Below are 144,179 nucleotides of genomic sequence, written 5' to 3'. Positions count from 1 at the left end.
TGCAAAAATAGTCAACTATGATTTCCTCTAGAATTTTAATAGTTTTCACTTTTCTATTTACAACTATAATTCATCTTGAATTAATTTTTGTATCTAATGTTAAGCAGGGTTGAACTTTTTATTTTTTCCATGAGTGTATTCAGGTATTCCAGTACCATTTGTTGAGGACTTCCCTCTCTTCATTGAATTACTGCCTATTTTGAAAAACATATGATTATGTATTCATGGATCTCTTTCTGATTTTCTGGTTTCTATATTACGTTCCATTCACCTTTCTTGATTACTGTAGATCAATAGTAAAATTTAAAACAAGATATGGTGATTTTTCCAAATTTTCTTCTCTTTTTTTTTAATTTTCTTTTTTATTTTTTACAATTTACATCCAAATTAGTTAGCATATAGTGCAACATGATTTCAGGAGTAGATTCCTTAATGCCTCTTACCCATTTAGCCCATGCCCCCTCCACAACCCGTCCCGTAACCCTCAGTTTGTTCTCCATATTTATGAGTCTTCTGTTTTGTCCCCCTCCCTGTTTTTATATTATTTTCGTTTCCCTTCCCTTATGTTCATCTGTTTTGTCCCTTAAAGTCCTCATATGAGTGAAGTCATATGATTTTTGTCTTTCTCTGACTGATTAATTTCACTTAGCATAATACCCTCCAGTTCCATCCATGGAGTTGCAACTGGCAAGATTTCATTCTTTTTGATTGCCGAGTAAGACTCCATTGTGTGTGTGTGTGTGTGTGTGTGTGTGTGTGTGTGTGTGTGTGTGTGTGATACACACACACACACACACACACACACACACCACATCTTTATCCATTCATCCATCAATGAACATTTGGGCTCTTTCCATACTTTGGCTATTGTTGACAGTGCTGCTATAAACTTGGGGGTGCATGTGTCCCTTCAAAACAGCACACCTGTATCCCGTGGATAAATGCCTAGTGGTGCAATTGCTGGGTTGTAGGGTAGTTCTATTTTTAGTTTTTTGAGGAACCTCCATACTGTTTTCCCGAGTGGCTGCACCAGCTTGCATTCCCACCAGCAGTGCAAAAGAGATCCTCTTTCTCCGCATCCTTGCCAACACCTGTTGTTGCCTGAGTTGTTAATGTTAGCCATTATGACAGGTGTAAGGTGGTATCACATTGTGGTTTTGATTTGTATTTCCCTGATGATGAGTGATGTTGAACATTTTTTCATGTGTCGGTTGGCCATCTGGATGTCTTCTTTAGAGAAGTGTCTTTTCATGTCTTTTGCCCATTTCTTCACTGGATTATTTGTTTTTTGGGTGTTGAGTTTGATAAGTTCTTTTTTTTTTTTTTTTTTTTTTTAATTTTTTTTTTCAACGTTTTTTTATTTATTTTTGGGACAGAGAGAGACAGAGCATGAACGGGGGAGGGGCAGAGAGAGAGGGAGACACAGAATCGGAAACAGGCTCCAGGCTCCGAGCCATCAGCCCAGAGCCTGACGCGGGGCTCGAACTCACAGACCACGAGATCGTGACCTGAGCTGAAGTCGGACGCTTAACCGACTGCGCCACCCAGGCGCCCCGATAAGTTCTTTATAGATTTTGGATACTAACCCTTTATCTGATATGTCATTTGCAAATGTCTTCTCCCATTCTGTCGGTTGCTTTTAGTTTTGCTGATTGTTTTCTTCGCTGTGCAGAAGCTTTTTATTTTGATGAGGTCCCAGTAGTTCATTTTTTCTTTTGTTTCCCTTGCCTCCGGAGACGTGTTGAATAAGAAGTTGCTGCAGGCAAGATCAAAGAGGCTTTTGCCTGCTTTCTCCTCGAGGATTTTGATGGCTTCCTGTCTTACATTGAGGTCTTGCATCCATTTTGAGTTTATTTTTGTGTATGGTATAAGAAAGTGGTCCAGGTTCATTCTTCTGCATATCGCTGTCCAGTTTTCCCAGCACCACTTGCTGAAGAGACTGTCTTTATTCCGTTGGATATTCTTTCCTGCTTTGTCAAAGATTAGTTGGCCACACGTTTGTGGGTCCATTTCTGGGTTCTCTATTCTGTTCCATTGATCTGTCTGTTCTTGTGCCAGTACCATACTGTCTTAATGATTACAGCTTTGTAGTATAGCTTGAAGTCTGGGATTGTGATGCCTCCTGCTTTGGTTTTCTTTTTCAAGATTGCTTTGGCTATTCAGGGACTTTTCTGGTTCCATACAAATTTTAGGATTATTTGTTCTAGCTTTGTGAAGAATGCTGGTGTTACTTTGATAGGGATTGCATTGAATATGTAGATTGCTTTGGGTAGTATTGACATTTTAACAATATTTGTTCTTCCTATCCAGGAGCATGGAATCTTTTTTCATTTTTTTGTGTCTTCTTCGATTTCTTTCATAAGCTTTCTATAGTTTTCAGTCCATAGATTTTTCACCTCTTTGGTTAGATTTATTTCTAGGTATTTTATGGTTTTTTGTGCAACTGTAAATGGGATCAATTCCTTGATTTCTCTTTCTGTTGCTTCATTGTTGGTGTATAGGAATGCAACCGATTTCTGTGCATTGGCTTTATATCCTGCAACTTTGCTGAATTCATGAATCAATTCTACCAGTTTTTTGGTGGAATCTTTTAGGTTTTCCATAGAGTATCATGTCATCTGCAAAGAGTGAAAGTTTGACCTCCAAATTAGTAATCAAAAATTTGCCAAAAAACAAGAGTCCAGGGCCAGATGGCTTTCCATGGGAATTCTACCAAACATTTAAGGAAGAGTTAACACCTATTCTCTTGAAACTGTTCCAAAAAGTAGAAATGGAAGGAAAACTTCCAAACTCTTTCCATGAAGCCAGCATTACCTTGATTCCAAAACCAGACAGAGACCCCACTAAAAAGGAGAAATATAGACCAATTTCCCTGATGAACATGGATGCAAAACTCCTCAACAAGGTATTACCCAACTGGATCCAACAATACATTAAAAAAATTATCTACCATGACCAAGCGGGATTTATACCTGGGATGCAGGGCTGGTTCAATATCTGCAAAACAATTAACATGATTCATCACATCAATAAAAGAAAGGACAAGAACCATATGATCCTCTCAGTAGATGCAGAGAAAGCATTTGACAAAATACAGCATCCTTTCTTGATAAAAACCCTCAAGAAAGTAGGGATTGAATGAGCATATCTGGAGATCATAAAAGCCATATATAAATGACCCAACACTAATATCATCCTCAATGGGGAAAAACTGAGAGCTTTCCCCCTAAGGTCAGGAACAAGACAGGGATGTCCACTCACCACTGTTATTCAACATAGTATGGGAAGTCTTAGCCTCTGCAATCAGACAACACAAAGAAATAAAAGGCATCCAAATCGGTCAGGAGGAGGTCTAACTTTCACTATTAATTTATTTGTAAAAATGAAAAAAAAAAAGCCTGTTGGAATTGTAATTGTGTTAAATCTAGATATCAATCTGGGGGTAGTGACTTCTTAAAAATACTGTCTGATAATCTACGAATATGATATATCTCTTCATTTAGTTAAGTCTTTAATTTCTCTCAGAAATATTTTATAGGTTTTAGTATAGAGGTCTTACATATCTGTTGATAAAATTATCCCTAAGTACTTAATATTTTATAATCTTATCATGTATGGAATTTTTTAAGTTTCCTTTTTCAATTATTTGCTGCTAGTATATAAAATATAATTGATTCTTGTATACTAAACATGTATCTTGAGACTTTCCTTAATTTATAGTTCGAGTAGTTGTAGATTCTTTCAAACTTTATACTTAAATAATCATGTCATTAGCAAATAGAGACAGTTTTACTTCTTCCTTCCCAATCTTTATGCCCTTCATTTACTACCTTATTCCACTGGCTGAGATCTTTAGTACAATATTGATTAGTAGTAACATGAGTATACATCCTTGCCTCATGACTGATCTTAAGGGGGAAACATCAGTATTTTTGTCATTAAGTACAATGTTAGCTATAGATCTCTTACAATTCTCATTTATCAGATTAAGAAAGACCATTTTCATTCCTAGTGTGTTAAGAGTTTTTATTATTAATGAGGGTTGAATTTATCAAACGTTTTTTCTATATTTATTGAGATGATTGTATAATTTCTCTCCTCTACTTTGTTAAAACAAAGATTTACACTGAATAATTTTTAAATGTTAAATCAATCTTATATTCCTGGGATAAGCCTTCACTTAGTCATAATGTATTATATATGTATTATTATTTTATGTGTTGTTCTATTTGACTTTCTAATATATTGTTAAGAATTTTTGCACCTATGTTCGTGAAGAATACTAACCTTTCTATATATTCTTAATACCTTTTTCAAGTTTGGTATTGGGGTTATTCTGACCTCATAACACAAGTGGGGAAATGTTTCCTCCATTTTAATTTTATTGAAGACTTTGTGTAAAATTGGTATTATTCTTTCCCTAAATATTTGGTAGCATTAATCAGAGAAATCATATGGGATTGAAATTTTCTGTTCAGGGAGGTTTTCCAAATTATTATAATTATAATTTACTTAATTTACATAGTATTACCAAGATTTTTTATTTCTTACTGTGTCTATTTTGTTAAGTTATATTTTTCAAATAATTTGTCTATTTTATGTTTTTAAATTTATTGCCATAAATGTGATTAATATCCCATTATTATCATTTTAATGTCTGTAGCATTTGTTTTGAGATCCTCTCTTTCATTCTCAATTTTGGTAACTTTTGTTCTCTTTTGAATTCATCATTTTAGTTAGGGATTTATCAATTTATTGATAATATTTCCCAGAATAAACTTCTTGTTTCATTTTATTACCTCTACTTTTATTTTCTTCTACTCATTATTTCCTATTATTTACTATTTTCTTCCTCCTACTTTTGTAGGTTCAATTTCTCTGCCTGATTTAGCTTCTTAAGGCAGAGAATTATATTACTGATTTTGAATCTTTTTTTTCTGCTCTAACATAAACATTTAAGGCTTTAAGTTTTCTGCTAAATATGTTTTGCCCATATCTCACAAATTTCAATATATTGTATTCTCTCCTAGGTTTATTGATATAATTGGCCTATAACATTTGTAATATTAAGGTGTACACTGTGATGATTTGATACACATATATATTGCAAAATATCTACCGCAATAAAATTTGTTAACACCTCCTTTGTCTCACATAATTACCATTTTGTTGTTTTCTCTGGTCATGGTACAAGTATTAAATCTTTACTCTCATAGAAACTTTCAAGTACAGAACACAATATTGTTAACTCTAGTCACCATGTTTCATGTTAGATCCCCAGAACCTATTCATCTTATAATTGAGAGTCTGTAGCCTTTGACCAACACCTTCCCTATTTCCCCTACCCCCAAGCCCTGGCAACCACCAATCTTCTCTGTTTCTATAAGTCCAATGATTTTAGATCTTAAAAGTAAGTGAGATCATACAGTATTTGTCTTTGACTTATTTCACTTGGTATAATACCCTCAAGATCCATCCATATTGTCACAAATCACAAGGCTTCCTTCTTTTTTTTATGGCTGAGTAATACATATTACATTTTCTTTGTCCATTCATCCACCAATAGATACTTAGGTAATTTCCTTTGACTTTGACTTATTTCACTTAGTATAATACCCTCAAGATCCATCCATATTGTCACAAATCACAAGGCTTCTTTCTTTTTTTATGGCTGAGTAATATATATTACATTTTCTTTGTCCATTCATCCACCAATAGATACTTAGGTAATTTCCTTTGACTTTGACTTATTTCACTTAGTATAATACCCTCAAGATCCATCCATATTGTCACAAATCACAAGGCTTCCTTCTTTTTTTTATGGCTGAGTAATATATATTACATTTTCTTTGTCCATTCATCCACCAATAGATACTTAGGTAATTTCCATATCTTGGCCATTGTGAATAATGCTACAATAAACATGAAAGTGTAGGTATCTCTTCAATATCCTATTTTCATTTCTTTTAGATGCATACTCAAAAGTGGGACTGCTGGATCATATGGTAGTTGTGCTTTTAACATTTTGAGGATCCCCCATACTGTTTTCCACAGTGGCTGTACCAATTCATGTTGCCACCAACAGCGCACAAATGTTCCACCTCTTCACCAGCATTTGTCAGCTCTTGTCTTTTTTTTTTCTATTTTATTTATTTATTTTAAGATAGAGACAGAACTAGTGGGGGAGGGGCAGAGAGAGAGAGAGAGAGAGAGAGAGAGAGAGAGAGAGAGAGAGAATCTCAAGCAAGCTCAGTACTGTTAGCACAGAGCCCATGAGGAGCTCCAACTCATGAACTGGGAGATCATAACCTGAGCAGAAATCAAGAGTCAGACACTTAAGCTACTGAGCCACCTGGGCACCCCAGCTTTTTTTTTTTTTAAACTTCTTTATTTACTTTTGAGAGAGAGAGAGCACAAGCAAGGAGGGGCAGAGAGAGAGGAGGAGGAGACACAGATTCCGAAGCAGGCTCCAGGCTCAGAGCTGTCAGCACACAGCCCAGTGCAGGGCTCTAACTCACGAACTGTGAGATCATGACCTGAGCCGAAGTCAGATAATCAACCAAGGTACTCAGGCGCCCCTTGTCTTTTTGATAGTAGCTATTCTAACAGGTGTGACATGGCATTTCATTGTGGTTTTGATTTGCATTTCTGATAATTAGTGATGTTGAGAACCTCTGCCCATTGTTTTAATCAGGCTGTTTATTCTTTTGCTACTGAGTTGCACGAGATCCTTTTTTATATTTTGCATGTTGATCCCTTAACACATGTGTAGCGTACAAATATCTTCTCCAAGACTCAAAAGTTGAGGCTGTTCATGTGACTGGTTATGAAAAAACCTTAAATAGGGAAGTGATGTGATCACAGCAGTGATTTTATAAAGATTTGTCTGATATTGATTCAAAGAGTAGCAGGCAAAGGGTTTGAACCATTTGAACTTCAACTGCAATGAGAGATTTGGACTAGGATGTGGTAGTACAAATGGAGAATACAGAATAAATATGAGAGACCTTTTGAAAAACATCATCAACTAGCACCTTGATATGGTGGTTGATAGACAAGGAAGAATCAAAGTTTTCAGTGTGTGAGTGTGTTGTAATAGGATATAACTAACAAAAATAAAGAAGTTGAGAAAGTAAGTGGGGTTGAATTTGAGGAAAATGGTAGATGTGGTGTGGAACTTACTGCAACTGGGTTGGTATCATGTTATTTAATTGGGAAACACCAGCTTAGTTTTGGAAATGAACTGAAATTCAGATCAGAAGACAGAACCAATAGACTTGTCATCATCAAAAGGGAAGCTATTCTGAAAACTGTAAATCTTGAATTGGGTTATAAAGGTAGAGAAAAAAACATACTGTCAAGGTTGGAGGCCGTAAATTTATGGGAGGAGCAAGTGGATAAGAGGTAGTGAGGATACTTGGAATGGACTAGATTTTTGTTCATTGCCTTCCTGGCACTTTCTTTGCCTCCACCACCTGCTCCTCATGCTACAACTACGATGTGCACCAGGATCCTTGCTCCTGACCATATTTGAAGAGCGCATTTTGAAGAACCCAAGCCCATCACAGTCTACCTGTTGGACCTTTTAAACTTGATCCAAGAAAACTTTGTGAGACATGAAATCCAGCAACTTCTCATGGCTAGTTTCCTGCCATATTCCGTTCCAAGCAGAAATGAGCACAAACAAGAGGTGGGTAATGGCAAAACCTGGTTTTATTTGATTCTTGATGTTTCCAAAGTCCAACTACATCCTTGCCCTGGTTAGGTTTGACTGTGAAATCCTTTATCATAGTCTACGAGCCAAATACATACTACTTTTTGGGGCGCCTGGGTGGCTCAGTCGGTTGAGCGTCCGACTTCGGCTCAGGTCATGATCTCCCAGTTCGTGGGTTCGAGCCCCGCGTCGGGCTCTGTGCTGACCGCTTGCTCAGAGCCTGGAGGCTGCTTCAGATTCTGTGTCTCCTTCTCTCTCTGCCCCTCCCCCACTCACGCTTTGTCTCACTCTGTTTCTCAAAAATAAATCAATGTAAAAAAAATTAAAAAAAAAAAACCAAATACATACTACTTTTGTCTAAATGTGTTCGGATTGAATTCTTACACTTGCAACCCAAAGATCTATGATATGATGTGTGATGCACAATCTATAAATGGAACCAGTAAGTCCACGAACAGACACAGAAAGAAGGTATGACATTTCAGTTAGCTGTGGACCAGGAAGAAAAAAGCATTATTCTTAGAATGTCCCGGCTCAGACTCAGTGGGAAATCTAAATAACAGAGGATTAACTTCAGTAATCGAAAGAAAAAAAGATAAATAGTCACGGGGCCTCTTTCATAATACATTTTATTCTATTTTGTCTATTTCATTCACAATGCGTAGTTAATTTAACATGTTTATGACTGAGCCTAAATAAACTTTATTTATTTATTTAATGGTGCCACTCACTGAAATATTGCCTGAGAAGCTATCATGCTTTCAAAAGGAATTGGGGCGAGAAGGAGATGATGGTATAGGAGTCCACCCTAAGCTCTCTATACAAAGGAGGCCCTAAATATGCACAATTCCTTTTGTAAGTACTTGGTGGAAACGCCCCCAAATCTCTCACCCTAGATAATTTCTCCTCCTAATTAGTCAGCAGTTTTTCTTGATATAGCTGAGGGGTATTCACACCAAAAGCGGAGGTAGGGGAAACCGAAAAAGAGCTGGGACAAAGTGTGTGCACTTCCCTGTTTTGCTGAAGATTAGCATCTGCCAAGTGCAAACAAAATTAAGGTCTCCTGGCACCTTCCAGTTTGGCCAGCAAGGCAGTGGAAATCTTCATAAGTGAAAGCACACACACACGCAGGAAACGTAAGAAGCCTAACCACCCATCTACGAACTAAGGATTTCCAGCATTCATCTCAAACGTTCCAGCGTTGGAATGATTAGCAGGCTCCCTGGGGGAGGTGACATTTGAGGGCCTCTGAGGCTTGTCTAAACACTAGATGGAACTGAGCAATTGTTTATACACAGAATTTAGTTTGGCATAATGAACCTGGGATTTTCTACTGCACCATCTTTTTTCTTTCATTTTCTATTTGGATCTTCGAGCAATGACTTTGAAGAAATATCAGGTACGGATGCTTTCTCTAGCCACTCTTTGCTTCTAGGATACAAACTCAGAGAGAGTTACAATTTGTAGTGCAGTTAGGGAATATTCCAGAGTCACAATGCCTGACAGTTTCAAATCTCAGCTACAACAGCTGACTAAATTTGAAACGCCAAAATGTCTCTTCATAGACGCACGGATGAATAAGTTGTGATATATGTATGCAATTGTATACGAAATTGGACACGGATCACTTCACAAACATACTGTCAAACGTAAAAAGCATGTTTTAGGAGAATTGGTACATTATGATACTATTTACGTAGGTCTTAAATACCTTTAAAACACCACCACATATTATATAGAGTTAAATAAGTGTGTAATAAAGTATGAAAAAATACGCAAGAATCACAAACATCAAATTCAGGAGAGTGGTTTCTGGTGGCAGAAGTGAAACAGAATGCTCTTTCTTGGTGAGTGTACAAAAAGGACTTTCATTTAATGTTCTGATGTTTCATTTCTGGGGTTAGGAGATGGGCATTCATTATATTCTTCCTTATTCTTCTTTGTGCACACGAAACGTAACAAGATACATTTTTTTTTAAAAGATTGCACCAAAGACTCAGCTTTGTTTTTGTTGGCATTACAAGCTATTCAAACATCTTGGACACTTCTTTGCCGGAACATTCATGTATAGATACACAAGTGTATAAATTAGCTTCACTCTTTCTACAAAAAGTCTGATTTTGGAAAACTTTTTTTAACACTAAATAATCTAGCCTATTTGCTATGCCAATAATTTTCAGAAGTGAAACAGATGACATGGAATAAATTTCCGAAGTTACAAAATAAAAGATTAATTTCAACATATGTTCTCTGACTTCAAAATCGTTCAGCTATCATTCTATTCATATCTTTAAAAATCTACTTGAAAACAACTATTTTCCATTATGAAGCAGAATCCAATTCAATATTGCGTCTGGTTAAAATCTCAATGCACAAGATTAAACTGAAATTGTAATCTGTAGAAGAAAAAGTATTGGGCCTCAAGTTCCGAATCAAAAACACTATAAAATTATGAAAACATAATCTAATAATTAAACATTTTGAATTTTCAATTTGTACTTTTTATTATTTAAGATATTATATCCAATATGATATATTTATGTTATAGGTTTGGTTTAGTACAAAACCTTTTTCTTCAGTGCCACAGGTAAATATAGCTATTGTTTGGAATTATCATTTACATGTTTGTTTGTATCAGCTGCAATTATAAAATATTATGGATTATTTCATTCTTCTCCAGCAAATTCTCAGCTATCTTCAATATTCTGAATATAACAGTATTTCTGGCTATAATGTATTCGTGAATGTTTGACTATGTAGAAGTTATAATTTCTCATTCTCTCCACAGACAATCTTTCAGAAATGCATTGTAAAAGTTTTTATGGCCACTTTTTTTTTTTTTTTTACAAGAGCCGTCACCTAATTTATCTGCATTCAGAAATTAATCCTGTGGAAATTCTAGTTCTTTCTTTCAGTTCATCAAATTTTCATCATATATCTTTTCTATATAGCAATTGTTCTTTGATTTGTTTTGTAATGGTCTCTTACATTTTTTTTTGGCAAAGCGGTATTTCAAATTTTCAGTACTTAATTTTCTTTTTAAGAAAATTTTACTTTTCACAAAGAAATGCATTCTCTCCCATTTTTCTAGAAGCATGTGGCCTCATCCTGTTTTCCCTCTTTCAGTAGAGGCCTGACTCTTGCTCTACTCTAACAAAAAAAACAACAAAACAAAAGAAATACTAAACAGCTTTGCAAGCAAGACAATGGCAATTAGATTCTCGCCACCTCGGTGGCGAGACTGGAGACAGACCCAGTCAGCAGACTCCTGCTCTAGCCTCCAGCCAACTGCCCTTTGTGGGATTGTGCTCTCAGCAGCATAAGAACTTCTAGATACCTGGCTATCTGTTGAAAGCTCCAAAATTTCAAAATGTTGGCTCAAATTTCTTAAAACACTGAACAAATCAAACACAATATAGCCACATGCTGAACGCGATCTGTGGACCACCTGTGTTACCAATTCACAACCTCTCTCTCATGTGGTGTGAAAGCGTTTTTTCTGCTTGAGCACTTGCTCACAGGAGACTAAGAACCATGAGAGAAGCTCTTAAGAAGGTGCTATTTGGGTCGAATAACCCAGAATGTAATGGTGAATTATTCTATTCAGGTGTCATTTTTCTATTAAGGATAACAAAACAAGAACATCGCTCTGAGAAATTCTCCTGAAGGTTGCTGAGTTTCCAGACTAGAAAGAAGGGTAGACTCCTGCCTCCTATCAGGCTTCCCATCAGTTAGGATTGGACCCCAGGGACCACAGACAGGCTCTGGGCTCTCCCAATGTGGAGTTCTACCAACCATATCCCATGAGCAAGTTTAAGTTAAACTCTGTCATGTATTTCACTTCTATTAGTTCCTGAGCATCCCCATCAAAACTCTAGATGTTGATTTATGATCTCCTGGGACTTAGAGTTTTTTTAAACAAAGATCCCAAACAAACCTAGTATGTTACTTCTTTCATAGATCTTTCTACCCAAAGCCCTCTAGACTGTGTTTTCTTTTTACTCTTTTTAAAAAATGTTTATTTATTTTTGAGAGAGACAGACAGACAGCACGAGTGGGAGAGGGGCAGAGAGAAAGGGAAACACAGAATCCGAAGCAGGCTCCAGGCTCTGAGCTGTCAGCACAGAGCCCAACGCGGGGCTGAACTCACAAACCAGGAGATCACGACCTGAGCCGAAGTCGGACGCCCAACCGACTGAGCCACCCAAGTGCCCCTCATTTTACACTTTTTAAAAGAAATCCCCAGTTTTGTAGGTTTGGATCCCTTTTCATTGATTTTGTGTAACTTTCAGCTTTTTATTTTTTTGCTTACATTTCTTCCACAATTTCTTTGATTATTGCTGCTCTTATATTTATTATTAAGTTTTTGTGTTCTCTCTTCTGCAAGGCACAGTGTATGTAACAGTTCTGTTGGATCCAGCACCACATCCTCTTCCTCCTCTAATCACATTTCTTTCTTTTTTTCCCTCTCTCTATGAATTCTGAATTGACACTTTAGTACTATCTTCAAATATTCTCATTCTTTTTCTGCAGTATCTAATCTGCTATTTGGAACCCTTCACTCCACTAATTGCTTCAAACATCAGCCAATACATCTCAAAGCATTTATTCATCCATTTCACGATATTAGGGCACATTCTTTTTATAGGACCAGTCAGTGTTCTTTAAAATTTCAATGAAAACACAAGAGAGATGTTTTCCAGCATGTGCATGTCTTTCTTCACAAGATTCACTTATTTTGAGTGACTGTATTCTCCTCTATGTTAAACTCTGAAGTGGGAGATGAGGACGTCCTCCCCACATTCAAGGTCGCAATGGGATGGGATCAATATCGAAAGGGTCAAATTTTATAGGGTCTGATGAAGAAACATGGAGAAAGTTATTTTTACCTCCTCAGTTCTGTTTTGCCCAACTAGAGACAACCTGAGCAGAAATCTAACCACTGAGTATAGTGCTTTTTTATTGTGCCACGGGAGCTTGCTAGTGATGCAGAAATGCCCTCATTATCCAATTGGATGACTGTCCTCTGCAGCACGACTTCTAATTTATTCAGTGAGTCACTGCACAAAGTGGAAGCCAACTGTTAGGGTTTCCATGCTGCTCCTGGTAGGTTCCAGAACCTGACAACCTTCCCAGAGGCTCTAAATCTTCTCCATTCCAGGCTCTCCAGCCGCCCCTCACCTCCAGCTCTTGACTCTTCAGGTTTGAGTATACATAATACTGTTCTAATGGAGGATTCTTCTTGTTATTCCAAAAGCAGACTTATTCCATGCATTCTATGCATTTTGGGGCTTGCATTGTCTGAGTGGCAATTTACTTTAAAATGACACAGTATTAGTAACATATATGTGAACATAAATGAACTCTATATAAACTAGGAGGTGGTTAGTTATCATTTGAGGTACTATAGTCACAATCCATACTTCAGGATGGTTATTTAAGTAAGATATGACATTTTCTAACCAGGAATCAATAGCTTCAGAGGTGGTCTGGCTCTTAAATTATCCTTGTTGAAAATGACTTAATTTGCACAAAGAATATTACACACATTTTTAACTGATTAAAAGTATTTTAGAGGCCCTACCACATTCCCACAAGTACATGATAAAAATCCAGCAAGCCTAGAAGCCTAATGCCACAGTGCAGTGTTCCACACACTGTGGATATGCCAGGGTTCCGGTGCTGATGAAAATAAGCTCAGCCCTGTCTTCATGACTTCATAGAGTCTAGCAGGGGAAGCAAACAAGTACTTTATCATGCCTTTACCTTAGCCCTCAGGGAAAAAGGACATGATATCATGAGTCCACAGATAAAGGGCACCTAAACCCAAGAAAGGAGAATCAGGGAGATTTTCCTGAATGAAGTCACATTTCCCCTTAGACTCAAAGAATGAGTCAAAATTATCTAGTTAAAGAGAATATATAAGAATGTATATGTCCTTGGGAGAGGCGAGGTGATTCAATTACGGCTTTGCACATATTACGTGCTCAATAAATATATGTCAGGTGAATATGTGAAGACTTGGATCCAGGAGAGTGAATAAAGAACTAGAAGTGTAATGTTGCTAGCAGACGGTGCATGGGTAGATGTGGTATCCTGAGATGCACAGAAAACCAGAACGCACATCCCAAGAAACATGTCCGGCACATGGCAAGCACTCAGCAACATTTGCTGCAATAATGAACACACAAAGACTCATAGACCACAATGAGGAACCCAAACCTTATGCTAACAGCAACGGAAAGTTACTCACACATTTCATCCGGGAAATGATCTAATCAAGTCTGCATTTTAGAAAAATCATCCTGACTACAGAGTGAACTGTTGAAGCAAGAGTATGGTGAGAGGGTTTTTTGGAGACAGTCGAGAAGATGGAAGGGAGAGCTGGTGAGACCGCAAGGGGAAGCTGTGAAAAAGGAGACAAGAACACAGGTCTGACACACTTGAGGGGACAGAATCATCATGGTGTGGAGTTCGAGTGGTTGGGAAGAGAAGAGAAGAGAAGAGAGAGGGAAGAGAGAGAGGAGCCAAGGAGAAGACCCACCTTCTATGATTTGGGAAACTGAATAGATGATCTTCACATTCTGAGACAGAGAACATAAGAGGATGAATGTGTTTTAAAAGAGAGTTAATTAATTAATTAATTAATATATTTAGGGACATGCGGACTCCAGATTGTCTGTGGAACATCTCAGTGAAAAGTGAAACTAGTCAAAAGATACACAGATCTGAAATTCAGAGTGAAGATTTGAGAATCATCTTCGTGAGCATGGTGACTGAAACCATGAGACTTGGAAGAGAAGAGGGATAAGTATATAATTTTAGGAATAGGCAGAGAAGAAAGTAAAGAGAGTCTAGAGAGAAAGACGGGAAACCAGGAGAACGTGGAGTCATGGAGGCCAAGGAAAAGCATACAACATAAGATGCTGTGGGGCCCTGTTCAAGATCAGGAAATTTGAAGACCAAATGGTATTCATTTAACTATTGAGTAGGAATCATTACTTCATGATGTAGTCATGGTGGGATTCAGACTGGAGTGAGCTGAGGAGAAAGTGGGAGGCAAGGGAGAGGAGGCAGTAAAAACTGACAATCCTTTCAAGATTGGGACTGGGAAGAAAAGAGGAAACAACAGGTCTCTTTCAATTTCCAAGTTTTCTCATTAAACTGCTTGAAAGAATTCCTGCAATATAGAGTGAGGGACATACATACATTTAAATGTATATGTGCCTAATAAAGCTCAAGAGACAGGATTCGTCTGTCTTTCTGTGTGTGAGGTATAAAATGTAGTCATTTTTGTAAACGGTCATATTGATACCACTCCAAAACACCAAGCAATGAATCATAAGAGCCCCTTCTTCTAGATTTCCTTCCCAGATACCTCCACACGATATCCATGGTTGCTTATCAGTCCAAAGAGGGCAGTCGCAGTCCCCACTGTCACTGGTATTTTCGCTGCCATTGTCATCACAGGGTGTAGATTCTGAAAACAGGCAATGCATCTATTTGGTGCCATACTCTGGCCGCTTTAATCATTGATCCTGGAAGCTGAGGAAAGGGATACTCCATTGTCCCTACTTCTGTTCTTCCTTAGAAGAGCTGTCAATGACTATCCATTTCAATTCTCTCTCTCTCTCTCTCTCTCTCTCTCTCTCTCTCTCTCTCACACACACACACATGCTATTTTCCCCCCAACACACCCAGAGTACACCCAGAAGCCTTGTTTAGCTATATACTGTGTCCCCTTCAAAGTTTTTCCAAAAACAGGTATGGGAAAGGCTTTCTATCTCCCTGATCTCTTTGGTGCTTTCAGTTTACAGGGGACTCCATTGTCTTAGAAAGACAATTATCATATTGCATAATATACATCCTAAAGACTGCATTTTCACCTTAATATCATGTGAAGACTACCAAAGTCACACTTCAGGGTTTCTTTTTCAATATTTTAATGGTGGTAAAATATACATCAAATTTTCCACCTTGACCACTGGTAAGTGCATTCATAATTTTGTGCAGCCATCACCACCATCCATTTCCATAGCTCTTTTCTTCTTGTAAAATCAAACTCTATACCCATTAAACTCAGTTTTCTTCTTTAAGAAAGACTTTCTCCTGTATTTTTAGGGCTTGGTCTGGAGGAAAAATGTCTAATTGGACCCACAAAGCAGAAAATCTTTTATCTCAGCCTATAACATATGATTGAGGATTACAATGATCTCATCTTTTTTCAGAGAACAATGTATGACACCTTCCTTACAACCATGCAGCTAGAAGGCCCTTTCCAGTAATCTTCCCAAATGGGCTGTGGACTCCAAAAGCTTTTGATGTCAACATTACAAAATAGGTAGAGTACTAAGAAATTATATCAAGGTGACAGGTATCATGCTAATAAAATTGTAAGCATTACCTTGGCTAATTCTCACAACAATGTTATCTGGCATTTACTATAATTACTCCTATTACTAAATGAAGAAATAGAAAGAGTTTAAGGAACTTAGTGAAGGACATCCTAGCTAGTAAATGGCAGAAGCAGTAACCAAGACTAACTTAAAGTTATCAGTAACCCAGGACTAACTTAAAACTTTTTTTCATATCCACTACACTTTACCTGAAGGATTACAGATGTCAATTGTTAATTAAATCATATATGTTTATACTTAAATACTATATGTATATTAAATAATACATTACCAGGACACCTGGCTGGCTCAGTTGGTGGAGCACGTGACTTGATCTCAGAGTTGTGAGTTCTAGGCCACGTTGGGTATAGAGATTACTTTAAAATAAATAAATAAATGAATAAATAAATAAATTTTAAAATAATACATTACCAAAATCCATATTTTAATATGGAAGGATATCCATATAGTGCTAGCTTAACCTATAGGATTTGGTTACAAAACAACATATATAATACGATACCATTTTTCTAAATGAGCCAGCATCTACCTGTCATCTATTATCTATCTATCTATCTATCTATCTATCTATCTATCTATCTAATCTATCATCTATCTATCTATCTAATCTATCATCTATCTTTCTATTATCTACTCATCTAGAAAGAATATACGACCAGAGATGTTAACAGTGATCACAGCTGAATGTGTGGATTTATGTAGACATTTTTGTTTTTTCAATTTTCCCTGTGAATATTTTCTAACCATTTTTTGTAATAAGCACATGTAGCTTTTATATTAGGGAAATATAATAAAAGGAAAACTTCAAATTTAATATGCAGTAAAAATTCCCTGATAATAAGATGTTAGTATTGTTCACCCTCACTTCACTTCCTCCATCTAGCAGAGTGCCATGCTCAAGAAATACTGAATGGTCCCCATCTTCAGGTGGCACCTGGTCTGGGACCAGAGAGGAGTCCATGATAAAAGGTACTGTGCAGAGCTGTATGACAGTGAATGGAGCAGACAGTGAGTGGACCTTCTCATTAACATTAGTGACTTCAGATGGATTTCTTTTGCTTAAAATTTTTATTTTTGACATAATTTCAGCTATGCAGAAATGTTGCAAGGAAAGTACAAATAATTTCCAGATATCCTTCACCCAGATTCCCTATTTGTTAACCTTTTCCTGCCTTTCCTTCCTACTGTATTTCAGGTAGATTCAGACACATAGAAAGGGTGAGTCTGTGTCAAGGTTGTTTTCCAAAGTCCTCTAAAAATGTTCCCCTTTACTAGATCCCCTCTGGCAGGAAGCTTCCTCTTGCAGAGTCTAAAAACTCCCTTCTCCTCCTTGCCCCACCCACTCCCATTGCCAAGAAGACTTAACAGGAAGAAGTGTTTGCTCAGGGATGCTGCTAAGATAGAAACACTGTGTGAAGAAGGAAGGACGCTGCTTGAACAGAAGGAGCATATTCTCTGAAGGTGCCTCTCCCCACCACACCAAGCATAAGACCCCATCTGCAAACTAGGCCAACCTTCCCAAGAGAGAGCAGGTAAGTCTGTTTGTCTGTCCTCTCGGCACAGATTGTTGGCCCTTCCCCAATGCCAAGACCTTCGGGGACACCTGTCCTGTCTGTCAGAGTCCTGGCATAGGATTTTAGAGACTGGGTCTTCTGACAGCTGTAGTCTGTATGGCCAAGACCACAGAGTAGGTCCCAGAGATCAGGGTCATTTCAAAGCTAAAGGTTCTCAAAGAGTCCAGGAGAGGATTTATTTCATTAGACAGAGTTTAGGAGGCCACAAATAGACATGGATAAAGTCTAGAGCTAAAGTGTGGGTGAAGGAGAGGGAGCATTCCATCAGTACAAGATCCTATGCATCTTCTGGGCATGGGTCAAATCTCATACTTGTAGCTAGCTGTCAATGGCATGCCTGCCTTCCAAGCCCCCCAAGGGTGCTCTGGAAAAGAGGCATAAGTCCTGCTGGAAAGAAGCCTTGTTCCCAGATTCTGAATGTGGTACTGCGTTCTAATCCCCACAGGCCTTCTCATCTCCTTCATCATGAATTGGTATATGATAATCTCTGGGCTTATCATAGTGGTGCTTAAAATGGTTGGAATGACCTTTTTCCTGCTTTATTGTGAGTATTTGAGCAACCTCTTACCCTAACCTCATACGGTCTTGTTCTTTGACTCTTTTCCCAAAATGTGTAGTTGAACATAAAGGTTACGCGCCTAAGTCTTTCCAGTTGAGGGCAGGGACCTAGTGTAGGGGCAACTGACAATACTCTTCTCACTTCCCAGCACACACAATGGGCCAGGTGCCTTGGTCTGCCTTGGGTATGTAGAACTGACCACTATCTGATGGTTGAACACCACACAAAGCTTTCGCCACTACAATGTTAGTTGGGTAAACTGAGGTAAAATACTTGCCAGTGCTTCTTATTGCTGCTCAAACTTGAAAATCAGTGTCAGTTCAACCCAATGACAAGGCTGAAGTAAGAGCTGCATAATAAGGTAATGGGATTTTACTAGGGGACAGATTTCCCCCTGTGTCCATAGAAACTTCCATCCAGATGCTTAGGAGAAGAGTCTCCATAGCAAAGGGTTTCACTGCAGTTGTAGCAAGAATCTTCTCCAGCCCCAGAAACTGGTAGGGAACATGAATGACAAGGAAACATGAGTGAAAGAGGTAGTTGAGTAAAAGGTGTCTTCCCTCTGACGCAAACTGAAGCTGCATTTCCTATCACAGAAGAGAGCAGGAATAAAATATGAATATGAATAAGTAAACACATTTACAAAAAAAAAAAAAAACCACCTACACATCTTTGTTGACCTGAGTCAGAGAGCTTCTGATCACACAGTAACAATCATGGCACCCCAGAAGCCCCCGCAGTGATGTTGGTTTGTTATATTCATCGTGTAGCCACCTTTGGGACTGAGCCAACAACTGATTTTCTTTGCAGTCCCACAGATTTTTGGCGGAAGTAATGTCAGCTTCCTTCCCACAGAGAGCTATGGAACAGGTAATGTGCATGACAAGTATCTCCTCTGCACCTCCAGGTTCTTGTGTGCTGACTTCTTACAGACCTTTCTCCAGCCCTTCTTTCTCAAGAAATTCATTTGCAGGAAGGGTCCATAAAGATACTCTAATTGCTATAAGAAGAATACATTCTGGGGATCTAATGTATAGCATGATGACTATAGTTTACAAGACTGTATTACATACTACTTGAAAGTTGCTAAGAGACTAGATCTTAAATATTCTCACCACCAAAAAAGAGAAGGGGGGGGGAATTATGTGACGTGATGGGGGTGTTAACTAGCCTTACTGTGTAGTTAATAACTTTGTAATATATACATGGATCAAATCATCACCTTGTACACCTAATTAAACTTACACAATGTTTATATCTCAAAGTGAGGGGGGAAAGTGCAGCACTCCCAGAAGAAAAAGGATCTAATTAACTTCCTTGCTTTTATCGATGGGAAACCTAGACTAAGCTGATTGAAATTTCTGATCCTCAGTTTTCCTCCTGGGTATGAGGATGATTTGTATATAATTACTATAATGTAATGAGAAAGTACCTTATAAACTCTGACATGTTGTACACCTACAGGAATTGCCATAAAAAAAAAAAAAACATGTCCCACCAAAAAACTCAAAGATTATAATCAGTATTTTTTTGTGTGCCGATCACTCTGCTAGACCAACAGAAGAATGCGAACAGGAGATACCAGTCAGCTGTCCTCTATAAAGCACAAAGCCCCATGCCAGAAGCGAAGGGGCAAAAATGAGGGCTTTCCCTATCAAACCTCCTCCTCTTAAAGCTTTTCCAAGGACCTCCCTCTCACTTCCTCTTAAAACATTTATTACTACAAACATCTTTAAGAGAAAGATAATTTCTTGTTCATCTTCATATCAGCTGAGGCTCCCAGAACAGTGAGTTAAATGGAGGAAATATTCATGAAATACTTACAAAGTTCTGTGCAGCTATAATCCCAAAATAGTTTCTCATGAAAACCAGGTTATTTTATATTACAAAGAGCCTTTGAGCTGGGGACTGAAATAAAAAGTGAATGCTCACTTGTATGTTTCATTAATATAATTTAAGTTGCTGATTTGGTGTCTGGGTAAACTAAATTGGCCTTCAACCACACAAGACAAATAACTGGGCAGCTGAGGAGAGGTTTTGACCAGCGTCTGAAGCCACTGCAGTATCTGTTTGGCCAACCGGGGAAAATGAGGCTTCTTAGAGGCCTATCAGTTCCCCTATTTATATTTAAAGAAATAAACGGACTCTGCTTGTAGGAAATCTCTGGAATGTTCACCTGCCTCCGTGTCTGCCAGTACCCCCAGTCTTGAACCTAGTTCCAGTTAGCCTCAATTCTTAGAATTGACAGGTTCCCATAAGAGGGAGCCAAAAGATGCCTGCGGAAGGAGGGCTCACAGGGCTGGGGAGGGGGGTGGGAGGGGGGGTGTTGGGAGATCAGACATGGGATGAACGGCACCTGCTCTGTGGAGCCCAGAGGGCAGTGCTCCAAACAGCGCCTGGGAGAGGGGAACACTGTCAAAAGTATATATAGAAAGGAGTGAGAAATTTCCCTCCTGGTACTAAATTCACCCACTCCTCTTCCTTTCTCCTGTTCTTTTTCTCAACATTTCACACCTACTGCCACACACACACACACACACACACACACACACACACACACACACAAAGATATGAAATAGGACGTGGGGTGCAGGGCATGACAAAAAATAGTAGTAGTTAGCTGGAAGCTTCAAAGAAAGAAAATGAAAAATTCTTGCAGGGGGTGGCCAAGAGTGTCTCGTCTTTGCCACCGTCCAGAGACAAATCAGGGACTCAATACCTGCTCTGTGTTGTATTCATGATGCAGTTGCCTTCAGAATTTCTTTTTGTTTCAGTCCCACTGACTTTCGGGAGCAGTAATGTCACCCTACTTCCCACACAGAGCTATGGAACAGGTAAAGTGCATGACAATTATCTCCCCTCGACATGAGGTTCTTAAGTGCTGAATTCTTAGACACTTTTCCCATTGCCTCCTTTCTTATGGAACTTTTTTGCCCAAAAGGGCCATAAAGACCTTCCAATTCATCCCTGTCATGTTGTCCACAGGGAAACTAATACTAGACTGCATGAGATTTCTTCCTGGATTGAGGATGATTTCTAGAGATATAACTGCTATAAAGACATTCATGCCCTACTATGTTATGACTCCATTCCAGGGTTGATGCTCCAAACCACTAATCCTATACTCTCTTTTGTCTCTTTTGTCATTTCTTTAGTCTGCCCCAAAAGGTGGTATTTTCATCAAGGAGAATGCTTTTGGTTGTCCCCTTTTGAAAGGTCTTGGAACAAAAGCAGGGACTTTTGCAAAACAGAAGGATCCACTTTGGCCATTGTCAACACACAAGAGAAACTGGTGAGTGCACTGGGAAAAGCCAGCAGGTGGAGATGGTGGGGCGATTTGGTAGAGTAGGGGCAGGGTGGAGGTGAGAAATGGAGAGGTGGCTGGCTGAGAGCCCAAGCTCCTTGCTCTGAATCAGAAGGTGGGAGACTACAGTAGCAGTGGGGTATATTCCTCAGGTCATTTGAGCTAGGGAAATCCACACTGTATCGTCTCTCCCATGAAGCTTAGCAGTGCACTGGTCCAGTCCTCAGGATGGGTCAGGACATTTAAAGTGCAGGGAATGACCAAATGAGCTGATGTGCATGAAAGAATCAAGTCATAGAACTGGGATAGTGGTATACAGTTAGGATAGTAAAAATGGCAAACACAATGGAAAAACCTTTATTTTACTACCTCTTTTTATCCTCATAAAGATTATGAGGGGGTATCATTACCCATATCTTGTATATGAGGAAGCTAGGGTAGAGAAAAATAATTTGACCCAGGTTGTACACACACTAATGACAGGACAGGATTGAATTGAGTTCTCTCTAACTCTAAAACCCATGCTCTAATCAATTTTAGATCATAAGTTTTCTTCTTGATCATTGCCTCTCCTTCAAATCCCAGCATCTGCTGAGTGGTAGGCATGTGCTACATACTCCACGGCTGCTTCTCTGCCCTCTATCTTTCACCTCTCATCTATAAAGTCCTCCTGTGGTTGACGAGAACTCATAAGAGGGCCCTCTCTGAATCTTGGTGACAGGTGTCCAACAAAGAGCAGGGGTCAGGATGCTACAGATCCTCTGAGGCTAAGGGGAAATGCCTTACAGTAGAAAACCAGGAGTAAGCTGTGGGGCAGAAAGGAGAAAAGGAGAGGGGAAAAGGGGGTTGAGTAGAGGAAATTGACTCTTCCTCTACTCAACCCTCAAGTTCTGGTGCATCTCAAGTGTCATCCTTGGCATTCTGCAGAAAAAGTTCATCATGCTAACAATTTGCTAGTGATCTCAAGTATGCATCCCTAGCCAGTCTTCTCTAGACCAGACTGTATATCAAAATCCACTTTGATCTTTCAAAAGCACCCCAAACTCATCATGTTCAAAACTGAGCCAAATTATATTTTACCTCAAATGCTCTTCCTCCTTTTGTGATCCAAATACTGGTGAGTAGTCATGTCACCCAAGAATGAATGCTGATGGTTTTCTGAGACTTTACCTCTTCTCTTCTCCCCTAAATTAGTTGCTAACCAACTCTTTTCCTCTCTGTCCCCAAAGAAAATTATTCATCTCTCACCTGGATTTCTTCAGAATTCTTCCAACTCCTCTCCTTACCCCCGATTTTGCCCCTTCTTACCTATCCTCCATAGAACCCACACAAAAATATCTCTAAGACTCTAAACTGTCTGTGCCATTTTCCAAATTAACGTGGGTTAAAGTCCAGTTTTCCTAGCATGACATGTAAAGCCTTGTGTAGTCTAGCACCTCCCTTCTTGCCAGTCTTGTCTCTCCACCAGCCTCCCTTCTCCCCCTACATAACCACAGTCAGGCGCACTGCAGTCCACCTGTGATCGGATGCTTCCTTTTCCAGGAAATCCCACACCCTCCCCTAGCATTTTCCTGACAAACAGCTATTTTTCAGAATTCATCTCAAGTATCACTTCATCTTTCTAGAAGACCCCAAATCCATGTAGAATTGATCACTTCCTCCTTTCTGTCTGTTCTATACCTAGTACCTATTCCCTAGCTCTACACCTGGGAGACCTCACTATGCTTATTAACTCATCTATCTTCTCTTATTAGACCTGTGGATCTTCAACATGTTGGGATCACTGACATTTTAACAATGGTGATGAAAGCTATACACCTCTTCCCAGAAACACTGCATAAGCATAATATTTTGAGTAAAGTTCCAACAGCTTCATGAATCCCCTTCATAACCATCCATGGATCAGTGCAAGAGAGTTAAGGGTTAAGAACCCTTATTTTAAACCATTTGTCAGCAAATTTTTCTTAAAAAATGGTCAGGTGGTCAGAGAGTAAATATTTTATATTTTTAGGTCATACGGTCTCTATCACAACCGCTTAATGCTGCCCTGGTAGCTCAAAGCAGCCATAGATGATATGTAAAAAATGAGCCTGGATGTGTTCCACTAAAACCTTATTTACAAAACAGGCTAAAGTCTGGATTTTGACCACTGGCCGTAGTTTGCCAACCCTTGTTTCAGATCATAAATTTTTTAAGGAGAAACCAATTTGTTTCCATGTCCCGGCCTCATACAATGGCTCACTGGATACTCAAGAAATCTTTGTTAAATAAGTAAATACAGTAATTAATCTTAAAGAATAATGAAATGAGACATTTCAGGGAAGGAGAATATTGGAAAAAGAGGAATAAAGCCAATAGCCCTGGGATAGAGAAATATCCAAGTGAACTTGGATACCCATTCACTTACGACAGGAGGTTTATAAAGAGTACAGAAAAGAGCCCAGGGACTCCCAGACTTCTGGCTAGAGTGATTTGTGATTCATTAGTTTAATAAAGAAACTAAGATATCATAGATTGGTGTCAATTTAGCAAATACTCAAAATTCACTGATTATTTCTCAACACAGTTTTAAATCTCCCCAACTATATTGCCTTGCTAAGAATTCAAGAAATTCACTCGATCCAACCTCATTTGGAATGTAAAATTTCTGGCAGTGAAACAGAGAGGCATGCTAAGTAAAAAAAGAATTATTTGAAATTGTCCCTTTTTAGATCATATAGTACCCTTCCTCTTCATTTTCATAGTGTGGTCCCTGGAAAGCAGCATCAGCATCACCTGGGAATTTGGTAGGAATGTAAATTCTTGGTCCCCTAAACTAGACCTCCCAGGAATCAGGAGCCCATCAAGCTGTGTTTTAACAAGACCTCCAGGTGATCCTGATGCTCTGTGTATACTGAAAACTACTCTAGGGTTTAGGGTGATGCCAGCTACAGCCGGCCCCAGAGTCCCTTACCAGCCTTCCTGCTCCCAGAATCAGATATAATCAGGGCCTTTTGGCACAAGGGAGATGGCAGAAAAAATTTTTTTTAAATAATAATAAAAAATAAAAATAAACCTTTTTGTTGAACTGTTTATTTTTTAACTTCTAGAAATTTCTGCAGGACATAATTGGTGCTGAGAAGTATTTTATTGGCTTATACCAGGATACAGAGAAAACATGGCGTTGGATCAACAACTCCCCATTCAATGGCAAGTATGTGAATATCTCACGTTTTTCTAAGGATCTTAGTTTGCCTAAAGAGACCAGACCTGAGATTCAGTGAGTTTATCCTGGAAGAGCACAAAAGCTGAGACTTTGCTTTTTGTTTTATTCCTCTCCTTTCTTCCAGTGCACCTATTCCCAGAGACACATTTTTGGTAAACTTTTATTAAGGAAAATGTCAAACATTTCTAAGTAGAGAGAAGAGTATTCATCCAATGAGTTCTTCTGTTCAAATCAAGATGCAAACAAATGCACATACATACCATTTGTTTGATATATCTCATAAGTCTCTTTTAACTCACAGACTACATTTTATTACTAAGTTTTTACAGGTTCCTCAGATGGGACTTCTTTATGTAAAGGACGTTTATTATTAGCAACTGTCTATACCTTAAAGCTATGAACTTCAATTCCCAAGAGCTACCTCCTGTGTATCATTCCATGGACATAAGTGTTGGTGGAGAATGTGACACTCCTGGTATACATAAGATGTGGAGTCAGACAGAAAGCAAGTCAGTTCCCCAGCCTATAATTGGGCTTCTCACAGAAGGAAGGCAAGGAAGATTCATTCAATGTCTACTAAATGCCAGGCACTTGCTAAGCATTTACTCATGTCATTTCCTGCAGTATTCACAATGATGCTGTAGACAAAGCTTTTATTAATTCTCATTTAACAGACAGGTGAACTGAGGATGGGAGGCTTAAAAATGTATTGAATATCACCAAGCTGGGTAGATTAAATTGTGCCTCTGCCACATCCACTTGACTCCAAAACTCATGGCATTTCCATGAAACCAGACCCTTTCCAGTCAGATTGAAAGGGGCTGAATGGCAGAAAAAGAGGTGGGGAAAGGCCAACAGAGTTTCTCCTAAAGCCAGCTGGTGCCTAGGAAAGGAAGAACAACCTCTCGATCCTCCTGCTGTGAACATAGCACATACAGTACTAAAACATTATTTCTAGGAGACAAAGACAGATGAGATGTTTCTACCACGCACAAGAGTGATTTAATCCAAGACTGTGAGTCCACCTCACAGGAGAAGGCTGTGAGAAGGCTCACAGAAAAGGGCCAGCGTAGGGCTAGATTTGGGGATAGGAGAAGGGGGACTGGAATTGGCAAAAGGCAGGACTGAAACAATGGGCCTTAACCACACTTCCTTTCCCATTTAGCATTACCAATCAGCATCAGAACTTCGACTGTGTGACCATAGGCCTAACAAATACATTCGATGCTGCACCATGTAACATCAACTTCCGCTGGATTTGTGAGAAGCTGGTGAAATGATTGCAATTCTCTGTGGCCTCTGACAAGAATAACAAACACACTTGTGGAGAAAGCAAAAAGAATATGATTGGGATTGGTCCAGGAAATACAGAACATCAAATTACTGTGTCCATCTTCCACGGGTTACTGGCAGAGCTCCCTGACAAATCCTTGGGGCTAATGCTCCAGCCCCTCCACAAATATACTTGCACACACATAACAGAGACAAACTTCCCATTCTGAGTCAGCAGTTCCCCCCAACACTCCACTTCCTAGGAGTGTCATAGCTGTGACTCTTTTTAGATCTGTACCAGACATCTAATCAATGATCCCTTTCTCCATCTCTCTACTATGAGAGGCCCTTGCCTGTGTTGGAAGTGATCTTCTGCTTTGGAGGACTGGATGTCAGTCACCTCCAGGAGACAGGGTCACTTTTAGATAGACAACTCAGTTGATATAGTGATGAGGTCTGTTTGTATAGAACTGAGCATTTCTGACTGATCGACAGGGTTTATTTTGGCCTATTGCCAGGTCTGTTTTATCCTCAGAGCACATACCCAGCACCACAGAGAAAGTGCAGACTGAGCAGGCAAAAACATGATTTAGAGAGTAGCCAGGGTAGAAGAGGGATAAACTCAGCTTGTTGACTTCACCTGTGTTCCCAAGAGACCCTTGTTCACATGCATCCCACCCCTACCCAAGATAGGATAGCAGAGGTCCTCCTCAGTCTGAATTGAGGCCAGGCCTGGGGAAGGGCTCCTGGAGCCAAGCTTGGCTTATTCATGGGAATGGACAAAGGTCTGGCCAGAGCAGGAATCTTCCAGAAAACCCCTTTGAAAATAATCAGACAGCTAACATGACCAAGCAAACTGATCAATGTTTTTCAACAAAGCCCTGAAGACATACTCATGCTTACATTTTCCTGGTCTTGAGCTGAATCTCCATTTCAGTAGATATTTATTCTTGATCATGGTTTTTTCTAGTATATTTTAAGAATTTATAATAGTCTCTTGGACCCCAGTGTTCAGAAGATATTCCTGCCTGCAGTTTAGAGAGACTCTATGAGCAGGTACAGCTTAGTGACCCAAAGATGCCACAGCCTTATCCATGTTGGCATCACACCCACTCAGAGCTGGTCCAGTTGACCAAAGAGTAAAAATGAGGAGGACTGCTCAAGGAAGCATGGGGAGTAGGCAAAAAGTAGGCATATAGTAGTAGTAAGGGAACACCAGAGACAAATTGAAATCATTTCCAGGAGGAAACAGAGCTCATTTGGCCACACTGGAAGAAAGGCAAGAAAAGGGTAGAAAAGTCTTGGAGCATCCTGGCTATTCTCTGCACTCGCAACAAAATTAACTACATACCTTTCTCAGTAAATGGGAAAAAGAGATGCCTGTGTGTTCTGAGTAACAAGAATTAAGCCATAAGGGAAGACTATAAAACTAATGGAAATTATAGTCACCTAAGTGAACTGCTCACCAATTTATGTCTAGTAACAACATGCCACAATGACTGTGAATATCATCAGATATATGTCAAAGAAAATTGTCATTTTATTTTTTATTACTAAGCTCTAGTCCTATATTCCTATGATTCATAATTTTTGTCCAATTTGCATGGTCACCTATAGTTTTAAAAAATGAGATAATACATTAAGTGTTAGAACTTGCCTAAAGGAAGTTACCAGCAATAATATGTGTTGGGATGGAGGGGATGTTAGAATTATATCAGTATTCTGTGAAGACACAAGTTCTTTTGTGGTGTTAGCAAAGAATAAATACTGCAGTTGAGGAGAGGGGAGAGGCTGAGTCTATGGTAGATAAAGAAATAAACAGAATTCTACACCAAAAGTAATCCCCAGGATCCAGATAATAGAAAGGAAACTGCAGCCCTTCTGTTTTGAGAAGGGAAAGTTGTTGCCACACTTCCTGTTTTGTGACATAACAAACTTCAGATGTCTATAGTCAGGAAATGTAGACATCTAGTAATTTCCCTAGCAGACAGCCCAAATTTCACCCAAGATGAGGACATACTTCTGTGAAGGTTCTAAAAGAAGCCCAGCGGGCTAAGGTGGGGGTGGGGGTGGGGGTAGGGAGCACATGGGGAATATGAACACTTTGTTTTAAATTCATTCCTGGGGGTGCAGGGGCTGCCGGATCCTTAAGAGGGTAGGTAAATGTGACCTTATTGGGCAGCAGTGTATGGTTTTTTTTCAAGCAATAGAAATTTACTAAGCCACTGGATTAGAGTTTTTTACTTTGCTTCCAATATACAATGTGAATTTTTACAGATTTCTTACTCTTTCTGTCCCTTAATTTCTTTACCTATAAAATGAGGCAGTAATACCCCCATCACAAAATTCTTGTGTATATTAAACAAAACTCCCACTATGTCCCTCGTGGCAATAAACAATGGGGGAAGCACTCTGTGGAAGATTTGAAGTTGAGATCTTTATCAAAGTGGCTCTTCAGTTTGCTAAAAGCTGAATGTAGAAAAGCCACTTAATTTCTCAGATTTTCTGTTTATTCATTTAAAATATGGGAATAAAAATATGCCTAAGTCAGGTGCTTCAAAAATTCTATAATTGTCAAAAACATACTTTCCATGACTCTGACTTACCATTCAAATCACCCATCTTGTCTGTGTGAGCTAATGGTCCAATGACCAAAGTCACTGAACCCTGCCCTCGGATATTGACAGATCAGTACTGTTCATGACTGAAAACATCAGGTATGGGTAACCTTTACCTATTTTCCCTGCTGTTGCCAAATCCCATCCTCAGAAGCCATATCCTTTGGTGACCTGTGCCTTCTGAATAGTCCTGCTTCACTTCCTGGGTCTCCTTCAGCACAGGCTGAGTATTAATGCAGCAAAAGTCTTACCCTCCACTTTTACCATACCCTCTCATAGAGACTATAACTCCTGCAAGGGCCTCATGATCCCCTCATTGTTTGAGGTAGCAGAGGTATGAATACTTGAATACTTGTGGCTCTCAAGCCACAATCTTGCTCAATTTCAGCTACAAAGACTGAATTAATCAAAATCCTTTATTCATAAGATAGTCCATAGTTATATACATTATATATATGTATTATATATATTATATATATATAATATATATATACACATTATATATATATACATTATATACATATATATAGTTATATACATTATATATATAATATATCCCCCATATATAATATATATAATAACACACACATATATATCATATATATGTAAGAATGCCCATGAAAGTACCCAACATGAAAACTAGAATCCTTATAATAGTTTATAGACCTCTGTGGTCTTCTATTCCACCCTCCTGTGTCCTCACAACACAGGCAATGATCATTCTGATTCCTGTGTTCACCACTTAAATTTTTAAAAATTCGTCTTCATCTTATTTTTATGTACTCTTTTTAGCTTTATAAAAAGGTATTATGGGGGCAACTGGGTGGTTCAGTCAGTTGAGCATCCAACTTTAGCTCAGGTCATGATCTCACGGTTCATGGATTCGAGCCCCGTGTAGGGGCACTCTCTCTGCCCCTCTCCTGCTCATGCTCTGTCTCTCAGAAATAAATAAATGTTAAAAATTTGGGGGGGGGGGAAGGTATTATGATGTAAGGGATCATTTAAAGCTTTTTTTTTTCATTTCATGGTAAATGATTCATTCATATTGTTGAGGTTTATTAATTTTGACTACTATATAATATTCCATTGTGTGACTACGTAAACCATGACTGTTCCAGTGGTGTGCAGTTGGATTGCTGACAGGTTTTTGCTAATGTGAACAGGGCTACCATGAACATTCTTCTGGTGTTCATATACAAGAGTTTCTCTTGAGTATATTCTGAAGAGAGATGCGTTGGGTTATAGGGTATGCAAATTCTGAATTTTTTAAGATAATGCAGAATAGGGGTGCCAGGGTGGCTCAGTCGGTTAAGCATCTGACTTTGGCTCAGGTCATGATCTCGCGGTCCGTGAGTTCGAGCCCCGCGTCGGGCTCTGTGCTGACAGCTCAGTCTAGAGCCTGTTTCAGATTCTGTGTCTCCCTCTCTCTGTGACCCTCCCCCATTCATGCTGTCTCTCCCTGTCTCAAAAATAAATAAACTTTAAAAAAAATTAAAAAAAAAAAGATAATGCAGAATAGTTTCCAAAGAGATTATATCAATTTTCAATGGTCTTAATCTGTTTTCCCTAATTATTAATGTATTATTTAGAGTAGTGCCAGATGCTATTGCAAACTACAAATGCTCAGTGGCTGATCACAATAAAAGCTTATTTCTCATTAATGTATAGTCATGTATGATGACTACTGAAGGCACAGACTCTGCTCCACAGGATCATTTAGGAACCTATGTTGGTAGAATGTTTTCTATCTTCAACATAGGGCCTCAAGGATGTATGTGAAAGAGAGAGAAGAATATGCATGAAGAAGTCTTTGGGACTAGATTTGGAAGTTGTGTACATCACTTCTACTCACATACCATTGGCTAGAACTCATTCACATGACCACTCTTATCTGCAGAAAGAGAGGAATTTTTATTTTAGCTGTGTGAATAAAAAGAAGAAATGTTTGATGATCACTTAGCAGTCTCTGCCCCAACTAAGGTGGTTGAGTATTTCTTTATAGGTTTATTGAAGGTAGATATAGATATGGATATACATAGATATAGAGAGAATTTCCTTTTCCATAAAATGTGTATTTGTAATATTTGCCTATTTTTGTACTGAGTTGTTTGCACTTTTATTTTTTTTTCAATATATGAAATTTATTGTCAAATTGGTTTCCATACAACACCCAGTGCTCATCCCAAAAGGTGCCCTCCTCCATACCCATCACCCACCCTCCCCTCCCTCCCACCCCCCATCAACCCTCAGTTTGTTCTCAGTTTTTAAGAAAGCTTATGAAGGTAATTGAAGAAGATACAAAGAAATGGAAAGACATTCCCTGCTCATGGATTGGAAGAATAAATATTGTCAAAATGTCAATACTATCCCAAGCTATCTACACATTCAATGCAATCCCAATCAAAATTGCACCAGCATTCTTCTCGAAACTAGAACAAGCAATTCTAAAAATCATATGGAACCACAAAAGGCCCCGAATAGCCAATGTTTGCACTTTTAAAAATGATTTTTAGAAGTTCTTTATATAATACTTCATTTGTTATGTTAATTGAGAATTTCTTCCCCAGTTTGTCACTTGCCATTTCACCTCCTCTAAGGTATCTTCTGATGAGTACAAGTTCCTAGTTTTAATAAAGTCTAGTATATCTATCTTTTTTTTATATCATCTCTTTTTGTATGTTTAAGAGCCCCTTTCTCTATGCCAAAATCTGAAAGATATTCACCAACATTTTCTTCCAAAGGGTTTAAAGCTTAAGTGTTGACCTATGAATTTGATCCATCCTGAATTGATTTTAGTGTATAGTGTGATATAAGATTCAATTTTACTTTTTGCCATATGGATACCTTTTTTCCAGCTCCATGTAATGTTCTTCCTTTCCTCATTTTTGTCATACCAATGATTCATATAATATGGGTCTCTCTTGGAATGTTATTTCATTACAGTGATTGATTTGTCTATTCTTTAGGTTCATACTGTCTTCATTACTACAGCTTCAGAATAAATTTTGATATCTGTCAGGGGAAATCCCACCCCCTGCTTGTTCATTCAATACTGAAAATTCTGAATATCCTTGGCCATTTACACTTCCCAATAATGTTCAGAATTGGTTTACCAATTTCCATGAAAACCTTTACAAACTTCCATGAAAACAATCTTGATTGTTATAGTATTGAATCTATAGATAAATTTTGGGATAATTTACATATGATGTTAAATCTTTTATCCTTGAACTTGATATGTATCTTAATTTATTTAGATTTTCTTTAGTGTCTATTACAAAGTTCATTTGCTTTTTTTTTCTTTTTACAAAGAAGTTCTCCTAAAATCTTTATTTTGAAACAAGATTTTATTTATCTTATTTTTATTTTTATTTAAATCCAAGTTAGTTAATGTATAGTGTAATAATGGTTTCAGGAGTAGAATTTAGTGATTCATCACACATGTAATACCCAGTGCTCATCCCAACAAGTGCCTTCCTTAATACCTATCACCCATTTAGCCCATTCCCCCACCCAACACCCCTCCAGCAACCCTCAGTTTGTTCTCTGTATTTAGAAGTCTCTTATGGTTTGCGTCATCTCTGTTTTTGTAGTTGTTATTGTGGTTGTGGTTGTGGTTGTTGTTTGGTACATAAAGGTGATTTCATTAAAGCACAAGGACATCTGTTTTGTTTCTTAAATTCCACATACTAGTGACATTATATTATATTTATCTTTCTCTGACTGACTTATTTCACTTAGCATAAGACATTCTAGTTCCATCCGTGTTGTTGTAAAAGGCAAAATTTCATTCTTTTTGATTGCCCAGTAATATTCCATAAATACAAATATAACATATATATATATATACAATATATACAATATATACAATATATATATATATAACATCTTCTTTATCCATTCATAGTCGATGGGCATTTGGGCTCTTTCCATAATTTGGCTATTGTAGATAGCACTGCTATAAACATTGGGGTGCATGTGTCCCTTCAAATCAGCATTTTTTTATCCTTTGGATAAACACCTAGTAGTGCAACTGCTAGGCGATAGGGTAGTTCTATTTTTACTTTTTTTTGGAACCTTCATACTGTTTTCTAGAGTGGCTGTACCAGTTTGCATTACCACCAAAAGAGCAAGAGGGGACCCCTTTCTCTGCATCCACTCCAACATCCGTTGTTGCTTGAGTTGTTAATTTTAGTCATTCTGACAGATGTGGTGGTGTCTCATTGTGGTCTTGATTTGTCTTTTTCTGATGATGAATGATGTTGAGCATCTTTTCATATGTCTGTTAGCCATCTGGATGTCTTCTTTGGAAAAGTATCTATTCATGTCTTATGCCCATTTCTTAACTGGATTATTTGTTTTTCGGGTGTTGAGTTTGATAAGTACTTTATAGATTTTTGGATACTAACCCTTTATGTGATACGTCATTTGCAAATAATCTTCTCCTGTTCTGTCAGTTGCCTTTTAATTTTGCTGATTTTCTCCTTCACTGTGCAGAAGCGTTTTATCTTAATGAGGTCCCAATAATTCATTTTTGCTATTGTTTCCCTTGCCTCTGGAGACATGTCAAGTAAGAGGTTGCTGTGGCTGGAGTCAAAGAGGTTGTTGTGTGTTTTCTCCTCTAGGATTTTGATGTTTTCCTGTCTCACATTGAGGTCTTTCCTCCATTTTGAGTTTATTTTTGGGTATGGTGTAAGAAAGCAGTCCAGGTTCATTCTTCTGCATGTCACTATCCAGTTTTCCCAGCACAATTTGCTGAAGAGACTGCTTTTTTTCCCATTAGATATTCTTTCTTGATTTTTGGAAGATTAGTTGGCCATACACTTGTGGGTTCATTTGTGGGTTCTCTATTTTGTTCTATTGATCTGTGTCTGTTCTTGTGCCAACACCATACTTTCTTGATAATTACAGCTTTGTAATACAGCTTGAAGTCTGAGATTGTGATGCCTCCAGGTTTGGTTTTCTTTTTCAACATTACTTTGGCTTTTTGGGGTCTTTTCTGGTTCCATACAAATTTTAGAATTGTTTGTTCTAGCTCTGTGAAAAATGCTAGTGTTATTTTGATAGGGATTGCACTGAATGTGTAGATTGTTTTGGGTAGTATCAACATTTTAACAATATTTGTTCTTCTAATCCATGAGCACGGAATGTTTTTCCATTTCGTGGAAAACCTGAAAGACTCCACCAAAAAACGGCTAGAACCTCTGAAGTCACAGGATATAAAATCAATGTACACAAATTGGTTGCATTTCCATACACCAATAATGAAGCAGCAGAAAGAGAAATAAAGGAATCGATCCCATTTATAATTGCACTGAAAACCATAAAATACCTAGGAATAAGCCTGACCAAAGAGGTAAAAGATCTGTATGCTAAAAATTATAGAAAGCTTATGCAAGAAATTGAAGAAGACAGATTTGCTTTAATATGCACAATGTTTACTTACCATCAATAAAATTGATACTTAAGGATAATGTGACATGATTTATCTTGTGGCTTTGAGTAAACTAAGCATGCCACCAGTTGCTTCTCCTGAAGTGTAACTCACTTACTCTAGAATAATTCACTCTGACCCTTAGCCTTTTATCTACCATCTTGCCTGGAGCTTTGCTTCTCTGTTCCAAAGCCCTGAAGCTACAGACAGATGAGGCTCAACATCCTTCCTCTCACTCCTGTATCATGGTCTCTGATTAATACTGAATCATTTAGCTGTAACTAATCTTTATTACCATGATACTGCCAAAATGATGTAGAATGTACTAGTTAAAAACACACACCTTAAATTAGATATCTATTGGTAGAATCTTTGTTCTGTTCATTTACTATTTGGGAAGCCTCGGAGAAATTACCTAATCTCTCAAAAACTTAGTGCCAAGCACTGTTTTAAGGTACTAAGGATACAGCAGAAAATAAAACAAAGTACCTGTCCTCACAAAGCATATAATGAGTGGGATGTATTACTCGGCAATCAAAAAGAATGAAATCTTGCCATTTGCAACTACGTGGAGGGAACTGGAGTGTATTATGCTAAGTGAAATTAGTCAGTCAGAGAAAGACAAAAATCATATGACTTCACTCATATGAGGACTTTAAGAGACAAAACAGATGAACATAAACGATGGGAAACAAAAATAATATAAAAACAGGGAGGGGGACAAAACAGAAGAGACTCATAAATATGGAGAACAAACTGAGGGTTGCTGGAGGGGTTGTGGGAGGGGGGAATGGGCTAAATGGGTAAGGGGCATTAAGGAATCTACTCCTGAAATCATTGTTTCACTATATGCTAACTAATTTGGATGTAAATTTTAAAAAATAAAAAATAAAATTAAAAAAAAAAAACAACTTAGTGCCAAGCACTATTTTAAGGTACTAAGGATACAGCAGAAAATAAAACAAAGTATCTGTCCTCACAAAGCATATAATCTAGTGGGATGATACCAACAATAAATAAATTAATTAATGTGTATTAGGTGGTAATAAGTATTATGAATAAAATGCAGAATTATAGGGGGACAAGGACTGTTAGAGTGTAGGTGTAGGTTTGTTATTTTTCATTTAGTGTTTAGAGGAAGCTTCCTTGAGGTGACTTTGAAGAAGTAATTTCTGGCAAGTGAGAAACTGCTTCATACAAATATCTTGGGTAATTCCAGCTGGTCCTGGGACAAGACTGTTCTCAGTGGATTCAAGAAATACCAAGGAGGCTACTATGTTTGTAACACAATGAATGAGAAAGAGAGTATTAGGTGATGAGGCCAGAAGTCTTTGGGAACCAGAATTAGTTAGACAACAGTAGAAATATAGAAAATGATGGTGATCTAGGTATTAAAATCTTTTAAAAAATTAGCTAACATGGCCCAAAGGTTTGCAGATGACTGCAACTAGCAGGGAAAAAATGGCTGGTAGAACAACAGCTTCAAAGCTAGGCAAAACTTAAAGCCAAGGGTGGGGGAAATGCATAGTGGTTATAAGAAGGTAATAATAAATAAGAAAGACACCTAACCCACATCCAGGCTCAGAGGAGTGAAAAAAAATCATGACATCAGAGGAGCTGTGGGCGTCCTTAGAGGATGTATGTTTCAAATAAAGCATGAGGATCAGTGAAACATTCAGAAGTTGAGGATATAAAACACTTTGATGTTCCCTGAGTTTCAGAGTGATAGAGAAGGTGTTTCACAAGAATTTCGCTTGTGAGGTCATCACAATGTCAATCAAAGTCATCAATGACCTCCAAATAGCTAAGTCTAGTGGTCAATTCTTAGGTGTCACTTTACTTGATCTCCAAGGACCATGTGACATTCTTCAACAACTCCTTAAAAAACATCCTCCACTGAGCGTTTGAGACACCATCCTCTCCTGGTTTGTGTCTAGTTGTGTGGCCACTAGTCCCCCGTCTCCTTTGTTGATTCCTATCTATTTGCTTGTCTCTAATCATAAAAACTCAGAGCCTTGTCATTTGCATTATTTTTTTTCTTTTGTATCTATAGGCTTCCTTTGGTCACTCAACTATTCTCATAGATTTAAATACCACCTGCATTCACTTGACTCACATTTCTATATCCAACTTGAACTGCCCTGGACTCCAGGGTTTTATATTTAACTGCCTCCTCAACATATTCTTAGATATTTAACAGTAGACATCTCAAGCTTACTTTGTTCATAACTGGACTCCTGATATTCTCCAGTTAAATATTTCCAGAAAATATATAATTATTAACCCACTGGTTTTTTACATATCATACGAAAACAAATCCTATTGCCACTAAGAAACTATGGATTAAATAGATATATGTTAGGGAGAGAGAGAAAAATATATATACAGTGAATCCTTGAACAATTTGGGGTTTGGGACACCGACCCCTCACACAGTCACATAGTCAAAAATCCACATATAACTTTTGAGTCCCCCAAAACTTAGCTCCTAATGACCAGAAGCCTTACCAATAACATGAACGCCGATTAACAGATATTTCATGTTATATGTATTATATACTGTATTCTCACAACAAACTATGCTAAAGAAAAGAAAATATGATTAAGAAAATCATAAGGAAGAGAAAATACATTTACAGTACATTATGTATATTTATTGAAAAAAATCCATGTATAAGGGAGCTCAGGCAGTTCAAACCCATGTTGCCCAAGGATCAACTGTATTTAAAAACAGACCAGTCCACTCCTTCACTGCTTTCATTCTGATCCAGGTGCTTATCATCTCTAGGTTACATCATTGTAGCAGTCTTTGTGGTAAATTAAACTATTGAAAATATTCACTTTTCACCCATCAAAGCAAAAATTTCCCCCAGACAAAGTTAAACAGGCCTAGAAGACTTTATTCAAGGTTACTGCAATAGGAGAGGGGGGCCAGAACTCAGCCTGCATTCAACTCCACTAAAACAAAGAATGGGAGAGTTTTTAAGCCCTGAGATGTGCTACCAGAAAAGTACTGAAGTACCTTAATGGAGAGATTGATCAATGGGGTAAGCACATTGAGCTGCTCCTGAGCCTGTAAAGGGTGAAGAAAAAGAATTTACAATTATAAGTGCTCTAAAGTAAATAATCTAAGAATAGGGATGGCAAGGGTCTGGAGTCAGGAAGAAGCCTATCTAAAGTTCAGAGAGGCAAGAGAAACACTATGGCTGTATTGGTCAACCCCTTTCTGCCCTAATTTCCTCAAGTGATGCACTTCTCCATACATTGATTCTGGATTCTTCCATGTAACTGGCTTTGATCAACAGAATGAGACCAAAACTTCAGTGTGCCAGTTCTCAGCCCAGGCCTTAGGAGGCCTTTAGTATTTCCATCTGTGTTTTCTTGTGTCCTGCCACTATCAGAGGAAGAAGTGCTCAGGTAAGCCTGCTGGTGCCAAGAAGAAGAGGAGAGACACCCCAGTTGAAACATCAGTGTGGACCCAGCCTAGACCAGCCACCTGCCATCCAACCCTTAGACTCACACACAAGCTGACCTGAGATTAGCAGAACCACCAGCTGAGCCTGGCCTAGATAGGCTGAAGCCCTAATGCATAAAAATAAAAGTTTATTGTTGTATGCCCCTGGAGTTTTATGCTTAGCTCTTATATAGCAGAAGCTAACTGATATAATCTCCTAAGTGGTCTCCCTCCTTCTCTCTTACTGGCCTTTAATCAACTGTCTACATAGCAGTCAGAATAATCTCACTAAAACATTGGACAGATTCTGTCACTCTTTTTCAACAACTTGCAATACTTTCCAACTCACTCCTCGAAAAGGCAAAAGTCTTTTAAAAGCTTACAAGGCTCTGTATGATCTAAATCCTGATTACTTCTCTGACTGAATTTGCTCTTACACGCCCTATACTTGCTCCATTCTGGCATCTTTACCTACGCTTGCCCAAGGGTCTCTCCAATTGTTGTTCACTATGCCTGGGGTGTTCTGTAATGGGCATCCAAAGGGCTTTGTACTTCATTCTCTCAAGCTTTCCCTGACAACCCTACTTAAAATTTCAAGACTCCCTCAATAGATGGTCCCATACAGTCCTATTTCACTTTTCTTCATAAAACTTTTTCACAATCTAACATACTATTTTTAACAAGTTTATTGAGATATAATTCACATAGCACAAAGTCACCCATTTAAACTGCACAATTAAATGCTTTTTGGTATATTCACAGATATTTGCAATGATCACCTCAAAAATAAAGCCTGCACATGGACTGGAAAAACAAATATTGTTAAAATGTTGATACCACCCAAAGCAATCTCCATATTCAATGAAATCCCTATCAAATAACACCAGCATTCTTCACAGAGCTAGAACAAACAATTCTAAAATGTGTACGGAACCAGAAAAGACCCCAAATAGCCAAAGTAATGTTGAAAACAAAAATCTGGAAGCATCACAATCCTGGACTTCAAGCTGTATCACAAAGCTATAATCATCAAGACAGTATGGCACTGGCACAAAAATAGACACATAGATCAATGGAACAGAATAGAGAACCAAGAAATTGACCTACAGATGTATGGTCAACTAATCTTCGACAAATCGAGAAAGAATATCTAATGGAAAAAAGACAGTCTCTTCAGCAAATGGTGTTGAGAAAATGGGACAGTGACATGCAGAAGAATGAACCTGGACCACTTTCTTACACCATATACAAAAATCAACTCAAAATGGAGGAAAAACCTAAATGCGAGGCAAGAAAACATCAAAATCCTAGAGGAGAGGGGCGCCTGGGTGGCTCAGTCAATTAAGCGTCCAACTCTTGATTTCAGCTCAGGTCATCATGGTTCATTAGTTCAAGCACCATATCGGGCTCTGTGCTGACAGTGTGGAGCCTGCTTGGGATCCTCTCTCTCTCTCTCTCTCTCTCTCTCTCTCTGCCCCTCCGCCACTTGTTTTCTCTCTCTCTCTCTCTCTCTCTCTCTCTCTCTCTCTCTCTGTCTTTCAAAATAAATTAATTAAACTCAAAAAAATTCTAGAGGAGAAGACAGAACAACCTCTTTGACCTTGGCTGCAGCAACTTCCTACTAGACATATCCCAGAGGCAAGGGAAACAAAAGCAAAACTGAACTATTGGGACCTCATTAAGATAAAAATCTTCTGCACAGCAAAGGAAACAATTAACAAAACTAAAAGGCTGACAGAATGGGAGAAGATTATTTGCAAATGACATATCTGTTAAAGGGTTAGTATCCAAAAATCTATAAAGTACTTATCAAACCCAACACCCAAAAACCAAACAATCCAGTGAAGAAATGGGTAGAAGACATAAATAGACACTTTTCCAAAGAAGACAACCAGATGGCTAACAGACACATGAAAAGATGCTCAACATCACTCATCATCAGAAAAAGACAAATCAAAACCCCAGTTAGATACCACCTCACACCTGTCAGAATGGCTAAAATTAACAACTCAGGCAACAACAGATGTTAGAGAGGATGCAGAGAAAGGGGAACCCTCTTGCACGGTTGGTGGTAATGCAAACTGGTACAGCCACTCTAGAAAACAGTATGGAGGTTCCACAAAAAAATTAAAAATAGAACTACCTTATCGCCCAGCAATTGCACTACTAGGTATTTATCCAAAGGATACAAAAGTGCTGATTCGAAGGGGCACACGCACCCCAATGTTTATAGCAGCACTAACAACAATAGCCAAATTATGGAAAGAGCCCAAATGTCCATTGACTAAAGAATGAATAAAGGTGTGGCATATATATACAATGGAATACTACTCAGCAATCAAGAAGAATGAAATCTTGCCATTTAGAGTAACACGGATGGAACTAGAGTAATATGCTAAGCAAAATAAGTCAGAGAAAGACAAATATCATATGAGTTTTTCCCTTCTTTACACTGTGTATAAGTATGTATCTAGGTTATGGAAGAAACAGACTATAACAATCCAAGAAAATTACAACATATAAAGTTAATTTTTTCATATATATATATATATATGTATATATATATATATACATATATATATATATACATATACATATATATATATACACATATATATATATGTATATGTATATATATATATATATAATTTTATATTCTAGGTTGAAATTAGGCATTAACACTGACAGCAAGTTTGGCCTGGTCCCTTACTTTGGTGAATCTGACCATGATTTGCCATACTCTTTTCCCACTATCTCAAGACCAGCCAAGTCCCAGTTAGAGACTGCCTCATTAGCCTTAACTAAAATAAAGATGATAGGGAGCAGAGGAGCAACTGACCCATAGGAGACAAATAATGGGAACAAAAACAAGCATTTGTTGTTGTGGGATACAAGGATCTTGAGACTACTTTTACCACAACATAACCTAGACTATCCTGACTGATATAAGAATAAATAACAAGTAGCTCAGATAAAGATAAACAATTAGCATTTCATGATGTAGCACTGTAGGCTATCTAGCATAGTGGTTAAGGGAATAAACCGCAGCCAGACTGCCTAGGTTTGGATCCTAGGCCTTTGCATACTAACAATGTGACTTTGGGTAAGTCACTTATTGTCTCTGTGCCAGAGTTCCTTGAGTAATAATAGTAGTTACCCTAGGGAGTTCTTATATGATTTAAATGAGTTGTTTAGTAGTAAAAATTAAAGAGTGAGACTTAAGCAGTATTTCTTAGCTTGGGTTCCTCAGGAGGCCAAGGACTTATTGGCTATTCATTGGGGAAGACAGTCCATGAGAGCAGGCATGAATGACAAAAGATATGAACCATGGAACACTGTAAAACCAATAAAAGGATGCTTTACCAAGCTTCCTGCCCCTAAGTGCAACTAATTGTGTGATCTTTGGTACCACTCACACCTTAGTATATGTATAAACTCTGTTTCATAACTATCCCTCAGAGGGGAAAAGGGGAAAAATTATCTACTGGTGTCTACTTTCACTGGTCATATTACATCCAATTGGGAGTAACTCCCCACAATTTCTGGGCTGTCCATGCATGGACTTGGATGCCAAGTAGGTCCCTTTTTGGTGAAATCAACAGGGAATCCCTAGGGCTAGATGTGAAAATTGTTCCTGACGTGCATAATATGAAGTATTGGTTGTTAATATCATTATTATTGTTCACATTATACATATACATCAAGCATTTCTGCGATCCATTTTGGGAAGTAGAGAGAAGTATTCAGCATAGCAGAAAATTATTGCCTGAAAAGTTGGGGATAGGGAGTTTAGGCACTGGGCTTCTCGAGTATTTAACTTCAGTGCTATACTGCTTTGGAGTATGGAGCTCTAGATGGATAGTCCTCTCTGGTTCTAATTACCTAGTATACAAATAAGTAAGTACTGTGTGACAGAGCAAGATTCTTTAGAATGGAACAGGCTCTTCTCTTCTGCTGAGAGTGATATTTCTTCCCTATCAGACACACTAACCGAGACCCCAAGTTCAAGAAAGCATATAGTCACGTCTACACAGGCCTCCTTCTCTTGATATTCTCCTTGAGCTCCTGGCTACTATGTTATGCTCCAGGAATATTTTCCAAAATATTTTAATTTAACAGAAGCTCCACTTACCAAATATCTTCCAGTTAGAGAAATGTATTCATATAAATAAGCAGGTGCTCCTGAATAAGAGAAAAATAAATAAATATTTGAATAAATAAAAAGGTAAGATTGAATTACTACATCCCTTAAAGTACATAAATGAAATTTATTATTTTATTTTTATAGGCAATACCTACACATGGTTACAAAAAAAAACAGAGAGAATATTAGAAGTCAAACAGTGAAAAGTCTCATTCCTTTCCCATTCTATCTGTCCATAGATCTACAAGTAATTACTTCTTAATTTCTTACAATGTGGTCCACAAGCAAATATGAATAATATTATATGAATATTATTTCTACTTCTTTCTTACCCAAAAGTGAATACTAAGTTCCATGTGCTTTGCTTTTCTCACTTAACAATACAGCCTGGGAATCATTTCTAATCATTGCAGAAAGAGGTTTTTTATTCTTTTTATGGCTGCATAGTATTTCATTGTATGAGTGAAACAATTTATTTAACCAGTCACCTACTGATATCCATTTGGTTATCAATATTTTGTTATTACAAAAATGCCATAGTGGATAAAATGTGTGCTTATGACATCAGAAAGGGAATCACTGATTGGAACCAAAGAGGGGCTGACTAGGGGAAGAGTGAGTGAGGTTGGTGTGCTGGCACAGAGGCGCAAGGGCTGCCTTGTGGGAAGCTGGATGATAGCACGCTAAGCTTGGTCCATGAGGGGGAAAGGCAACGAGGAATGCAGAAGTGAAATGGGGAACTGGAGCCACAGAAAGAGAGCTACAGAGAAGAATCAGGAAAGAAAGTGGGCAAGAGAGGATGAACAATTGAAGGGGATAGGAATCAGGGGCCAGGTAACATGAACCTTGAAAGGACGGAGGAATGTGAGAGGGGCCAGAGGCTGCCTCTTCCTCTGCCCTCTCTACACTCCTCCAGAGCCCAGGGACCCCGCGGGGCCAGCTCTCCCTTGTCACAGCAGCTCTGTTGTTGTCCCACATCCTTTGGGCAGCAGGCACCATGATGTGGGTGCTTTCAGGTGAGAGAATACCACCTTATCTAGCTCTTCCTCCCACACCCTGAGGAAGCCCACCAATTAGAGATGTGTCTTTTAAAAAACAACCATTCCTGGGATTGTAATGGTGTCCAGAATTGTGGAATTATGCCAGCCAAGAAAATATGCAGAGAAGTACTAAGGCAACAGACTTTGGAACAGGAAACCAAGGGCAGAGGTAATTCGTCCCTCACCCTCACCCCCAACAGCATCAACATCAGCTGAAGCTGATTAGAAATGTAGACTCTCCAGCCTTAGTCCAGACCTCTGAATTATAATGTGCATTTTCAACAAGATCCCCAGGTGATTGAGGGCAGTGTCTTAGGTCTTCATATCTATCATTGAAATTAGAAATGTCACATTTATAGAAGTGAAAGAATAGTCTTCTTGTATCTGTTGAGAGAGAGAGAATATGTTTGAGTCAGGGAAGGACTAGGGAGCTTACATGGCCAGAGAACCTAAACCACAGGACATTTTATATGAAGAGATGAGTCAGTAACCTAGAAATGAGTAGTCATTCCATTCTGCAGTTGGGGAATATTTTTCCTAGCTTTTCCTGTTCAGAAATACAAATATCACACATATATGTATTATTTTTACATTTAATTTTTAACTTTTATTGTGAAATGTATCATATTTTGAGAACAGTATGTATATGTATATCTATAACTATATATATATATATATATATATACACACATATGTATACATGTATAGATATATGTTTAAAATAAAGTGAATTTTTAAAAACAAACAACCATGTTAAAAACCATGGCCATAACATAAAAGGCTATTGTCGTACACAGAATATTTGATGATGGTTATGATGCAGATCAAAGAGGAGTATGTTTTTTCAGAGCATTATAAAATCCATAATAATTAAGACAAGACTAATTCCTGAATAGTTGACACCAGTGCTTTGCTCCATCCCGAAGGGCTTCTATGACTTTGTCATTTCGGAGGGTGAAGATGAAGGGATTGAGGAAAGGAGTAACTACTGAAACCATCAAGGACACCACCCTATTGTAATCAGCTGCTTGAGTTTGCTTGGGTTTCACATAGAGGAACAAGCAACTGCCGTACCCAATCACGACACATGTGAAGTGAGAGGCACATGTAGAGAAGGCTTTCCTCCGGCCAGAGGCTGAGGGGATCTTGAGGATTGTGGAGATGATATAGCTGTACGAGATGATTGTAGGGATAAGAGAACCAAAAAGAACAAAAACAGCCATTAAGAACAGGATGAACTCTATAAAAAGGGTATTGTTGCAGGACAGTTTGAGCAATTGCCCTCGGTCACAGAAGAAATTGTTCACCACATTTGATTTGCAGAAGGTAAGCTGAAATGTGGCATAAACTGGCCAGATTTGAAAAAGGAACCCAAATACCCATGACATAATGACCACCCAGATGCAGGTGCGGCTGTTCATAATGATGTCGTACCTCAGAGGGTTACAGACAGCCACGTAACGGTCCACAGCCATCGCTCCCAGTAATGCAAACTCTGTGGTCCCCACAGCAAGGTACAGGAAGAGCTGGATGACACATGCAGCCAGAGATATTGTCTGCATCCCAGGGAGCAGCAGCCCCCAAAGCATCACGGGTACGATAATAGTTGTAACCAAGATCTCCAAGGCAGAGAGATGACCAAGGAAGAAATACATGGGGGACTGCAGACGTCTGTCCACACAGACAATCACAATGATGACCGTGTTTCCCATTAATGTCACTGAGTAGAAGAAGAAGAAGATAGCAAAGAGAATATGATGTAGTTCTCGGGAGCCAGGGAAGCCAAGGAGATAAAATTCAGTGGCACTAGAGTGATTCCCCAACATTTAGTTCTGAGCTCTTGTTCCTTGTGAAATCTAAAGAGCAAAAGAGAGAAAACAAGTTTCTGACCACAGGAAGATTCAAGGCAATTCCAGTTTGAGGAAATAAATATATCCTACTCCTAGACTTCACAACATAAGGCTACTATTTTATTATACAAGGTTGATATTAAATGTTTCATGAAGGATATGTGTAACTTATGAAGGTAAACGTAAATGCCCAAGAAGATGAGCAGTAGCCACCAACACCACACCTGAGGCATGAAAACCCACTCACCCAGTATGTACCCGTCTCCCAGTTCACCAGCCATCCTGCCTCCAACCCTGCCCTGACCTGCCATTCTATTCACTTCCCTGGTCACAAAGTGCTCATTCATGCCACCAACACTTCATCTCCAGTGCCCAAAAGTGTCTTCTCTGCCTCTTGTATCCATGCCCTGCAAACTCCTGCTACATTTCAACAGTTCAAAGAATCCCAACCTTAGCCAATCACACAAAGACATGATTACTTCTTTTGTTTGTATCCTTTAACATAGGTTCCATTTGCATTATATTCATTTTAAGTTTCTGCCTCAATTATACTAAGAACTCTGCAGTGTTGTTACCAAGTGGGACCTATCTAGGACATTGTCATAAGAACTGTTTTGAGACAAAATATTGAGTCTTTTCCTGACTCCTGGAAGCTGGCTCCGTGGTGTGGATTATCAACTTCTCCCTCCTTATTCTCAGGATGAAAGGCATCCACCATTTCTCATATCTGTGAATATATATCCTCCAGGCAGGAAGGGCCTCTCCAGTTCCCTGTTAGTGACCTCTAACTCTGAGATCTTTTATTCCTCTGTTCTGTAGATGACAATGGGGAGGCGGGTGCCAGAAGGAAGTCCTGTCTGTACTGCAGTCTCCACCCTGGGACCAGAAGACAAGAAAACAGTGGTGATATAGAGGCAAAATCCTCCATATTCCCCGGTCTCAAATGTCTAGTTCCAGACAGAGACAAAACCTCGAAATGGGCAGCCTATCGCTCTAACCGAACTACAATGGTCTCAGTCCCATAGAGCAACTTGGAAAACTCAAAGAGTGCATAAGCTTATCTATGACCTTCTATTTTCTCTAGAGCCCTAGGGTAAGAAAATGTTAGAAGACGTCAATATAAATTATACTGAGTTCTTCAGGAGGTCTGGACTTCTTCCCTCACCACATGCAGGTCTTTGCTCAAATATCTCCTCTCCACAGCACTTTCCCACACATCCCCTTCAAAACACTACCTGCACAGTTTCACTCTCTAACCTTGTTAGGCTGTATTTTTATTCTATTGGCTCTCATCAGTAGCTCAAACCATATTATGTGTTTAATTGTTTATTAGTTTATCATCCTCAAAATCCCACATTAGAAGTAAGTAACTTGAAGCAAGTTCTTTAGCTTTCTTGTATTATCACCTGTGACAAGAACAGAGTCTGACAAAGTATGTGTTCTATAAATATTTTTAAGTGACTTTATCAATTAACAGGCTAAAGAACAAACCAATGAATAAACAAAGAGTACCCAACCTTTCTACCTTTCCCTCCATTCACTTTTCTCTAAAGCATTGCCCAGCCAACCTGCAATCTCTCTTCCCAGAGATCCCCACAAGAAGGCAAGCAGATAAAAGGAAGAGATGAAGAGATATGAGAGAACAGGAACGGAGGTGATGACAGAGAGTGTGCTCATCGCCAGCCCTGGGCACCGTGAAGCTGCTCTCTGCTATGGAGGGCCATCTAACCTGCAGCTACCTTAATCCATTCTTCAGGCTCTTGGTGTCCTTATTGTACCTGGCAGCCAAACCTAGACCCTCCCCCTGCTAATGCTCTGGTAACTCTCTCCTTCACCAAGGGGCATACCTGGAAGACACTCACCTGTAGGGAACGGACTGGACTGGAAAGTTCTATTGCACTTCAGGCATCATGCAGGCTCCCACGGCTAGTAAACAGCCATGCTTAGGAGACAAGGGCAGCTCCTGCTGTCTCCACTCATGGTGAAGAACACTGTCCACACCCAGGAGCTCAGGAAAAAGTCCAGAAGTAGTGCTGAGAGGAATCTAGCTATCTCCCTCCCCCTCATTCTCTCTGCCTCCTTCCTTTCTATCTTATCCATCCCCAAGGATAGTTATACACTGGAGAATCATTTGCACAGGTTCAGAGACACACTAGGGATGTAGTCAAGGAAAAGCTGAAGAAACTTTCACTCTTCCCTCCTGAGGATAATCAAGTTTTAGACCCCGGTAAAGTTCTCTGCATTGGGAAAACTTAAACACTCCTACTCAGGAATTTCTCAACTTTCAGGCTGCCATCCTCCCAGACCCTTAGTTATCACCACTACCAAGCTGTGAACACTCAGCCCCCTCATCTGCTCTCTGCTTCTCCCTGACTCCATTTAGCCCTACAGAGCCTGCGCTGCCCCCAAGCTGATGACTCCAGGACAGACTCAGAAACTTAGGGGCCACTCAATCTTCTTCTTCTTCATCTCCAAGGTTTCAGGAAGCACGGCTTTCCCGATGATCTCTGCACACTCTAAACCACATACCCTCTGTCCACAGTTATGGGAACCTGGCAAGACAAATAGAGAGGACCTGCCACCTACTCCAATGTCACCTTCTGATAATGCCACAGCCCATTCCAGTCCCTCCAACATGCACCCAACTCTGGGTGTTCAGCCATACATTTCCCTTCTAGACCTTCAAATGCTCTCAGGTCACCTCCCTGTGCTGCTTGAACTGAGGGGTCAAACTTGAAGAAATACTATTCAGAATTAACAACAACAACAACAACAACAACAACAACAACAACAACAAAATACTGCATAAAAGTGAGAATGGCTGGGATGCAGAGTAAAAGCAAAATCACACTTAAAACATTTACTTTTAACGTTGAAAAAAACTGCCATCTTTCATGAAATTAGCACAGGTATTATTTAAAACTCAAATGGAAGCATATAGGGTAAAGCATAAATATCTCTCTCCCCATCTGCTTGATTCTCCTGATCCATCTCCTAGAGCTAAATATTATAAATTATTATTATTATAATTTCCAGCATATTCATACAGAAGTTTTCTGTGTGTTTACAAGAGTGTATGTATATATATATATATATATATATATATATATATATATATATTCTTTTTAGTAAATTATATGTAAATAAATATACACTCCTGCTACCTTTTTCTTGATGTGTGTGTGTGTGTGTGTGTGCGTGTGTGTGCGCGCGCGCGCGCATGCGCACATGCATGCATGCTTGGGTGTATATTAAATTTCCCCATATTGTTGATGATATGTGGGGCTCCTGGATGGCTCATTCAGTTGACCGACCGACTCTTGATTCCGCTCAGGTCATGTACCCCGTGTCGTGGGATTTAGCCCTGCATTGGGCTCAGAGCTGACCATGGAGCCTCCTTAAATTTCTCTTTCTCTCTCCCTCTGCCCCATTCTCCTGCTTACATGCTCTCTCTCACTCTCTCTCTCTCTCAAATAAAATAATTTGTCAATCACATTTTAAGTTACTGCTTATCTAATACTCACTTATGAAATACTGATCATTGTTTAATGAATGTGCTGATGAACATTGCATTTTCTCCAATTTTTCATGTGTGTATTGCTGCTGCACTAAATATTCTCATGTCTGAGAAACTTAATAGAAGACCATGGGGGAGGGGAAGGGGAAAAAAAAGTTACAGAGAGAATGGGAGGCAAACCATAAGAGACTCTTGGATACTGAGAACAAACTGAGCATTAATGAGGGCTGGGGAAGAGGGGAAAGTGGGTGATGGGCATTGAGGAGGGCACTTTTGGGGATGAGCACTGGGTGTTCTATGGAAACCAATTTGTCAATAAATTATATTAAAAAATATTTTCATGTCTGAAGAGTCGTACAAATACAACTTTTTAATTGCATTAAATTATGAGCTGTTATCAAATCACTCTCAAAAAGTTGCATTAATTTATAATGTCTTCTTTTTAAGTTTTTATTTAAATTCCTGTTAGTTAACATACATTGTAATATTAGTTTCAGGTGTACACTACAGTGATTCAACACTTCCATACCATACCTGTTGGTCATCACAAGTACCCTCCTAAATCCCCATCAGCTATGTCACCCACCCACCCCCGCCTCCCCTCTGGTAACCATCAGAATGTTCTCTGTAGTTAAGAGTCGGTCTCTTGGTTTGCCTTTCTCTCTCCTTTATTTTCCTTATTGCTCATTTGTTTCTTTTTTTTAAAGTCTACTCACTTATTTTGAGCCAGGAAGGGGCAGAGAGAGAGAGGCAAAGAGAGAATCCCATGCAGGCTCCATGATGTCAGCACAGAGCCCAATACAGGGCTTGATCTCATGAACTGTGAGATCAGGACCTGAGCTGAAATCAAGAGTTGGAGACTTAACTGAATGAGCCACCCAAGCGCCATTTCTTTATTTTGTTTCTTAAATGAGATTGTATCAGGCCTCTCCTGAGAGCCTGTGGTCAGGGCATTTCTATTTCAGTGTAGTATTTCCCATGCAGATCCTAGAATGATACTAACATAACAGGAGTCACTGATCATACTGTGAAGTAAAGACCCAAGCTTGAGGGCCTCATCCCCATGGCAAGTGTGCTGATAGCTGCCCACAACACCTTGGTCCCAGCATCTGCCTGTTAGCCTCTGAGTGGCTGTGTTGGGGCTTGTTATGACTCTTGGACAAAAGTGAAGGAAGGTTGCTGTCAAATGAGGAAATCTGAGGAGAATGGACTCTGTCTCAGAACCTTTACTGAAGAACCAGCTTTCTCTTTTTTCTTTTTCTTTTAATCATCATTTTATTTTATTTTATTTTATTTTCTATTTTTAATATAATTTAGTGTCAAATTGGTTTCCATACAACACCCAGTGCTCATCCCAACAGGTGCCCTCCTCAATGCCCATCACCCACTTTCCCCTCCCTCCCCACCCCTCATCAACCCTTAGTTTGTTCTCAGTCCTTAAGAGTCTCCTATGGTTTGCCTCCCTCCCTCTCTGTAACTTTCCCCCCCTTCCCCTCCCCCATGGTCTTCTGTTAAGCTTCTCAGGATCCACTTATGAGTGAACACATATGGTATCTGTCTTTCTCTGCCTGACTTATTTCACGTAGCATAATACCCTCCAGTTGCATCCACGTTGCTGCAAATGGCCAGATTTCATTCTTTCTCATTGCCAAGTAGTATTGGCTAAAATGAACAAATCAGGAGACTACAGATGCTGGCGAGGATGTGGAGAAACGGGAACCCTCTTGCACAGCTGGTGGGAATGCAAACTGGTGCAGCCGCTCTGGAAAACAGTGTGGAGGTTCCTCAAAAAATTAAAAATAAAACTGCCCTATGACCCAGTAATAGCACTGCTAGGGATCTACCCAAAGGATACAGGAGTGCTGACGCACAGGGGCACCAGTACCCCAATGTTTACAGCAGCACTTTCAACAATAGTCAAATTATGGAAAGAGCCTAAATGTCCATCAGCTGACGAATGGATAAAGAAGATGTGGTTTATATATACAAAAGAACCAGCTTTCTTAATTTAAGGCATGGTTGATTTCCTCTAGATACCTTTCTAGTATTTTCAACTATAGACTGGAAGAGCAGAAATGGAGAAGTAGGAAGTCATATAAAATATTAAAACTGCTTTGGAAAAAGTAGTTTCTTATAAACTTAAATATATATCTCTGTATGATTCAGCAATTCTATCTGTAGGTAGTTCCCTAAAATAAATCAAAATGTATGTCCTCACAAATACCTCTGTTATAATGTTCACAGTGCCTTCATTCATTATAACTAATCGTGACAGAAAATAAATATCCATCAACAGAGAATGATATATTGTTATGAGAACTGCTATTTGGCAACAAAAAGTAAAAAAACTGCTGATAGACACCAAATGGATTAATTCAAGTAAACTACAATGAGTGAAAAGGTCAGACATCAAAACAAGCATACTGTATGGTGTCATATACTCTAGAATAGATATAAAATAATCTGTAGTTAAAGAAACCCCAACAATGATTGCCTCAGTGCTGAAGAGAAATTGGGAAAGATTAGATGAGTAGTCTGAGGTTTGATAGCCATCATTTTTAAATTATTGGATTATAACGATTAGCTTTTTATTCAACATTTTGGCCTGTTAATGACAGATATTGGCCTATAGTTTTCTTTGATGTTAGGTCCTTGTCATGGTTTGCATGATGGCAATTTTGGTTATCATAAAATGAGTTGGAAAATATGCTCTCCTGCCCCCTTTATTTTATGGGGGAAAATGTATTATTTCCTCCTAAAATGTGTGGGAAAATCCACCAGTGAGGACATCTAGGCCAGGAGTTCTCTTTGTGAGAAAGTATTTATAGGTGAAACGTCTTTCGTAGCTATAGGACTACTCAAAACTTCAACTTCAGTTTGAGTTTTTCAGGTGAATTGCTTAATTCATCTAAGTTGTCAAGTTTATTGACATAAAGCTGTTCATGATACCCATTTTTATACTTTTAAGGATTATTTTACTATTGGGATACCTCTTATTTCCATTTCTGGAATATGGAATATAATATAAACCAGATATCTGGCTTATATTTCATGTTCTCAAGTCATTCTCCCTATGTGTGTCTCTTCACACAGGGTGTCCCACTTGTAAGGACAACAGTCATTAGGATTAGGGACCCACCCTACTCCACTATGACTTCATCTTCTATAATTATATCTGCAAAGACCCATTCCCAATCAAATTATAGCAGCACTTTCACATTCCAATGTACTGGGAGGGTAGAACTTCAACATAAGAATGTTGACAGACACAATTCCATCCGTAACAGAAGTCTTGTTTTCTTCCAATGTGGGGCAATTATGAATACAGTAAACATTCAGGTTCAAAATTACGTGTAGACATAAGCTTTCAATTCATTTGTGCATATACTAAGGAAGATAATTGCTGGTTTGTATGGTAAGAGTATAATTTAGCTTTGCAAGAATTTGCCCAATTGTCTTTCAAAGTGACTACCATTTTGCATTCCCACCAGCAATGAATGAGAGTTCTGGTAGCTCCACATCCTCTCCAACGTTCGGTATTTTGGAATTTTAGTCATTCTACTGGGTGCGGGGTGGTATTTCATTACTTTTTTAATTTGCAATTTCCTGATGACAGAGGATGTTGATCATTTTTTATGTGTTTATTTATCACCTGCATATGTTCTTTAGTGAAGGGTCTGTTCAGATCTTTTGTCCATTTTTTAATTGAGTTGTGTGTTCTTATTGTTGACTTTTAGGAGTTCTTTGTATATTTTGGATACATGAGCAATTTTTCATATGTGCTTTGCAAGTATGTTCTCCCAAACGGTGGCTTTTCTTTTCATTCTCTTAACAGTCTTTCCCAGAGCAGAAGTTCATGTTTTCAACTTCTGTTTCCTAAATCATGCTTTTGGTGTTGTATCTAAAACATAGTCATCAAACACAAGGTCACCTAGTTTCCTCCTCTGTTAGGTTGTGATGTTTTGTAGCTTTGCATTTGACATGCAAAGTTGAGTTTATTTTTGTGAAAGCTGTAAGGTCTGTGTCCAGAATTATTTTTCATGAAGATGTCCAGTTGTTCCGGCACCTTTTGTTGAAAAGACTATCCCTTCTTCATGGAACTGCCTTTGTTTTTTGTTACACATCAGTTGATGATATCTGTGTGTGTCTATTTCTGCGCTTTCTGTTCTCTTCCACTGATACATTTCTCTACTATTTCACCAATAACATACTGTCTTGATCATTACAGCTTTATAATAAGTCTTGAAGTTGAGTAGAGACAATAGCTTCAACTCTGTTCTTCAGGATTGTGTTGGCTATTCTGGGCCTTTCCCCTTTCCATATAAACATTAGTATCACTTTGTCATTATCTACATAATACCTACTGGGATTTAGCTGAGATTTAATTGAATCTCTAGATCAAGTTGACAAAGATTGATATCTTCATAACACTTCTTTCCTGTGCATGCATATGGGGTATTTCTGCGCTTATATAGATCCTTTTATTCCTTTCATCAGAGTTTTATAGATTCCGTAGTTTTCCTCATGTAGATCTTCATGAATTTTGTTAGATTTGTACCTTTTTTTTTGGTGCTAATTTCAAAAGCATTGTGTTTTTAATTTCAAAATCTAGTTTTTCATTGCTAGTATATGAGTTCACAAGTACACAGGAAAGCTATTTACTTTGCATACCAAACTTATATCCTGTGACCTTGCTATAATCATCTTTAAATAACACTATCTATACCACTTCACTGATAGTGCACGTATCTTATAACACAATATACTCAGTTCCTCATAAATATTCCTAAACATTGCTGTTATACACTTCACTTATTCATAAGCTATAATCATCCAACACGCTGCTGTGTCATTCTGACAACTGTTGTCTCTGAGATCGGGTAAGTACAAGAAAAATTAAACTTTTTATTTTATTCCTTCTCTAAGGTTCCTCCTTTCTTTCTATAGGATAAATTTACCAACTATATTATTTTCCTTCTCCTTCAACAACTGTTTTAACATTGCTTGCAAAGCAGGTGTACTCATGACAAATTCCTTCAAATTCTGTCCGAGAAAGCCTTTGTTTCTTCACTTTTAGTTCTTTTATTTCTTCACTGCCATTGAGTCAAGGGGCCTGGGTGAGGCTGCACTGCCCATAGATCAGTTGCGGGGAACTGCAGGCAAGGTACCCCAGTGGCTGACATGCAGGTGTTTTTATCTGACCAAAGTGACAATGAAGTATGATGCTGGAATAAAAACATCAAAAAAAGCCTACCACGTACGAGTTCTCTTACAGGGATGGTAGAAAGGCTGCCCCATCAAAACGTGGGAGCACACCAAGTAAGAAGGCCTACAGAGCACAAAGCACAAGGAATAGTTTATTGTGAAGCTCATGATATCGGTAAGAGTGTACAAGCAGAAAAAAAATTAGTGTACGTACTTAGTAGAATTTTTAGACAAGGCAATTATTAACATAAGGAAGAACAACCTGACAAGTCAAGAAATACCTTTATATTGTTTGTAAATATACCCCAGTAGAAACACTTGAAGACAGTCACCTCTGAAGAGTGTGAAGAGAACCATGGACCAGAAGTGAAATGGCAATAGTCTGATGATTCACTATGAACATCATTTAGAATTACTGGATATTTTTTTCTTTTTTATTGTGATAAAAAATACATAACACAATTTTGCCATTTTTAACCATCTTAAGTGTACAATTCAGTAGCATTAAGTCCACTCACATTGTTGTGTGACCGTCACCACCCTCCATCTCCAGAACACTTTAGCATCCTAAGCTGACACTTGGCCCCCATTAATTAGTAACTCCCATTTCCTCCTTCCCCAACCCCTGCTGCTCACTATTCTACTTTCTGTCTCTAGGAACTGGACTATTCTAGGTACCTCACATAGACGGAATCATACAACATTTTCCCTTTTATATTCACCTTCTTTCATTTAGCAATATTTTCAAGGGTCATCTATACGACAGCATGGATCAGAATTTCATTGTTTTTTAAGTCTGAATAAAATTCCATTGTACGCATATACCACCTTTTGTTTACACATTCATCTGTTTCCTCATCTGTGGAGAGGCTTTTGGGTCACTTCCACTGTTTGACAATTGTAAGGAATGCTGCTATGATTGTGAATAAAGCTTCTGTGTCCTCTTGCTTTGGAGTCTTAAGAATTCTTAATACCAAGTTACATGAATGTTTTGGTATAAAAGCAAGTGTTCACATACAGCATGTGAACAGGAAAATCTCCAGGGTTGGGGCAGCGGCCCTGATTCAGAGTCTAAATAAGGAACACAGTTTCTGACTACTGGTGGTGCCCCTGAGAGGGACAGATGACATCAGGCACAGTGCTCAAAAACAATACTGGCTCGTTGGACTGGAAGGATGGCGGTTGCAGGAAAAATGGAGGAGGACTCTAATAGACTAGGGTGGCCTGATACACGTAAATGGCCTCTGAGGAGTTGTAAAGCCTACGACACACTTCTGTACAATGGTACCGACACAATATAAAGGTATAAAATGTAAAGGTCAAGCCATTGGTGTGTGCCAGTGAAAGATTCAGGAGCAAGCCTAAGGTCACAGAAGAAAGACAAATATTTGCCTACATTTGAAAAGAGCCATACACTTGTGTTGCTGCTTCGATGGGATCTGGAAAGAGCCTAAATGTCCATCAACTGACGAACGGATAAAGAAATTGTGGTTTATATACACAATGGAATACTACATGGCAATGAGAAAGAATGAAATATGGCCTTTTGTAGCAACGTGGATGGAACTGGAGAGTGTTATGCTAAGTGAAATAAGTCATACAGAGAAAGATAGATACCATATGTTTTCACTCTTACGTGGATCCTGAGAAACTTAACAGAAGTCTATGGGGCAAGGGAAGAAAAAAAAATAGATTAGAGAGGGAGAGAGCCAAAGCATAAGAGACTCTTAAAAACTGAGAACAAACTGAGGGTTGATGGGGGGTGGGAGGGAGGGGAGGGTGGGTCATGGGTATTAAGGAGGGCACCTTTTGGGATGAGCACTGGGTGTTGTATGGAAACCAATTTGACAATATTTCGTATTAAAAAAAAAAGAAAAGAGACATAGAGAACAAGTACGCGAGAGGGAGGAAAGAACAGGGATTGACCTCTTACCGTCAAAGAACCCCTACTCACCCCCATGGTCAGGCAGAAAATTTACAATCATATACAAACGCAAGGAGTCCTAGATCTCAGCGTTTTAATAATCTAACTGTAGGTTGAACACAGTCCCAATCAATAGCCCAGCAAGCATTTTGTAGATATCTACAAACCGACTTCAAAATTTATATGGAAAGAGAATGACAAGAGAATAGCCAAAATAGTTATGAAAAAGAAGAGTCACTTTCCACATCATTTATTTATATCATATATTAATCAACCCACCTACATACATATAATCTTCTAATATGCATGCACACTAATGCACCAATTTGAATCCAGTGCCACATGGCTGATTCTGGCCTTCTCCTCTTGCTTCTCTGGAACATACTTATCCACATAAGAAACTGGCTCCCACCAGTTGTTATCCTCTTTTGTTCACCTGTAGTATAAGTGTACAGCAATTGCAGAATTGCTAAGTCACACCCCCAGTGGGAAACAACTTTATTAACAATACCATTATGATCGTGCTCAATTCATGAACCGCAAGATCATGACCTGAGATGAAGTTAGTCGCTTACCGACTGAATGACCCAGGGGCTCCCAGAGCTGAGTGTCCTTAAAAATATTACATATATTTTGTACATTTACACTTTGAAAATGTATATTGTAAGATGTATTATAACTACAGCAGAATATACAAATGTCTATATTCAATTAGACAATAATAATGTGATCTCCAATAAGGAAAAATCCGAATATAAGTTGGTGGACTATCAGTGTCTTAAAATTCCCTTGAAGAATTTTGTAGAATTCCCTTGCAGATGACAAACTATTTGATGATGAAAATGATCATTTCAGATTTGAATTAGTGCTATGAGACTGCTCAGGTCCATGATGATGAGTTCATGTTTGTACTTAGGAACCAGCTAACCCTTGAGGAGTTGAGAGCAGCGTTTCATGACATCTCGAAAGACCTCTATGAATTTTTCATTCCGGAGGGTGAAGATAAATGGGTTTAGAAAAGGGGTCACCACTAAAACCATCAGTGACGCTACCCTGTTGTACTCAGCTGCCTGCGTTTGCTTGGGTTTCACATAGAGGAACAAGCAGGTGCCATAGCCGATCACGACATAAGTGAAGTGGGAGGCACAAGTAGAGAAGGCTTTCCTCCGGCCAGAGACAGAGGGGATCTTGATGATGGTGGAGATGATGTAGGTGTAGGAGATGATTGTAGGGATAAGAGAACCAAAAAGAATAAAAACGGCCATTAAGAATAGGATAAACTCTATGAAAAGGGTATTATTGCAGGATAGATTGAGCAATTGCCCTCGGTCACAGAAGAAATTGTTCACCACATTTGATTTGCAGAAGGTAAGCTGAAATGTGGCATAAATTGGCCAGATTTCAGAAAGGAACCCAAATACCCATGACATAATGACCACCCAGATGCAGGTGCGGCTGTTCATAATGATGTCGTACCTCAGAGGGTTACAGACAGCCACGTAACGGTCCACAGCCATCGCTCCCAGTAATGCAAACTCTGTGGTCCCCAAAGAAAGGTACAGGAAGAGCTGGGTGACACATGCAGCCAGAGATATTGTCTGCATCCCAGGGAGCAGCAGCCCCCAAAGCATCATGGGCACGATATTAGTGGTAACCAAGATCTCCAAGGCAGAGAGATGACCAAGGAAGAAATACATGGGGGACTGCAGACGTCTGTCCACACAGACAATCACAATGATGACCGTGTTTCCCATTAATGTCACTGAGTAGAAGAAGAAGAAGATAGCAAAGAGAATATGATGTAGTTCTCGGGAGCCAGGGAAGCCAAGGAGATAAAATTCAGTGGCACTAGAGTGATTCCCCAACATTTAGTTCTGAGCTCTTGTTCCTTGTGGAATCTAAAGAGCAAAAGAGAGAAAACAAGTTTCTGACCACAGGAAGATTCAAGGCAATTCCAGTTTGAGGAAATATATCCTACTCCTAGACTTCACAACATAAGGCTACTATTTTATTATGCAAGGTTGATATTAAATGTTTCATGAAGGATATGTGTAACTTATGAAGGTAAACGTAAATGCCCAAGAAGATGAGCAGTAGCCACCAACACCACACCTGAGGCATGAAAACCCACTCACCCAGTATGTACCCGTCTCCCAGTTCACCAGCCATCCTGCCTCCAACCCTGCCCTGACCTGCCATTCTATTCACTTCCCTGGTCACAAAATGCTCATTCATGCCACCAACACTTCATCTCCAGTGCCCAAAAGTGTCTTCTCTGCCTCTTGTATCCATGCCCTGCAAACTCCTGCTACATTTCAACAGTTCAAAGAATCCCAACCTTAGCCAATCACACAAAGACATGATTACTTCTTTTGTTTGTATCCTTTAACATAGGTTCCATTTGCATTATATTCATTTTAAGTTTCTGCCTCAATTATACTAAGAACTCTGCAGTGTTGTTACCAAGTGGGACCTATCTAGGACATTGTCATAAGAACTGTTTTGAGACAAAATATTGAGTCTTTTCCTGACTCCTGGAAGCTGGCTCCGTGGTGTGGATTATCAACTTCTCCCTCCTTATTCTCAGGATGAAAGGCATCCACCATTTCTCATATCCGTGAATGTATATCCTCCAGGCAGGAAGGGCCTCTCCAGTTCCCTGTTAGTGACCTCTAACTCTGAGATCTTTTATTCCTCTGTTCTGTAGATGACAATGGGGAGGCGGGTGCCAGAAGGAAGTCCTGTCTGTACTGCAGTCTCCACCCTGGGACCAGAAGACAAGAAAACAGTGGTGATATAGAGGCAAAATCCTCCATATTCCCCGGTCTCAAATGTCTAGTTCCAGACAGAGACAAAACCTCGAAATGGGCAGCCTATCGCTCTAACCGAACTGCAATGGTCTCAGTCCCATAGAGCAACTTGGAAAACTTAAAGAGTGCATAAGCTTATCTATGACCTTCTATTTTCTCTAGAGCCCTAGGGTAAGAAAATGTTAGAAGACGTCAATATAAATCATACTGAGTTCTTCAGGAGGTCTGGACTTCTTCCCTCACCACATGCAGGTCTTTGCTCAAATATCTCCTCTCCACAGCACTTTCCCACACATCCCCTTCAAAACACTACCTGCACAGTTTCACTCTCTAACCTTGTTAGGCTGTATTTTTATTCTATTGGCTCTCATCAGTAGCTCAAACCATATTATGTATTTAATTGTTTATTAGTTTATCATCCTCAAAATCCCACATTAGAAGTAAGTAACTTGAAGCAAGTTCTTTAGCTTTCTTGTATTATCACCTGTGACAAGAACAGAGTCTGACAAAGTATGTGTTCTATAAATATTTTTAAGTGACTTTATCAATTAACAGGCTAAAGAACAAACCAATGAATAAACAAAGAGTACCCAACCTTTCTACCTTTCCCTCCATTCACTTTTCTCTAAAGCATTGCCCAGCCAACCTGCAATCTCTCTTCCCAGAGATCCCCACAAGAAGGCAAGCAGATAAAAGGAAGAGATGAAGAGATATGAGAGAACAGGAACGGAGGTGATGACAGAGAGTGTGCTCATCGCCAGCCCTGGGCACCGTGAAGCTGCTCTCTGCTATGGAGGGCCATCTAACCTGCAGCTACCTTAATCCATTCTTCAGGCTCTTGGTGTCCTTATTGTACCTGGCAGCCAAACCTAGACCCTCCCCCTGCTAATGCTCTGGTAACTCTCTCCTTCACCAAGGGGCATACCTGGAAGACACTCACCTGTAGGGAACGGACTGGACTGGAAAGTTCTATTGCACTTCAGGCATCATGCAGGCTCCCACGGCTAGTAAACAGCCATGCTTAGGAGACAAGGGCAGCTCCTGCTGTCTCCACTCATGGTGAAGAACACTGTCCACACCCAGGAGCTCAGGAAAAAGTCCAGAAGTAGTGCTGAGAGGAATCTAGCTATCTCCCTCCCCCTCATTCTCTCTGCCTCCTTCCTTTCTATCTTATCCATCCCCAAGGATAGTTATACACTGGAGAATCATTTGCACAGGTTCAGAGACACACTAGGGATGTAGTCAAGGAAAAGCTGAAGAAACTTTCACTCTTCCCTCCTGAGGATAATCAAGTTTTAGACCCCGGTAAAGTTCTCTGCATTGGGAAAACTTAAACACTCCTACTCAGGAATTTCTCAACTTTCAGGCTGCCATCCTCCCAGACCCTTAGTTATCACCACTACCAAGCTGTGAACACTCAGCCCCCTCATCTGCTCTCTGCTTCTCCCTGACTCCATTTAGCCCTACAGAGCCTGCGCTGCCCCCAAGCTGATGACTCCAGGACAGACTCAGAAACTTAGGGGCCACTCAATCTTCTTCTTCTTCATCTCCAAGGTTTCAGGAAGCACGGCTTTCCCGATGATCTCTGCACACTCTAAACCACATACCCTCTGTCCACAGTTATGGGAACCTGGCAAGACAAATAGAGAGGACCTGCCACCTACTCCAATGTCACCTTCTGATAATGCCACAGCCCATTCCAGTCCCTCCAACATGCACCCAACTCTGGGTGTTCAGCCATACATTTCCCTTCTAGACCTTCAAATGCTCTCAGGTCACCTCCCTGTGCTGCTTGAACTGAGGGGTCAAACTTGAAGAAATACTATTCAGAATTAACAACAACAACAACAACAACAACAACAACAACAACAACAAAATACTGCATAAAAGTGAGAATGGCTGGGATGCAGAGTAAAAGCAAAATCACACTTAAAACATTTACTTTTAACGTTGAAAAAAACTGCCATCTTTCATGAAATTAGCACAGGTATTATTTAAAACTCAAATGGAAGCATATAGGGTAAAGCATAAATATCTCTCTCCCCATCTGCTTGATTCTCCTGATCCATCTCCTAGAGCTAAATATTATAAATTATTATTATTATAATTTCCAGCATATTCATACAGAAGTTTTCTGTGTGTTTACAAGAGTGTATGTATATATATATATATATATATATATATATATATATATATATTCTTTTTAGTAAATTATATGTAAATAAATATACACTCCTGCTACCTTTTTCTTGATGTGTGTGTGTGTGTGTGTGCGTGTGTGTGCGCGCGCGCGCGCATGCGCACATGCATGCATGCTTGGGTGTATATTAAATTTCCCCATATTGTTGATGATATGTGGGGCTCCTGGATGGCTCATTCAGTTGACCGACCGACTCTTGATTCCGCTCAGGTCATGTACCCCGTGTCGTGGGATTTAGCCCTGCATTGGGCTCAGAGCTGACCATGGAGCCTCCTTAAATTTCTCTTTCTCTCTCCCTCTGCCCCATTCTCCTGCTTACATGCTCTCTCTCACTCTCTCTCTCTCTCAAATAAAATAATTTGTCAATCACATTTTAAGTTACTGCTTATCTAATACTCACTTATGAAATACTGATCATTGTTTAATGAATGTGCTGATGAACATTGCATTTTCTCCAATTTTTCATGTGTGTATTGCTGCTGCACTAAATATTCTCATGTCTGAGAAACTTAATAGAAGACCATGGGGGAGGGGAAGGGGAAAAAAAAGTTACAGAGAGAATGGGAGGCAAACCATAAGAGACTCTTGGATACTGAGAACAAACTGAGCATTAATGAGGGCTGGGGAAGAGGGGAAAGTGGGTGATGGGCATTGAGGAGGGCACTTTTGGGGATGAGCACTGGGTGTTCTATGGAAACCAATTTGTCAATAAATTATATTAAAAAATATTTTCATGTCTGAAGAGTCGTACAAATACAACTTTTTAATTGCATTAAATTATGAGCTGTTATCAAATCACTCTCAAAAAGTTGCATTAATTTATAATGTCTTCTTTTTAAGTTTTTATTTAAATTCCTGTTAGTTAACATACATTGTAATATTAGTTTCAGGTGTACACTACAGTGATTCAACACTTCCATACCATACCTGTTGGTCATCACAAGTACCCTCCTAAATCCCCATCAGCTATGTCACCCACCCACCCCCGCCTCCCCTCTGGTAACCATCAGAATGTTCTCTGTAGTTAAGAGTCGGTCTCTTGGTTTGCCTTTCTCTCTCCTTTATTTTCCTTATTGCTCATTTGTTTCTTTTTTTTTAAAGTCTACTCACTTATTTTGAGCCAGGAAGGGGCAGAGAGAGAGAGGCAAAGAGAGAATCCCATGCAGGCTCCATGATGTCAGCACAGAGCCCAATACAGGGCTTGATCTCATGAACTGTGAGATCAGGACCTGAGCTGAAATCAAGAGTTGGAGACTTAACTGAATGAGCCACCCAAGCGCCATTTCTTTATTTTGTTTCTTAAATGAGATTGTATCAGGCCTCTCCTGAGAGCCTGTGGTCAGGGCATTTCTATTTCAGTGTAGTATTTCCCATGCAGATCCTAGAATGATACTAACATAACAGGAGTCACTGATCATACTGTGAAGTAAAGACCCAAGCTTGAGGGCCTCATCCCCATGGCAAGTGTGCTGATAGCTGCCCACAACACCTTGGTCCCAGCATCTGCCTGTTAGCCTCTGAGTGGCTGTGTTGGGGCTTGTTATGACTCTTGGACAAAAGTGAAGGAAGGTTGCTGTCAAATGAGGAAATCTGAGGAGAATGGACTCTGTCTCAGAACCTTTACTGAAGAACCAGCTTTCTCTTTTTTCTTTTTCTTTTAATCATCATTTTATTTTATTTTATTTTATTTTATTTTATTTTATTTTATTTTATTATTTTTAATATAATTTAGTGTCAAATTGGTTTCCATACAACACCCAGTGCTCATCCCAACAGGTGCCCTCCTCAATGCCCATCACCCACTTTCCCCTCCCTCCCCACCCCTCATCAACCCTTAGTTTGTTCTCAGTCCTTAAGAGTCTCCTATGGTTTGCCTCCCTCCCTCTCTGTAACTTTTCCCCCCTTCCCCTCCCCAATGGTCTTCTGTTAAGCTTCTCAGGATCCACTTATGAGTGAACACATATGGTATCTGTCTTTCTCTGCCTGACTTATTTCACGTAGCATAATACCCTCCAGTTGCATCCACATTGCTGCAAATGGCCAGATTTCATTCTTTCTCATTGCCAAGTAGTATTGGCTAAAATGAACAAATCAGGAGACTACAGATGCTGGCGAGGATGTGGAGAAACGGGAACCCTCTTGCACAGCTGGTGGGAATGCAAACTGGTGCAGCCGCTCTGGAAAACAGTGTGGAGGTTCCTCAAAAAATTAAAAATAAAACTGCCCTATGACCCAGTAATAGCACTGCTAGGGATCTACCCAAAGGATACAGGAGTGCTGACGCACAGGGGCACCGGTACCCCAATGTTTACAGCAGCACTTTCAACAATAGTCAAATTATGGAAAGAGCCTAAATGTCCATCAGCTGACGAATGGATAAAGAAGATGTGGTTTATATATACAAAAGAACCAGCTTTCTTAATTTAAGGCATGGTTGATTTCCTCTAGATACCTTTCCAGTATTTTCAACTATACATTGGAAGAGCAGAAATGGAGAAGTAGGAAGTCATATAAAATATTAAAACTGCTTTGGAAAAAGTAGTTTCTTATAAACTTAAATATATATCTCCGTATGATTCAGCAATTCTATCTGTAGGTAGTTCCCTAAAATAAATCAAAATGTATGTCCTCACAAATACCTCTGTTATAATGTTCACAGTGCCTTCATTCATTATAACTAATCGTGACAGAAAATAAATATCCATCAACAGAGAATGATATATTGTTATGAGGAACTGCTATTCGGCAACAAAAAGTAAAAAAAACTGCTGATAGACACCAAATGGATTAATTCAAGTAAACTACAATGAGTGAAAATGTCAGACATCAAAAAAAGCATACTGTATGGTGTCATATACTCTAGAATAGATATAAAATAATCTGTAGTTAAAGAAACCCCAACAATGATTGCCTCAGTGCTGGAGAGAAATTGGGAAAGATTAGATGAGTAGTCTGAGGTTTGATAGCCATCATTTTTAAATTATTGGATTATAACGATTAGCTTTTTATTCAACATTTTGGCCTGTTAATGACAGATATTGGCCTATAGTTTTCTTTGATGTTAGGTCCTTGTCATGGTTTGCATGATGGCAATTTTGGTTATCATAAAATGAGTTGGAAAATATGCTCTCCTGCCCCCTTTATTTTATGGGGGAAAATGTATTATTTCCTCCTAAAATGTGTGGGAAAATCCACCAGTGAGGACATCTAGGCCAGGAGTTCTCTTTGTGAGAAAGTATTTATAGGTGAAACGTCTTTCGTAGCTATAGGACTACTCAAAACTTCAACTTCAGTTTGAGTTTTTCAGGTGAATTGCTTAATTCATCTAAGTTGTCAAGTTTATTGACATAAAGCTGTTCATGATACCCATTTTTATACTTTTAAGGATTATTTTACTATTGGGATACCTCTTATTTCCATTTCTGGAATATGGAATATAATATAAACCAGATATCTGGCTTATATTTCATGTTCTCAAGTCATTCTCCCTATGTGTGTCTCTTCACACTGGGTGTCCCACTTGTAAGGACAACAGTCATTAGGATTAGGGACCCACCCTACTCCACTCTGACTTCATCTTCTATAATTATATCTGCAAAGACCCATTCCCAATCAAATTATAGCAGCACTTTCACATTCCAATGTACTGGGAGGGTAGAACTTCAACATAAGAATGTTGACAGACACAATTCCATCCGTAACAGAAGTCTTGTTTTCTTCCAATGTGGGGCAATTATGAATACAGTAAACATTCAGGTTCAAAATTACGTGTAGACATATGCTTTCAATTCATTTGTGCATATACTAAGGAAGATAATTGCTGGTTTGTATGGTAAGAGTATAATTTAGCTTTGCAAGAATTTGCCCAATTGTCTTTCAAAGTGACTGTACCATTTTGCATTCCCACCAGCAATGAATGAGAGTTCTGGTAGCTCCACATCCTCTCCAACGTTCGGTATTTTGGAATTTTAGTCATTCTACTGGGTGCGGGGTGGTATTTCATTACTTTTTTAATTTGCAATTTCCTGATGACAGAGGATGTTGATCATTTTTTATGTGTTTATTTATCACCTGCATATGTTCTTTAGTGAAGGGTCTGTTCAGATCTTTTGTCCATTTTTTAATTGAGTTGTGTGTTCTTATTGTTGACTTTTAGGAGTTCTTTGTATATTTTGGATACATGAGCAATTTTTCATATGTGCTTTGCAAGTATGTTCTCCCAAATGGTGGCTTTTCTTTTCATTCTCTTAACAGTCTTTCCCAGAGCAGAAGTTCATGTTTTCAACTTCTGTTTCCTAAATCATGCTTTTGGTGTTGTATCTAAAACATAGTCATCAAACACAAGGTCACCTAGTTTCCTCCTCTGTTAGGTTGTGATGTTTTGTAGCTTTGCATTTGACATGCAAAGTTGAGTTTATTTTTGTGAAAGCTGTAAGGTCTGTGTCCAGAATTATTTTTCATGAAGATGTCCAGTTGTTCCGGCACCTTTTGTTGAAAAGACTATCCCTTCTTCATGGAACTGCCTTTGTTTTTTGTTACACATCAGTTGATGATATCTGTGTGTGTCTATTTCTGCGCTTTCTGTTCTCTTCCACTGATACATTTCTCTACTATTTCACCAATAACATACTGTCTTGATCATTACAGCTTTATAATAAGTCTTGAAGTTGAGTAGAGACAATAGCTTCAACTCTGTTCTTCAGGATTGTGTTGGCTATTCTGGGCCTTTCCCCTTTCCATATAAACATTAGTATCACTTTGTCATTATCTACATAATACCTACTGGGATTTAGCTGAGATTTAATTGAATCTCTAGATCAAGTTGACAAAGATTGATATCTTCATAACACTTCTTTCCTGTGCATGCATATGGGGTATTTCTGCGCTTATATAGATCCTTTTCTTTCTTTCATCAGAGTTTTATAGATTCCGTAGTTTTCCTCATGTAGATCTTCCATGAATTTTGTTAGTTATGTACTATTTTTGTTGGTGCTAATTTCAAAAGCATTGTGTTTTTAATTTCAAAATCTAGTTTTTCATTGCTAGTATATGAGTTCACAAGTACACAGGAAAGCTATTTACTTTGCATACCAAACTTATATCCTGTGACCTTGCTATAATCATCTTTAAATAACACTATCTATACCACTTCACCGATAGTGCACGATCTTATAACACAATATACTCAGTTCCTCATACATATTCCTAAACATTGCTGTTATACACTTCACTTACTCATAAGCTATAATCATCCAACACGCTGCTGTGTCATTCTGACAACTGTTGTCTCTGAGATCGGGTAAGTACAAGAAAAATTAAACTTTTTATTTTATTCCTTCTCTAAGGTTCCTCCTTTCTTTCTATAGGATAAATTTACCAACTATATTATTTACCTTCTCCTTCAACAACTGTTTTAACATTGCTTGCAAAGCAGGTGTACTCATGACAAAGTCCTTCAAATTCTGTCCGAGAAAGCCTTTGTTTCTTCACTTTTAGTTCTTTTATTTCTTCACTGCCATTGAGTCAAGGGGCCTGGGTGAGGCTGCACTGCCCATAGATCAGTTGCGGGGAACTGCAGGCAAGGTACCCCAGTGGCTGACATGCAGGTGTTTTTATCTGACCAAAGTGACAATGAAGTATGATGCTGGAATAAAAACATCAAAAAAAGCCTACCACGTACGAGTTCTCTTACAGGGATGGTAGAAAGGCTGCCCCATCAAAACGTGGGAGCACACCAAGTAAGAAGGCCTACAGAGCACAAAGCACAAGGAATAGTTTATTGTGAGGCTCATGATATCGGTAAGAGTGTACAAGCAGAAAAAAAATTAGTGTACGTACTCAGTAGAATTTTTAGACAAGGCAATTATTAACATAAGGAAGAACAACCTGACAAGTCAAGAAATACCTTTATATTGTTTGTAAATATACCCCAGTAGAAACACTTGAAGACAGTCACCTCTGAAGAGTGTGAAGAGAAACATGGACCAGAAGTGAAATGGCAATAGTCTGATGATTCACTATGAACATCATTTAAAATTATTGGATATTTTTTCTTTTTTATTGTGGTAAAAAATATATAACACAAGTGTACCATTTTTAACCATCTTAAGTGTACAATTCAGTAGCATTAAGTCCACTCACATTGTTGTGCGAACGTCACCACCCTCCATCTCCAGAACACTTTAGCATCCTAAGCTGACACTTGGCCCCCATTAATTAGTAACTCCCATTTCCTCCTTCCCCAACCCCTGCTGCTCACTATTCTACTTTCTGTCTCTAGGAACTGGACTATTCTAGGTACCTCACATAGACGGAATCATACAACATTTTCCCTTTTATATTCACCTTCTTTCATTTAGCAATATTTTCAAGGGTCATCTATACGACAGCATGGATCAGAATTTCATTGTTTTTTAAGTCTGAATAAAATTCCATTGTACGCATATACCACCTTTTGTTTACACATTCATCTGTTTCCTCATCTGTGGAGAGGCTTTTGGGTCACTTCCACTGTTTGACAATTGTAAGGAATGCTGCTATGATTGTGAATAAAGCTTCTGTTTCCTCTTGCTTTGGAGTCTTAAGAATTCTTAATACCAAGTTATATGAATGTTTCAGTATAAAAGCAAGTGTTCACATACAGCATGTGAACAGGAAAATCTCCAGGGTTGGGGCAGTGGCCCTGATTCAGAGTCTAAATAAGGAACACAGTTTCTGACTACTGGTGGTGCCCCTGAGAGGGATAGATGACATCAGGCACAGTGCTCAAAAACAATACTGGCTCGTTGGACTGGAAGGATGGAGGTTGCAGGAAAAATGGAGGAGGACTCTAATAGACCAGGGTGGCCTGATACACGTAAATGGCCTCTGAGGAGTTGTAAAGCCTACGAGACACTTCTGTACAATGGTACCGACACAATATAAAGGTATAAAATGTAAAGGTCAAGCCATTGGTGTGTGCCAGTGAAAGATTCAGGAGCAAGCCTAATGTCACAGAAGAAAGACAAATATTTGCCTACATTTGAAAAGAGCCATAGACTTGTGGTGCTGCTTTGATGGCGTCTGGAAAGAGCCTAAATGTCCATCAACTGATGAATGGATAAAGAAATTGTGGTTTATATACACAATGGAATACTACGTGGCAATGAGAAAGAATGAAATATGGCCCTTTGTAGCAATGTGGATGGAACTGGAGAGTGTTATGCTAAGTGAAATAAGTCATACAGAGAAAGATAGATACCATATGTTTTCACTCTTATGTGGATCCTGAGAAACTTAACAGAAGTCTATGGGGCAAGGGAAGAAAAAAAAATAGATTAGAGAGGGAGAGAGCCAAAGCATAAGAGACTCTTAAAAACTGAGAACAAACTGAGGGTTGATGGGGGGTGGGAGGGAGGGGAGGGTGGGTCATGGGTATTGAGGAGGGCACCTTTTGGGATGAGCACGGGGTGTTGTATGGAAACCAATTTGACAATAATTCGTATTAAAAAAAAAAGAAAAGAGACATAGAGAACAAGTACATGAGAGGGAGGAAAGAACAGGGATTGACCTCTTACCGTCAAAGAACCCCTACTCACCCCCATGGTCAGGCAGAAAATTTACAATCATATACAAACGCAAGGAGTCCTAGATCTCAGCGTTTTAATAATCTAACTGTAGTTTGAACACAGTCCCAATCAATAGCCCAGCAAGCATTTTGTAGATATCTACAAACCGACTTCAAAATTTATATGGAAAGAGAATGACAAGAGAATAGCCAAAATAGTTATGAAAAAGAAGAGTCACTTTCCACATCATTTATTTATATCATATATTAATCAACCCACCTACATACATATAATCTTCTAATATGCATGCACACTAATGCACCAATTTGAATCCAGTGCCACATGGCTGATTCTGGCCTTCTCCTCTTGCTTCTCTGGAACATACTTATCCACATAAGAAACTGGCTCCCACCAGTTGTTATCCTCTTTTGTTCACCTGTAGTATAAGTGTACAGCAATTGCAGAATTGCTAAGTCACACCCCCAGTGGGAAACAACTTTATTAACAATACCATTATGATCGTGCTCAATTCATGAACCGCAAGATCATGACCTGAGATGAAGTTAGTCGCTTACCGACTGAATGACCCAGGGGCTCCCAGAGCTGAGTGTCCTTAAAAATATTACATATATTTTGTACATTTACACTTTGAAAATGTATATTGTAAGATGTATTATAACTACAGCAGAATATACAAATGTCTATATTCAATTAGACAATAATAATGTGATCTCCAATAAGGAAAAATCCGAATATAAGTTGGTGGACTATCAGTCCCTTGAAGAATTTTGTAGAATTCCCTTGCAGATGACAAACTATTTGATGATGAAAATGATCATTTCAGATTTGAATTAGTGCTATGAGACTGCTCAGGTCCATGATGATGAGTTCATGTTTGTACTTAGGAACCAGCTAACCCTTGAGGAGTTGAGAGCAGCGTTTCATGACATCTCGAAAGACCTCTATGAATTTTTCATTCCGGAGGGTGAAGATAAATGGGTTTAGAAAAGGGGTCACCACTAAAACCATCAGTGATGCTACCCTGTTGTACTCAGCTGCCTGCGTTTGCTTGGGTTTCACATAGAGGAACAAGCAGGTGCCATAGCCGATCACGACATAAGTGAAGTGGGAGGCACAAGTAGAGAAGGCTTTCCTCCGGCCAGAGACAGAGGGGATCTTGATGATGGTGGAGATGATGTAGGTGTAGGAGATGATTGTAGGGATAAGAGAACCAAAAAGAATAAAAACGGCCATTAAGAATAGGATAAACTCTATGAAAAGGGTATTATTGCAGGATAGATTGAGCAATTGCCCTCGGTCACAGAAGAAATTGTTCACCACATTTGATTTGCAGAAGGTAAGCTGAAATGTGGCATAAACTGGCCAGATTTGAAAAAGGAACCCAAACACCCATGACATAATGACCACCCAGATGCAGGTGCGGCTGTTCATAATGATGTCGTACCTCAGAGGGTTACAGACAGCCATGTAACGGTCCACAGCCATCGCTCCCAGTAATGTAAACTCTGTGGTCCCCAAAGAAAGGTACAGGAAGAGCTGGGTGACACATGCAGCCAGAGATATTGTCTGCATCCCAGGGAGCAGCAGCCCCCAAAGCATCATGGGCACGATATTAGTGGTAACCAAGATCTCCAAGGCAGAGAGATGACCAAGGAAGAAATACATGGGGGACTGCAGACGTCTGTCCACACAGACAATCACAATGATGACCATGTTTCCCATTAATGTCACTGAGTAGAAGAAGAAGAAGATAGCAAAGAGAATATGATGTAGTTCTCGGGAGCCAGGGAAGCCAAGGAGATAAAATTCAGTGGCACTAGAGTGATTCCCCAACATTTAGTTCTGAGCTCTTGTTCCTTGTGGAATCTAAAGATCAAAGAGAGAAAACAAGTTTCTGATCACAGGAAGATTCAAGGCAATTCCAACATGAGGAAATATATCCTACTCCTAGACTTCACAACATAAGGCTACTATTTTATACAAGGTTGGTGTTAAATGTTTTATGAAGGATATGTGTACTATATGAAGGTAAACGTAAATGCCCAAAAAGATGAGCAGTAGCCACCAACACCACACCTGAGGCATGAAAACCCACCCACCCAGTATGTACCCATCTCCCAGTTCACCAGCCATCCTGCCTCCAGCCCTGCCCTGACCTGCCATCCCGTCCCTGACCACATTGTTCTCATTTATACCATCCACTCTTCCATCTCCAGGGCCCAAAAGTGTCTTCTCTGCCTCTCATATGCATCCTCTGCATAATCTTGCTACATTTAAAGAATTCTGAGAATAACCAATCCCCATGATACCCAAGCACACCCAGACATGGTTCCTCCTTTCTTTGTGTCCTCTAAACACAGACTCCATTTGCATTGTATTCATATTAAATTTCTGCCTCGATTATATTATCAACTTTATGGTGTGGCTACCAAGTGAGACATTTCTAGCACATTGTCATAAAAGAACTGCTATTTTGAGACAAAATAGTGAGTCTTTCCCTGACTTCTAAAAAGCTGCCTCCCTGGATGGATTATTCACCTCCTCCTTCTTGTTCTCATAATGAGTCATCCTCCTTTTCTCATTTCAGTGAATGTTTATCCTCCAAGAGCAAAGACACTCTAATTTCCCCTATAGTGACCACTAACACTGAGATTATGATTCTCCTGGTCAATAAATGACAACAGAAAGGATGTCTGCAGAAGGAAGTCCTGTCTGTACTGCAGTCTCCACCCTGGGGTCAGAAGGCAAGAAAACAGCTGTGATATAGAGACAAAATCCTCCATATTCCCCCAGGTCACAAATGTCTAGTTCCAGATGAGAGACAAGACCTCCAAATGGGCAACCTATCCCTCTAACTGAACTGCCAGGATCCCAGTCTTGTAGAACAATTTAGAAAATTCCAAAGAGCACATATGCTTTTCTATGACCTTCTATTTTCCCCAGACCATAGGGTAAGAAAATAGTTAGAAGACACTGATATAAATCATACTGAGTTCCTCAGGAGGTGTGAGCTCCTTGCCTCAGCACATGCAGGTCTTTGCTCAAATATCTCCTCTCCACAGCACTTTCTCACACATCCCTTCAAATAATTCATGCACCATGCATAAATTCACTTCTAACCTCTTTGGATTGTATTTTGTTATTGGCTCTCAGAAATAGCTCAAATAATATAATACAATTGTTTATTAATTTATCATCATCAAAATCCCACATTAGAATTAAGTACCTTGAGGCAAGTTTTTTATCTTTCTGGTATTACTACTTGTGACAAGAACAGAGTCTGACAAAGTAGGTGTTCTATAAATATTTTTAAATGGCTTTAACAATTAACAGGTTAAAGAACAAATCAATGAATAAACAAAGAGTATCTTTCCTTCCATTCACTTTTCTCCAAAGCATCGCCCAGTCAACCTGCAATCTTTCCTCCCAGAGATCCCCACAAGATGGCAAGGAGGTATATGGAAGAGATGAAGAGATATGAGAGAACAGGAACTTAGGTGATGGCAGAGCGTGTGCTGGTCGCCAGCACTGGGCACCATGAAGCTGCTCTTTGCTATGGAGGGATGATTTGATGGAAGGTCATCTAATCTGCAGCTGCCTTAGTCCTACTCTTCAGGCTCTAGGTGTCCTTATTCCACCTGGCAGCCAAGCCTAGACCCTCCCATGATAATGCCCTTGACCCTGATGAATATGGACGCAAAAATTCTCAATAAGATACTAGCAAATCGAATTCAACAGCATATAAAAAGAATTATTCACCATGATCAAGTGGGATTCATTCCTGGGATGCAGGGCTGGTTCAACATTCGCAAATCGATCAACGTGATACATCACATTAACAAAAAAAAAAGAGAAGAACCATATGATCCTGTCAATCGATGCAGAAAAGGCCTTTGACAAAATCCAGCACCCTTTCTTAATAAAAACCCTTGAGAAAGTCGGGATAGAAGGAACATACTTAAAGATCATAAAAGCCATTTATGAAAAGCCCACAGCTAACATCATCCTCAACGGGGAAAAACTGAGAGCTTTTTCTCTGAGATCAGGAACACGACAGGGATGCCCACTCTCACCGCTGTTGTTTAACACAGTGCTGGAAGTTCTAGCATCAGCAATCAGACAACAAAAGGAAATCAAAGGCATCAAAATTGACAAAGATGAAGTCAAGCTTTCGCTTTTTGCAGATGACATGATATTATACATGGAAAATCCGATAGACTCCACCAAAAGTCTGCTAGAACTGATCCATGAATTCAGCAAAGTTGCAGGATACAAAATCAATGTACAGAAATCAGTTGCATTCTTATACACTAACAATGAAGCAACAGAAAGACAAATAAAGAAACTGATCCCATTCACAATTGCACCAAGAAGCATAAAATACCTAGGAATAAATCTAACCAAAGATGTAAAAGATCTGTATGCTGAAAACTATAGAAAGCTTATGCAGGTAATTGAAGAAGATATAAAGAAATGGAAAGACATTCCCTGCTCATGGATTGGAAGAATAAATATTGTCAAAATGTCAATACTACCCAAAGCTATCTACACATTCAATGCAATCCCAATCAAAATTGCACCAGCATTCTTCTCGAAACTAGAACAAGCAATCCTAAAATTCATATGGAACCACAAAAGGCCCCGAATAGCCAAAGTCATTTTGAAGAAGAAGACCAAAGCAGGAGGCATCACAATCCCAGACTTTAGCCTCTACTACAAAGCTGTCATCATCAAGACAGCATGGTATTGGCATAAAAACAGACACATAGACCAATGGAATAGAATAGAAACCCCAGAACTAGACCCACAAACGTATGGCCAACTCATCTTTGACAAAGCAGGAAAGAACATCCAATGGAAAAAAGACAGTCTCGTTAACAAATGGTGCTGGGAGAACTGGACAGCAACATGCAGAAGGTTGAAACTAGACCACTTTCTCACACCATTCACAAAAATAAACTCAAAATGGATAAAGGACCTGAATGTGAGACAGGAAACCATCAAAACCTTAGAGGAGAAAGCAGGAAAAGACCTCTCTGACCTCAGCCGTAGCAATCTCTTACTCAGCACATCCCCAAAGGCAAGGGAATTAAAAGCAAAAGTGAATTACTGGGACCTTATGAAGATAAAAAGCTTCTGCACAGCAAAGGAAACAACCAACAAAACTAAAAGGCAACCAACGGAATGGGAAAAGATATTTGCAAATGACATATCGGACAAAGGGCTAGTATCCAAAATCTATAAAGAGCTCACCAAACTCCACACCCGAAAAACAAATAACCCAGTGAAGAAATGGGCAGAAAACATGAATAGACACTTCTCTAAAGAAGACATCCGGATGGCCAACAGGCACATGAAAAGATGTTCAACGTCGCTCCTTATCAGGGAAATACAAATCAAAACCACACTCAGATATCACCTCACGCCAGTCAGAGTGGCCAAAATGAACAAATCAGGAGACTATAGATGCTGGAGAGGATGTGGAGAAATGGGAACCCTCTTGCACTGTTGGTGGGAATGCAAATTGGTGCAGCCACTCTGGAAAGCAGTGTGGAGGTTCCTCAGAAAATTAAAAATAGACTTACCCTATGACCCAGCAATAGCACTGCTAGGAATTTATCCGAGGGATACAGGAGTACTGATGCATAGGGGCACTTGTACCCCAATGTTTATAGCAGCACTCTCAACAATAGCCAAATTGTGGAAAGAGCCTAAATGTCCATCAACTGATGAATGGATAAAGAAACTGTGGTTTATATACACAATGGAATACTACGTGGCAATGAGAAAAAATGAAATATGGCCTTTTGTAGCAACGTGGATGGAAGTGGAGAGTGTGATGCTAAGTGAAATAAGCCATACAGAGAAAGACAGATACCATATGGTTTCACTCTTATGTGGATCCTGAGAAACTTAACAGAAACCCATGGGGGAGGGGAAGGAAAAAAAAAAAAAAAACAGGTTAGAGTGGGAGAGAGCCAAAGCATAAGAGACTGTTAAAAACTGAGAACAAACTGAGGGATGATGGGGGGTGGGAGGGAGGGGAGGGTGGGTGATGGGTATTGAGGAGGGCACCTTTTGGGATGAGCACTGGGTGTTGTATGGAAACAAATTTGACAGTAAATTTCATATATTAAAAAATAAAAAAAATAAAAAAATTAAAAAAAATAAAGTAATTACGCTGAGTTAAAGAAGCCAGCTCACGCTCCCCAGGAAAAAAAAAAAAAAAAGATAATGCCCTTGAACTCTCTCCTTCACCGAGGGGCATACCTGGAAGACACTCACCTCCAGAAAAGGGTTGGAACGTTCTTTGGCTCTTCAAGCATCAATCCAGGCTACCCATGGTTAGTAAAGAGCCATGCTTGGGAGACAATGAGTAGTTCCTGCTGTCTCCACTCATGGTGAAAAATACTATCGACACACAGGAGCTCCGGAAAAAGTGCAGAAGTGGTGCTGAGAGGAATCTAGCTATCTCCCTCCCCCTCATTCTCTCTGCCTCCTTCCTTTTCTATCTTATCCATCCCCAAGGATAGTTATACACTGGAGAATCATTTGCACAGGTTCAGAGACACACTAGGGATGTAGTCAAGGAAAAGCTGAAGAAACTTTCACTCTTCCCTCCTGAGGATAATCAAGTTTTAGACCCCGGTAAAGTTCTCTGCATTGGGAAAACTTAAACACTCCTACTCAGGAATTTCTCAACTTTCAGGCTGCCATCCTCCCAGACCCTTAGTTATCACCACTACCAAGCTGTGAACACTCAGCCCCCTCATCTGCTCTCTGCTTCTCCCTGACTCCATTTAGCCCTACAGAGCCTGCGCTGCCCCCAAGCTGATGACTCCAGGACAGACTCAGAAACTTAGGGGCCACTCAATCTTCTTCTTCTTCATCTCCAAGGTTTCAGGAAGCACAGCTTTCCCGATGATCTCTGCACACTCTAAACCACATACTCTCTGTCCACAGTTATGGGAACCTGGCAAGACAAATAGAGAGGACCTGCCACCTACTCCAATGTCACCTTCTGATAATGCCACAGCCCATTCCAGTCCCTCCAACATGCACCCAACTCTGGGTGTTCAGCCATACATTTCCCTTCTAGACCTTCAAATGCTCTCAGGTCACCTCCCTGTGCTGCTTGAACTGAGGGGTCAAACTTGAAGAAACACTATTCAGAATTAACAACAACAACAACAACAACAACAACAACAACAAAATACTGCATAAAAGACAGAATGGCTGGGATGCTGAGTTTAAAAGCAAAATCACACTTAAAACATTTACTTTTAATGTTGAAAAACAACTGCCATCTTTCATGAAATTAGCACAGGTATTATTTAAAAATCAAATGGAAGGATATAAGGTAAAGCATAAATATCTCTCTCCCCATCTGCTTGATTCTCCTGATCCATCTCCTAGAGCTAAATATTATTATAAATTATTATTAAAAATTTCTAGTCTATTCATACAGAATTTTCTGTGTGTTTACAAGAATATCTGTATATATTCTTTTTAAGTAAAGTATGTTTTAATTAATATACTTTCCTGCTACCTTCTTCTTAATATATATATGTGTGTATGTACACATGCTTGTGTGTCTATTAAACTTTTCCATATTAAAAATATGTTAATCACATTTTATGTAATTGCTTAACAAATATTTGCTTATGAAAATACTGATCATTAATTAATGAATATGCTGATTAACAAACATTTTCTCCAATTTTTCATGTGTATATTATTGATGCAATAAATACTCTCTTGTATGATAATTTGTACAACTTTTTAATTGTATTAAATTATTAGCTGTTACCATTCATTCTCCAAAGTTACAATAATTTATAATCTTTTTTTTTTAAGTTTTTGTTTAAATTCCTGTTAGTTAACACGCAGTGGAATAGTAGTTTCAGGTGTACAATACAATGATTCAACACTTCCATACATCACCTGGTGATCATCATAACAAGTGCCCTCCTTAATCCCCATCACCCACTTCACCCACCCACCCCCACCTCCCCTCTGGTAATCACCAGTTTGTTTTCTATAGTTAAGAGCCTTTCTTGGTTTACTTCTCTATCATTTTTCTCCTCTGCTCATCTGTTTTGTTTTTTAAATGAGATTGTATTGGGCCCATCCAAAGAGTCTCTTGTCAGGTATTTCTTTTCTTTTTTTTAAATTTTTTTAATGTTTGGTTTTTTTTTTTTTTTTTGAGAGAGAGAGAGAGAGTGAGAGGGAGAGACAGACAGACAGAGCACGTGTGGGGGAGGGGCAGAGAGAGAGAGAGAGAGAGAGAGAGAGAATCCCAAGCAGACCCTGGGTTGCCAGTACAAATCCGATGCAGGGCTCAAACTCACAAAAGGTGAAATCAAGACCTAAGCTGAAATCAAGAGCTGAACACCCAACCAACTGAGCCACCCAGGCTCCCCCAGAATCAATTTTCTTAATTCAAGGCATGGTTCAGTTTTCTAGATATCTTTACAGTATTTTCCACTATACACTGGAAGAGTAGAAATGGAGAAGGAAGAAGGAACATAAGTATTAAAACTCCTTCAGAAAAAGTTTCATTTCTTAAAAACTTAAATATATATGATTCAGCAATTCTACTTGTAGACAGTTTCCTAAAATGAATGAAAACATACTTCTGTTATAATGTTCATAGTGCCTGTATTCATTGTAACTAAAATAACAAAATAAATATGTATCAACAGAGATGGATATATTCATATGAAGAAATACTACTCAGCAACAAAAAGTAACAAACTGTTCATAGACACAAAATAGTTGAATTCAAGTACATTACAATGAATGAAAAGGTCAGACACCAAAAATGCATATTGTATGGAGGTATGTTCGCTATCATTTTTAACTTATTGGATTATACAGATTAGCCTTTTATTCAGGATTTTGGCCTCTATGTTAATGAAAGGCATTAGCCTTAATTTTATTTTATGTAAGGTCCTTGTCAGGTTTTGGCATGAAGGTAATTTTGGTTATCATAAAATGAATTGGAAAATATGCCCTCCTTTCCTATTTTATGTGGGAAAAGTTTGTATTATCTCCTTCTAAGTTGTTGGGGAAACTCCATGTCTAGTGAGGACCTCTAGCCCAAGAGTTTTCTCTATGAGAAAGTATTTACAGGTGAAACATCTTTAGTAGCTAAAGGACTATTCAAAACTTCTACTTCAGATTGTGTTTGCAAGGTGAATTGCTTAATTCATCTGTCAAGTTTATTGACAAAGTTGTTCATGATACCCATTTTTATAGATTTAAGAATTATGGTACCATTGTGATATCCCTTGTTTCCATTTGTGACATTGGTAATTTGTGTTTCTATTTTTTCCTCGGTCATTCTTGTTAGGGATTGACCAATTATATTATTCTTTTCCAAGACATTACATTTGGCTTTATTGAGTCTTCTCTATTGCTATCTGGTTTACGTTTCATGTTCTCAAGGCATTATCCCTATGTGTGTCTCTTCATACGGTATTCTATTTATAAGGGTGCCAATCATTAGGATAGGGATCCACTATGGCCTCATTTTCACTGATTACATCTGCAACCACCCCATTTCCAACCAAGTTCACATGCTGATGTACTGGGAGGTTAGAACTTCAACATATGAATGTTGACAGACATAATTCAACCCACAACAGAGGTCTTGGCTGCTTCCAAATGGGGGAAAATATGAATATACTTACAGTAAACATTCTGTGCAAGATTATGTGTGGACATAAGTTTTCAACTCATTTGTGTGTATACTAAGGAAGATAATTGCTGGGTTGAATGGTAAGAGTATATTTAGCTTTGCAAGAAATTGCCAATTGTCTTTCAAAGTGACTGTACCATTTTTCATTCCCAACAGCAATAATGAGAATTCCACTTGTTCCACATTGTCACCAGAATTTGGTGTTTTAGATTTTAGCCATTCTCTTAGGTGTTAACATTCATTAACATTCATTGTTGTTTAATTTGCAATTTCCTGATGACATAGGATATTGACCATTTTTTATATGCTTATTTATCACCTGCATATGTTCTTTAGTGAAGGGTCTGTTCAGATCTTTTGTCCATTTTTTAATTGAGTTATGTGTTCTTATTTTTTTAATATGAAATTTATTGTCAAATTAGTTTCTATACAACACCCAGTGCTCATCCCAACAGGCGCCCTCCTCAATGTCCGTCTAGTTATCTGTTCTTATTGTTGAGTTTGAAGAGTTCTTTGTATATTTTGGATACATGTGTAATATTTCATATGTGCTTTATAAGTATCTTCTCCCAAACTGTGGTTTGCCATTTCATTCTCTTAACAGTCTTTCCCAGAGCAGAAGTTCGTGTTTTCAATTTTTTGTTTCCTAAATCATGCTTTTGGTGTTGTATCTAAAAAATAGTCATCAAACACCAGGTCACCTAGTTTTCTCCACTGTTACGTTATGATGTTTTGTAGCTTTGCATTTGACATTTAGGTCTCTGCTCCAAGTTGAGTTTGCTTTTGTGAAAGGTGTAAAGTCTGTGTCCAGAATTATTTTTCATGAAGATGTCCAGTTGTTCCGGCACCTTTTGTTGAAAAGACTAACCCTTCTTCATGGAACTGCCTTTGTTTTTTGTTACAGGTCAGTTGATGATATCTGTGTGTGTCTATTTCTGGGCTTTCTGTTATTTTCCACTGATATATTTCTCTATTATTTCACCAATAACACTCTGTCTTGAAAACTACAGCTCTATAATAAGTCTTGAAGTTGAGCAGAGACAATACCTTCAACTCTGTTCTTCTATTATGTTGGCTATTCTGAGCCTTTTCCCTTTCCATATAAACATTAGTATCATCTTGTCATTATCTACAAAATAACTTACTGGGATTTGGTTGACAATCAGAAATTAAAGAGAGAAATAACTGAATCAGAAATACAAAGGATTATAAGAGAATGTTATTAAAAAATTATATGTCAAGAACTTGGACAACCTAGAAAAAATGGATATATTCCTAGAAACATAACCTTCCCAAACTGAATCCAGAAGAAATAGAAAATTTGAACACATTGATTACCAACTACAAAATTGAATCAGTAATAAAATAAAAAAATCCCAACAAACAAAAGTCCAGGACCAGATGACTTCACAAGTGAATTCAACAAAAAATGTAAAGAAGACATGGGACACCTGGGCAGCTCAGTTGGTTAAGCATCTGACTCTTGGTTTTGGCTCAGGTCATGATCTCAGTTAAATGAGTTCGAGCCCTGTGTTGGGCTCTGTGCTAGCAGCATGGAGGCCGCTTGCGAATCTCTCCCTCCCTCTCTCTCTCTGTCCCTCCCCTACTCACTCTGTCTCTCTCTCAAAATAAATGAATAAACTTAAAAAAAAATAACTTTAAAGAAAACGTAATCTTCTCAAACTATTCCAAATAATAGCAGAGAAAGGAAAGTTTCCAAATTCATTCTATGAGGCTAGCATTACCCAATAATAATAAATACCCAGATAAAGGCACTACAAAAGGGGCTCCTGGGTGGCTCAGGCAGTTAAGGGCCTAACTCTTGATTTCAGCTCGTCATGATCTTATGGTTCATGAGTTTGAGCCCTGCATCAGGCTCCACGCTTATAATTCTCTGTCTCCTCTCTTTCTGCCCTCCCCCTCTCTCAAAACTAAATAAACTTTTTAAAAGATACTACAAAAAACAGGGAACTACAGACCCATATTGCTGATGAACATAGATGTGATAATCCCCACAAAAATATTAACAAACAGAAGCCAATGATTTAAATAATTTAAAAAGTCATTCACCACGATCAAGTGGGATAAATTCCTACGATGCAAGGTGGTTCAATCTTCACAAATCAATCAACATGATACATCACTTCAATAAGAGAAAGGATAAAAACTATATGATCATTTCAATAGATGCAGAAAAAGCATGTGACAAAGTAAAATACATGATAAAAACCCTCAACAAAGTAGGTTTAGAGGGACATACCTCAACAAAATAAAGTCCATATATGGAAAACCCACAGCTAACAACATCCTCAATGGGGAAAAAGTGAGAGCTTTCCCCTATGGTCAGGAACAAGACAGGGATGTCCACTCTCACCACTGTTATTTCACCTAGTACTGGAATACCTAGCCTCAGCAGTCAGACAACAAAATAAATAAAAGGCATCCAAATCAACAGGGTAGAAATCAGACTTTCACTATTTGCAGGTAACATGATACTCTAAATTCAAAACCCAATAAACTCCACCAAAAAGTTGCTAGAACAGATACACAAATTTAGTCAAGTCACAGAATACAAAATCAACATTCAAAAATCTGTTGCTTTTCTATACACCATTAATGAAGCAACATAAAGAGAAATCAAGGAACCAATCCCGTTTATAATTGCACCAAAAATAATAAGAAACCTAGGAATAAACTTAACTGAGGAGATAAAAGACCTGTACTCTGAAAACTATAAAACATTGATGAAAGAAATTGTATAGGATACAAACAAGTGCAATGATATCCATGCTCATGGATTGGGAGAATAAATATTATTAAAATGTCCATACAACCCAAAGCCATCTACAGCTTTACTGCAATCCCTACCAAAATACCAACAGCGTGTTTCATGGAACTAGAACAAATAATCTTAAAAATTATATGGAACCACAAAAGACCCTCAATAGCCCAAGTAATGTTGAAAAAAAGAAAAAAACTGGAGGTATTAACACAATCTCAGATTTCAAGATATACTACAAAGCTGTAGTGATCAAAGCAGTACAATACTGGCACAAAAACAGGCTCATAATCAAGGAAACACAATAGAGAGACAAGAAATAAACCAACACTTACAGGTCAATTAATCTTTGACACAGGAGGCAAGAACATGAATGGGAAAGACGGTCTCTTCAACAAATGGCGTTGGGAAAACTGGGCAGCAACACGCAAAAAGAATGAATGAAACTGGACCACTTTCTTACACCATAAACGAAAATAAACTCAGAATGGGTGAAACACCAAAATGTGAAACCTGAAACCATAAACATCCTAGGAGAGAGCACAGGCAGTCATTTCTCTGACATCAGTGGAAACGTTTTTCCAGATGTGTCTCCGGAAGCAAGGAAAACAAAAGCAAAAATAAAGAATTGGGACTATACTGAAATGAAAAGCTTCTGCATAGCAAAGAAAACACTCAACAAAGCAAAAAGACAACCTACTGATGGGAGAAGATATTTGCAATGACATACCCAATAAAGGGTTTCTTTCCAAAATGTATACAGAACTGATACAACTCAACACCCAAAAAACAAAATTAAAAATGGGCAGAAGACATTAACAGACATTTCTCCAAAGAAAACATATGGATGGTCAACAGACATATGAAAAGATGCTCAACATCACTCATCATCACGGAAATTCAAATCAAAACTACAATGAGCTATCACCTCACACCTGTCAGAATGGCTAAAATCAGAAACACAAGAAAACAAAGACAACCTACTGAATTGTTGGTAAGGAGTTGGTAAGGATGTGGAGAAAAAGGAACCCTCTCACACTGTTGGTAAGAATGCAAACTGGTGCAGCCACTGCGGAAACAGTACGGAGGTTCCTCAAAAAATTAAAGATAGAATTGCCATATAACCCAGTAATTCCACTACTAGGTATTTACCCAAAGAATACAAAAACACTAATTCAAAAAGATATATGCACCCCTATGTTTATTATAGCATTACTGAAATTGCCAAACTACATAAACAACCCAAATGTCCATCGATAAGCAAATGGATAAAGAAAAGTGGTATATATGTATATATATATACATATATATATATATATATGCACGTGTATGTATATGTGTGTGTATATAATGTGTGTATATATATATTCAATATATATAATGAAATATTACTCAGCCATAAGAAGAATGAAATGTTGTCATTTGCAACAGTATGGATGGATCTAAAGTCTAAAATGTATTATACTAAGTGAAATAAATTAGAGAAAGACAATTACCGTATGATTTCACTCATATATGGAATGTAAGAAATCAAACAAACAAACGAAGAAAAAATTAGACAAACCAACAAATACACTATTAACTATAGGGAACAAACATGGCTACCTAAGGGGAGGTGGGTAGGGGGATGGGTGAAATAGGGGATGGGGATTGAGAGCACACTTAACCTTCATGAGCACTGAGTAATGTATAGAACTGTTGAATCGCTATATTGTACACCTGAAACATAACGCTGCACGTTAGCCATGCTGGAATTGAATTTTTTTTAACGAATAGAAAAACTAGACTGATAAAAGGTATTTCCAATGTGCATGTAAGATAATATCGGATACATGTGCTCAATATCTGAAGAACCCCTGAATGTCATGACAAAGTAACCAAAGGCCCAAGTAGAAAAATGTGAAACTCCATCCCTCCTCCCCTACTGTTCTCCCATTTTCTACCTTCAGCTAAACAGAAACTTTACAGAGTATCTGGACTTAAGTAAATACTCATTTGCTAAAAATAATGAGATACCCTCATAAACAATCAAACCTTCCTGGCAATTGAAAGCTAGAGTTTAATTAGTATGACTCAAAGACATTGGAAAAACACAGGATAATTTTACATCTTTTATTTTTAAATTGATAATATAGAATTTCATTGGTAATACATTCTCATGAAACACACACCAAAACAATATAAAAGGTTATTCAATAAGAAATACTTCTTTCACTCCTACTCCTAATAGCCCAGTTGGTAATCAGTTACCTACCTTGACTTCCAGACGTTTCTTATGTAATTATGCAAATATGAATAATTTGATATACATATATGCTGTGAACTGATTACCATAATAAATTTAGTTAGCACATCTGTCCCCTCACAAAATTACTTTTTATTTCATGGTGAGAACATTTAATATCTATTCTATTAGTAACTTTCAAGTAGACAATGTAGCATAGTTATGTAGTCACCACGCTGTACATTAGATCCACAAACTTACCTATCTTACAACTGGGAGTTATAACTTATAAGAGTTACAAGCAACATCTCCAAATTTCCCTCATTCCCCAGCCCCTAGTAACCACCAGTCTACTCTCTATTCCTAGGAGTTTGGCTTTTTTAGATTCCACATATAAGGAAAAATATACAATATTTGTCTTCCTCTGTCTGATCTATTTCCCTTGGCATAATGCCCTCAAGATTTATCCATGTTACTATTTTGCTATTCATGTTGTTAGCAAATGACAGGATTTTCTTCTTTTTTATGGTTGAATAATATTTCATTTCTCATTAATGGATCAGATTAAATTAGTGACTGGCTTCAGGAGAAAAAGACCTACTATCAGCCAGGCTAGACTACTGATTCTGAGTGATTCTAGTGATTCAGAGGCTTTCTCAGGACTTGTATGGATACACTTGTTTCTTGAGCCCTCTCTTGGTGAATTCTTAAGCTTGTTTGTCTTCTAGATCATGTAATGCACCAGGCCAGGTGCTGAAAACCTCCCTTTAGCTTTCCGAAAGGAAAGAGCTAATGCTCACATTTGTGGTCTCTCTTTGGCCTACAGATTCCGGGTGAGTTTCTGGGCATGTTCCATAGCCTGTGCCCAAAGCTCATCCAAGCTGCCTTTGGGTCTGGGCACCAGGCTGAGGTACATTAGATGCTGGGGGATCTGCAGCCAAGGCATCCCCAGTGGCTGGTGTGTGGGTGTTTTCATCTGACCAAAGTGACAATGAAGTATGAAGCTGGAATAAAAACATCCAAAATAGCTTACCTTTTATGAGTTCTCTGTTAGAGGGATGCTGGAAAATCCGCCCCATCAAAACTTAGAAGCACACCAAGTAAGAAGACCTATGGAGCACAAAGCACAAGGAATAATTTATTGTTAGGTTTATGGTATCTGTAGGGGTAAACAAGAAGAAAACACAGGATGAATATTTGATCAAAATTTAAAAATAAGGTGATTAACTAAAGAAAAAACAACTTGATAAATCACAAAATGTCGGTATATTATTTATATATCCCAGTAGAAACAGTTGAACACAGTCACCTCTGAAGAGTGTGAAGAGAATCAAAGAGGGGATCAAAGGGTATTGGCACAAAAACAGACACATAGACCAATGGAATAGTATAGAAATCCCAGAACTAGACCCACAAACGTATGGCCAACTCATCTTTGACAAAGCAGGAAAGAACATCCAATGGAAAAAAGAGAGTCTCTTTAACAAATGGTGCTGGGAAAACTGGACAGCAACATGCACAAGATTGAAACTAGACCACTTTCTCACACCATTCACAAAAATAAACTCAAAATGGATAAAGGACCTGAATGTGAGACAGGAAACCATCAAAACCCTAGAGGAGAAAGCAGGAAAAGACCTCTCTGACCTCAGCCGTAGCAATCTCTTACTCGACACATCCCCAAAGGCAAGGGAATTAAAAGCAAAAGTGAATTACTGGGACCTTATGAAGATAAAAAGCTTCTGCACAGCAAAGGAAACAACCAACAAAACTAAAAGGCAACCAACGGAATGGGAAAAGATATTTGCAAATGACATATCGGACAAAGGGCTAGTATCCAAAATCTATAAAGAGCTCACCAAACTCCACACCCGAAAAACAAATAATCCAGTGAAGAAATGGGCAGAAGACATGAATAGACACTTCTCTAAAGAAGACATCCGGATGGCCAACAGGCACATGAAAAGATGCTCAACGTCGCTCCTCATCAGGGAAATACAAATCAAAACCATACTCAGACATCACCTCACGCCAGTCAGAGTGGCCAAAATGAAGAAATCAGGAGACTATAGATGCTGGAGAGGATGTGGAGAAACAGGAACCCTCTTGCACTGTTGGTGGGAATGCAAATTGGTGCAGCCACTCTGGAAAACAGTGTGGAGGTTCCTCAAAAAATTAAAAATAGACATACCCTATGACCCAGCAATAGCACTGCTAGGAATTTACCCAAGGGATACAGGAGTACCATGCATAGGGGCACTTGTACCCCAATGTTTATAGCATCACTGTCAACAATAGCCAAATTGTGGAAAGAGCCTAAATGTCCATCAACTGATGAATGGATAAAGAAATTGTGGTTTATATACACAATGGAATACTACGTTGCAATGAGAAAGAACGAAATATGGCCCTTTGTAGCAACGTGGATGGAACTGGAGAGTGTGATGCTAAGTGAAATAAGCCATACAGAGAAAGACAGATACCATATGGTTTCACTCTTGTGTGGATCCTGAGAAACTTAACAGAAACCCATGGGGGAGGGGAAGGAAAAAAAAAAGAGGTTAGAGTGGAAGAGAGCCAAAGCATAAGAGACTCTTAAAAACTGAGAACAAACTGAGGGTTGATGGGGCTGGGAGGGAGGGTAGGGTGGGTGATGGGTATTGAGGAGGGCACCTTTTGGGATGAGCACTGGGTGTTGTATGGAAACCAATTTGACAATAAACTTCATATATTGAAAAAAATAAAAATTAAAAAATAAAAAATAAAAAATTGAAAAAAAACAAAGCGGGGAGCAAAGCTCTGATGATTCATCATAAAAAATCATTTAGAATTATTTAATATTTTTTTCTTTTCTATTGTGGTAAAAAATATATAACACAATTTTGCCATTTTTAACCATCTTAAGTGTACAATTCAGGAGCATTAAGTCCACTCACATTGTTGTGCGACCGTCACCACCCTCCATCTCCAGAACACTTCATCCTAAGCTGACACTTGGCCTCCATTAATTAGTAACTCCCATTTCCTCCTTCCCCAACCCCTGCTGCTCACTATTCTACTTTCTGTCTCTAGGAACTGGACTATTCTAGGTACCTCACATAAATGGAATCATACAACATTTTCCCTTTTATATTCACTTTCTTTCATTTAGCAATATTTTCAAGGGTCATCTATACGACAGCATGGATCAGAATTTCATTGTTTTTTAAGTCTGAATAAAATTCCATTGTACGCATATACCACCTTTTGTTTACACATTCATCTGTTTCCTCATCTGTGGAGAGGCTTTTGGGTCACTTCCACTGTTTGACAATTGTAAGGAATGCTGCTATGATTGTGAATAAAGCTTCTGTTTCCTCTTGCTTTGGAGTCTTAAGAATTCTTAATACCAAGTTATATGAATGTTTCAGTATAAAAGCAAGTGTTCACATACAGCATGTGAACAGGAAAATCTCCAGGGTTGGGGCAGTGGCCCTGATTCAGAGTCTAAATAAGGAACACAGTTTCTGACTACTGGTGGTGCCCCTGAGAGGGACAGATGACATCAGGCACAGTGCTCAAAAACAATACTGGCTCGTTGGACTGGAGGGATGGAGGTTGCAGGAAAAATGGAGGAGGACTCTAATAGACTAGGGTGGCCTGATACACGTAAATGGCCTCTGAGGAGTTGTAAAGCCTACGAGACACTTCTGTACAATGGTACCGACACAATATAAAGGTATAAAATGTAAAGGTCAAGCCATTGGTGTGTGCCAGTGAAAGATTCAGGAGCAAGCCTAATGTCACAGAAGAAAGACAAATATTTGCCTACATTTGAAAAGAGCCATAGAGAACAAGTACGTGAGAGGGAGGAAAGAACAGGGATTGACCTCTTACCATCAAAGAACCCCTACTCAACCCCATGGTCAGGCAGAAAATTTACAATCATATACAAATGCAAGGAGTCCTAGATCTCAGGGTTTTAATAATCTAACTATAGATTGAACACAGTCGCAATCAATAGCCCAGCAAGCATTTTGTAGATATCTACAAACTGACTCCAAAATTTATATGGAAAGAGAATGACAAGAGAATAGCCAAAATAGTTATGAAAAAGAAGAGTCATTTTTCATACCATTTATTTATATCATATATTAATCAACCCACCTACATACATATAATCTTCTAATATGCGTGCACACTAATGCACCAATTTGAATCCAGTGCCACATGGCTAATTCTAGCCTTCTCCTCTTGCTTCTCTGTAACATACCCATCCACAGTGACAGACCTGGCTCCCACCAGTTGTTATCTTTATTTCTTCACCTGTAGTATACAGGTATAGCAATTGCAGAATTGTTAACTCATACTCTCAGTGGGAAACAACTTTATTAACAATACTATTATGATCATGCTCAGTTCCACTCTTAGTCTTACAGATTCCAGTCAAAACACTATTTTTCAATTATGTATGTCACATCCTTTTTTCCCAGTCCCTTCAGTGAGTTTACAACATACATGTATAATGTTGGGAAGGAAGTTTCATGTGCACAGTCTTTTGACCCCTGCTTAGCCACATAAGAATGGCAGAAATATTGACAATGGTGGTGTGAAAGGAGAGAGTCCAGGATGGGACAATAAAGGAATTGAGATGTGGACGAGGAAACTCACTGTAGAGTTGGAAGACAGCTTGGCAAAGTTGGTCCTTGTGAGGGGGGGAGGAGGAAGGGAACCTAGAAATGTAGCTGAGAGAGAAGGGAGATGGAATGCCCTGTCTCAGGATTGACCAATGTGAGGACTATGGGGAGAAGTGACCAGGAGCTGCCATTTTTCTGCCCTCCATGCACACCTGCTTCAGCCCGGGACACAGCAAGATCAGCTCACCCTTGTCACTTCAATTCCCAAAACTAGCCAGTTCCCCTCCCACATTTGGGGCTGGTGTTACAATGAGAGTCAATGACAGATGAGAAAATACTTCTTTCCAAAACCCTCCCTCTTCACTCTGAGAAAGTCTACCAATTGTAGATGTGCATGAATTAACACACATTTAGCCCTGAGGTTGGGAGGTGTCAGGACTATGGAGTGAGTTCACTCTCACAACTGTCAGTTGAGAACTACAGGGAGGTACTGTCCCCGTTGAACCTTGGAGCAGGAACCTCAGGAAAAGGTTGTACATGAGGCTGGACTTGGGGTCACTTACAGAAGAAACAGAAGGTCTTTAGGCAGTGAAAATATCATCAAATCACAGGACAAAATATGGGAAAATGACCCTAGTACCTAGCATCAAACACATAGCTCAGCGACCATGGAGTGAATTATGCTTTTCCTTGCTTTTCCCAGTCAGAGTTGAGAGTTCTAAAAAAAACCCATATTTTGTACATTTACACCTGTTAAATTTATATTGTAAGGTGTATCATAAGTATAGAAGAGTGTATAAACATATATATCCAGTTAAAAAATAATAATGTGATCTCCCATGTAGGAATCATCTAATTATAAATTGGAGAACCAGCCATGTTTTAAAATTCCTATGAAAAATTTTTAGAATTCCTTTGTGCATCACAAACTATTTGATGATGAAAATTATCATTTCAGGTTGAATTAGTGTTTTGAGATTACTCAGGTCCATGATGATGAGTTCATTATTGTCCTTAGGACACAGCTAATCCTTGAGGATTTGATAGCAGCGTTTCATGACATCTCGAAAGGCCTCTATGAATTTGTCATTCCGGAGGGTGAAGATGAATGGGTTCAGGAAAGGGGTCACCACTAAAACCATCAGTGACGCTACCCTGTTGTACTCAGCTGCCTGCGTTTGCTTGGGTTTCACATAGAGGAACAAGCAGGTACCATAGCCAATCACAACAAAGGTGAAGTGAGAGGCACAAGTAGAGAAAGCTTTCCTCCGGCCCGAGGCTGAGGGGATCTTGAGGATGGTAGAGATGATGTAGGTGTAGGAGATGATTGTAGGGATCAAAGAACCAACAATAATGAATATAGCCATTAAAAAAAGGATAAACTCTGTGAAAAGGCTATCATCACAGGATAGTTTGAGCAGTTGCCCTCGGTCACATAAAAAATGGTCTATCACATTTGATTTGCAGAAGGTAAGCTGAAATGTGGCATAGACTGGCCAGATTTGAAATAGGAACCCAAACACCCATGACACAATGACCACCCAGATGCAGGTGTGGCTGTCCATAATGATGTTGTACCTCAAAGGGTTACAGACAGCCACGTAACGGTCCACAGCCATTGCTCCAATTAATACTAACTCCGACGTACCCAAAGAAAGGTACAAATATAATTGTGCACTACAGGCTGTCAAAGACATTGCCTGCATCCCTGGAAGCAGCAGCCCCCAGAGCATTAAGGGGACAGCAACCGATGTGATCAGGATCTCTAGGACTGAGAGGTGGCCAAGGAAGAAATACATGGGGGACTGCAGACGTTTATCAACACAGACAATCACAATGATGACCATGTTCCCCATGACTGTCACTGAGTAGAGAAAGAAGAAAGTGGCAAAAAGAATATCGTGTAGTTCTTTGGAGCCATGGAAGCCAAGTAGATAAAATTCAGTGGCGCTAGAATAATTCTTCAACATTTAGTCCTGTGCTCTTGTTCTTTATGGAATCTAGGGAACAAAGGAGAGTTCACATCCTTCTAATTTCACAGGACTAAAGCTATCCCAGGTGGAGGAAATATCATCTCTGCTCTTAGGCTGCATCATGACCAAGTGGGTTCATCTTCCACTATTTGCTGTACAAGGTTGATGTTGAATGTTTTATGAAGAAAATACATATGAAAATAAACATATATATGCAAGAAGATGAGCAATAACACCACAGCCTAGGCTTGAAAGCCCACCCACCCCTGTAGGCACTCTTGTCTTTCAATTTATCATCATCCTGCCTCCATCTCTGCTCTGACCTGCCACCCTGTCCAGTTCCCTGACCACAGTGTGTTCATTTATGCCACCAATGCTTCCACCCTAAATGCCCTACGATTTCTTCTCTGCCTCTTACGTCCATGTCATACAAAATCTTACCAATCCCACCCAGATACGTTTACATATTTCCTTCATCTCCTCTGAATGTGGGCTCCATTTAACTTCTGTTCACTTACAGTTCTTGCTTCGGCTACCTTTATAATCATTTCAGCCCATCAGTAGAGCCAGCCGGCAGGGTGGTGGGTCTACCCAGAAAACTGTCATAAGAAAACAGCTATTTTGAAACAAAGCATGGAGTCTTTCCCTGACTTCTGGGGAGCTGACTCCCTGAAGTGGATTATCCACTTTTTTCCTCCTTATTCTTATCATGAACGCCATCTCTGTCTTTCATTTCGGCAACTGTTCTTCCTGGTAGGAAGAACCTCATTAGCTTCCAGTTGGAAACTTGTAGCTCTGAGATTGTTCCTTCTGCCACCAGAGGACACCAGGGAGTAGGGGTCCAGAGGAGTAAAGAGGGGGCTGGGACTTTTATCCCCAACTCCCATCTGTCCTGTATAATCTCCACCCTGGCACCAGGGGACAAGAAAACAAGCAACACCCTCTGCCTTCCTCATGTCTCAAATCTCTAGTTTCAGCAAGGAGATAAGACCTCCCAAAAGGCAGTCTGTGTCTATTTCCAACCAGCCATGGTCTGCATCCTATAGAGAACCTTGGAGAAGTCCCCAGAGATTATCTGCTGTGTCCTCCTGTTTTCTCCAGAGACCCACAAATATGGAAAAGTGTCAGAAAACACCCAAAAGGCTCACACTGATCTGGTCAGTAAATCTGGGCTCCTTCCCTCACACATGCAGGTCATTGCTCAAATGTCTCCAACCCATGGGCCCTCTCCAATCATCCTCTCTAAAACAGCAAAGGTGCCTCACATTTTACCCTCTTATTTGGTGGGATTTTCTTCTTACTGGCTCTCATCAATAGCTGATATTGAAGCACTTTTGTCTTGCTTGTTCACTCTCACATCTCCAGTGCCAAGAACAGAGTCTGACACAGGGTAAGTATGCGCTCTTTTAATATTTATTCGAAACATTTGTTCAAACGTGTCAGTGAATGAGCAAAAACTATCCACCCTGATCTGCTTTTCCTCTTGTTATAAAATAGTCTCTCTTCACTCTTTACTAAGGCATTGTCTGGTCAAGCTGTGGTCCTCTCCCTGGAGATCCCCTACACAATGGCCAGATTACAAAAACAAGAAATAAGGACAAATGAGAGAGCAGAGTCTTAGGTCATAGCAGAGAGCTGTGTCTATCACAAGTACCGAAAAGAGCTGAATATGCTCTCTGCTGTGGAGGGAGGATTTGATTTGAGCTCCTCCATTATGCGGCTCCCCTAGCCTACTGTTCATGCTCCAGGGAAGGTGTCCTCATTTTAGACAGCAATGAAACCCAGAACTTCCCATGCTGATCCTCTCTTACTCTCCTTCGCAGAGGGGAGCCCCTAGCAGACACTCACCTCTAGAGAAAGAGACTGACCTGGAAAATCCTACAGCTCTCCAGGGATCAGCCCAGGCTACCTCCTGCCTGACTAGGGCAGAGCATGCACTGTGGCCCAGGGAAAGCTGCTGCTGTCCTCACTCTCAGTGCAAGAGAAAACTGTCTTCATATGAGCACTTAAGGAAAAGTCCAGTGATAACAGTGCTGTGGAAGCCCTGTTGTCTCCTCTGTCTCTCTTTCTCTCTCCTTCTTTCCTTCTACTGTCTGTCCCCAAGGGGAGTTATTCTCTAAGAAACTACATTTGTCAAGTTCAGAGAAACCCTGGGGATGCAGTCAAGGAAAAGCCAGAAAAACTTTCACCCTTCCCTCCTGAGGCTAATCAAGTTTTTAGAACATGGGCAAGTTTTGTGTAATGATGTAGGTCATTACAAACTTGGAATCTCCTAGTCAGGAGTTTCTTAACACCCAGGCTGCCTTGTACCCAGACCTCAAGTCCTGGTAATCATCAGATAGTCTGAGCCCTAAACAGCCAACCCCTGCTCTGTTTTGTGCCACTACCTCATTACAATTAGTCCTGTGAGAGGCTGAGCGACCTGTAAGCAGAAAACACCACAAATGGTTCCAAGACACTTGCCAAAAACCAAGTGGCCAACAAATAGCTCTGTGCTGACAGCTTAGAGCCTGGAGCCTGCTTCAGATTCTGTGTCTCCTTCTCTCTCTGCCCCTCCCCCACTTGTGCTCTGTCTTTATCAAAAATAAATAAATGTGTAAAAAACATTTTTTAATAAAAATTAAAAAAAATGTTCACAGGGGTTTAATTCATTATAACAACTGACACAAAATAAACACCCATCAATAAGAGAATGATAGTCATTCCTCCTCATTCACAGATTCCATACTTGTAAATTCATCTACTCGCTGAAGTTTATTTTTAACTGCAAAATCAGTGTTTGCGGCACTTGCAAGGTCATTTGTTTTAAGCCATACATTTTATATCCGTGGTCCTAAAATCTGGAACTTTCCCAGTTCAATTCTTCTTAATGAAAATAAAGTCTTGTCTCTTCCAGCTGTTGGGGGGGCGGGGTGGAAGGTCCATAGAGCGAACTGGGTAGCCTGGGTTGCCAGCCGACACAGGGAGCTCCCAGGATGTGGCACTTGCCATTTTAAAACTGGGACAGCCCTGGGGTGCCTGGGTGGCTCAGTAGGTTGAGCGTCCGACTTCGGCTTGGGTTATGATCTTGCAGCTCATGGGTTCAAGCCCCACGTCAGGCTCTGTGCTGACAGCTCAGAAGCCTGGAGCCTGCTTCAGATTTTGTGTCTCTCTCTCTCTGCCCCTTCTCCACTCATGCTCTGTCTCTCTCTCTCAAAGATGAATAAATGTTAAAAAAAATTTTTTTAATAAAAAAATAAAACTGGGACAGCCCTTGGCAAAGTGAGATAGGCAGCACCCTGCCTGTGAAACAGATATTTCCTTGGCTACTCAGAAAATGCAAGGGACTCTTGGTGCCCAATGGCTGTATACACAAACTTTTAACCAATACCCCCATTTTAATTCCTCACCCTCACCTTCCATGGTTGATCGTTTTAACAGTTCTGTTGAGGAAATGCAATTGCTGGGGGAGTGGGAGGGGGCTGCTGTTATTGTTTTCTTTGCAAAAACTTCATTTGTATTACATAGTCTTGTTACCTTGGAAACACTTCTCTCTGCTTCCTCTCATCAAAAATAATTCACAAAATATCATCCATTGTACCATTTTCCACATTCTCTTTGCCCCTGTTAATTACCTTATTTTTTTGTATTCTCATAATGCCTCTTAATATAGTTAGGGGAGGAAGGGAAAATGGATGATCAGTTGATCATAAACAGAAAGTCAGGCTACTTCTTTCTTCTTTTCTCTAGAACTTAACTGTAGCATCTTAAAGGAAGGGTTAGTTGTCTGCTTGTCAGTTACCTTGGTCCTCCCCGATGCTTTCTCCCCTATCTTCTGGCCCTGGACTTATTCTCTTTAATTTTTATTTACTTACTTTGAGAGAGAAAGAGAGAGGGATGGGGGAGAGAAAGAGAGGAGAGAGAGAATTCCAAGCAGACTCTGTCAGTGCAGAGCCTGCCGTGGGGCTCAATCTCACGAACCATGACATCATGTCCTAAGCCAAAACCAAGAATCAGAAGCTTCACTGACTGAGCCACCCAGGCACCACTGGCCCTGGACTTATTAGGGCATTCATATAGAGTGAACATGGTCCAATGTGGACTAGAGGAAGAATGAACTAGGGCTGTGTTTTGGTGAAGAGAGAGGAATAAGGGTCAAAAAAATGGCAGATTTAGGAGAGATGCCTTCTCTGAGCTCTCTCTTTTGCTTAGGGAGTCATGGGGAGGATGCTTGTTTGAATAGCTCAGATCACAGAGCCTTGGAAAATATCCTGTTTTCCTGGTCTAGACTGAGCTTGGAAAAAGGGTCAGGATTAGGAAAGTAGAAAAAAAGAACAGTTATAAATAGGTCCTAAATAGCTCAAGGAACCAAGCTAGGTCACTTCTGAAGTTAATGCCATTTCACTATAACTGGACAAGAGGCACCCCTCACAATCTATAACACAGATCTCACAGAGCAGGGCTACCCTCTGATCAAGGTTGCTGGTGTCACACTGGAGGTGGAGAGACTGGTTACACTCCAGTGTGTGGGCACGTGCATGCATGCGTACACATGAACACATCATAGAAACACAACTTATGGATGTCGATCTCTAGCAAATATATAGCTGTTTAACCCTTAATTAAAAGGTGTCTCCAAGTGACACTGGACAGTAAGGTGGAGATTTCTCCATCTTTGAGCATGTGTAAGTGTTGGAAATCATCTCTAAACTAGGAAAACATTTTTCTCCACCTGAAAAGTTTTTTTGTACTGGCTCACAAGGGACTAATTAATTTCCTCACTTGAAAACTTTGTAAGGCATGAAAGCAATTATCTCCTTCCTAGATGGCATTCACCTTCACTCAGCTCCTACTAATATATCAGGGCACAAAATCACTCAGAATTTTATCTTCAGGGACTCTCCACTGCAACTCTCCACCCACTTAATCATGCCTCTCCTCCCATCACAAATCAACCACAGAAAGTTCTTTTTTTTTTTTTTCTTACTCTCCCCTTCTAAAGTGATTTAATTGTTGACTTCTGGGTTTTAGGAACTTGGTTTAGGATAAAGTAATTACCCCAGCATCAGCACCATCACAGAGGAACAACCCTGTCTCAGGTTTAAATTTTGAAAATGAGGGGATGCCTAGGTGGCTCAGTTGGTTGGTGTCTGACCTTGACTCAGGTCATGATCTCACAGCTTATAGGTTTGAGCTCCACGTCAGGCTCTGTGCTGACAGCTCAGAGCCTGCAGCCTTCTTCAGATTCTGTGTCTCCCTCTCTCTCTGCCCCTCCCCTGCTCACATGCTGTCTTTCTCTCAAAAATGAATAAACATCAAAAAATTTTTTTTTAATTTTTAAATGAGGTTATTTATAAAATAAAATTTATCAGGCCATTATTAGATATTTTCCTAATCTTGGGGCCTGGAGGACCCTGCTAAAGGAGTATTTAATATTTAATGAAGTGTTTGCCATTAATTTCTAAAGACCTTTTTCCTTGGTAACTATTTTCCATATCCCATTTCTGGGGATAGAGTTCTGAGGGTTAGAACCTGAGAATGCTTGACTTGCTATTTGTCTTTCTCTGACTTACTTTACTTAGCATAATATACTCTAGTTCCATCCACATTGTTACAAATGGCAAGATTTCATTCTTTCTGATCACTGAGCAATATTCCATTGATTATATACACCACATCTTCTTTATCCATTCATCACTCGATGGACATTTGGGCTCTTTCCATACTTTGGCTATTGTTGGTAGGGTTGCTATAAACATTGGGGTGCGTGTAGCCCTTTAATTTACCATTTTTGTATCCCCTGGATAAATACCTAGTAGTGCAATTCCTGGGTTATGGGGTAGTTCTATTTTTAATTTTTTGAGGAACCTCCACACTGTTTTCCACAGTGGCTGCATCAGTTTGCATTCCCACCAACAGTGCAAAAGGGTTCCTCTTTCTCCGCATCCTGGCCAACACCTGTTGTTTCCTGAGTTGTTCATTTAAGCCACTCAATATATTTTAACACTTAAAGCACATCTCAATGCGGACTAAACACATTTCAACTGCCCAGAAGATAGTGGTAATAGCTACAAAAGGTAGTAGTACAATGTGGGTACAATCTTTTAAGAACAAATTCATTTTTACCTTCTCCAACGTCTACAACAATCTCTTCCTCCACTAAGTCAGTCAGAGAAAGACAAATATCATATGATTTCACTCATATATGGAATTTATGAAACACAACAGATGAACATAGGGAAGAAAAAATATGATAAAAACAGAGAGGGAGGCAAACCATAAGAGACTCTTAAATACAGAGAACAACTAGAGGGTTGCTGGTGGGGTGTTGGGTGGGAGGATGGGTTAGATGGGCAATGGGTATTAAGGAGGGCACTTGTTGGAAAGAGCACCAGGTGTTATAAATAAGTGATGAGTCACTGGGTTCTACCCTGAAACTAATACTACACCTTATGTTAACTAACTTGAATTTAAATAAATTTTAAAAAATAAAATAGAAAGAACTCTTGACTTGAATAGGCTATACCAAATCTTTCAGTTTCCATAACCTCATTAGGATTGGAAGAAAGGGTGTCTTGAAAATTGGGAAAAAGTCTGTCCTGGAAAGATTGAGCCATAGATTCTTTGGTGTCCTTACACTTTCTCTTGATTTAACAGGGACCATGGGTGTACGTAATATAATGTGAGCGACTCTGGGATGGGGTTTGCAGTGAGGCATCTAGCAGCTTGCTAGATGGAATCCTTGGATTCGTTTCACAGTGTCTCTTTTAAAACCCAAAGAGCAGAGTTGATTTTTCAATTCCTTATCTGACTGATTGATGGTGAGCACAGCACAGAGACTACTTATGTCATCTATTCACTACTCTTCCGCAAGAGTAGCCTAAAATGGCTTGCTGGGGTTTCGTCTTGTGGATCACGATGCTTCCCATATGCTTCACCTGCATCCTGGTTAGCGATGGTACCTACTATGCTCACAGTGCAGAGCAAAAACTTTATGTTGAATAAGGACATTCTCCTACATAACAAGAATCCCATTATCACATATGAGAAGACTAACCTTAATTCAGTAATATAAAATGTATAGTCCATATTGAAATTTTCCAAAATTTCCCCCAATATATTTATACCTTTTTTTAAATCAAAGATCCTCTTAAGGTTCGTTTGATTATTTTGTCTTTTTAATTTGTTTTAATTGATCACATTTTCTCTGATAATTTCTAGCTTTTTATTTTATTTTAGGTTTTTGTTGTCATTGTTGTCCTTTGCTTCCTCTTCTCAATATCACTTATTTTCACAAAATATAGACCTCCTTGAGTACCCTGTAATTCAGTCTTTGGTTGAGATGATTTTGACTTTTTTCAACTTCTTGAATTTACTTAATAGTTCTTCACAATCTGTTTTCTTGTCCATTTCTATTCTGAGGGTTAAGTTTTCTAATTTCCAGTGTTGTTTCATATTTGTAAATGCCTCTGAATTATGATTAATTCATGTTGAAAATTTATTTTACAGAAGCAGCATTGCCAGTTAGAGTACAGTGGTTATACACAGTTCTTTTGGTCTTTAGCCCTGGAGTTTTTAGTCAAAATACTGTTTTCCAAAGTTGCATAGGACTTGCTTAGAACTATGCTGATATCCAAAGTTTCCTTGGTCCTTTTACACCAACCTCTTCAGTAAGCCCGTATCACACATTCATATCACAGTAAATTCTTTTGTCTGCATTCCATACTGGGATCCCCCAAACTCCTGGTTGACTTTTTTTCAATTTGTATACATTATAGTTCACTTTATATACTGTAAACTCCGATGAGTTTGACAAAATAATGTATCCACCACTATAGTGCCAAACAGATTCATTCCATTGCTCCCGAATTCCCTGCATTTCCCTAGTCACTGTCCCCTTACTTCTCCTAAAGAGATATGTATCCACTTATCTATTTTCCATCCCTTGTAGTTTTTCCTTTTTGCATAATGTCATTAGAATTGAATCATACAACATGTAGCCTTTTGTTCTGGCTTCTTTCCTTTGGCAAAATGCATTTAAGATTTTTTTCATGTTATTATGTGAGTTATTAGCTCATCCCTGTTTATTGCTGAATAGTATTCACATTGTATGGACGGATCATAGTTTGTTCATCTATTCACCTACTGAGAAACACTGTGGTCGTTTCCAATTATGACTAAAGTTTCTATAAACATTTGTGCACAAGGTTTTGTGTGGAAGTAAATTTTCCATTCATTTTGGAGGCACAATTTCTGGGTTGTATGCTAAGTCTATCTTTAACTTTATAAGATGTTGCCAAACTGCCTTCCAAAGTGGTTGTGACATTCTGCATTTCAAGCAGCAATGAATGAGCATTTCTGATTTTTTATATATCCTAACATGTGGAAATGTCAGGGTTTTTTTTTTTAATTTTTAGCTATTCTAGTAGGTATATAGTGGTATCTCATTGTTGTTTTAATTTGCATTCACCTATCACAAATGATGTTAAACATCTTTTCATACTCTAAGTTGCCATCCTTATATCTTCTCTGGCATGCATGTGTTCAGATCATTTCCCCATTTTGGGGGCTGTTTGTTTCTTAGTGTTAAGTTTTAAATGTTTTATTTTGGGGGGCACCTGGGTGTCTCAGTTGGTTAAGTATCCCTTGATTTAAGCTCAGGTCATGATCTCATGGTTCCCGAGATAGAGCCCCATGTCAGGCTCTGTGCTGACAGCATGGAGCCTACTTGGGATTCTCTCTTTCCCTCTTTCTCTGCCCCCCACCCATTCACATTCTCTCTCTCTCTCTTTCTCTCTCTCAAAAATAAATAAATAAACTTTTAAAAAAGGAAATAAATTCTTCCAACAGCCTGAGGGAGCTCAAAAGCAGATATTAAAAAACTAAGTTTTATTTTTCATGTATGTATTCTGGATACACATATCAATTATCATATCTGTGAGTTTTCAAATACTTGCACCAGTCTGTGCCTAATCTTTTCATTCTATTCACAGTGACTTTAGCACAGTAAAACGTTTCAACTTGATAAACTTCAATTTTTCATTCTCTTCTTTCATGGATGATGCTTTCGGTGTTGTACCTAAAAACTCACCACCAAACGCAAGGTCATGCAGATTTTCTCCTAGAAGTTTCATAGTTTTGCATTTACATTTAGGTAATTTTAGATAATTTTTATGTAAAGTGCAAGGTATGTGTTGAGGCTCATTTTACCACATAGAGACAGCCAATTTTTCCAGCAGTATTTTTGGAAAAGATTAACATTTCTTTATTGAATTTCCTTTGAAACTTTGTCAAGAATAAGTTGTATTTGCTTAGGTCTATTTCTGGGCTCTCTATTATCTTCCATTAATCTGTCTATTGTCTTTCCAATACTATACTGTGTTGATCAATATAACTCCATGGAAAACCTTGAAATCGGATAATATGAGTCCTCTGAATTTTTACAATTGCTTTGGCTATTCTACTCCTTTGCATTTCCTTATAAATTGTATAATCATTTTGTCAATATCTACATAAAAGCCTGCTAGAATTTATTTGGGATTGCAATGGACCTATAGAATGAAATTGGAAAGAATTAACATCATAACAATATTGAGTCTTCCAATCCATACTCATTGTATACTTTTGCATTTACTTGGAGCTTTCATTGGTGATTCATAGTTTTCCACTACAGATTCTGGACATATTTTATTAGATTTATATCTAAGAACTTCGCTTCTTTGTTGCTATCAAAAATTGTATTACTTCTTATATTTCAATTATAATTGTTGCTAATACATAGGAAAACAATTGACTTTCGCATAATGACTTTGTATCCTGAGACGTTGCTAAAATTACTTATTACTTTCAAGACGTTTTTTGGTAGATTCTTAGGGGATTTCTACATAGACAATCATGTCATCTGTGAATAAAGACAAATTTTTCTTTTTTTACATTCCATATGCCCTTTATTTTGTTATGCCACGTAACCACATTAGCTAGGACTTCCAGTACAATATTAAACAGGAGTAGTGAGAGAGGACATCCTTGCCTTGTTCCCAACCTTAGCAGGGGAGAAGGCATTCAGTCTGTCCCCACTATAGAAGATGTTAGCAGTAGGGTTTTTGTTTTAGTACCCCATATTGAAAGTTTTATAATGAATGGTTGTTGAATTTGTCAAAGGCTCTTTCTATACTAATATGATCAGATTTTTTCTTTTTTAATCTATTTATATGATTAATTATATTGATTAATTGTTGAATCCTGAAACAATCATATATCTTGGAATGAAATATACTTGTTTGTGATATGTTATTCTTTCTATGTGTTGCTGGATGGGATTTGCTAAAATGGCGTTGAGGTTTCAGTGCCTGCATTCATAAGAGATAATGTTGTAAACTTTTGTTGCTCTGTATGGTTTTTATATTAACGTAATGCTGGCCTCATTAAATGATTTGGGAGTGTCAATGAAATGTCAATTAAAATCCTCAGGACATTTGTTCATAACATAGACACACACACACACACACACACACACACACACACACACACAGTCTACACACAAATGCAAAATTATTTTAAACTCATATGTTAAGAGTTTGGAGATAGTCAAGAATAGCCAAATTAGTTCTAATGAAAAAGGAGATTGGATAAGGCTTACTAATAGTAATATTTATTATAAATCTGTATGGGGTCTGTACTATAAGCATAAATGAACACATCATATAAATAAAATAGAGAGCTCAGAAACAGACCCATGAAATAAAAGCACTCCTTATAAGACAGTATGACATCTCAAATCAATGTGGAAAGGCCTGATTTTTCAATAAACTGTACTGTAACAACCGATTATCTATATAGGAATAAAACATTAGATCTCTATTATTTCTTAACCTCACTTGTTTCTTCCATCTTTTGTTCAGTCCTAACTACCACCTCCTTAGGCAAACAAGCCTCACTCCCAGAATCCCTACTTGGAAGAGACAAGCAAATTCCCTATCCCTATCTCACTTCAAAGGACCCTTCAGAGCACAATTTCTCCAGAAAACCTGACCACAATTATGCTGCACAGCCAAGACCCATCACAAAACAGTAGTCAGCATGGTATTTATCACACTGCATTGTTTACCATCCTTTTCTGTCTAATTTCTTATACTTTTGCTCTACTCAGATTATAGCCTCCTAAATAAGTCTTTAGAGGCTAATCCTTTGTCTAAGGCTCATGATTTGTAGAGAATGTAGGTTATCACTAACCTTTTGCCTGTCCCAAAATTAATAATCATTTGTTTAAAAAATATAAATGTCTAACTCCAAAAATTAAAACTATTAGAATATATATAAGACTTTTTTCAATTATTTTTTATTCAAGTATAATTAACACACAGTGTTACACTGGTTTCAGGTATACAATATAATTATTCAATAATTCTACACATTTTTCAGTGCTCATCATGATAAGCATCCTCTTAATCCCCTTTATCTATTTCACCCATCCCCCTAGCCACCTCCCCTCTGGTAACCACCAGTTTGTTTTCTATTTAGGACAATACTTTTGTGTTTGTCTCTTTTTTTCTTTTTCATTTGTTTTGTTTCTTAAATTCCACATACGAGTGAAATCACATGGTATTTGTCTTTCTCTGACTATCTTATTTCACTTTGCATTATACTCTCTAGCTCCATCCACATCATTACAAACAAAAGATTCCATTCTTTTTTTGTGGCTGGGTAATATTCCACTATATATAACCACATCCTCATTAGCCATTCACCGATCAGTGGACACTTGGACTGCTTCCATATCTTGGCTATTGTAAATAATGCTGCAATAAACATGGGGATACATATGTCTTTTCAAAGTAGTGTTTTCAATTCCTTCAAGTAAATGCCCAGTTGTAAAATTCCTGGATCATATAGTAATTCTGTTTTTAATTTTTTGAGGAATTTCCATACTGACTTCCACAGTGGCTGCACCGTAGAAGGCCTTTTTAATCATTTCATTTTAATATAAAACATGAATACAGAAAGACCACACTGAACATAAATATAGCTTAATACATTATGAGGTGAATACCCTTATAAACCACCACCCAGATCAAGAAATAGAGATTTGATAGCAACCCCAGAAACATTTCCATTGCCCCATTCCAACTGCAATCCTCATATTCTCAAAAGTGACTGCAATCCAGACCTTGTAGTAATCACTTCCTTGCACTTCTTAACAATTTTATCAGGCCAGTCTGAAGTGCTACACACTATAGCTTAGTATTCTACATTTTTATTTCATACGTTTTTTAGTCTATTTTAATCTATAGATTCTCTCTACAGCTCTTTAATTTTCTTCCAATCTCTTTGTTGAAGAATCAGGGTTTTTACTGTAGAGTTTCCCACAGTCCACATTACGGTGACTCCATCTTCATGGCATAGTTAAACATGTCTTTCTGTTCTCTGCATGTCTTTCTGTAACTAGTAGCTGGTTCCAGAGCCTTGATCTGGCTTGGGTCTGACAAATAATGAAGGTAACCTTTTGAGGGTGGCTGCTTTTGGAACACCATTATGAACTCATGGACTTAAATATATTTGATAGATTTCCAATGGTTGCAACCATTGTATTTTTTTGAAGTGTACCTTCTCTCATCTTTGGCCAGTAGAAATCTCCTCCAGTCAGCTCCTGATACCTTTTAACATCACCCCAGTAATCTTTGATCCCCATTATGATAAGATATTACAAGCTCGTCTTATAGATTTCTTGCCCAGACCTGGAAAGAGCCATTTCTCCAAGAAGTCCTATTACTCATCTTGGGAAATAGTATTGCAAGAATGCAACCTACACCTAGGGACATATAAAATGGGCCCATTTATATAAAGTGAGTCCATCCTGATATATACAATTTAAATGCAAGACCCTAGAGGCTTTACCTAACCTCCTCTATATTATTTTCAGAACTAGAATATTCCATAATTATTCATTGTCTTTATCTTACATTACACACACAACAGTCCTAGAATAATACTGCTAATACTATCTCCACCACTGTCATTACTGAAAACTGTTAAAAAATACTTTGCATGTGTTCTTCCCATTCTTCTCCTATTTTATAGTTATCACAAGAGACTGTTGTTCACGTCCTTTGAATGGGAAAGCACTTTTAAAGCAATATACACACATACACATCACAGATAAAAATTACGTTTGACAACAACAAAGTTAACACTTCTGCATGACAGAATATTTCAATAAAAAAGTGAAAAGACAAAACCCCGATTCACAAAAGGTACTTCCAACATAACCATCAGATAACAAGAGGTGTATATCCATGATATTTAAAGATGATCTCCATATCCCTACAAAAGTAGCCAAGGACTCAGGACAAGAAAAATGTGAAGCTCTGTTGCTCTGTTCCATCCCAACTCTTCTCCCATTTGCTCTACTCAGCCCTAAGGAAACCTTATAGAGCGTCCAGACTTACCAAAGATTCTTCTGCCAAAATGTCTTCTCTGCTACAGTGATGTATTTGTAGAAACAAGCAAACGTTTTTGGCAATTAGAGGCAGGATGATTACTTTTATTTTTGACTTAGTAAGGCATAGTATGATGTGGAGTTCAGAACCATGTAAAGACCTCACTCCCAGCACTCATCCTCAGTCCCCCTCTCACTGCCACCTCCCCAACCACCAGCCTCCTGTGCTCCCTTCCCAAACTTCTCTCCATGCAAATAATAATATAAAGTATATTCTACTTTTGTCTTACAAAAAGTTAAGAAACTAAACAAAATGCTCTGCTCTTTGCTTTTCTTGCTCAACAGTGTATCGTGGAGATCTTTCTCTTAATGGCACAGAAAACTTCCTCATTGTTCTTACAGCTGTAAAATATCTGATAGTCTGGAAGTTACGTAAATTCTTTAAGTATCCTCCTTTTGATAATACATTTGGATGACTAATATTCTATTTGTGTATTTACAAATAGTGATACAGAAAAAAAATCAGTAAACCAGTGTCATATGATACAGAAATATTAGTTGAAATACTGGTGTGACAGGAAAGGGGCCGGGATGGCACAATATTGGAACTGCAAAGTGGATGAGAAAGCTCACTGTAGAGCCGGAAGACAGCTTGGTAAACCTGGTCTTTGTGAGGGCGGAGAAGGAAGGGAACCCAGAAATGTAGCTGAGAGAGAAGGGAGATGGAATGCCCTGTGTCAGGATTGACCAATGTGAGGACTATGGGGAGAAGTGACCAGCTGCCCTTTTTCTGCCCTCCATGCACACCTGCTTCAGCCCAGGGGCACAGCAAGATCAGTTCACCCTTGTCACTTCAATTCCCAAAACTAGCCAGTTGCCCTCCCACATTTGGGACTGGTGTGATCATGAGACTCATGCCAGATGAGAAAATGCCTCTTTCTAAGGCATTGCCCGACCTCCTCACTATAAGAAAGTACAACAATTAGAGATGTATCTGAATCACCTGGCCCTGAGGTTGGGGAGGAGTCAGAACTGTGGAGTGAGTTCACTCTCACAACTGCCAGTTGAGAAGATTTACAGAGAGGTATGTACATCCCTGTTGGACGTTGGGGAAGGAATCTCAAGAAAGGGTAGGACCTTAGGCTGGATTTGAAGCCACTCACATAAGAAACAGAAGGTGCTTTAGGCAGTGAGGAAATCATGAAAGCAGAGGAAAACATATGGGAAGATGACTCCAGCACCTAGAATCAAACATGTGTGTCAGCGGCCATGGAGAGAATTATACTTTTCCTGGATTTTCCCATTCAAAAAGCTGAGTGTTCTTTAAAAAAAACACACATATTTTGTTCATTTACACCTGTTAAATTTATATTGTAAGTTGTATTATAACTACAGAAGAGTATATAAACATATATGTCCAGGTAAAAAAATAATGTGATCTCCCATGTAGGAATCATCTGATTATAAATTGGAGCGCTAGCTGTGTCTTAAAATGCCCTTGTAGATCACAAACCACGTGGTGTTGAAAATGATCATTTCAGACTGAATTAGTGCTTTGAGATTATTCATGTCCACAATAATGAGTTCATGATTGTCTTTAGGACACAGCTAATCCTTGAGGAGTTGATAGCAGTGAGCAGCGTTTCATGACATCTCGAAAGGCCTCTATGAATTTGTCATTCCGGAGGGTGAAGATGAATGGGTTCAGGAAAGGGGTCACCACTAAAACCATCAGTGACACTACCCTGTTGTACTCAAGCTGCCTGCGTTTGCTTGGGTTTCACATAGAGGAACAAGCAGGTACCATAGCCAATCACAACAAAGGTGAAGTGAGAGGCACAAGTAGAGAAAGCTTTCCTCCGGCCCGAGGTTGAGGGGATCTTGAGGATGGTAGAGATGATGTAGGTGTAGGAGATGATTGTAGGGATCAAAGAACCAACAATAATGAATATAGCCATTAAAAAAAGGATAAACTCTGTGAAAAGGCTATCATCACAGGATAGTTTGAGCAGTTGCCCTCGGTCACATAAAAAATGGTCTATCACATTTGATTTGCAGAAGGTAAGCTGAAATGTGGCATAGACTGGCCAGATTTGAAATAGGAACCCAAACACCCATGACACAATGACCACCCAGATGCAGGTGTGGCTGTCCATAATGATGTTGTACCTCAAAGGGTTACAGACAGCCACGTAACGGTCCACAGCCATTGCTCCAATTAATACTAACTCCGACGTACCCAAAGAAAGGTACAAATATAATTGTGCACTACAGGCTGTCAAAGACATTGCCTGCATCCCTGGAAGCAGCAGCCCCCAGAGCATTAAGGGGACAGCAACCGATGTGATCAGGATCTCTAGGACTGAGAGGTGGCCAAGGAAGAAATACATGGGGGACTGCAGACGTTTATCAACACAGACAATCACAATGATGACCATGTTCCCCATGACTGTCACTGAGTAGAGAAAGAAGAAAGTGGCAAAAAGAATATCGTGTAGTTCTTTGGAGCCATGGAAGTCAAGTAGATAAAATTCAGTGGCGCTACCACTGATGAAAATTATCATTTCAGGTTGAATTAGTGTTTTGAGATTACTCAGGTCCATGATGATGAGTTCATTATTGTCCTTAGGACACAGCTAATCCTTGAGGAGTTGATAGCAGCGTTTCATGACATCTCGAAAGGCCTCTATGAATTTGTCATTCCGGAGGGTGAAGATGAATGGGTTCAGGAAAGGGGTCACCACTAAAACCATCAGTGACGCTACCCTGTTGTACTCAGCTGCCTGCGTTTGCTTGGGTTTCACATAGAGGAACAAGCAGGTGCCACAGCCGATCACAACAAATGTGAAGTGAGAGGCACACGTAGGGAAGGCTTTGCTCCGGCCTGAGGCTGAGGGGATCTTGAGGATGGTAGAGATGATGTAGGTGTAGGAGATGACTGTAGGATCAAAGCACCAATGATAATGAAAACAGCCATTTAAAAAAGAATAAACTGTGTGAAATGGCTGTCATCTCAGGATAGTTCGGTCACATAAAAAATGGTCTATCACATTTGATTTGCAGAAGGTAAGCTGAAACGTGGCATAGACTGACCAGATTTGAAATAGAAACCGAAACACCCATGACACAATAACCACCCAGATGCAGGTGTGGCTGTCCATAATGATGTTGTACCTCAAAGGGTTACAGACAGCCACATAACGGTCTACAGCCATCACTCCCATTAATATGAATTCCGATGTGCCCAAAGAAAGGTACAAATATAATTGTGCACCACAGTTGTCAAAGATATTGTCTGCATCCCAGGAAGCAGCAACCCGCAGAGCACCAAGGGAACAGCAGTAGATATGAGCAAGATTTCTAGGACAGAGAGGTGGCCAAGGAAGAAATACATGGGGGACTGCAAACGTTTATCAACACAGACAATCACAATGATGAACATGTTCCCCATGAGTCACCAAACAGAAGAAGAAGGTAGCAAATAGAATATGGCGTAATTCTGGGGAGCCAGGGAAGCCTATGAGATAGAAGTCAGTGGCACTAGAGTGACTCTCCAACATTTAGTCCTGAGAGGTTGTTCCTTGTGAAATCTAGAGAGTAAAAAAGAGATCACACTGCTTCTGATCCCAAAATAAAAACAGTTTCAGGTAAAGAAAATATCCCTCTCCTGTTCTCAGACTCCACAACATGTCTAGGAAGGGTTCATGTCCTACTGTTCCCCCTACATGATCAGTATTGATCTTTTTAAAGACCACCATGATATATGAAGAAAATTAAATCTAGCCAGGAAGATGAGCCCAGTCACCAATGGCATACCATAGGCAAGACAGCCAGCTCCTGCCCAGGGTGCACCACCCACATCTCTCATTCCACAGGTCTTCCTGCCTTCCATCGTGCTGTGAATAGCCACCGAGTCTGCCTCCCTGACCAGTGTGTTCCTTTTTACCACTAACTCACTTCCATCATGAATCTCCTCAACTATGCGATCCACCAAATATATTCTTTCCTGTGAGTCCTGCTCCAGACTATAGAAAAGTCTTTCTGCCCACTCCTACCCAGAGCAGGTACATGTTTACTTTGCTTCTCCAAGACATAAGGTCCATTTGCCCTAGATCCATTTGAAAGTTTTTCCTTTTACTTGTATCACCATAGGTGTCACTGTCAGGCATGGGTATGGACAACTCTTTGAGGATTTTCTGTAAGATCTTGAGGGCAAGGCCTGAGTATTTCTCCGACTACAGGTCAGCTAGCTGCCGGAGTGAATTCTCACTTTATGCCCTCTATTCTTGGAAGGGGAATCCTGCCTTGCTTTTCTCCCCAGTAAATGTGTCTTCTCATAGGTGACAGACTAAACAGCACCCAGGCTTAATCAGTCAGAGGCCTCTCTCTCCCAACCCTCATACCAACAATCCACCAGACTGATAGGGGAAGGTCCAGAGGAGGGCATGGGAGGAACTGCCATCCTCAACCTCCAGCTGTCCCATATCACCTCATGTTGGAACTGGCAGACAAGAGGCTAAAGGTCCAATTTCAACACCCCCTGCCTTCGTGAGAGCTCAAAACCCTGGATCCAGCAGGGAGCCAAAGCCACCAAATGTGAACTCTGGGCTCAGCCCAAGCCCTACACATAAGTAGCCATGGTCTCAATCCAACAGAAAGTAAGGAGAGTCTTCTCAGAGATAACAAATAGGTTTTTCCTCCAAAATCAAATGAAAAAAAATTCAGCTGTCAATAAAATAAAACAGACCCAAGGTCCTGAGCCCCTTACAATTTCTGAGATACATCCCTCATTTCCTTCAGGTATTTGCTCAAGTGCCCAAGCTCAGGGAGCCTTTCCTCATGATCCTTCCTAAACAAACAAACAAAACAAAACAAAACAAAAAACAAAAAACACATTCTACCCTTTACTCTCTATCAGCTCACCAGAATCTATTTATCTCCTTTGCTCTCCTCATCTAAAATTGTGTTTTTACTTTTTGTTTACTATCTGTCTCCTATTATAAGGTAAGCACCATAAAAAGTAAAAACTTGGTCATGCTTGTTTACTGTTTCTGATATTCAATTATTTTTAAATGAATAAATCAATGAATCAATTAAGAACGAAATCTATGAACAAAGCTTATTTAGTCCTGGCTATGGCCAATCTTTTGATTTTTTTTTTTATTTTAGAGAAAGAGCAAGTGAGCAGGGCATAGGGGCGGAGGAAGAGAGAAAGAGAGAGAATCCTAAGCAGGCTCAATGCTCAGCACAGAGCCTGACACAGGACTTGATCCCAGCCTGAGATTATGACCTGAGCCAAAATCAACAGTCAGAAGTTCAACCAACTGAGTCACCCAGGCACCCCCAGCTATGACCAATTGTTGAAGCAAACTCTGCTTCCTCTCCCTTTGGTCTTTGCTGAAATGCTGCCCTGTCAATATGCAGCCCTCTCTCTGGAGATCCCTTTGGAAATGACAGTTGGGTGACAAGGATCAAGAACAGACTTATTAGCGGAAGTCTCCTTCCATAATTTTTGTTTAGCCAGGACCAGATACAATCAAAGGATAGAAGAGTGTCCTGACAAGAGCAAGGGTCTATGCCTATGCCCAGCACTGAGTCAGGTCAAATCTGCTCTCTGCTGTGCATGGCAGATTTGAAGATGAGGTCATCCATTCTGCTGTAGATGTCCTTGTTCTAGAGAGCATCTAGGCCCAGAACTTCCCATGCTGATCCTCTTTTGCTCTCTCCTTTACAGAGGGGAACCCTGGCAGACACTCACCTCCAGAGAAAGAAACTGAACTGGAATGTTCTACAGCTCTCCAGGGATCAGCCCAGGCTTCCTCCTGCCTGACTAGTGCTGTGTGGCCCAAAGAAAGCTGCTGCTGTTCTCATTCTCAGTGCAAGAGAAAACTGTATTCACACAAGAACTTAGGGAAAAGTCCAGTAATAATAGTGCTATGGAAGCCAACTATCTCCCTCTGACTTTCTCTCTCCTTCTTTCCTACTCTTCATTGTCCCCAAGAAGGGTTATGCACTGAGGAACCAAATCTGATGCAGTCAAGGGAAACCCAGAGAAACTTTCAGCCCTTATCCCCTGAGGTTAATCAAATTTTAGAACTCTTGAAAGTTTTTTTAGAGGCCGAACTTGAAATCTCCCTTGTTGGAAGTTTCTCGGCCTGCAGGCTGCCCTCCTCCCAGGCTCCAAGTCCTGGTTACCACAAACCAGTTCAAACCAGACCCTGCTCTCTTCTGTGCATCTGCCTGATTACATTTGCCCTACAGAGCCTTGACACCCCCAAGTAGAAGACACCAAAAACAATTCAAGACATAAAGCAAAAACTCACATGCCAGAGATGAGTAATAATGTGAGCAAAATGGTGGACAGGCAGCCCTAAGCTATTGTCCCTCCACAGAAACCATAGAAAACAAGCAGAAACTGTCAAAACTGTGTCAGAACTCTGGAAAACATTAAAAGATTTATAGCAACCATGGAAACACTGGTTCAAGAAAAAGAAAATTGAAAATGCTAGGAAAGCTTTGTGGTATTTTCATTTACCCTTGCCCACACTCTTTCTAGCCTGGCAGAAGTCTTGAAAATGGCAATCTGCATTCTCATTGTGGGACCTCAGTCCCTGAGGAAGCAGAGCAGATGTGGGGCAAGAAAAGTTACTGTTGAGACATACAATAGACCATCTAAAGACTCAAAGGGAAAGTTGGGGTAAGTGTCTTTGGGAAATTAAGGAATTTAAAAGCAGCTACATACACCGGGGAACTTAAAAACCACACCCATGTACAGGGAAAGATGCATGCTCAGAAAAGACCTGAGAAGACCCTAATCTTTTGCTTTATGTAGGATAAACTCAGATCCACATCAAGGCACATTATAATCAGTAAAAAGACAAAGACAAGGGACAATCTGAAAGCAGCAAGAGAGAAGCACCTTTTCACGTACAAGGAATTCTCAGAAGATTAACAGCCAAATTTTCATAAAAAATTATATAGGACAGAGGGCAGTGGGGTGGCATATTTAAAGTGCTGAAAGAAAAAAATGTCAACCAAAAAATTCTGAATCCAGCAAAACTGTCCTTCAAAAATGAGTGAGAAATGAAGATAATTCTGGATAAATAAAAGCTGAGAGAGTCTGTTGCCAGTAGACTTGTCCTAAATGAAATGCTAAAGGAAATACTTCAGTTTGAAATCAAAGAACAACAGACAGTAACTTGAAAATAAAAATATAAAGATCGCCACTAAAGATAACTAATGGGCTAATACTAAAGCCAGCTTTATTGTATTTTTGGTTTTTGTAACTCCACATTTCATTTTATACATAATTTAAAATACAAATGCATAAAATAGTATAAATCCATTTTATTGGGCAAATAATGTATAATTATGTAACTTTTGACAACATATAAAGGGGAATAGTGCTATATAGAACAGAGTTTTTGTATGCTACTAAAGTAAAGTTGGTATCAATTCAAACTACATGTTATAAATTTAGGATGTTAAATATAATCACAGAAAGAAAATAGCTAAAAATATATACACAGAAGGAAAATATAAGGGAATCAGTTTAGTGCAAGAAAAATCAACACAACAAAACAGAAGACAGTAATGAAGGAAATAAAGGAATGAAGAAAATGAAAACAGAAAAGTCTAAGACTTGCACAAAACAAACAGCAAAATTACAGAAGTCCTTGCTTATCAGCAACTACTTTCAATGTAAAATGGATTAAATTCTTCAATCAAAATACAGAGACTAGCAGGAATTTTTTTAAATGAGCCTTTGTGTACGCTGTCTACATGAAACTCCCTTTACTTATTTTTTTTTATTCTCAAGTTAATTAACATACAGTGTAGTCTTGGCTTCAGAGTAGAACCCAGTGATTCATCTCTTACATATGACAACCAGTGCTGATCCCAAACAGTGCCCTCTATGATGACTATAACCCGTTTAACCGATCCCCCCATTCACCCCTCTCATCAACCCTCTGTGTTTAAGAGTCTCTTATGATTTGCCTCCCTCTTTGTTTTTATCTTGTTTTTTCTTCCCTTCCCCTATGTTCATCTGTTAAGTTTCTCAACTTCTACATATGAATGAGATCATGTGGTATCTTTCTTTCTATGACTTATTTTGTTTAGCATAATACCCTCCAATAGCATCCATGTTGTTGCAAATGGCAAGATTTCATTCTTTTTAATTGCCAAGTAGTATTCCAGTGTGTGTGTGTGTGTGTGTGTGTGTGTGTGTACCACATCTTCTTAATCCATTCATCAGTTGATGGACATTTGGGCTCTTTCCAATGGTTGTTGTTGATAGTGCTGCTATAAACATTGGGGTGCATGTGCCCCTTCAAATCAGCATGTTTGTCCTTTGGATAAATTCCTTGTAGTGCAATTGCTGTCATACAGTAGTTCTATTTTTAATTTTTTGAGGAACCTCCACATTGTTTCCCAGAGTGGCAACACCAGTTTGCATTCCCATGAACAGTGCAATAGGGATCCCCTTTCTCCACATCCTCACCAACATCTGCTATTTTCTGAGTTGTTAATTTTAACCATTCTGACAGGTGTGAGGTGGTATCTCATTGTGGCTTTGATTTGTATTTCCCTGATGATGAGTGGTGTTGAGCATCTTTTCATGTGTCTGTTAGTAATCTGGATGTCTTCTTTGGAAAAGTGTCTATTCATGTCTTCTGTCCATTTCTTCACTGGATTATTTGTTTTTTGGGTGTTGAGTTTGATAAGTTCTTTATAGATTTTAGATACTAACCCTTTATGCGATATGTCATTTGCAAATATCTTCTCCCATTCTGTTGTTTGCCTTTAGTTTTATTGATTGTTTCATTTGCTGTGCAGAAGCTTTTTATCTTTTAATTTTTTAATGTTTATTCATTTTTAAGAGAGACAGACAGAGTGTGAGTGGGGGAGGGGCAGAGAGAGAGAGAGAGAGAGAGAGAGAGAGAGAGAGAGAATCTGAAGCAGGCTCCACGCTCTTAGCTGTCAGCACAGAGCCGGATGCAGGGCTCAAACTCACAAACCATGAGATCATGACCTGAGCTGAAGTGGCATGCTTAACTGAGCCACCAAGACACCCCTAGAAGCTTTTTATCTCAATGAGGTCCCAACAGATCACTTTTGCTTTTGTTTCCCTTGCCTCTGGAAACATGTCAAGTGAGAAGTTGCTGCAGCCTAGGTCAAAGAGGTTGCTGCCTGTTTTCTTCTCTAGGACTTTGATGGTTTCCTGTCTCACGTTTAGGTCTTTCACCCATTTTGGATTTATTTTTGTGTACGGTGTAAGACAGTGGTCTAGTTTCATTCTGCATGTTGTTGTCCAGTGCTCCCAGCACCATTTGCTAAAGAGACTGTCTTTTTTCCACTGGATACTCTTTCCTGTTTTGTTGAAGATTAGTTGACCATGTATTTGTGGGTCCATTTCTGGGTTCTCTATTCTGTTCCATTGATCTATGTGTCTGTTTTTATGCCAATACCATCTGTCTTGATGATTACAGCTTTGTAATACAGGTTATAAGTCTGATATTTGGATGCTTCCAGCTTTAGTTTTCTTTTCCAACATTACTTTGGCCATTTGGGGTCTTTTGTGGTTCCATACAAATTTTAGGGTTGTTTGTTCTAGCTCTGTGAAGAATGCTGGTGCTATTTTGGTAGGGATTGCACTGAATGTGTTGATTGCTTTGGATAGTATTGAAATTTTAACAATATTTGTTATTCCAATCTTTAAGCATGGAATATTTTTCCATTTCTTTGTGTATCCTTCAATTTCTTTCATAAGCTACATGAAATTCACTTTAGATCCAAAGACACAAATAGGTTGAACAGACAGAAGAAGATACTCCATATAAATACTAACCAAAAGAGAGCTAAAGTAACTATACTAATATCAGACAAAATAGACTTTCAGTCAAAAACTGTTGCAAGAGACAAAAGACATTATACATTAATAAAAAATTCAGTTTAGCAAAAAAAATGATTATATATGTTCCAAACAACAAAGACCCACATTATATGAAGCAAATATTAACAAAATTGAAGGAAGAACTTCATTATGTCACTTTCAGTAAAACATGTAAACAGAAGATTAGTAAGGAAATAGAATACTTGAACAATAAAATAAACTAACTAGGCCTAACAAACAGAGTTCACTCCACCCAACAAAAGCAGAGAATACACTTTCTTCTCAAGTGCACACAGAACATTATCCAAGATAGGTCACGTTAGCCCACAAGTCTCAATAAGGTTACAAAGACTGAAATCATTCAAAGTGTATTTTCTGACTATAATGAATAAAACTAAAAATTTGAGAAGATGCAGAATGTTTGTGTCTAATAAAAATGAGCCCACAGGTATTTCTGAAAATTAGTAAGAATGGATACACCGGGCATTTAGCACACATTAGTCTAGATTGATAGCAGAGACAGAAGGGACTTGGAAACTGTATCCCTGGATATGTTTTTAATTATAGCAACAGAAAGCCCAACTCAAATTGTCCTAAACACTGAAAGGAATTTAGTAGTAGATTATATTACTAAAACTATCCAGAGAAAAGACTTAAATTCTGGAATGGTTTAATCAGGACTTCAGCTACAGCTACATTTCTGGGCCATTCTCTTGTTTCAACCTCCTCTGTGAATGCATGTGATCCTTAGGCAGCTTCCCCGACAGCAGCAATTCTGATGTCTCATTCGCCTGCCACACTGCCCACACAAGGTCTCAACAGAGCTCATTACAATGTTATCTCAACACTGAACATTAAGACACTGATGTTTCATAAGCCAAATTGCATCATATATCCATCCCTGAGCCAGACACAGGGAGCTCACTGATAAGTTTAGGTCAGACTGCACCCTAGGGGATGACTGTGACCTAACAGAGGAGGGGTGGAGAGGACTGTGGGAGGGCAGTTACAGTGTCCGCTACTGAGATCATCCAGTCTAACTCTTTTTGTTTTATACATAAAGCCAATCTAAAAATCAAAGCTCATTGATTTCCCAAATTTATAGTTTGTCAATTCGAGGCTAAGAACTGAACCACAGTCTACTGAAACTGGATATCAATCTCCTCCAAAGAAGGACATGGACTGAGGAAGAAAAACTGTGATGCCAGAAGCATTAAGTGGTCGGCAAGTATGGTGAGGTTACAATAGTTTACCCAGGGAAACAATAGAAACGAAGACCCAGAAACAGATTTCTGAATGAACTCCCCAGGAAGCTGGAATGGGTCTAAGATGAATAAATAAGTGAGGGGTAAATAGAAGCCAAATATGTAACATAGACACATGAATTCAGAAAGGATCTTTGAAGTAATATATAAATAAAATTATGTACCCAAGAGGTGATCCCTCTCCTCCTGAGCTGAAGGTCAGACATGATTGAATCACAAGCTTGGAGATAAGATGGGAAACCAGAGTGCAGAGAAGAGCCATCCACTTGATCAAACAGGGCAAGCATTCCTGTCCCTATTCTCCATTTACTATACTGAAATCTGTTGGTTGGTATCAGGGATCCATTTTACTGCAATGTACTTAAGCTACAGAGAAGGTCATGGAGCATTAGCTCCAGCCCATGTACGAGAGAATAAGGAACCAGAAAGGAAATGAGCAGTGGTTGGTGGGAATGTCAGGAGGGGAAGGTGGATGTGACACGTGAAATTCTTGGTAAACTAACTTAAAATAGTCTTTGGAATCAGTCATATGCAGAATTGGAATTTAGGTGAAATTGGCAGGATAATTAGAAACATATTTGCACACTCCAAAAATTAGTCATGCGACAAACAGCCCAGTCTCGGTTAGACAAACAGATGATGATGAGATGTTGATTAGATGGATAGATCGGTAGATAGATAGATAGATAGATAGACAGACAGACAGACAGACACAGCTGGAGAGACAGACTTACCTTTTCCTTTTCAAATTGAGGAGTGAGATGAGATGGAGAGAAGGAAAACTCATACAAGGAAAACTCAAGTCCAGAAAATATAAAGAAGTAAAAATGCCCAATAATGGAAGGATTTATGACCTAATCAATAAGGAAAGGCTTATAATTAAAACATCCGATTCAGCCTAGAACAACTGCAGTGGAATGGAGACAGTAAGAGCTCTAGGTAAGAGGCAAGAAAAAAAAACAAAGGACAGGAATCAGGGTAGGTTGTTAGGAAGATCATCTCAGTAAAAAGTTCAGTTGCAACTAGTTCAGCCGGCTGATGACAATAGACAGCCTGGCATATGATAAAGGCGAAAAGGATCGTTAGCAACATGGAGTAGTAGGAATTAAATAGGCAAAAGGGTGAAACAGGTGGAAACTGTCAAAAGTACTAACTGCTGCCAATCCCTATACTATTCCTCTGCATACAAAACGTTTCCCACATTATCTCTGATCCCCATAAGAGCCTTAAAAAGAAAACTATTTTAGTTTTCTGAATCTTTGGAAAAGTATGTGATTTAATCAACTGGGTGGCAATTTGAATTTTAGGAAATCCCAACATTTCACAGCATGGGAAAAACAAAAATGCATTTCACATTTCAGGCACAAATTTCTTGAAGAGTCAATATTTTATATGAAAATAGATAGGCTTTAGTTTAAAATCAGTTTAATCTATCATGCACTAAAGAAAAATAATATGTAGAGAACACATTTTTGGAATGACAAGTGTTTTTTGAGTGTGCTTGTGGATGGAAGTGTGTGCTCATGAATTCACACGTCGTATAGAAGGTTGTATTCAGGGGCATGTATGAAAACTCCAAGGCAAAATCCTCATGAATTCCACCACTTTGTACCCCTTTAAGAAATATGTGTGATTTTAAATAAAAAGCAGTAAACTGGAAGGAAAATGTCCTGGAAAAAAAACCTCATCTATCATCATTTATGAATATTCATAACAGCTATAGTTCAAAATACAGAAATCCTTATTCCAAATATTACAAAGACCTTTGGGTGGCCTCAGTAAACCTAGGCAAACTTGAATTCTATAGATCTTTCAAGTAACTAATGGAAACTAACTGCACCACCTGTACACACAAACGTGCACACACACACACACACACATACACATACCCAGGAGACACTTGGTCATTAGAAAAATTGCTAATCATCTGACCAACTTTTGGCAAATTACTGCTCAGCTATGTGGTTTACACTTCGCCCAAATAAACTCTTGGTAGTTATTATCCCTCATTTCCACTCGTTTTTTGTGTTCTTAAGATATGGCAGGGAGTATTTTAACAGAAATATCTGAATTGGTAGGATCCCAAAAGCTTCCTGGGTGAACTCCACTTCTTGAGGCCAGCATTCATGTTTTCAGTGTTAGGAACATTAAAGAGACTAGAGTCAGGGTGCCTGGGTGGCTCAGTCGGTTGAGTGTCTGACTTCAGTTCAGGTCATAATCTCACAATTTGTGGGTTGGAGACCCACATAGGGCTTTGCGCTGGACAGCACAGAGCCTGCTTTGGATTCTCTGTCTCCCTCTCTCTCTGTCCCTCCCCTGCTCTCTCTCACACATGCGCTCTCTCTCAAAAATAAATAACATTTAAAAAGAGATACTAGGAGTGCCTGGGTGGCTCAGTCAGTGAAGCAACTGACTTCAGCTCAGGTCATGATCTCGTGCTCCATGAGTTGGACCCCCAGGCTGGGTTCTGTGCTGACAGCTCGGAGCTTGCAGCCTGCTTCAGATTGTGTCTCGCTCTCTCTGTGTCATTCCCCCACTCATGCTCTCTCTGTCTCTCAAAAATTAATAAATGTTAAAAAAAATAAAATAAAAAGAAAGACTAGAGTCATGCCAACACCCAGGAATCATCAATGATCTCTTTTGAAACTCCAATCAAGCCTAGATCCTAGGAAAGACTGGGACTGTGATACATAATGTGGTTGCCGTGGATCAGCTGGGAGGTAAGGGTATCAGTGGAGCTCTACATCAGCTTATTTTGTAGAAATAATGTTCTTGATCCATGGCACGTAGCTGTGTAGGTCAGTGAAGACAACAATGTATCCTGTTAGAATACATCCGGTTTCCCAAGACAAAATCCCTTGTAATTCACCGCCACATATGGCTGGTGCAGCTGTGACCACCTGCCAGATAGAGTACAGGAATGAGAACTTCCTTACCACCTGAGATTTCATACCTGAACAAAAATGAAAGCCACTATATTTGCCATGCAAAGGGGTCCAGGATATAAGAATCTAGTATGAAAGCTTCTTTCCAATGCACTAACTACCCTTATACCTCCCACTCATCCCTAGACAGATATTTCAACGTTTTTTTTTTTTGTTTTTTTTTTTTTTTTTTTTATTTTTGGGACAGAGAGAGACAGAGCATGAACGGGGGAGGGGCAGAGAGAGAGGGAGACACAGAATCGGAAACAGGCTCCAGGCTCCGAGCCATCAGCCCAGAGCCTGACGCGGGGCTCGAACTCAGGGACCGCGAGATCGTGACCTGGCTGAAGTCGGACGCTTAACCGACTGCGCCACCCAGGCGCCCCTAGACAGATATTTCAAAGAACTATCTGGAAGACAGCTTTCCACTCCTCGAAAATCTATTTCTCTTGTCTCTATCACAGGGGGGAGAAGAGTGATCATTCTTTAGCCCCTTATTCTCTGAGCTCCTAGCCTACTGAAAAATCGAGATGGACCCTCGATGAAGGAGGAGAGACACAGAGACTGAGTTTATGCACAAATGAGGTAAGAAGACTTACCTGGCAGTGATCCTGACTTCCTAGCGTGGGTCCCATACAGAACATGTCTTCAAGGAGTTTTTCACCCAGTATTTTTTTGCAGTTTACATTAAAGTTCAATTGAGCCGTGACACTTTGCAGCTTACTATGTGAATTTCCTAAGCACAAGAAATAAAGGAGACTTTCATTCCAGTTTGCCTTTTCATAAGGCATCCTACCTCCTTCTCCTTCAAGCCTTCTTCTCAGTAAGAATGGACTGCAGAAGAACTGATGGAACACACCATGGGTCAAACACATCCTCCTGCTCTGTTTATCATCTCTGAAAGATGATCAGCATCAAGGGATGGTTGGTGAGAAGATACTCCACACATCAAACAAGATCTGAATCCAAGCTCTGTCATCACCAAGTTCATGATCTTGGATAATTAATTTCCCAAAGTCTTAGTTTCCTCTTTTATAAGGTATTAATCCCAAGAAAACGTATCTACATGATATGTGATGATGACTGTATAATATCTATAGTATGCTTAGTGCTTGGTAGGTAATCAGCGATCAGCAAATGGTAGTCATTATCATTGTGATTGATAACAATATCACTCCTGTTAGGTCAAGGGAAAGTAGGATTTTTTACCAATTTGCAAATTAAGATCCAAAGAAGTTAAAGAATTTGTTCATAAACCTACAATGAATGGTAGAACCAATACTCAAACATAGATCCCTGAGTTCCAGTCCCTGCAGGGTGTGCCAATGGGATACACACATGTAACACCTTGATCTAGGAATCGATTCTCAAGGCCCAAAAGATCATCTCTTCTGTAGAAAGCCAATACCGCTCATGCCATTTCTAGTTTTCCACACAGGCTTAGAAATCTGACACTAGGCCTCTAAGTTCCAATTCCTTCCCCTAATTCCTCAGAGATCTTGAAGATGTGAATATATCCAAGAACTATCTCTTCTTTTTGATAGTCACTCACCAATAAAGTCTTTAGTCTGTAACCAGGTGTGAATCAAGCAATCTTTAACTGCATTCTTGAGAGTAGGCAACTGAAACATATTGGTGGAGAAGAAAGTGAAAGGTACAGACAACTTTATCAGCATGAGGTCATTTTTAGGAGAGGTGGCAGTGAAGTTTGGGTGAATAATGATCTTCTCATAAGGTAAAATCTCCCCATGAAAGTCTCGAAGATTTGCAGAACTATCATGAAAGATGACCCAAAGATCTCTGGAAAATGAAAAAGAAAAAAAAAAGGATTGACACTCACAGGTCACAAGGCTAATCACTGCCCCCCACCCCCCCCCCACACACACACAATTTCCTTCTATAGTAACCCATTTAATCTTTTCCTCTCATGTTTGCCCATTTGATCTTTTTTTTTTTAAATTTTTTAATGTTTATTTATTTTTGAGAGAGAGAGGGCACGAGCAGGGGAGGGGCAGAGAGAGAAGGAGACACAGAATCCAAAACAGGCTCCAGGCTCTGAGCTATTGGCACAGAGGCTGACACAGGGCTCGAACCCACAAACCATGAGATCACAACCTGAGCCAAAGTCAGACGCTCAAATGACTGAGCCACCCAGTGCCCCTGTCCATTTGATCTTTTATATGTAGGTGCCACATGGGGTCATGCAGGTGATGCACTATACAAGTCAATGGGTTACCATTCACATAGACTATAATGGGGATGGTGCCTCCAGGAGTTAAGCAGTGCAATGGCTTGGGCTCTACTCTTAGCATAATTCTCGAGAGAAGCTCCAATTCAAGACCTAGAAACAGCAGAAAGAAGCATGCAAATGGATAGTCAAGGCTTTTATGAAAGTAGTAGGTTCTGTTAGGGAGGCTTCTTTGGGAGTTGGGGGAAACAGGAAATGTGAAACTGTAAAGAGGAAATGAGTAACAGCTTCGAGAGGTTAAATATTTTAAAGGTATGGAGGATCACCTGAATATACTATGCTTTACTCATGTCTATCAAAACTGCTGGATTAACAGGGTCTTCTGGTAGATCTTTGGGAAAACAGTAGTCAAAGATCCTGGTTTTCCACTGAGATCCAGTTGAGATCCACTCTCGCTAACATGGCTCAAAACCCTAAATTCAGGGGCACCTGGGTGGCTCAGTCAGCTAAGCGTCTGACTTTGGCTCAGGTCATGATCTCACAGCTTGTGAGTTCGAGCCCCGCGTTGGTCTCTGTGCTGACAGCTCGGAGCCTGGAGGCTGCTTTGGATTCTGTGTCTCCCTCTCTCTTTGCCCCTCCCCTGCTTGTGCTCTCTGTCTCTCATAAATGAATAAATGTTAAAAAAAAATTTTTTTAACCCGAAATTCAGAACAGGGCACTCCTGTGAGGCCCCTGAGTCAGTCACTCAGGGATTTCTCTAGCGCCAGCAGTGAGATAGGTACCACACTGGTACTGAGCATCAATTTTTGTTGTTGTTGAGCTCCCAAATGCTAAGTTTATATTGTCTCCTAACAACAGTACCATTTGTCTCTCAGTCTGTCTTTGTCGCCTTATGGACAGTTATCAGATAAAGTCTAAAGAGAGAGGACAGAAATAGGCCTGATAAATTCATTCTTCAGTCAATCCCAAGGACTGACAAGTTTAAAAGATCTCATCAGAGCAGCATCCTTTAAATAAATTTTGCTTTGGCTCGCTTTTACAAGGTATTATACATTATAAGGACTTTCCTTAGTTTTGTTGTGTTCCTGAGAACTACCACACTTAGTTTCATCTGCTTGAAGTGAAGGATTCTGCTAGGTGCTTAGATGGGGATGACTGGTCTTTGGCCAGGGTATCGTAACTGACTGTTATAGTTCTCATTGGATCATCTTAGTCTATTTGGTTCTTTGTACCAAACACATGCTTTGTGTTTAAATTCATGTGATAGCTCTCCAGTTGGCATAATTCCCCAAGGACAATAAGAAAGTACAGTTGCCCTCAGAGGAACTTTTGACAGGTGCAAGGTTGTTCATTTGACAGATACATTAGAACAAAAAGGAAAGAAGCCTTCATGATAAGATTCTTTCTCTTTTATCTTTCTAAATGAGAGATCACTTAATGAGCCTCGTCCCTCCATTTCCATACCTTGGGAATTAAGGAGTACTGGTGTTTTAATTATACAACTTAAATTATACAACTTCTACAACTGAACCTGGGTGGTTCAGTCAGTTAGGCGTCCAATTCTTGATTTTGGCTCAGTGCATGATCTCACGGTTCATGGGTTCAAGCCCCACATCAGGCTCCACACTGACAGTGCGGAGCCTGCTTGGGTTTCTCTCTGTCTCCCTCTCTGTCTCTGCCCCTCCCATGCATGTGCTCTCTCTCTCTCTCAAAATAAATAAACAAACTTGTTTAAATCAGTTTTAGCAACTCTCTTGTGTATCTTGTGTGTCAAATTGGCTTTTTCTGTTTCTAAGATTACTCTCCTTTCTTGCTGAAGGAAAGTCATTCATGTTTATAGTGTTGATTTAATAACTAAAACCAGTGCCCTCTAATATTTTATCCTTCCTCTATTTCTCTTTTTTCCTTCTGTTAAGAAATTTTGTGACTTATCATAAAATATATTTATAAGTAATTGCAGAATCTTATATCTTATTTTATTTTATTTTTGTTTTTAAATTTTTTTTAACATTTATTTATTTTTGAGACAGAGAGAGACAGAGCATGAACGGGGTGGGGGGGGGGGTGCAGAGAGAGAGGGAGACACAGAATCTGAAACAGGCTCCAGGCTCTGAGCTGTCAGCACAGAGCCCGACGCGGGGCTAGAACTCACAGACCTCGAGATCATGACCTGAGCCGAAGCCGGACGCTCAACCGACCGAGCCACCCAGGCGCCCCAGAATCTTATATTTTAAAGAATTTATGATAAATAGATGATTCAGGCAAATTATAGTGAGTGCATTTCAGTTTAAGGCAGCTCTATGACATGTAAAACTAAACTATGGTGGAAAAACAAGAGAATAGTGGTTGCCTCTGAGGGATATGGATGGACCATAATGAAGAAGGGGTATAAGGAAGACATTCAGATATTGTTTAACTTTGAATTCTGTTACATTAAATTTCCATATTAAAATTTATAAAGAATAGGACATGTGTATATTCGACAACAAAAATGAAATAAGAATTAAAAGGTATCTAAAATATTAAGTAAAAGGGCAAAAGCATTTTCACACAAATATAAAGAGTAGAAATTCAAAATAGGTAGAAACAAGTCTGAGTATAATAATAATCAAAATAAATACAAATGGCCTAAACTCACCAGTTAAAAGACAGAAATTACAAACTGTATTTTTAGAAATCCTGCTATATGTAAATTAAGAGATGTGTTTAAATAAAAAAGATACAGAAAGGCAGAAAAGTAAAGACGTAAAATGATATACCAGGACAATACTAACCAACCAAACAACCAACCAGGATTGGCATGTTAATATCTGATAAATAGGCTCTAAGACAAACAATATTATCTATATGAGAGTAATGACATACAGTAATAGCCTTGATTTATTGGGAATGTACACAAAGTACCTACATTATAAATGTACCTAAATTTACATATATTTAATAAAATACCCTAAAAAATATTTTTTAAAAAAGTAATAAAGTTATAGGACTATTTTGCTCTACTAATACAGAAGAATATTTCAACTTAAATCTCTCAATTACTGATTTATTAAGAAAAAAAAATAGTAAGGATACCAAAGACTTAAACTACACAATTGAAGTTTGATATATAGAGAGACTTCTACCCTAAAATTAGAAAGTATACATTCTTTCATAACATGGGGGGTTGCAAAAATTGACCTGATACTGGTCTGAAAAGCAAGTCCCAATTCTTTTCAAAGAATTAGTATCACATAGATCACACTCTCTGACCACAAAAACAATTAAACTAGAACCCAAAGAATTTTTTTTAATTTGGAAAGTTATCCCTCAAAATTTACCCCTCCATATTCTAAACTTATGAATGAAAGATTTAATCATGAGGAAATTTTTAAAAATTATTTAGAATTAAAATAATAATGAAAATGGCCCTTTTCAAAGATGGCAAATAGAAAATCCACAGGAACATATATATAAATTCTAGAAACAGTAGGAGAATATAACAAAGCAACAAGCCATTAGATCAATTTATGAACACCAATTACATTTCCATCATCACTAACAAGTAGAAAATATAATTTTCTGAAAGTACATCAATTAAAATATAATAGCAAAATATAAAGCACTTTAAGAATAAATTTAATAAGATATGTGCAAGACATGTATTCAGATAAAATAAATTTCTTGAAACGCATTAAAGGGAAAGCTAAATAAGTGGAGAGATATGCCAGATCCATGGCTGGGAATAATCAATATCAGAAAAATATCAATTCTCCCCAGCTGATACAAAGAGCTAAAGCAATTCCAAATAAATCACAAGAGTTTTTCATAAAGCTTGAAAAGTTATTTAAAAGAATACCTAAGTGTTCCTGATAAATAAAAACATGGTTAGCCTATCCTATCAGACATCACAAATTATAATAAAGTCATAATTTTTAAGACACTGTGGAATTGGTCTATAATAAATAACCCAAAGGAGCAGTACAGAGACAGAGAGACCCAAAACAGACCCATGCAAAAATAAAGAATTTTGATAGATGTCAGAAGTGGTGTTGCAGGTGGTTGGAGAAAGAAGAGACCATTAGATAAATGACATGTGGATATTTAGCTTACTATGTTAAAAACAACAAAACTGGATCCCTACTTCACAGCATTCACAAAAATCAGTTCCAAATGATATAAATACTTAAATATAAAATCAAGTCTTTAGAATCTCTAGAAATAACCTTAAAGAAATATCTTTCTGATCTTGATGTCATAAAGAATATTTTCAACCAGTCACAATACCCAACAACCACAAATAAAGATTGATAACTTAAGTGTTAAATCATATTATAGTCAAATGAAGAGCTCTTATTAATCAAAATACACCATTAAAGAGAAGATCAAGCCACAAAGAAGATATTTTCAACATACGTAATTGACAAAAGAGTTCTATCTAGGGCATTTATAGAAGTTCTACAAAGCAATTTTTTTTGAAAAGTCACAAAATGTTCAAAAAACATGAAAGAATATTTCCCAGAAGAAATATTAATAGCAGAAGGAGGAGGATGGAGAAGGACGAGGAAGAGAAAAAAATAAGCCAATCATCGCTACTAATAAAGATAATAAAATTATGAGCATAACAAGAAATTTAACACAATCAGCAAAATAATAAAAAAGTTGGACAATACTCAATGCTGGAAAATGCTTATAAATTGCTGGAGTATGTGTAAAGTGAACATTTGCATCCTCTATGACATCCAGGAGATATTGCTGCAGATATACCGATATGTATGTATGTATATGTGTATATATATACATCTATATGTGTGTGTGTATTGCAGATATACACATGAGAATACCTTCCAAGGTACATGGTACAACTATGATTACAGTAACCATTCACAATAGCAGAAACCTAGAAATAACTCAAATGTCTACCAAGAAAAGAATGAACAAATTGTGATAGTCACATTTAAATATTATACTGTAATGAAAAATGAAATATAATCATATCCCTAACATTTTGGATGAATCTTAAAAACATTAAGAATGATTTGCAAGGTCAGGGTGCCTGGGTGGCTCAGTCAGTTGAGCATCGACTCTTGATTTCTGCTCAGGTCATGATCTCACAGTTGGTGAGATCAAGCCCCACAACGGGCTCTGTGCTGACAGTGCAGAGCCTGCTTGGGATTGTCTCCCTCTCTCTCTGCCCCTCCCCTGATCACTCTTTATCTCTCTCTCTCAAAAATAAATAAATAAATATTTTTTTAAAAAAAGAGTGACCTGCAAGGTTATTTTTACCTAGACGTAAGGTATCATATTACACCGTATTACTTTTCCTTTTGGGACATGTCAAACATAAGAATGTGGAACATTCCTTAGTCAAGCTGTATCTGAGTAGCTGAACTCCCTTTTACCATGATAGTCCTAGAATTTCTTAACCACAAAGTTTTTAGAATTCCCACAAGAAGTGCAGAGGCCCAGCCTCGGAGCCTTGGAACAGAGTGGATGGATCCCCATCACTTACGGTAAGAAGCAGTGTGCAGCCGTCAACACCCACTGAGGGGCAATCAGAGTCCCCACACAGGACCGATAACTGGAATTCAGGTAAAATAAGTAGAGAAGGTGATTTAACCCTTCTATGTCTTCACTAACAAATGAAACACCACCTGGAAGACAGAGAGAAGAGAATCAAGGGATATAAACTGGCCGACTAAAGAGAACTCAAGGTGCTTATAGAGATTTCAGAATGCTGGTATCAGTTAATATAAATATTTACCACTTATTAATCACTTAGCCCCTACTCTATGGTACTAGAGAACCACACTGTACAAAACACTGTATTAAAGTACTTTATGTACTTTTTAATTTTTTTTTATTTTTCACAGGAAAAAAAACTATAGGGTGTATAAATTTTATATTATCTTACAGATTAAGAATTTATTGAAGAGAGTGTCTTTTCCACATTGAATATTCTAGTCTTCTTTGTCATAGATTAATTGACCATATAATCATGGGTTTATTTCTGGGCTCTCTATTCTGTTCCAGTGATCTATGTGTTTTTGTGGCAGTACCATACTGTTTTACTATACAGCTTTGTAGTACGACTTGAAACCTGGAATTGCGAGGTCTCCAGCTTTGTTGTTCTTTCTCAAGATAGACAATATAATGGAATATTAGGCAGCCATAAAAAAGGATGTGATCGTGCCATTTGCAATGATATGAATAGACCTAGAGGGTATTATGCAAAGTGAAATATGTCAGACTGAGAAAGACAAATACCACATACGTGGAATCTAAAAAAATCTGATAAATAAACAAACAAAAAAGAGAAATAGGCCTATAAATACAGAGAACAAACTGATGGTTAACAGAGGGCAGGGGGATGAGGGGATGGAAAAAATGGGCACAAGTTTCTATAGAATGAATAAGTCATGGGAATACAGTCCATGATATTCTCAAAGCTAGTATGGTGCCAGATGGTAACTATAATTATGGTGAGCATAGTATAATGTATAAACTTGTGGAATCACTGAATCACTATGCTGTAGACCTGTAATGTTGTGTGTCAACTGTATTCAATTTTTTTATTTAAATAAAATTAGCACACGAGGTCATATGACCAGTGAATGATGGTTGGTTCAAGGATTCAGACTTCAGTCCATGTGATTCCAAATCCCATTTATGCACTTCTCTTCTACAGGACCTCCCTGCCTCTCCTCACCCAGTTTGCTGCTTTCCAGAGTGACTTAGCTCATTTCTAAACTTCCAAAGGCTTAAGGATTCTTGGCTGTATCCACAGTCAAGCAATGCAGCCTTTCCTATAGCTCCCTGATTTTTCCTACTGGTTGACTACAGGGACACTCTGAGACCAGTCATCATAACTCCTGCAGGAAAAAAAAAATAATTAAAAATAAAACTTTAATTCTGGCAAAAGAATATAGGGAGAGATACTCTATACAGACACTGAAATATAGTACACTACTTATCCTCTGGAAACAGATGCCTTGATTCAAATTCGGGCTGTATCCTTAGTAGTATGGACTTAAACAAATTATGTAGATCCCTATGTTAATTTCCTTACTTGTACAGTGAGATCATAACAACTTCTTTCCTAGGGTTTCTGTGAGAAATAAATGTGGTAATATATGTAAATTGTTTGGAAGAATGTTTCATGTAAAATGTGTGTTCAGTAAATGTTATTTCTTACTAATTCAGCTTCAAGTATATTTTAATGTTGAGAAAGTGCAAAACAATGTTCAAAACGAGACAAAGACAAAAGCCCTTTCATGATCCCCAAAATGACTAAACATCAGATATTAACTGATACGTCTTTTCTTTGCATTATTGCTATTATCAGTGACAGCTCTATTTTAATCCTCCACTTCCTTAAAAAAAACTTTTGAGAAACCCAATTCTGAACTGATCCCATTTCTCTAAGTCCATCTTCAAAATTATCCAGCATAAGCTCAAACCCTGTAAGATGCCCCTCCCATCTGGGGCACTTCTGAGGTTCTCTGGAGTGTGTTCTTCCCACTGCATAAAGAAAAAAAAAAAAAACACCTCACTATTTTCATTATTGCTGTGTTCTTGGTGCCATTTGGTTGATGGGTACAACAAAGCAGATTAAATCCTGTTTTCTCCAGTTTAGGAACAGCAGGAAAATAGAAAACTATTTTTTAAGTTTTTATTTTAATTCCAGTTAGTTAATATACAGTGCTGTTAGTTCTGAGTGTACAATATAGTAATTTAACACTTCCACACAACACCCAGCGCCCATCACAACAAGTGCACTCCTTCGTCCTTATCACCTATTTCATCCATCCCCCCGCCCACCTCTCTTCCGGTAACCATCAGTTTGTTCTCTATAGTTAAGAGTCTGTTTCTTGGTTTGCCTCTCTTTTTTCCTCTTTGCTTGTTTGCTTTGTTTTTTAAATACCACACGAGTGAAATCATGGTATTTGTCTTTCTCTAACTTATTTCATTTGGCATAATACTCTCTAGCTCTATCAACATCATTGCATATGGCAAGATTTCATTCTTTTTTATGGCTGAGTAATATTCCATTGTGAATATATATCACATCTTCTTTATCCATTTATTGGTCAATGGATACTTGGATTGCTTCCATAGTTTGGCTATGGTAGGTAATGCTGCTATAAACATTGGGGTGCATGTATTCCTTTCAATTAGCAGATTTGCTAGATCACAGGGTAGTTCTGTTTTTAACTTTTTGAGGAACCTCCATACTGGTTTCCACAGTGACTGTACCAGTTTGCATTCCCACCAGCAGTATAAGAGAGTTCTTTTTTTCCCACATCCTCACCCAACACTTGTTTATTGTGTTTTTGATTTTAGCCATTCTGACACATGTGAGGTGATCTCATTGTGGTTTTGAGTTGCACTTGTCTGATGAGTGATGTTGAGCATCTCTTCATGTATCTGTTGGCCATCTGTATGTCTTCTTCTGACAAATGTCTACTTATGTCTTCTGCCCATTTTTTAATTGGATTATTCATTTTGGGGGGTACTGAGTTTTATAAGTTCTTTATATATTTTGAGTACTAACCCTTTATCAGGTATGTCATTTGCAAATATTTTCTCCCATTCAGTAGACTGCCTTTTACTTTTGTTGATTATTTCCTTCACTGTGCAGATCCTTTTTATTTTATGAAGCCCCTATAGTTTATGTTTACCTTTGTTTCCCTTGCCTCAGGGGACATATCTAGAAAAAAGTTGCTATTGCCAATGTCAAAGACCATTTTTATGGCTTCAGGTCTCACATTTAGGTCTTTAATCCATTTTGAATGGTTTTTTTTTTTTTTTTCAAGATTGCTTTGGCTATTCAGGTCTTTTGTGGGATTTTAGGATTCTTTGTTCGAGTTCTATGAGAAATGCTATTGATATTTTGATAAGGATTGCAATAAATGCGTAGATTGCTTTGGGTAGTATAGACATTTTAATAATATTTTTCTTCCAATCCATGAGCATGGAATGTCTGTTTCTTTGTGTCATCTTTAATTTCTTTCATCAGTGTTTTATAGTTTTCAGAGTACAGGTCTTTCACCTCTTTGGTTTGGTTTATCTTAGGTATCTTAAGGGTTTTGGTGCAGTTGTAAATGGGACTGATTCCTTAATTTCTCTTTCTGCTGCCTCATTACTGGTATATAGAAATGCAACAGATTTCTGAATGTTGATTCCTATTTCAGTTTTGGTAGTTTATATGTTTCTAGGAATTTATCCATTTCTTCTAGGTTATCCAATTTGTTTGCATAGTTTTTCATAATATGCTCTTATAATTGTTTGTATTTCTGTGATGCTGGTTGTTATTTCTCCTCTCTCATTTGTGATTTTATTAATTATCAATTTTATTAATTTTTTCAAAGAACCAACTCCTGGTTTCATTCATCTGTTCTATTGTTTTGTTTTGTTTTTTAGTTTCTACATCCTTTACTTCTGCTCTAATCTTTGTAATTTCCTTCCTTCTGCTGGCTTTAGGCTTTGTTTGTTGTTCTTCTTCTAGCTCCTTTAGGTGTAAGGTTAGGTTGTTTATTTGAGATTTCTTTTGCTTCTTGACGTAGACCTGTATTGCTACATATTTCCCTCTTAGGACTGCTTTTGCTGTATCCCAATGTTTTGGACTGTGGTGTTTTCATTTTTATGTGTTTCCATATATTTTTAAAATTTCTTCTTTGATTTCCTGGTTCAGTTTTAGTAGCATGTAGTTTAACTTCCATGCATTTGTAGTCTTCACAAATTTTCTTGTGGTTGAATTCTAGGTTCATAATGTTGTGGTCAAAAAAAGGTATACCGTATGATTTCAATCTTTTTAGTATTTATTGAGGCCTGTTTTATGACCTAACTTGAGACCTATTCTGGAGAATTTTCCATGTGCACTTGAAAAGAATGTGTATTCTGCTGGTTTAGGATGGAATGTTCTGAATATATGTTATGTCCATCTGGTCCAGTGTCATTCAAAGCCACTGTTTTCTTGTCTATTTTATGTTTAGATGCTCTATCCATTGATGTAAGTGGGGTGTTAAAGTCCCCTACTATTATTGTGTTATTATCAATCAGTTCCTTTATGCTTGTTATTAACTTTTACATATTTGGGTGTTTTCATGTTGGAGGCATAAATATTTATAATTATTAGATCTTGTTAGATTGTCCCCTTTACTATTATATAGTACCCTTCTTTTATGTTGTAACAGTCTTTGTTTTAAAGTTTAGCTGGTCTGATATAAATATTGTTACTCTGTGCTTTCTTTTGACCTCCATTTACATGATAAATGTTTCTCCACCCCCTCACTTTCAATCTGCAGGTGTTTTCAGGTATAAAATGAGTTTCTTGTAGGCAGTATATAGTTGGGTTTTTTTTATTTTTTAATGTTTATTTGTTTTTGAGAGAGAGAGTGACAGAGTGCGAGTTGGGGAGGGACAGAGAGAGAGGGAGACACAGAATCTGAAGCAGGCTCCAGGCCCTGAGCTGTCAGCACACAGCCCAACATGGGGCTTGAACTCATGAACCATGATATCATGACCTGAGCCAAAGTCAGACACTTAACTGACTGAGCCACCTAGGCACACCTAGTTGGGTCTGTTTTTAAATACATTCATACACCTCTGTCTTTTGATTGGAGCATTTAGTCCACTTACATTCAAAGTAATTATTGATAGATATGTATTTACTGCCATTTTATTACTTGTTTTGTTATTGTTTCTGGAGATTTTCTCTGATCCTTTCTTGTCTTTGTCACTTTGTTCCAATTTGGGTTTCTCTTGCTTTCTCAATTTCTGTTTCTGGGTCCTAGGGTTTTCACCTATAGACGATAAGCAGTGAAGGAACAATGATGTGTACAATATCCCCCACTATCTGGGACAGTGTCTGGCACATGGTAGGAACTCAAAATGTATGAGTGATTGGAGTAAAATTCACCTTGTATGCAGGGATCCACTGGGAGGCTCTGAAATTAATGAAATGGTTTTCTGAATCCATAAGTGAAGCAACCATCATCAGAAGACTAAGACCTAATGTTATGTATATGTGTGTGTACTTTTTTTCCCAAATTCATATATGCATGCATTTATTTAAAAAATATTTCCTGAATATCTACTATGTGCCAGGCAACATATTTGATGTTAATATAAAAGGGTATTCAATAGAAGTAGACTTTGCCTTCATGAAATGAGGGCGGGAGACAATAAGCAAATAAACACATCAATAGATAGCTATAAGTTGGATGAGATAGAATTTTCCATGAGAAAGAATAAGAAGAGAGGGTAAACAAAGGATCTAATTTAGTTTGGGTGGGCAAAAAAGTACTTGCTGGGTAAGTGACGGGTAATCTGAGACAGCAAAGATGAGAAAAACCAGCCATGGGAAGAGCAGAAGAAAGAGCTTTTCCAGAACTGCGTGTGCAAAGGCTCAAGGATGGGAAAGAACTGAGAAATGCTCAGGAGTCTGAAGAGAGCCAAAGAAATTGAAGCCTAGTGGGAGAGGAAAAGATTGGCCTAAGAGGAGCCTTGAGAGGAGGATTTTATTCTAAGTGTAATAAAAAATCTATTAAAGAATTTGAATGTACAGAAGTCATGTGATCCAATTATTTTTTTAAAAATCACTGGATTTAAAAAAAAATCACTGGATTTTTACTAGAAATGGATTATAGAAACAGTCGCGCTTACTGAAGTGACCTGGCAAAAAGTGATGTGCCTTGCACTAAAGTAGCAGTGGGGGAGCTGGAGAAGAGCATCTAAGTGGATGGATGGACATAAGACCTATTTCAAAAATAAAACTGACAGGAAATCCATTTAAACAGTATTCTGATAATAAGATACACATTGCTTTAACAAAGATTATCTACCTTCTCATTACATAAGTATTCAATCAATAATTATCATTAAAAGATTCAAAATAGGGGTGCCTGGGTGGCTCAATCAGTTGAGCATCTGACTCTTGATTTCAACTCAGGTCATGATCCCAGGGTTGTGGGATCAAGCCCTGTGTCAGGCTCCATGCTGAGAGTGGAGCCTACTTGCCTACTTGGGATTCTCTCTCTCTTTCTCTCTCTTTCCTTCTGCTCCTCTCCCCCACTTGCACTATAAGTAAGTAAGTAAGTAAGTAAGTAAGTAAGTAAGTAAGTAAATAAATAAATAAATAAATAAATAAATAAATAAATAAATAAATAAATTTTAAGACTAAAAGGGGTTCTCATGCTCAGAAAAGTTGAGAACCATTGACACAGAAAATCTTCACGTTCCTTCACTCTAAGATATTCCAGTGTATAAATCTAAGTCTTATTTAATTCCCACAATCTATCCCTGACTCCAGACCTTCTCTGGTTGGCTTTTAAGAAGTATGCACTACACTAGCTCCTTCTTACCTGCAGCAACAAGACAGAGCTCCTTCAAGCCACAGGGACTTCCAAGGAAAGCTGAGGAACACATTTTCTCCTAATACACCCGGCTGAGCCCCCAACTAAATATGGGTCATTTACTCAAAAACTTCTCAGATTCCTTTCCACCAAACCCCTGGTGCCTTAACTCACTCTTGACTGAGCTTTACAAAGTCACTGATTCTAAGAATGTGCTAGAAACTTACACATTGCCTCCTTTCCTTCCATTCCAATCGGTCCTTGCCTATTTTACCTTCCCTCTCTACCTGAGTCAGATTCCTTTATTCATCATTTTAATGATATTCTTATTACTCTTCAGAACTCCCTTGTCCTAATGTCCTTGAGTCATACTTCAACTGGGCAAATCTTAACTCCGTATTCATGCAACATCTGTCTCCACTGCGTCTGCAGCTTTAACTTTCTTAACTTGCCACAGACATAGAACACATTAACTACCTCCTCCTCCTAGAAACAGCTCCTCTGATGGTGTATATTACACTTTTATTTTCTCCTGCCTCATAAGGTACTTTACTGGGCTCTCCTCTTCCAGCAGCCCCTAAAGCATTAGAGCTCACCTTTCCATTTGATCCAAGAAGGAGTAGCCCCATTCCCCCCAGCTCTTCAGTTCCTCAACTGAAAGCCCCTGCACAACAAACACAACAAACAAAGATAGAAAGACTCTGAATAATGGAAAGAAGTAAGGGGACTGCCTAAGGAACCTGGGGACTTAAGGAACAGCCTAACACCAACTTCCCTGGGTATACTCATCAAAATTAAAAACAATTGCTTTATAAAAGACCCTCTGAAGACAGTTTAAAGACAAGTTATGGACTTGGAAATATATGTGCAAACCTCCTAGCTGAGAAAAGACTTGTATCTGATCTATATACATACTCTCAGACTCAACAGTCTGATTAGAAAATAGGAAAAAGACAAGAAAAAACACTTCACTAAAGAAAATATCCATGAGGTAAACAGGCATATGAAGAGATATTCAACATCCTCAGTCACAGGAAAAATAAACATTAAAATTTCAATGAGGTATTACTATGTATCTAACAGAACAGCTAGTATGAAAAATAGTGCAATTTGGTGACAACACCAAATGCTGGCACGGAGGTGGACAAAATAGGTCACTTATACATTGTTGGTGAGAATCTAAAATGGTGAAGCCAACCTGAAAAACAATATGCTATAAAACTAAACATACAATTACCATATGGCAGAAACTGCACTCTTGGACTTACATCCCAGACAAACAAAAACTTACTATCACACAAAAATGCAGCAGGTTTATTCTTAAAAGTTAAAACCTGAAAACAACCTAGATGTCCTTCAATGGATGAATGATTAAGCAAACTAGAGTACATCCATTCCACAGAATAATAGTAATAAAAAGAATTAATAGTTAATATACACACATCTTGGACAAATCTCTAGGGGATTATGCTAAATGAAAAGAGCCAATCCTAAATACAACATACTCTATGATTCCATTTGTATAATATTCTTGAAACAAGAAAATTACAGGAATGGAGAACACATTAGTAGTTGCCATGGGTTAGGAAAGGGGGGCGGTGTGGAGGAGGGAGAATGAAACGGTGTGTGGGTAGAAGGGCAATAGGAAGGAGGCTCTGCTGATGGACTGTTCTGTGTCCTGAAAATGGTGGTGGATGCACAGACCTACACATGTGAAGTTGTACAGATTTAAATACACACACACACACACACACACACACACACACACACACACACACACAGGTAAAACTGGGGAAAGCTGAATAAACTCTGTGGATCATACCAATGTTACTCCCATGATTTGCTATCGTGCCATAGTTACACAAGATGTTACCATGGTGGAAACTACAGGAAGGACACGTGGGACTCCTCTGTACATTTCTTGCAACTTCCTATAAATGCATAATTATTTCAGAATAAAAATTTTAAACCAAGAAAGGCAACTGGAATTCTTCATAGTTCTGTCTTTTACACATTTCTTTTCTGTAAATTATTTTCAAGTAATCTTTTTCACTCATTCCTATGAATTCAAATCCTTTCAAAATTCCCAAATTCCCAAATCTGTATCCCAGCTCAGACTCCTGTCGTGAGTTCCCGACCCTTGGATTCAGGTGGACATCTCCATTTGATATCTCAAAAGCACTTCGAACTCAGTAAGTGAAAAATGTAATTTGTCTTCTTCCCCAAATGCCTCCTTCTTTTCCAGTGTTCCCTATTTCAGTAAATTGTACCACCATTCACCCAACCAGAAATCTGGATGACACCCTTTACTTTTTCCTACCCTTCATTCCTCACATTCAACTGATCACAACTTCTATCTCCTTGTTACCTCCGGAATCCTTTTACTTTCTTACATCCTCACTGCCACCACCCTAGTCTACTCTGTTGCCCTGACAGTTGCAACAGTCTCTTAAATTTCTCCCCAGATCTTTCCCACCCATAACCCATATCTCTACTCAAATCCATTCTCCTACTGAAGTCACATGAATATTTTACAATCATAAATGTGGTAATATAACTCTCATATTTAAAACTCTTTAAAGGATTCCTATTATACTCAGGATCATTTCTAAAATTAAGGCTAAAAGACCCTCTACTATATGATTCTTAATCTACTTCCTTCCTCTGTGCTCCAACCACACAGATGGGCTTTTAGTTAAACATGTCACACCTCATGACCTTCACACTTACTGGCTCCTCTATCTAAAACGACCTACCCAGTCCCTACCCAATTAACTTGGTTAACTCCACTCAGTCTAACATAGGTATAGGAATCACGGCATGTCGTTAAAAGATACATATTTTTCTCATGTTGCACATACAGAAACTGAGGTTCAGAGAGGTTAGGGTATCTGTCCCTAACTAGGTAAAAGAGTATAAATGCCTAATTACAGAGCCATAGCAACTTCATTATGGGCATGTCATAATTACTCTATGCCTTGGTTTCCTCATCAAAAAAAAAAAAAAAAAAGACAGCAATAATACTTATGGCACAAAGTTGTTTTAAGAATTAAATGGGTTAGAGGCACCTGGGTGGCTCACTCGGCTCAGCAACTAACTCTTGATTTCGGCTCAGGTCATGATATCAGGGGTTCGTGGGTTTGAGCACCCTGTGGGGCTCCTGGGATTCTCTCTCTCCCTTTCTCTCGGCCCCTCCCTGCCTCCTGTGCTCCCCTGCACAAGCATGTGCACTAGCACTCTCTCTTTCTCTCTCAAAAATAAATAAATAAACTTAAAAAAAGAATTTAATGAGTTAACACGTAAACAGCAGTGTCTATTATATAAGCACTATATAGGTATATGTTTTTATGGTGGCGGCAGTGATGGTGATTATTATTATTATCATTGCACATTACATTTAAATCACAAAGGGCAAAAGTGACATTTTCCTTTTGAACCCTACAGCAGAATACCTGCTGCTTTGTTTCCTACGTGTTTCATAAGTTCCTATACACCCTTCCAGGCTCCTATCTCCACCTTCCTTTCCGGATTGCCTCCATGTTTTAGCCCAAGAACTTTATCATACATTGAGAGAAGATTTGAATCCCAAAATAAAAAGTTTTACTTAGGTCCTACAAATGACTGAGACTGTACAGAAAAGGAGTAATGTATCCTCCTCCTCCCAAACTTGCATGCCCTTGACCCTCCAGCTCTCCTCCCTGACACAGCTCCATAGCCTCACCCCCAGACAGCGTCCTAATAGACGACAGCATCCTAATAACCATGACAAAGAGATCCCTTCGGTCACTCACCAGTCACCATCAGCAAGGTTAACAGGATACGATTCATGCTGATGTCTGAATCCTGCGCTGAGGATATGGATGGAAACTAACAGGCACAAGACAGGGACAGAACTTATGCCCTGCTTGGGGATTCTGAACAGCAGGTGAAGAAGGTGCAGGCAGGAGATCCGAGGATACGGATTCTACAGAAGTCTATCATCTAGGGGCATCTCCTTCCACTCTGGACCCTCAGTGTGAAAGCGGGTTCATCAGTCGCAGCCGCCCACCTCTGTCAGTAGGCACGGAAACCTCAGTCTGACGAGGCCGGCCCTATGGGAAGATGAGCAGGGATCTGAGCTTTATCAACCTCATCTAGGGAAAAGAATTCCAAAGCAGGCGTCAAGCAGACCTTCTGTGGAGTTCAAATTCATCCCAAGTTTCTCCCCTGGCCTCTCAGTTCTTTCCACTGGTCCCTTCCCCACAATGTGTGACTAGCATCCCTCCTTCTACATGTCCCATTGACCCCTTTCCTTTCCGGGCCACTCTGATGAAGCAGAGCTGAGTCCCACCCTTCTGTGTGACACTGACCCCCTCCCCTCTATGCAGGTGATGCCCAGACCACCCCTCCTCAGAACTGCTTGACTTGCACAGGTCTTGTCTCACAACCACAGACACCATTTGAATAAAAGTTCCCAATCAATACCCACACAAGTGGTTCTTGTCAGATCTCTAAATCTGTTATTACACTGCCCTCCTGGCTGTAGCTCGCTCTCTCTCTCTCTCTCTCTCTCACTCGCTGTCTCTCTCTCTCATTCTCTCCTTTCTCTGTAGCTGCCTTTTTCAAATTGATTTTTGGTGGCAGAATATAAGAAGAATATTACCTAAACAGAAAATCAGTCAGATGGCAAAATGCAACGCTACAATTAGAGTCTCTATAAACCTGATGGTTTGTGGAATGAGGCTATGGACAGATATGTCCCCATGTGTACACAGAATCTGTGATAATACCAATAAGGAACTTCATAACAAAAAATTACGAACATATGAGGAAATATTTAATATCACACACACACACACACACACACACACACACACCCATCCATGCCTCCATAGAATCCTAAAATTATTTTTTCAAAAAGAAGCTTAAAGAACAATGTCCATATCAGATATCAGTATCCTAAAGCAAAAAAGGAAAAAATAAATGGGATTAGCAAACTGCAGAGAGCATTCAAAGGCTAATGTTAAAAAGGTATTAGTATTGAAACAAGAAAACCTGCAATTGAAAGTGGTTTGGTAGGCCTGGAGAAAAGTGTGTGGGGTAGGGGGGTGGGAGAGGGGAGGCAGAGAGAAGCTGAGCAGAGAGGACTGAAGAGGACAAAATGGGATGAGGATCAAGGGAGGCCCCTAAAGCATGCTGGGGGATTACGCTACTGGCAGCAGGGAACTACTGAAGAGTTTTTAAAAGGAGACTGGCATGATCTCATCTGCATTTCAAGGGGAAAAAACAATTCTGAGTACAAAAGAGAAGGCCAAGTTGAGCAACACTAGATGGGCATATACAGGAGTTCAAGCACAACAAGATTATGGCCTAGATCAGGATGACAGCGGTGAGGATGGAAAGATAAGGATGGATTTAAGAGACATCTGGAAGTAGGATGGTTTGAGGTTGAGTGGTCAGAAAGAGAGAGAAATCAAACAAATGGAAGGCAGAGTTATCTCCTAAAATAAGAAAAACAGGCAAAGAATGCATTTAAAAGGCTGGAGGCATGAAGGGTTAAATTTTGACATGCTAAACCTCAAGATCTCAGGGAGCTAAAGCAGATGCAAAAAAAAAAAAAAAAAAAGGTTTCCAGGAGGCAGTTGTATCTGTGGGACAGGTGGTCTGGGCTGGAGATACTAATTTGAGACTCATAGACCGGTAGCTGTCCCCAGTAACAGCCTCCTCCAGAAAATCTGTTGTTTTTGGAAAGGACCCAAACTCCCTTCCTGGTCCATAAACTTTGCAAAAAATCTAGGACAAACAACTTCAGAGTAAAGAATATCTCTTTCTCAACTTTTCACCTGTGCTAACTACTCCTACCCTCACCAACAGAAAACCTTCCATAGCTCCATCCTGTCTTTGAACCTCAAGCATATTTCATAACGAAGCCCTATTCTCAGGGAACTTGTGTGATGGAATGGACCTTTCGAGGTCTAGGAATGCTAGTTGATTAGCCAAAGCCTGGAGGATATAGTTGAAAAGCTGTGTGTACCCAATAAGGAGATCAGGATTCTACTTCTATCTTTCCAATCATGTGTGACTTTGAGAAAATGACTTAAATTCTGTTTCAGTTTGGCCACCTACAGATCAAGAAAAAAAACACCCCAGCCCTGTCTCCTCTTTGCAGGTTGTTGTGCCACTGGAATGAGATTATGGGTTTAAGAAACCCTGAAGGATTAGAGTGGCACAAAGTATAGTAATTTTACAAATCTCAGACTGACCTGATACAAAATCCCCATGGACAATGTCCATAAAGAAGTAAAGAATGTAGCTCAGTGCCTCGGATTCGGTAAGTGTTCAATGAATGTTAGCTAATAGTGAAACTGTTCTTGTTAGAGTGTCTCCAAATTAGCCGAGGATGACCCTAGCCATTTATCATTGCCGGAGAAATCTTTTCATTAGGTAAAAAGCACCAACAGGTCCTGCCTTGTGAACTGTCACCAAAACACAGAAGATCCTAAATTTAATATAATCCAGAATGTAAACCATTCTCCAACTGTCAAAATAACTGTTCTATGAGTGCTTTTCATTTCCACATTTCCTTGGCTCAAAGCTGGTGATCAGGACCACCAGACCTGGTGGTGATGATGACTGAGTGATGAAACAGTGGTCACAGGGAAAGGTGAAGCCAGTGTAATAAAGATGGGAGGGGCTAAGGGAAAGTATAAGTAACTATTAGGGTTTTCAGAGCAAACCTGGGGACACTGTCTACCTGAGCTAAGGTAGAGCATCTTGTCCCCCACAGCCCTGGCCTCAGAAACTCCCTGAGGAAGATGAGTCCTGAGCCAGAGTCCCTTTCCCATAGACAGCTGACTTGGGCAGATGGGCTTTGAGGCATAGCAGGGAGAGGAACCTGGATCTGGAAGTCTAAGGAACAAGGCTTCTTTTTCCTTCTTTGAAAGACCCAAGAGAGGCACAGTCTCCCATCCCCCAGCCTCCCTGGAGCAGAAGGACCTTCATCTGTCTACCTGGAGCCTTCTTCCCTCCCCCCATTTATGTCCAGATCTGCTTTCCCATCCTATTTTGGGTCCCCACGCCTAACCATAGCCATTGATTCTACCAGGTATTCCTGAGAGTTCCATACTCTGCTGATCTTCTGCATCTCACGGGGAAAGATCTGGACTGCTATGAAATTTATCTTTTATTTGGGTGTCCTTGCTGGTATGTATCCATGAGCTTCTACTCTGTCCTATAAGGCACAGGTTAATGCAGGCTGGAGGAAGGCAGATTGGGGTGTGTAGAGGGTACAAAAGAAGAGTCCAAGAAAAGCGGTCATGGACAGAAGTAGGTATCTCCTGTCCCAGACCACACCCATAGGCTCCCATGAGGCTGAGCTCACCCTTCCAGTGCTAAGCTATGGGACGGGTGATGGTGCTCACTTGCCTTGGAGAGTGCTCGACAGTGAGCATTCCCCACTGGTGATTCTAAAATGTGGGCTTCATCACCCACTGGGCAAGTCCCAGTGTGGTCACAGGGACAAAGAACACATTCCGAAGTCTGATATCCCCCCTATTCCAGAAGCTTAGAGACTCAGAAAGCAGGGAGTGAAGAAGGTAGAAACAAAAGATCAAATGCAAGGGCTCTACCCCCTGTACTCTCTGACTTCCATGAGTCCTTCTGATGGCAGAATTTGCTGGTGAGGCATCTCCCACCACCTCCAGACCGTCTATGTTGCATCACTATTAGCCGTGTGTGCACAGACAAGTCAATCTACCCATGCTTTAGTTTCTTCAATCAAAATGGGGATATTACTAACTACATCATAGAGATGTTGTGAAAGTGTTAAATAAATCCATGTAAAGCACTTAGAACAAGAGCTCAATGCCTCCTGTCCTTTTTCCCTTGGGATTTTTAACTATGTGATCATAAAAGGGTGTGGGGAGGTGGAGGCCAAGACTTGGGAAGGATAAATGGAAGAACCAAGGGCAGCCGAGGTAAGAACAGTACTTTATTTCTGATACTACAAGCAGCCTTCCTCCCTTTCTTAAGTGTTTTTCTTTAATAATTCATTTTTTAAATATTACATGTTAATATTAAAAACTTAGAAATATTAAAAAGTAGGAAAAAAATAAACACTTCATAATCTCACCTCACAGTCAACACATGCTAACACTCCAACTTACTCTCAGGCTTCATTTATTTATTTGTCATTCAAATGGTTTATCTTTTTGTTTCTTTGCTTGTTTTTAGACAACTGGATTACTAGATTAATATACATTTCATTATCATTTTTAACTTAAAGAAAGGTTATTAATATTTCCTTTGCTGTTTAATATTCTTTATAAATACAATTTTAATATTTCCATATATTGATGTACTTTTATTTCAAATGCCCTACATTACTATATTGGAAACTTATATTTCCAGTGTTTACCTATTATAAATAGTGTTAAAATGAGCACACATTCATAATCTTTGTCTATATCTGATTATTTTAGGATAGATTCTTAGGGTTGGAACTATTAGGTCACAAGTGATGAACTATTTACACTTTTGATGCCTATTTCTAAATTGCTTTTCAAAAAGACAGAATCAATTCACGTTGCTACATGTAGTAAAAGAGTCTCTTCATTGTACTTTCTTAGATTCAATATTATCAACATTAAACCAAAAATTAATATTATAAGTATCAAATAAAATGGTATGTCATTTTAATTTACATTTTATTAGAAAAAGACGGTCAAACATTTTCATATTTCCTGGCCAATCAATTATTTCTTTAAAATTATCCATATTCTAGGGGCACCTGGGTGGCTCAGTCAGCTAAGCATCTGACTTTGGCTCAGGTCATGATCTCACGGTTCATGAGTTCGAACCCCATCTTGGGCTCTGGGCTAACAGTTCAGAGCCTGGAGCCTGCTTCAGATTCTGTCTCCCTCTCTCCCTCTCCCTGCTCATACTCTGGCTCTCTCTCTCTCAAAAATGAAATAGACATTAAAATAATAAGAAAGAAAGAAAGAAAGAAAGAAAGAAAGAAAGAAAGAAAGAAAGAAAGAAAGAAAGAAAGGAAGAAAAAGAGAGAGAGAAAGAAAGAAAGAAAGAAAGAAAGAAAGAAAGAAAGAAAGAAAGAAAAAGAAAGAAAACTATCCATGTTCCTTTCAACTAGGAAACTGTTAACTGTCTTATTTGTCCTAAGATATGTCTTCTATATTAAGAATGTTTTATATGTTAAGAATACTAATTATTTTCTCAGGGACAGTTTTCTCTACTCACGCATCTGTGCAGAAAGACGACCATGCTCCCTACTTGGTATACCTCAAGTCGCACTTCAACCCCTGTGTGGGTGTCCTCATCAAAAACAACTGGGTGCTGGCCCCAGCTCACTGCTACTTACCGTGAGTGTTGGGAACCCTCACTCCCACCCCCTGAAATAGACTGATTCATTCTACATGAGTGGTTCTCAACGGGAGGCAACTTTTCCTTCCAGGGTACATTTGGCAAAGTGAAGATATTTTTGGTTGTCACAGTGGGCTGAGGGGTGCTGTGCTACTGGCATCTATCTAGAGAATAGGGCCCATGGCAAGGATGCTACTAAACATTCTACAATGTGCCCCCCTCAACAATTACCCAGCTCCAAATGTCACTACTGCTGCTGGGAAGGAAACCTGCTCCATACACCGTGCCTCCTCAGTCTCCCATCAGTTTGTTTCAAGTTTTTTACTGATGAGATGAATGTGTTTTATCAATTAAGGGACCAGCAAGTAACTGAGGGTACACTCAAATTGGGAAAATTGAGGAAAATTTTTAAAAATGACTAACGACAAAGGTACGGACAAGTTATAGGGGAAGCACAAAGAAGAGTTCAGTGCCCCCAGGATTAGTATTAGAAGGGTACAGTTACTCCCCCTAGACCTAAAGGGGCAAGAGGAGAGGTTGGTTCAAAGGGGAGGAGAGCAGGGGAGGGTGGGAGGAGAGAGAAAGGAAGAGAGGAAGCCCTGTGTACAGGGATTGCCTGATAGAAGCTGGGGTAGCCCTGCAGGAAGGGAGCTTGGAGGATAAATACTCAAACCTCACTCTTCTCCTCTAACTACTTCCTGGTGCTTGCTATCAACCAAAACCCAATCAGAGAGCAGAGGACAGGAGAACCCATTGGCTTAATCCATATGTAACACCTTCCAAAGGCAGAGAGCAGGATGAAGCAGGGTTGTGAGTGGTTCTAATGAAACCAACAGATCTCCACCACTCAGGTCATGCCATTGTCTTACCTCCACCAGAATGGAAATGCTCAGTTGGAGAAGCTGGAGCTGGAGTGGAGGGAAAATATTATTTCTATGCCATGCGTGATTTTCCTCTCTACTACATGAAGGATGCTACATGAAAACACAGTGGTTAAGGCTCCACCACCTACTGTGTGACCATGGGGGAATTACTGCTATGTGGTTCCATCATCTGTTAAATAGATTAAAGATAGAATCCACTTCATAGTTTTGTTGTAAGTAGTAAATGAGGTAATCCAGAATCCAGACCGAGCAACTGGCATAGTACCTGACACATTATAACATTTAATATCTTTGATGATGATGGTGATGGTGATGGTGGTGGTGGTGGTGATGATGGTGACGGTGATTACTCCCACCCCCTTCTCCCTCCAGAAACCTGAAAGTGATGCTGGGAAATTTCAGGATCAGAGTCAGAGATGGCACAGAGCAGACAATTAACCCCATTCAGATTATCCGCTACTGGAACTACAGCCATAGCGCCCCCCAGGATGACCTCATGCTCATTAAGCTGGCTAAGCCTGCCAACCTCAACAACAAAGTCCAGCCACTTGCCCTCGCCACCAGCAATGTCCGGCCAGGCACTGTCTGTCTGCTCTCAGGTTTGGACTGGAGCCAAGATAACAATGGTGAGTGTACCTTCCACAGCAAATCAGGGTCATCGGTCACCCATGTCCACAGAGCTGAGAAGAGAGGAGAGGAGAATGGATGGAGACCATGAGGGTGCTAGCAAAAAGAGACTCATCCGGAAGTCCAAAGCTCCTCCCAACCCAGTGATGACACGATGACACAGAGCTACCTCCTCCAGGCTCCAGCAGCCGAGGCCACCAGGCCATTGGACTCTGCACACAGGCCACACTATTCCTGAGTGCCAGACACATGGTTCACATCAGAGACACTGTTTTCCTCCCTTGCATCCAGGCTCATTTTGCACGTAGGGGACACCTCTGAGGACTTGAGTCAGGTCACCCCATATTCCTCCAAAACTAGATACGATGGAAAGAAAACCACTTCTTAAAAGAGACATGCAGGCTATTTTTCAATCCTCTAGATTAACTCTCATAACCATGCACAAGATCCTTGCCTTTTCTCAGCCCTTTTTTCTTCAGACATACACACAAAACACCAGTTGAAACACAGGGCGGTGACTGGAGAGTCTAAATAACAGTTGCGAGCAGTCAACCTTTTTTATCCTGTCTTCCCTCAGGCAGGCATCCTGATTTAAGGCAGAACCTGGAGGCTCCTGTGATGTCTGATAAAGAGTGCCAGAAAACTGAACAAGGAAAAAGCCACAGGAACTCCTTATGTGTGAAATTTGTGAAAGTGTTCAGCCGAATTTTTGGGGTAATCTTTTCTCTATATTCAACATTCATTTGCTTGTATGTGTCTAGTTTAATCGTGACAGCGATTAGAAAATTAGAAAGCCCTCATCCTCTCGCAATCTTTTGAGAATTTGATAAGGCTGAACCAGGCCCTCCTTACAGATGTCTTTATCCATTAAAGTGTGGCATGCAATCCCTCTAGTTAATAACACTTTGCTAGATTTATTACTCTCATAGCTGCAAGAAAAAACAGGCATTGCTTTAAAAAAGAATTCAAACTTTTCACAAGGGAAACTCGCTTCACCAGTCCAAATAAATGGGGTTTGACTCATTTTACATGTGAGTTCTAGAGAGGTTTTTCTCTGACTTTCTCAAGATGAAACAAGGCTAGTTACAACAAAGCTAGATAAATGACTCCAGCTTCCTATCTCCCAATTCGGTGCTGTTTTCATAACCCATGAGCCTACCTCTAGGCAGGGCTCATCCAACTGGGGGACTAGAGGGCTCCTGTGAGAAGATCCAATCATATCTCTCTTGTCTCTCTCCCTCTGCATGATCTCTGGTAGGAGGTGGCCGTCGCTACTGTCATCTGCAAAAACAAGCTCCAGGGAATCGAGGTCGGACACTTCATGGGAGGGGATGTCGGAATCTACACCAATGTTCACAAATATACCTCCTGGATCGAGAACATCACTAAAGATAAATGACACCCTTCTACTCTCTCTGTATCCCACTGGCTCTAGTCATTGACTATACAGGCCACTATTTTCTCCAAACGCAAAATAAAAATCTCCAAACAGAAATGCATTACACCAGTAGCCTATGTTTTCTTGGTTGTGTCTCTGCCCATATCCCATAATGATGTGAAGAACCAAGGACAAAACATGACGTGAGCACTCATCACACAGTAGTAGGGTTACACCCATTATCTCGTTTAATGCTCACAACAATCCTCTGAGGTTATTATCTTTTATCCTCACTTTACAAATGAGAAAAATGAGACTAAAAGAGAGTACTTAACATTATCCAAAGCTGACAGACATCAGAGCCTAGAACAGAACCTCCAAATATCGTTTCTCAATCCCATGCTCTCAGCCTCAAAATTATAGGGGAGTCTATGGCATCACAACAGATTTTGGCTTCTATTTTTCTGCTACTTCTCTTATCATTCAAAGAGCTTGAAGCTTTCACTTGTGGCTAAAATCCTGGGTACTGGAATAATCTCTCCTAAGAATGGCCATGCTCCCTCTCACTGCTACACTGACTGCAGCATGCTACAGGGAAAGAGTTAGCAGATGCATAAGAGGCTAACAAAGAGAACTTCAGGATAGGGTCACTGCCATAAATCAAGTCCAACAGGAAGCCTGGCAGCTCCAGAACAGGGTGAAGAAGTCATCTAGATCCAAGAAGAGTATAATCTCAGGGCAGTGGAAGATTCCAGAAACAGATATGGCTGAGAGGAGGTGAAGGAAGAGCAGAAATTGGGCTTAGCTGC

At 39.1% G+C, this 144,179-nt stretch overlaps 8 protein-coding genes and 1 long non-coding RNA gene across 12 annotated transcripts; 3 read left to right on the top strand and 6 right to left on the bottom strand.

Annotated features, from left to right (window-relative positions):
• Positions 1–17,491: 17,491 nt before the first annotated feature.
• Positions 17,492–28,595, top strand: CLEC5A (C-type lectin domain containing 5A). Of its 2 annotated transcripts, XM_019452996.2 has the most exons (7): positions 17,492–17,663; positions 18,151–18,249; positions 19,075–19,134; positions 21,039–21,098; positions 21,420–21,556; positions 24,658–24,761; positions 25,939–28,595. In XM_019452996.2, exons 2-7 carry the CDS (start codon positions 18,171–18,173, stop codon positions 26,051–26,053), a joined length of 555 nt encoding a protein of 184 aa, XP_019308541.1. In that variant the 5' UTR covers positions 17,492–17,663; positions 18,151–18,170; the 3' UTR covers positions 26,054–28,595. The 2 variants fall into 2 exon arrangements, with proteins under 2 accessions (XP_019308541.1, XP_019308542.1); XM_019452997.2 differs by lacking the exon at positions 19,075–19,134.
• Positions 28,596–40,795: 12,200 nt separating this feature from the next.
• Positions 40,796–135,407, bottom strand: LOC109269133 (serine protease 58-like). 3 transcript variants are annotated; one of them, XR_008420393.1, is made up of 7 exons: positions 134,916–135,407; positions 124,281–124,422; positions 118,154–118,401; positions 117,201–117,337; positions 83,548–83,624; positions 41,683–41,732; positions 40,796–40,885 (listed from the first exon to the last, which is right to left on the bottom strand). XR_008420393.1 is itself a non-coding variant. In XM_053897558.1 (5 exons), the coding sequence occupies exons 1-5, from the start codon at positions 134,950–134,952 to the stop codon at positions 83,565–83,567; spliced, it is 624 nt and encodes a 207-aa protein (XP_053753533.1). In that variant the 5' UTR covers positions 134,953–135,407; the 3' UTR covers positions 83,231–83,564. The 3 variants fall into 3 exon arrangements, 2 of the variants coding, with proteins under 2 accessions (XP_053753533.1, XP_053753532.1); XM_053897558.1 differs by lacking the exons at positions 40,796–40,885; positions 41,683–41,732 and having other exon boundaries at positions 83,231–83,624; XM_053897557.1 differs by lacking the exons at positions 40,796–40,885; positions 41,683–41,732; positions 83,548–83,624 and adding an exon at positions 116,283–116,577.
• LOC109269131 (olfactory receptor 9A4) lies at positions 43,616–44,571 on the bottom strand. The gene has a single exon (XM_019452993.2). It carries the CDS (start codon positions 44,558–44,560, stop codon positions 43,616–43,618), a length of 945 nt encoding a protein of 314 aa, XP_019308538.2. The 5' UTR covers positions 44,561–44,571.
• Positions 56,154–57,109, bottom strand: LOC109268871 (olfactory receptor 9A4-like). The gene has a single exon (XM_019452529.2). The coding sequence runs from the start codon at positions 57,096–57,098 to the stop codon at positions 56,154–56,156; it is 945 nt and encodes a 314-aa protein (XP_019308074.2). The 5' UTR covers positions 57,099–57,109.
• On the bottom strand, positions 68,700–69,662 carry LOC128775579 (olfactory receptor 9A4-like). The gene has a single exon (XM_053897556.1). It carries the CDS (start codon positions 69,642–69,644, stop codon positions 68,700–68,702), a length of 945 nt encoding a protein of 314 aa, XP_053753531.1. The 5' UTR covers positions 69,645–69,662.
• LOC109269130 (olfactory receptor 9A1-like) lies at positions 88,156–89,100 on the bottom strand. The gene has a single exon (XM_019452992.2). The coding sequence runs from the start codon at positions 89,098–89,100 to the stop codon at positions 88,156–88,158; it is 945 nt and encodes a 314-aa protein (XP_019308537.2).
• On the bottom strand, positions 103,948–106,077 carry LOC109269129 (olfactory receptor 9A1-like). Its single transcript, XM_019452990.2, is given in 3 exon segments — positions 103,948–104,276; positions 104,278–104,981; positions 105,981–106,077. Coding segments are annotated over 3 exon segments (963 nt in total). The 3' UTR covers positions 103,948–104,114.
• LOC109269135 (uncharacterized) lies at positions 113,415–117,310 on the top strand. Its single transcript, XR_002080967.2, has 2 exons — positions 113,415–113,645; positions 117,066–117,310. It is a non-coding gene; the product is annotated as an uncharacterized LOC109269135 (long non-coding RNA).
• A 2,416-nt stretch (positions 135,408–137,823) lies between the features above and the next one.
• PRSS37 (serine protease 37) lies at positions 137,824–143,496 on the top strand. The gene is made up of 6 exons (XM_019452989.2): positions 137,824–137,867; positions 138,209–138,306; positions 140,339–140,480; positions 141,738–141,991; positions 142,570–142,706; positions 143,251–143,496. Exons 2-6 carry the CDS (start codon positions 138,273–138,275, stop codon positions 143,389–143,391), a joined length of 708 nt encoding a protein of 235 aa, XP_019308534.1. The 5' UTR covers positions 137,824–137,867; positions 138,209–138,272; the 3' UTR covers positions 143,392–143,496.
• Positions 143,497–144,179: the final 683 nt, after the last annotated feature.

The sequence above is a fragment of the Panthera pardus genome, unplaced genomic scaffold (assembly GCF_024362965.1).
Source record: "Panthera pardus isolate Hobbes unplaced genomic scaffold, ASM2436296v1 HiC_scaffold_8, whole genome shotgun sequence".
NCBI lineage: Eukaryota > Metazoa > Chordata > Mammalia > Carnivora > Felidae > Panthera > Panthera pardus.
This window is presented reverse-complemented; position numbering and strand designations above follow the sequence as displayed.

Coding starts and splice junctions, on each gene's coding strand:
- LOC109269133 (XM_053897557.1), bottom strand. CDS start 134,952: ATGAATCGTATCCTGTTAACCTTGCTGATGGTGACTG. Junction 118,402..124,280: donor GCTGCACACTGCTTCTTACC/GTAAGTGATGGG, acceptor TTCATTTTCCAG/AGATCTTTGGGTCATCTTTC. Junction 117,338..118,153: donor ACAGACTAAAGACTTTATTG/GTGAGTGACTAT, acceptor TCTTGTGCTTAG/GAAATTCACATAGTAAGCTG.
- PRSS37 (XM_019452989.2), top strand. CDS start 138,273: ATGAAATTTATCTTTTATTTGGGTGTCCTTGCTG. Junction 138,307..140,338: donor TTATTTGGGTGTCCTTGCTG/GTATGTATCCAT, acceptor TTATTTTCTCAG/GGACAGTTTTCTCTACTCAC. Junction 142,707..143,250: donor TGTTCAGCCGAATTTTTGGG/GTAATCTTTTCT, acceptor GATCTCTGGTAG/GAGGTGGCCGTCGCTACTGT.
- CLEC5A (XM_019452996.2), top strand. CDS start 18,171: ATGAATTGGTATATGATAATCTCTGGGCTTATCATAGTGGTGCTTAAA. Junction 21,099..21,419: donor CACACAGAGCTATGGAACAG/GTAAAGTGCATG, acceptor TCATTTCTTTAG/TCTGCCCCAAAAGGTGGTAT. Junction 24,762..25,938: donor AACTCCCCATTCAATGGCAA/GTATGTGAATAT, acceptor TTTCCCATTTAG/CATTACCAATCAGCATCAGA.
- LOC109268871 (XM_019452529.2), bottom strand. CDS start 57,098: ATGTTGGGGAATCACTCTAGTGCCACTGAATTTTATCTCCTTGGCTTC.
- LOC128775579 (XM_053897556.1), bottom strand. CDS start 69,644: ATGTTGGGGAATCACTCTAGTGCCACTGAATTTTATCTCCTTGGCTTC.
- LOC109269131 (XM_019452993.2), bottom strand. CDS start 44,560: ATGTTGGGGAATCACTCTAGTGCCACTGAATTTTATCTCCTTGGCTTC.
- LOC109269130 (XM_019452992.2), bottom strand. CDS start 89,100: ATGTTGAAGAATTATTCTAGCGCCACTGAATTTTATCTACTTGGCTTC.